The following is a 144,179-nucleotide window of genomic DNA, read 5'->3' on the forward strand; positions in this document are numbered from 1 at the left end:
AAAACAAATTTGGTCCTCAGAAGAGGTAGAAGGTTACCTCTTTTTTTGATTTTTCTAATTCCTTTTGCTGTATTTTTAGTTTCTCTCCCACCTTTCCAACTTGCTCCTTCATCATACTGTAGCTTTCAAACATGCTGCCCTGGATAGAAAAAAAGACAGGATGACTCCCGTCACCAAATGGCACACAGTTGTTTATAGAACAATAGATGGTTTCCTCTTAAACTACTACAAAAATGTTGCATAAAATCAAGGCATTACATATAAATATTTCCCTGTTGACTATTCTCAAGTGAAGTAGTAATTTTGCATTTATAAGTACATAGTAATCTCCACAGAAATTCACTGTGGTGTAAGATATATGACTACAGAGAAAAAACATGGATAAGAAATCCACCAAGAGTAAAGATCCTGTCTTTAGAGATACGCTTCATAAACATCAAAACAATAAAAAATTAGATCAAATAAAAATAAAAATTAGTAAATGGTCACCAAAACATGCTATTTAGGAAAACTTGTAGTAGAATAAAAGCTTCTTGTTAAAGCTTATACTCTTGCAATAGCATAAATAATTTTTTTAAAAGCCTGAACAGTGCAGTCTTTTGAGTATTATTTTTAACTTTGTAGCTTGCTGTATCACTTTAACAGTCTCTAATACAACATTCCAAAATAAACCTTCTCTGGCATTTTGCCTCCTATTTCGAAGTTAACTTTAGCACCTCAGCTCATGTTAAGAGGTTAAAGTTTCCTCCATCACTCAACTTTGCCCTCCAAATGACATTTGTATCTCCCTTTCTTTAGCAGATCCTGCTTGATAACATTCCTTACTGCTATTATTTACCTTTTTCCCAAGGAAATAACCTGAAGGATCTACAGCCAGAGCTCCCTGTTCTTCAGTTTGTGTTACACTACATGCTGTTTCAACTTTCTTTGGCTTAAGACCAGGTTGTTGACTTTCTTCTTTTAGTTTTACTATATTTTTCTTTGTTCCTATACTTTTCTCTTTTCTCAGTTCTTCATAGGTGAAACCCAAAGAAGACATTAATTCTTTTAAATTTTTATTTTCTAAAATAAAGTTTGCATTTGCTTTCTGAAATTGATCAAGCTGTTCTGAAGCTTCTTGCTTGATTCTGTCCATCTCTCTTTGCAGTACACATTTTTCCTCCTGTAAGTGAGAAATGGTTTGATAACAGCTAGTTTTGCAGTCTTGGAGTTCTGAAACTAAGGTCCTGTATTTGTCTTGCTCACACTTTATCTCTGCCAAATGTCCCAACAAAGTTTCTTTTTCACCTTCTGAAAGAGCTATTCTTTGTAAATTTCTCTTTCTCTCTTGCATTAATTCATTGTATTTTGCTACATAGTTCTCCTTGTCTTGTAATAGTTTAGCCATTTCTTTGAAGCACCTGCTTCTTTCTTCTTTCAGGTCAGAAAGCAGCTGGAAGTACCTCATTTTCCTTCTATTCAGGGATAGAACGCTCCCATGAAGTTTATTTGATGCAATTGTCCATGAGTCTTTTTCAGAATTCCTGTTTTTCTCTTCAACATATGAGAGATTCTTAGAAAAAGTTGCAACTAAAAATGTTCCTGGGGTCATGGTACTTTCTTCTGTAAAGTTATTATAACATCCACCAGCAACTTCTTTCTCATTAAGTAAGTTTTGGAATGAAAGAACATTAGCTTCATCTGCTGCTAAAACATTTTGAAAATATCCATCCATCTCCTCTTCAAGGGCACACATCATCTGAGCATATCTGTCATTCTCCTGTTGCAATATACAGACTTTTTTGGAGTAATTCTCATTCTCTTGCATCAGCAGAAATATCCTCTGAGAACACGCAGCCACTGCCTTTTCCAGCCCAGATATTCTCACATTACATTCATTTCCAGCTTCCCAGGTTGACAGATGACAGAAACACTTATAAAAACTGTTCCCTGGCTGGAATAGTTTGCTTAAGCACACAGGCCCCTCTTGCAGAGGAAACAGACAGTTTAGTGGATATTTCTCTTCATTCAATGAAAAAAAATTCTGAGAGCATTCATGTTGCACATTTTTAGCAGCTATTTTTTGACATGAGAAATTCTTATTTGGTTCACATAGTTTCAAGGTCTGGTCTTTCCTTTTTGTCAGGCCAACATTGCTGGAGGGGCTTGTTTGGTGAGTTGGTTTCTGAGCCTGCTTTCCTTTCCCTTCCATTTCAATTATGTCTTCTCCATTACATCCACTATTCACATCAGGGATGCAGTTTTCTGAAATATTTTCTTCTTTCTTCATTCGTTCAGAACTCCCTTTGAAACATTTTTTAAAGTCTTTAAAATCAACAGATAAACTCTGTGGACCCTGTGTGCTATGGAGACTCTCTTTGGCTTCCACTCCTTGCTTCCCAGGACTGAATAATTCAGTTTTGTTGGAAATTTTAGAACTTTCCTCAAGACCATAGGTCACCTGTTGTTGTAGGGCTTTGTCATTCTGTATTCCTTCTCTTTCAGCTCTCCCTGTAAAGATTTTTTGGTGATATTTTTCATTATCAACATCTTTTTCTAGACATTTGTTCTCACTCACACTTCCTGGCAGGATTTGCTTGTTTCCCCAATGGTTTTTCATGTTGCATTCCTGTACAGATGTGAAAATTTCAGCCACAGTGGAAGGCAACGTTCCATGAAGTTCAGTAGCTCTGTCATAAAATCCTCCTTTTGCAACAATGCAAAGGCCATCAGACCAAAGATTAGTATTTGTCTCACAGAAACTCAAATTCCTCACTTTCTTCTCAGTGGTGAAAGCTGTTATGTGACACCTTCCAGGCTCAAACAAGGTCAGTTGGAGCTCCTTCCTCATCAAAATTTCCACCACAGAAGCAGGGAATGTCTTCACTGGTGGAGTTATAGCATGTTCCTTCAAGAGAAAAAGGTTTTCTTCATCTTCGGTTTCCTTACTTGTCTCATCATCGGGTAACTTCTCAGAACAAGGGTGAAGCAGTCCTGCTGCATGATGACTTGGGGTACACCTGACCAAAGTGGAAGTGTCCTCCAGAGTATTTGCCCTCTGTGGTCCAAGGGTGACCTGACAATAACAAATGAGAAACTCAAAAATATATGCAAAGTAACATACTAATCATATTTTGTTTTTTCCTTCATTGACAAAACACTCGATTACAAACAGATGAGAAAAAAATATTTCAATACAAAGTGTTTTCAAATAATTTAAAGACTTGCAATGAGAGTAATGTTACAAATTAGGTATGAGTAATTCAACCATTGTCTTAGTGCACACCTGTATGTGTGCAGCTTGTAGAGCATCTGTAGTAGCTATGATTTAAAGCTAGTTTTACATTCACCTTTAAATACACCAACTCTTCATTTTCTCTCCAATTTCACTTGCTCCCTGTGCACAAAGACGGCAAGAACAGCAGTAACTTTTCTTCTCACCTGGTCAGTCTCAGCTAGAGCAGCAACTTTCACAAAGGCACTGGAACTGCATTCCAAAACTGGCACAAGGTCTTCTGGTAGCTCCTCCATCTGCTTTGGTCCCTCACAACTACACGCTGGTGTTTCTGTTATGATAAAGCACTGGCAAATGTAATGTCACTCCCAGGTAGTTACACAAAAAGCAAACCCAAAACCATCCAAGCACATGTTCTGAATAGAAAAATATTTTAGTGAGAGTATGCTCAAAATTGCCTTCTCTACCAGCAGCATACATCACCACTGATACAGATACAAGCATGATGGCAGACACGAAAATGAGCTTCATAAAAACCCCATAAATATCGAGGTCTAAACCAAGGCGTATTTGGGGTTCATGGTTTCCAGTTCCCAAAGCATTTAGAAATAGAAAATACATTTCATTGCAGTGGGCAGGTGAAAACTTAGGGATTAAATTCACAGGTTAAAATTACTCAGTGCAGGTCTGCATTTACATACACTAAAATTTGCGATAACATTCCCATTAATTTATGTTGGAAGAATTTACCTGATATAATCTGCCAAGAAAAGAGCTTTGACATTGTTTGGTCTGAAGAGCAAATCTGTCTGCTGCATGGCATTCCCAAATACTATACTTCATCCAGGACATACAATGTACCCTCTCACCTCTGAAATTTCTTGAAAGTTCTAGGATTTCTTGTGAAAGCTCATATTTGAATAGTAGCAAACAGTTATCGTTTCACCTTCCCCAGATACAGTTTAGAGATTAGGAGGATTTTCAAAGGGTTTACAGCTTTTAAGTCACATACACCCCATAAACAAAATCATCTTCACTTTGATGGCATAGAAATGAAAGCAAAAAGTCAGATTTCTTTGCATACCAGACTCTTTATCATGTAGCAGCACAACTGGAGTTTGAGTAGCTCTGCTTCTGAGTGAATCTGAGACTGCCCTCCATTTCAGATTCTGAACTTCATCCTGAATTAGCTCTCCATTCTTAATGGGAAAAGGAGGAGGAAAAGGAAAAAAACCCACATATATATACATATATATGGTGTTTGTGATATGAAAAACAGGCATATGAATTTTCTTTGCTATTTCACATTCAAAAGATCCATTACTTCATTAGAACTGTTATTTTTTCATACAATTTTCTTATTTCAACATTTTCCAGTAAATGCTGTAACTAGTTTTCCCTTCATACTTTACAAAGCATTAAGGACGAAAATCTGAGTCATAAGCATGTAATATGTCAGATCACAGGTGGAACAGTGACTAAATTATACGGTCATCAACAAAGATAAAAGAAAGTCTAATCAAGTAGGGAATAATAGTTCAATGCCCAGCTACAATTGTTCCTAAGTTGGAAGAACTCAAAGTGGAATAACCACGCCAAACAAAGTTTTGGTTTTCCATTGATAATTTAATTGCATACTTCATATTCTGTTCTTGACATTTATCATGAGTCCCTGATTGAATTTGAAAATTTTGACACTTCCTGATGCAAAGCAGATACCCCTATTGCATGATAACAGCAGATCACATTTCATATGCACTGTGCTCATTTCCAGTGAACAGAGAATCAGATTTGATTGTCTCAACAAAACACATCATTAAGACAGTAACCAAAACAGCTACAGCACAGAAACCAAGCCAACACAGGCACTTTTGTCTTCCTGCAGTGCTCTGCATCAAATGCCAGCAGAAAATAAATCTGGTCCCTTTGCATTGAGCTGCAATTTTAAAATTACATATGGATGGGAAAGGCAATGACTTCCAAGTCTTCAGTTCCTAGTGAGTCAGAAAAGGCTGCTGATTTTCCACAGCACCACCAGTGAGAGTGATTTTTATTTCAGTCCAAGTCAGCTGCCTCATTGTTGTGCTCTATTAAAAGATCTTGACTGGGAGGCACAACTTAAGTGGAAACCACAGCACTTCCAAGATTTCTTCCCTTATTTTCTCAGTCGTATCAACTAATAGAATGGTTTGGATTGAAAGGTATCTTAAAGGACATCTAGTTTCAACCCCCCTGCCATGAGCAGGGACACCTTCCACCAGATCAGGTTGCTCAGGCCTCATCCAGCCTGGTCTTGAACACCGCCAGGGGTAGGGCATCCAAAACCTCTCTGGGCAACCTGTTTGAAACTAATCCCAATTCCCTGAAACTCAATCATTCCTTTCCTGCACCTTTTCATTTATTTTGTTATAGATATCAACTCTTGATTTATATGTGGGTACTGTCAAAAGAAAGTTACACAAAATGATGAATAAGACAGAAAGCTCAGGTGGCAGAACACCACACTGAGAAATCAAGACCTCAGCTGTCATGTGGAAGCTGCAGAAAGACGCATTGCTTGCGTTTTTGATACTTTTCCCTCACCTTCAACAGACCCCCCTAATGCTCACATGTAGAAACTGTGTCAACACACAGCCACATGTAACAAGCTGCTTTATTTGGTATATGTTCATTTCTCATTCAGGCATATACTGCAACTGGAATATTGCAGACAGGATGCTGATACTGAGTTTGGAAATTCAAGTTTTCCCCAAGATTTACTTGGAGACTACACTCCACCATGAGATGCAGTTCACCTCTTGGTGCTCAGTCTAACTAGATCTTGTATTGCACACAGTTTCTCATTTTTATAGCTGTCGATGGAGTATGATGAGATCAAATAGGAGTTTTATTGTAACTATTTTGGTTTAAATACTACAAGATCGAGGTGATGAGACTGAGAAATTCTATTTTAATGCACCCTGGTAAAACTCCACATAAGGGGGAAAACCCTTTTCAATTTTACAGAAAAAACACCAGATGTCTCCCTCCTCCTTTTATCATAGATACTGCATTTTCTCCCCTGCTATTTCAAGTCATTTTCTACTAGAAAAATGCAAATGTACTTGCAGTACCAAAATAGGAAGAAGAGACAATCAGAAATGCAAAGGCACAGGATTTAATGCTGTTGATGCTACACATAGTATTTAAAGAACACTATCCACTCTGCATCAAAGTAAACACAAATTATAGCCTGTTCATTTATACCAAAGACTGGATAACTGAGACTCTGATCTCCTATGACACCAGCAATGTAAATTAATACTTCAAAAAGAAATATTTAGAAAACCTCATGTAGAGAAAAAAAAATAGGCTTTTATTAGAGTACAAAATAGAAAGAATTCTGTTTCTTGAAGACTTCTGGATTGGTCTCAGGCAATTAGTCAGTTGTGTATCTTGCTTTCCCATCTTTACATAATGGGTTTTTTTCTCCTTTTCTCAATTTTATCAAACCAATAGTAATTCTTCACTACTTCTTCTCTGGCTCTGAAATCCCTCACTCCTCTTGACTTTAGCTGTGCAGTACCCTTATATTGCATTTGTTTGTTATACCTATTTACAACTCAGTGCAAGTCCCTCAAGAAGTATCTTAAAATATTTTCAAACCGTATTCTTCATTCCCAAGGAGAAGTAAATACACCAGTTAAAGTGATTATAGCAATGGCTCACGGTAAGCAGTTGGTCTTTCTGCCACCTCAGAGCATCTCCAGAGACATGTGGGGTGAGGTGCAGCTTCTGAGCTCTCCTCAGAGGTCACCCACATGCTGCTGGTTACTGCAGGATGGTCTCTCCACTCTCCCACAGAGACAACCTCCTGCAGCTCACTGCTTTGGGACTCTAGAATCACTGATGGGATAAAATCAACAGGCCTGCAAAAGTGCATTCCACTACCAGATTTAAAAAAAAAAAAAAAAAAAGTCTATATTTCCTCTAACTTTATGGGTACAAGATCCTCTCTAGCTTCTCCCAGTTCTGGAAGTACTCACAGTCTGACTGACTTCTAATATGAAAGGGTTTTGTTCATGCCCTTTACCTCTTGGTTAACTGCAGTTAAAACGAGGAGAGTTCTTGGGATATTAGGTCACAATCTGAATGAGTGTGAGGCACAGCTGATCTCACATGAAATAAAGTCTCAATAAAAATACCCTGCACCTCAGTGCATGAAGAATAAAACTTTGTTTGAGGTCCACTCTGTGAAAATAATTGTTCCTTGTCAGCAAAATGAATTGGCAGAAGCTGAATGCCATATTACAGCATGAGCAGAGCTTTCCCATGCAGTGCTGGAGTGAAGTGCTCGAGGCAAACAAGTTCTATTCAGTGTATTCAGGGCATATCACAATGCTACAGAGCCACAAACCATTGACTATCTCAGCTCATTTGTCATGAATGCTGCCTCCATCTTCCCTTGTTTACCATTACCCAGAAAATCCCAGAGACAACATTTATTGTCAAGAGTGCTTTTTTGCTCCAGCATTTGGGCATGAATAACACGCAAAAATTCATCCAACCATATGTGTCCTCCTCCACTGAATGGTGTCCACAAGGCAGGTCTCAGAAGTTCTGGGCTCTGCTTTTAGTGCCAATCTCATTCAGATTGAGACCTTTTGCTGTGAGCACACCACTTCAAAGGTTAAGGAAAAAAGGTTTGTTGAGTGTTCTCAACGTGCACCTAACAAAAGCTCTGATGCAATGAAGCTCCAACTACTGATTCTGCTGGGTGTGAAAGAGACACTGGGAAGTACTAATGAATAAACAATAATAAGAAAAAAAATCAGGCAGGATAAAGCCTCACACTTGCATCTTGACTGTACCTCTCATGACAGGTGTAATCCAGGGTGATACAAAGATAAAAATAATTACATTTTGTATTATTTTTACTTACCAGTTGACTTACCACGTCAACACCGTTGTCCCCATCCACCAATCTTGTAAGTTCTGAGTAGTTTTCTTTCTTCTTTTTCAACTTCATAGTACCTTGATCATTTAAAGTTCTGTTTTCATCTAAAAGCTCTTCCACTTTTTCCTTTAGTTTGATTTCAGATAATTTTAAACTATAGACATGATGGTGAGATTCTTCCAATTTTGTTCTGAGAAAGTCTTCAGTGTTCTGAGAGCACTGCAGTTCGGTCAGCAGGTCTGCCTGTTCTCTTCTAGTGTTCTCTTCTTTTTCCCTCAAGAACTTCAGGTTTTGTTGCAATGCCTTGAGGTGGCTTTTCACATCATGCTCCACATTTTCAATATAACTCTTCCATTCCATTTCTTCCCTGCCAGGGTGTTTACAGCCCTGAGTCCCACTGCACACTGACTTCAGCTTCTGCTGGAGGTGCTGCACCATTCCCTCTTCTAACTTGGATGTCAAAAGAGCAATATGGGCATTAAGATCTAGGACTTGCTTTTCCAGCCTAGATACCTCACCCTGAAGGTAACAGTCCCTTTTCCTCAGTACTGCTGTCTGTTGTCTCTGCCTTTGTTTGTAGTGCTCAAAATATTCTGACTGGCTTTTTATTTCATCCTCTTTTGTCTTCAGCTGCCTCTGAAGCCAATGCAATTTTTCCTTGTGCTTCTTCTCTGACTTCTTTTGGTTTTCAACCTATCATTTCAGTGAGATGTACAGTTAACAACTTAATATCAAAGCTCCTGTTCCCTTACAATTTTTCTTAATTTAGTGATAGTTCTGCCCTTATTTTCTGAAAATTCAGGAATGACACAAGTAGAAATTTTTTAAAGCCAGTAAAATACTGCATTTAGAGCAAAAATAACCTGCTTTGTCATTTCAGCCATCACCAAACATCTCAGTAGGAACCAAATAAAACAAACTCATCCACATGTGCTACTACATGACATACAGGAACCTTTTAAACACATTTTGGAATGTTCTAAAGTACATATTAAACCAAAATAAACCTTAGAACTGTAATTCATATATCCAGCTCTGATTTATACAGTAACAGATCCTTAACACTGACAGTACTGTAGCACTGGGGTGTTACAGGCAGGGGAGCTGTGGTTCTGTTATAGAAAACAGGACACACACTTTCCAGAGCCCAGGATTTTCCCCATTGCTCTTCACTATACCTGTCATCTGTCAGCTCCTCTTATGGGACTGCTGAAAAAGGAGAAAGGAACAGATGCCTTTTGAAACACTGAGAAACTTTGGTTTCCTTTGCACCACAGTGTGCTTGAACACAGAGACTTGGAGGTGAAAGATGCCAGGGAAAGGCAGAAGAGGCTGTCATGAGTCCTGTACTGCCCTTGCTTGGAGCAGAGCAAGAGCCACCAGCATCACAGGGACACTGCAGCAGCTTTGAAGCAAGACTGAAGGCACAGAGGCATGAAGGAATGACTTTGGTTTTTTTCAAGGACTTCTTTAGATCAGTCATTTTGATCATCAGTACTTTCCTGTCTGAGGCATTCACTGGCAAGGACTGGTCAGAAGGAACACTAGGCTGAAAAGTCAGGTAGATATAAGCTAATATTTTGTTTTTAACTCTTGATGGGAATATATGTCTAAGCTTCCCAAGTCTTGAAAAATACATTTCACTTTTAATTACAAAAGCAGACACTATTCCCCATTCTGGTGAATCTTGCCACACAGTACTGGTGTCCTGTTGGAGTATTCAACTTTGACCTAAAATGCTGCATAAATGTTTATGTTATGATAAACAGAATTGAAAGACACTGTTTCACTGAAGCCTGCTCCTGAAAACCTTTCATTCCTTTTCCATTTTCATGAATCCATCGAATAAATGAGCCAACTAGTTAAAAATGCCTGTTGTATGGGGCTAGAAAGATAAAGTCTGACCTAAGAAGGAGTGCACAGAGCAGATTCTAGGGAGAAAGTAAGAAGGGGGAGCATAAATTCAATCAAGGGCCTGAATGAGAGAAATAACAGCAGTGCCATCAAAAACAACAGAGAAATAGAAAACTGGGAGGCGCAAAAAAAAAAAAAAACCTCCAAAACATTATTCTGATTTCTTTGGTTGTAGCAAAAGAGAAAGGCTGGGACCATTTATTGCTTAAAAGCAGAGGTCACTGGAGATGAACTTCACTTATAAATGACTATCACAAAGAGGAAATAAACTAGGTCATTTGCAGCAATATCCCCTCACCAAGTGCATCAGGTCCTCCTGAAGGCTTTGCAGTTTCCCTTTAACGCGCAGATTGGCATTTTCAACCTGGTCCAGCTTCACACAAAGTTGATCAGTCATCACAAGAAGTGATTTGTGTGACAGCTCCAGCTCTTTCATCCTGTGATAATGGGAATGAACATTTTTGCTCAGTAGATACCACAGCACAGTTCCAGATGGATAAGCGGTAAGAAGCAACGCATCAATTTATCTTTATTTTTGTATTTGCCCCCCAAAAATAAAATAGTAACAAAGTTTTGATCACTAATATAACAAGCATTTAATTCTTAACAAGTCTACTGGGGTTTGCACATTATGCTGGAGTGTGTGTCAAAACTGTTAAAGATAACACCTTTCTGCTGACTTAATAATATCACAAGTAAACACATTTACCAGATTTTTGTTCAATGGAGTTTGGCATGTTATATGATGTAGCAACTCACCATAAAGACAACCACAACACTTCAGTCTCTGCATGTACCTGATGATAGGATTGTGGCAGGTTCATAATCAGTGAAACTCAATTTTTATGACAGTAAATGCTTCCCATCAAAATTAACATTACGGGCAACCTACAAGTACCTATGTTTTAGGAGCTGAAGTGAAAATATCTTACTTGTGACATGCCTTCAGTGGGTACTAAACCTACAGAGCATAATTGTATTGACTTTGTCCACAAAGATGGATTTTGACAAAACACAGGTTTGCTTTGCTTGTTCCTATTCAAATGGTAGTATAAAATTACAAACTATGGTATGAAAATATTTTAAAAAAAAGATTAATTATTATTGTGAAAAAGCCCATTATTAAAATATTTCTGACATAATTACTTGATTAATTCAAAGCAATTAAAAATTATATAAATAAGTGTTTTAAGGCCATTTATATTTCCTATCCTTTTTAACTTTTACATTCTTTAGAACAGTGCTGTTGCTGACTATCAAAACCTTATTATTCTAGTCAAATGTATAATTAATGCTTGATGGCACCTTCATCTACTGTAATGGTTAGCACTGACACATTAAATTAGATTAAGCTTTCTGAAAAAAGGAAATTTTTTTACAACACAAAATTCCAAATTAACTCTTATTTTAAAAGGAAAGGAATATACTTGCCAAACAGAATTTGCATCATATGAATATTTAAGAATGAAACATCCTGAGAAAACTGCCTGGTTATTTTTTGCAACAATATGTTAGACCATGCTGTAAATCTTACTTATATAATAATTCTTAAAAATTTATTATTGCATTTCTATTCTGACAGCTATAGAAAATAGACATTAATCTTCTACAACACTCTAAAAACACAGAAAGCCTTTCTTTTTACTGGTTCTGCATGTATCATTTGACAACCAGTACACAGGGCAAAGTGAAGAGTACATTTGTCACACAATAATAAATTTTAATGCAAACCCCCCTTTCATTTACCTATTTCTTAGGATGGAATCTGACTCCACGTACTCCTCTAGAACACTTTTCAGTTTTTCCTCTGACTTTTCCAGCTCTTTTATTCTGACATTCAAATTCTCTTCTCCAGCACTGTTAACTTTTTCATCAGGTGTGCCTGCATCTTCTAATTCCTGGAAAACCCAGGAAGTAGCAACTTTAACACTGAAATTCAGCATAGCAAATCCTTCATTACTGGGCATTCTAATACAGTAACAAAATTCTTGTTCTCTTCCAGACGAAGGATCCATGATGAAAAAGAGCCCAAATTAGATTCTCAATGTACTAGAGTCTAAGCATGCAACAACACAGTCTAAGCCTCTGGTGATCAAATGAACAGTCCTTCTTGATTCTGAACACATTTATTATTTATGAGAAAGTCTCATTTCATTAGCCCCATTAGCATGTATGAAGGGAGTTGCTGTTTACAACAGGAGATCCCCATAAAAGATTCAGTTAGACTAATTAATAAAGGAATTAGTCATCAAAGCTTTGAAAAGAGAATAATTTCCTACTAACCATGGGAGTTTAACACTAGTGTGTTTACTTTGGATAAATATATTACATTATTATTGTTTCAAGACAGAAGATTAAAAAAAGGATATTTCCTATTCAAAAGGTATTCTATAACTATTTCAGAGAAAACATTCTGTTTATCTAATTGGTATTTTGTAATTCTGCATGCAGTATTTTATTTGTATCTACTTCTGACAGGTCATGAAACCACAGCTGAAAGAAATTTTCAAATTTGGGCTTGAGAAGGCAAGCTAAGGTTGGTTCTCTTCTTCTGCCTCTCTGAGTCATAGATCTAAAAATTCTTCAGAAACTCACTTCAGTAATATAGTCTTATAACTGTGTCCTGGTTTCTGCTGGGACAGAGATAATTTTCTCCTTAGAAGCTGGCACAGCACTGTGTTTTGGATTTAGGATGAGAAAATGCTGATCACCCTCTGATGTTTTGGCTGCTGCTCAGCAGTGCTCACCCTGCTTCAAGGACTCTTCAATGGCTCACGCTCTGCCAGTGAGGAGCTGCACAAGGAGCTGGGGGGGAGCACAGCTGGGACAGCTCATCCAAACTGTCCAGAGGGATATTCCACACCACAGAGCTTCCTTCTCACTATATAAACAGAAGGGAATTACCCAGGAAGGGACCAATTGCTGTTCAGGAACTGGCTGGCCATTGGTCAGCAGGTGGTGGGAAACTGCAGTGCAAAGCACACTTGCTTGAGTTCTGTTAAATTCTCTCTCTCCCTCCTTATAATTACAATTATTAGCACCAGCATATTATTGTAGTAATATTTTGTCTCAATTATTAAACTGTTTGTTTCTCAACCCAAGAGATTTACCTCTTCTTTCTGACTCTCCTTCCCACTGGTGGAGGGAGGGTGTGGATGGAGCAAGGAAGTGGCTGCATGGTGCTGGCTGGCAGCTGGGTTAAACCTCAACCAGCTGCCACCTGTGACGTGCCTATGAAATGATTTTGCTACATTTGTGTTGATTTGGAATTGGATCTGTTACTGGAATTCAACCAGAACTTGGATTGATTACCAAGGAAATAATGCAATTACTTTTTTTTTTTTTTTTATTTTTTGGTAGACAAATGCTGAATCTACAGTGCAAAGAGGAAGATAAAAGTAACTTTTTTGACGCTGTACAAAATCAGTGCAAAAGATTAAAAAAAACAGTTCTCTTATCACCTCATGTTTTGATGTTTTGTTATGTGCTATTCACAGGTTCAGTCAATTACATAAAGTAACTTTGGTCAATTTTATGAACTCACTGGCCTTGTGTCAACTGCATAAGGACCTAGAGCTGAAACAATTCAGGCACTTCTCAGCCCCTTAAGAAGCCATGATACTTAAAAGCTTCAAGTATGGATAGACATCAAATAAATCCACGTGGACAACAAAGTTCACACCTCTTTGTGATACCAAGCCCAGTCTCTTCTCAGAGACCATGCCTCCCTGAGACATGTTAACATAATTATGGCCCTCTCCTGGATGGTATCACTTCCCAAATAAAACAGTATCTTCAATGCAGAGTTTCTTGAGACATCAGTATTTTGTTTCTGTTATTTGTAAATGGAATAGACACCCACACCCTGTTCTGTGACAATGGTTATCCCTGAACAGCACTGCAAAAGGCACATATAATAACAGTGAACATTGTTCTTTTCCTCATTAATAATTCACAGTGGAAGCCAAATTAACATCATTTGCAACTGTAGCATGAGCCCAGGAAAGCTGTTACAACTGACACAAGCAATGAGACACTTACAGTTCCCCTCCTCATTTATTCAGCAGGGACAGACGGTTTGAAAGCTGTGTCACAAAAAGGGAAAATCAGGCCCAAATTCTGTGATTCAGTCCATCTTGCACGGACTGAATCACAGAATAATAGAATCACTAAGGTTGCAAAAGATCTCTAGCAGCACCAAGACCAACCACTAACCCAGCAGTGCCAAGACCAGCATTAAACCATGTCCTCAAGTGCCACATCCACCTTTGAACATTTCCAGGGATGGTGATTCTACCAGCTCCCTGGACAGCCTACTCTAAAGCCTGAAAAACCTGTTAACACACTGTACCTGTTCCCAGCTCTACAGCAAGTACCAATATACAACAGATAGTGAGACTGTAATGATCTGTTTTCCAAAAGTACAAATCCTGCTAGCTCAGTGCAGAAAAAGACCATCATAAATGTAATGGGAAATGTCAGCCCAGTCAGACAGTTTTCTTGAGAAAACTGTCACATGTGCATTACAATGTAATGAAAAAACACATAACAAAATAAGGAAACGAAACTGTTCATACCTTCTCTGCCTTTTAAGAAGACCCTCTCCTGTCCGTGCAGTGCGCTTATTGTGGCAGCCACATGCTCTGACCATTTTGTGCTTGTAGTTCCATATTCAAAACAGTGACGAGCAAATCTGTGTCTATGAGAAGTGTTTCTTTGCCAAGTGAATCCTTGTTCCTTCACTAGCACCAGGTTTGAGAACCTCAAGCTCTGTTTACCTTCTGTTGTGGTCCTTTGCTTTTGAGTGATGCCAGGACTCTCTCTCGCAGTGAAGGTTTTATTTTCCCACATTCTGTCATCACACTGCTAAAACTCAACTAAACATGAAAAATTTCTATTTGAAAATACATTCTAGAAATGCTTGTACCTTTTGAACAATATATTGTGAGCAGCACATTCTTTTGGAGACTGAGATTCCAGACTTTTGCATGATCCTCGTTTCCAAGGTAAATTGTGCTTTCTACCAGGGTTATTCTGACCCTGACGTCAGCCACAATTTGCTGCATGTGACTGAATTAATCCTGTGGAGTGTCTCAGCTCCCTCTGCAGGTAAAAGCTCTTGTCCAGTGATTCTTTGTGCAGAGTCCTTCTCTTCAGAGCCTGATAATTATCTGAGAAAACAGGCTGCTTCTGAGGCTGATTCCAGCTCCTTCAACAGCTTCCTCTGTCCTTCCTTAGTTGCTCATTGCCTTATGTTATTCCTGTCAATCATAATTTCCACTTCATCTGATGTCTTATTGTAACCAGCTACTTCATGTTGGAGTTCAGTGTGTCCATGGGAGTAGACTTATTTCACAAATATGATTTTCAAGAAAATGTGAGGGAGGAGAAAGTGATCTTCTAATATTGTGCTCTTAATGTTTGCATCTTGCCTCAACATTTCAGAAATAATTAAAATTATCTATTCCTTCTGAAAATTTCTTTCCAGTTCTGAAGTATTGATTTGCTTTTCCCTCTTTGAAAGAGTAATTTTTTTTTTCATTTTCTAACCATTCTCTTAAAAAGGTCTTTGCAACTTCCACTTTTTCAATGTGTGCTTCACCCCAAATTTTTCTTGCAGTTCAGGTGGTCAGTGACTGTTTATCTACCTCTGCTGGTTGAGGTTGTGTCATTTTTCTAATGATGATTTTTTTTTATTTCACCTGAGAGGATGCCATGATTTCCAAATATTCATGTTCAACTGTTTCTCCGCTTATCACATTTTTCTACATGCCCATTTGTCCAAGTCCTTCTTTCTTCTTGAAGAGATAACTGAGCACAGCACATCATGCATTCTCTTTTCCTGACCTCTCAGGCCACCATGGAATCTGTCATTTTCCCAGTGCTGTCTTTACAAGACATTGCCTTACTTTTCAAAAACATTCAAAGAATCATATTTCCCATATAGTTCTCACCGACTTTAAAGTTTTCATACTTCAATCTACCTTGCCTTTCTCCAAAACCCTTTCTTTCTGCACCTGTGGATTTCCAGCTTAGGAATTTAATATGAATTTGACCACTGCAGGGTAGTAATTCTTTATTTGTTTCCAACTTTGAACATTTTGCTTCCTTTCAGCTATTTACTAGAGACAACTTAATGTCAAACACTTAGCTTTTTTAATATAGATATTAAAAAGGAGATCCTGTTTCTTGGGTGAAATGCAAACCACATTTGTTGAAAGCATGCAGTATGGAGACAAAGATCTCAGTACTGTAAGAAAACCATTTGGTAGTAACAGTTCACATAGCAGCCAGTAATTGCACTTGTATTTTTTCTGCTGTTTGGTTGGTGAGAGAGTGTAAGTCCTGTTTGTAATTTTTTTCAGTGTTTATGATGTGCTGGTCCTTATTTGATTGTGAAATCATTCCAGCTTGAAGCCATATCTTTTAAAAAAAATCTCTAATTTTAAGTTCAAATATTTTGCAGCTTCAAGTATTATGCAAACTGCTTTATGAAAAAATGCACCAATTTAAAGCTGCTTAATAAATATTTTCCGTATTTTTGCATGTGGACTCAGCTTTTCACTCCATAGCTTCTTTTAATAGCCTGTAAACAAAACAAAACCAAAACAGAAAACAAAAACAACAAAGAAAAGAAAAGAAAAAGTCTCCTGAGCTTTAGATAAAAAAACATTACTTTAGAAACACATGTTGGTATCAAACCCTAAATTCACAGACAGCACAATACCTTTCTGAATGTTTTATATTACCTTCAGAATAACTAGAACCAAAATTACTATCAGTAAATCATTTGGTTTGCCTTGAAACAGTTAACAGTGTTGAAAAGTCCAACTATAATTAAGGATCTTAAAATTGGCTTTTCTGTGTTAGATTAATCAGAGACATTCACCTCTGGCAAGATGAATTAAACATTGCCCTTCACACCAGCACCAGAATGTGATGTGCACTCCTAGAAATGTCAAAAGCTGAGTAGTTATGTGGCTACACAGTCACTACCCCTGTGTTATCTCCTCAAAATTCTTGTCACCAAGCTTGAATTTAATTACTTAAGTACTTATTGTTAGCAGGAAAAGTAGCACATTATATCAGCACAATGCATTTTTTTGAAGACTGTTAACATTTTCAATTTTTTAAATTTTTTTTCTCTTTTAATCTAAGGGGAACCCAGAATACTATCAGGTAATATCTATCTGTGTGGAAAACTATAAATCCCTTGAATGCATAGTATGTCAAAATATTTTAAACAGAATTTTTTAAATGCTGGTGATTTCACTGTTTATTGAATGTTTATAAAGTATCTCTGGACTTGGCCAGTATATCTTTCAACATATTAAAAGCATATATATTCATCCAGCTGTTAGCACCTCTAACTGGGACTGGTATAAAAAAACCTGGAGGAAATTCCAAAGGCAATAGTTTGGTGACTCTTAACATTATCTTTCAAACTTATCTTAACCAAAATAGCATCTGTCTTATCTGACCTCACCCAAAAAATCACTTCAAAATGTGGAAAGGTGAATAGTTTACTACAAGGCTTCATCTTTCTTCACACACCTTTCTATAAACATATGCTCACTCCTTTATAAAATAACCAGAATTTCAGAAGCAATCCCAAAAATACTGAACAATTTTGTTCAATTTCAACTACTTTTCAACTTCTAACAATCAAAAGAAAGCTCCTGCTCTTTTAAGAAAACAATAATGCCTGAGAATTACCTTCTACCCATCTGGATCTGTTACCATTTTATTGAAAAATTTATTGAAAAATAAAAACTATATGCAGCAATGCTTGTAATGAACACCCAGAGCAAGTTCCAAAGAGCATAAACAGAAAGATGATAACTGAACACACTGGACCTGAATAAACCCTAGAAAGAGCCCATAATAATACAGGTCTGATTTCTCAAAATCATTTGAGATCTGGGCAGTAGAAAATATTGTTTCATGCTAATAACATTGTTTCATGCTCATAGAAGGGGCTTAGGACAACTATTGTCATCATTCTTTTTCATCATACAGTACTGATAGCAGTTTCAAAGATGTTGATTAAACTCCCACCATAAGGAGATTCCTTGAAGATAATTCACAACAGATTACAAAGAAGAAAAAGCTTAGAAATTTTGTAAAGGTAAAAGCATTGTGTATTATTGAGTTAAAAACAAACAAAATCAAAAAGCCAAGAGTAACAATACAAATACTGTATAATATTCAAGAGCTTTAAAGCACAGTTTAATCCTGTTAGGCTGCTGAGTTACCACCCTTCCTGAAGGGCAGTGCGGAACTTGCACTGCTCCAGGGCAGACGACTGGGACTGATTTTCTAAATTGCATTTCCCTCTTGTTCTCTGTGAAAGGTGAGTAGTGGTGCTATGGCTCCTGCCACAGCTGAAGAAATTCACTGCCTTTTGCACTGAGCTGAAAGGATGAGCACACTGGGAAAGGACAGTGAGAGTGATGGCAATGTCTCAAAGGAGAGGCACAGAGGATTTTTATCCTCATCTTTCCATGTTGTGCCATTCACACTGCAACCCTCAAATCACTCATAAAAAGGAAAATTTGTTATTAATCCTAAATTAGGTCATGGCCTCAAGGATCTGGAGGAAGTGAAAGAAACTCCCTATTTTGCATGGGTGATTATGCTCACAGGGCTTCTTAGAAGGCAAAACTCAAGCCAAGTGATTCTTTGCCTCCTCTCCATCCAGCATGACACAAGGCAAGAATCTACAGCAATAACTAAACTTTCAGACAAAATGTACCTGCTCTGCAAGAATGGAAAGCACTCACTGCAGCTATGGCAGTCAGTATCTTTGAATACAAAATCATTTTGCGTTGAAAACCCAATCACATTCTGCAGAAATCTAGGAAGGAAAGTATCCAAGTTGGACTTTATAGGTGGCTCTTCCTCTCTGTGCAGGTAAAACCAGTATGCCCTTCCTCATGGTTACAGAGTCTTACAAACAATCCCTAACACATGGCAAAATCTAGAAGTCAAAAATTGAGTACAAAGAAATATAAAGAATACCAACCACACGTCTCAGCTCAGTTGTGTCATCAAGGCCACAGAATGAATGCTAGTGAAAAAAACAAAAAAAGGAACAAAAACTATAACATAAGATCAAAAGAAAATGAGGAAAAAAGAAAAGAAAGAAGATGTAAGATATGTAATATGAAATCCAGTGACATTACAGCAGTTAGACTTACATCATTAATTGAGTTGATCTGAAAGAAAGACACAGCATACCAATCTTACTTTAAAAAGCAGTAAAAAAAAATTTCAGTATTTGAGAGCAGTTTTACAATGGCAGCATCTGTGGATTCATATATATTAGGCTTGGTATTGTGATTCACTTAAAGAAGTACTTATAACGACACACACTAAAGCTTTCCTGAATCAAAGCGTACCAAGCCAAGGGCACAACCTAAATGCAACTGAAATAGCAGAGAATCAGCTGTGAGAAGAGCACAGCATGTTTAAACAGCATTTGTTCCTAGTATATCAACTCACAGATTAAAACTGAGATTTTATATCATTTTTCTGTACAGGCTCTAGAAACAGGACAGTTTGCTGAAGAATCTATAGGGCAGAAATACTGTAATATTCATGTTATGATTTGACAGAATTTTACAAAAAACTTAAAAATTGAATCCACTCCTAAAGGAAAATGAAAAGTCATACTCAGACACAGTAACAGTAAGTGGTGTATTTCCTTTTCTACCACCAGCTATAAATGCTATAAATGCTGCTGTTCCTTCAAAAGCATAAGACTTCTCTCCACAAGAAATTATTGTGCTCACTATCAGTAGCATGTAGGTGTCAGTCTGCACCCTTTAACACATTAAACCTCTAGAAGAAAAATGAGATAAAATGACAACATTCATTGCTTCCCTGACAACACAACCTTCCTTTGGGCCACCAGAATGGGATTTAATCCTAGGGAAAAAAATAATTCAAATGTAATAGGGATAGAAGGAAGCCCTCCACCCACCCAGAAGCTGAAGGTCAATAGAAAGAGATGAAGCTTTTTTGAGGTCTCTTGCTAATGTAACATTAAAGCCAAGAGGATGTTAATCATTTTAACTCATTACCAGCTTTCTGCTAAGCTTGTGATTAAGCTCTTTCTTTTCCAGTGCTTTTCCACATCCATCCGGCTGATGAACCAGCAGAGATAATGCTATTTTCCATTTCCAAAATTATCGGTCTGGCTAATCCTATACCTGCTCTGTAAACTGTAATGGCAATGCCTTAAAGGCTACGTTTTGGCAAGAGCAACATCTAGAGATGTTTATTTTTTAGAATAGGCGGACAAACAGTAATATTTGAAATAGTTAATATGTACAAATTTTGTCTATCCCTCAACATTTCTCTGCTTTGAGGAGTTGTGTAGTACTTTAGACATCACTGGCTGCTAGTCAGGAACAGCTTCAGGTATAGACATGGTCTGGGGCAGAAGAGGGCAAAGGCAGCAAAAGGGCCCTTTCAAGGGTTAAAAGAGCCCTTTTAAGGGTGAATAGTGCCTGCGTTTCTCTGCCAGCGCCAACAGGGAGCACTGCCCTCCCAAGGGATGCAGACAGACCAGCCCCAGGCACGTCATTGTGGGGTGACATAAAGCAGTAATTAAAACAGCACAGACAGCCCAGCTTCTGCAGGCTCCTCTCCTGCTCTTCCACAAACACAGACAGGTATCACGCTCTGAAAAGTGTGGGACAAGGTACACCAGAGGGGAGACAACTGCTGTGGGAGCAGAAGAGGCCGAGGGAGATGCTGAGGGAATTGGAATGGTTGCTGGAAGTGCAACTGGGAGGACTGCCACATCCTGAAAGCAGATGAAGGGATGCTGAGATCAGAGAAGGGTGAGAAAAAAACTTTTCCACACCCAGTGAGCTACTCCCTGAATCCTCCCTCTGTTCTGCCAACCCCACTGACCTCTTTCAACTCCCTCTAGAGTCCTGCAAAAGCTCTCCTTTTGCCCTTTTACCCATTTTCATCCCAAGAGAAAAAAACAATGACTGAGAACTCCACTAAGGTCTCCATTCAGCCCAGCAGTAGGTTTATTTAGGATTACATGCCCATAATTGCTGAAGAAAAGGAACATGGGACGTGACTCTTATTGGCATCTAGGCACTGGTTCAGCAAAGATAAAATAACCAAAACACTCTGCTGGGGCTAGAGAAAGACCCATTGTCAGTCCATGCTCTGAGCACAGCCTGAACTCCACAGACCTGGGAAAAACCTGAGCCCATACTCCACAAAGCTTGTGCCATCCCTAGTTTGGGAACCACAGTGACACAAATTAATTTGTTGTCTAAAGCCCTGATCAGAGCTTCTTCTTAAAAAAAAATCAGATCCATTATATTAACGTTTTTCTATATTAAAACAAGAAATACTCCTTAATTGTAGTGTTTCGCAGGCACTTCCTTAATTTTATTTTTCAGTACTTGAAAGTTTTGCAAAGCAATGCTATCCAAAGAATAGGGCTGAGCTAAACAATTTTTTCAGAGACAAATCTTTGTTCTTTTTTGATCTAAACCACAGCAAATCCTCCTTCTACTAGTCTAGAGTCTACTCAGATTCCTTGATTCCTTCCTGTAATTGACAGAAATCCTGGGTAGGAAATAATTTTGAGCAGATTAGAGACAGAGCTGCATTTCATGCAGTAACGACTCAAACTCAAATTTTGTCTTGTCTTGAAATAGATGTTGTGATGTTAGGTTAAGTACTATTAACATCAGTGCAACAGAGAAAAACAATTTTCTATGGGAAAAAAAATCTGTTGGTACTGCCCAGACATAAATTTACCTTTTCCTCAATTTCTTTGAGTTGCCTCTTTTGAAGTTCTATTTTATCTTCTAGATCTCGAATTCGCTGGAACAGAAAAAGCAAAACAGACATTATTATATCTAATTTGAAAAGCCTATGAATAAAAAAGATAAGAAATGGGTTAAAAATAAAGAGAACAAATGTCCATTATTAATGTAACACTTCCTTTACAGTTGTATTAGACATTTCCATGGCAGAATTTTCCACATTTCCATGAAACCATGGCATTTCAAACAAGCTGCATGTTCAGAACCTCATGTTTATACCAGGAAGTCTACTCATCACCACTCGTTAATCATCACTTTAACATATACACACAGACAATTCCATTTTGCATCAAAATTCTTTTTCTGCGCAACCGACAGTTTTTCTGCTTACCTAGACAGTCTGTGGATCACATTTCCTTTTAACCCTTAATTTTCTTTTCCTATAAAATGCAACCATACTTCTAGCATAGTCAGGCTATACCAGAGAAAAGAGAACACACATATTTTCAGTTTATCACAAAGATGCCATCCAGAGACTTAGCTCTGTCCTATTACCAGTCACCTCCCACCACAGCCAGATGGAATGTTTCCTTCACTGTAGCTCCCCACATTTTTAAGGATTTTTCTTGTTCAGTTTCACAAAGATTCTTCAAAAACATGACTTCTGCTGGGTCCACATATCTTATTCTTTTCTGTATCACATATCTCCTTTTTTCCTTTCTGTAAGTCACACTTTTTTTCTTATTGTTTATTTTTCTTTTGATGTTGGGGATCTTATACAATTTAGATGCATTTTATTACACTTTCAGTATATTGTACTTGTTACAGATAAGGTAGGTTATAAATATTTTTTTTCTATAGGCAGAAACCTGAAGTCTTCTTCAAGAAACAACTTCATAAAATGAGATTTTTTTGGGGATTAACTACCCAATCTCAGCCTGGCCTACAACAGCTAGGGGTGTTAGCAGTTCCTGAACTTGGAAAGACAAATTATCATTTCCTCTAATGGGGATGGTATAGGTGAGTAAAATCTGCAGCTGCTGCTGCCTCACTCCCAAATTATTTTATGACTCTCAAATTGATGTGAACAGCAGTACTTGTTTCAAAACCACATCCAGTCATCACTCACAAACCTGTGTGTATCAGCAGGTGCTGGTAGTCTCCTACCTGCCTTCAGCTCTAAGGGTAAATGCTCCACACCCATTATAGCCCAGGACAGCGGCAGCAGGGCAGCAGCTGATCCAGTGACCAGACTGCTTTGGAGAAACACAAAGTTTGGCTTGAAAATCACAAATCTAACCTGGAACTATTCCAAAAATGAAGTACACACAACCCTGCCGTTCATTTTTCCTAGGGCATGCTCCTCCACACAAATACTGAAGACAGGCCACGAGCAAAAAGGCTTTGTTATCGTTGCTCCTGTTTCAAAATGGAAGATTTCACTTAAAGCTTGTTTTGAATATTACACATTCAGTGTAAGTTAGTCAAAATCTACAGTATGTCATACTGCAGTGCTCAAAGACTTCCCCAGATATTACACAAACCAGCATGAACCAGATTACCCTCATGTGACATAAGTGAATGCACCTTTGCTGACAATCACAAATGCCCCAAGCACAGCTCAATTAATTTCACTTTTCCTCTATTCCATTTAAATTGATTTATCTATGCCCTGTTCAAGGCAAGCCTATCTCCCAAGTGATCACCATATACTGCATGTAGCAGGAATGTTACAATCACTGTGAAAAACCATGGGATGAGAAGCAGGCAGTTGGAATCACTCCCAGTATCTCTAATCCATCAGGTTAGACTCCTGTTTCTCTCCTACTCACTACAGTCATGCTGATTCCTTCTTCTAACCACATCCCAAACCTGACTGACAGACTTCAGTTCTCTGGGGGTTGTGCTCTGATGCTATGAGGAAAAATTTGACCGTAGCAAGATAAGTGGAGAGAAGCAAATTTTTAAAATATCATTTTCATCTTCAAGATTTATAATGTATTTTTCAATAACTCCTGAGACTTTGCCTTAAGAAAAAAAAAAGAATTTAAAAAGGCCACTGAACATCTGGTGGCTTTCTCACCTCAGGGTTTAGAACAAGTGTTCCTCTCTAAAAGAACAAGTTAATTAGGATAAGATGGCAATTTTAGGATTTGGGAATTCTGTTAATCAAGTAAAAATCGAGATGTTATTACTCCCTCATGAATTTTTCATCTTTTCAAGATTATACCTATCCGGCTATTTTCTCCAACTACTCAGAACAGTTCTAAAAAAAGGGCTGAGGCTTCTATTTTCCAACTCCCTCCCATAATAACTGTTAAATTTTGGGAGATGAAAGAGAATAGTTTCAAGGTGCAGAGACATATATTTTCTTTAAAATCACTTAAAACACAAAGACAACCTACCAGCTGAAAGGAATACATAAACGACTTAATTTCTTAGCACTGAAAATCTGCAAAAAAACCCCTCAAAACAACTAGATTGGTAACAGGCAGAGTGTGCTGGTTTTGGCTGGGGTAGAGTTAACTTTTTTCACAGTGGCTGGTATGTGGCTGTATTTTGGACTTGTGGTGAACATAGGGTTGATAATATAGAGATGTTGTTGTTATTGCTGAGCAGAGCTTACGCAGAGCCAAGGTCTTCTCTGCTTTTCATACTCCCTCCCGGCAGGGAAGTTGGAGGTGAATGGGAGGCTGGGAGGAGACACAGCCAGGACAGGTGACCCAAACTGACAAATGGGATAATGCAGAACAAGTGACATCATGCTCAGTATATAAAGTGGGAGGAAGAAGGTGGAAAGAGGGGAACATCTGGAATTGTGGTGTTTGTTGTTTCAAGTTCCTGGTATATGTGATGGTTCCTGCTCTTCTGGAGATGGCTCCACATCTTCCTGCTCATGGGAAGTAGTGAATTAATGTCTTCTTTTGTTTGGCTTCTCTGTGCAGCTTTTGCTTTCCCTATCAAACTGTCTTTATCTCAACCCATGAGTTTTCTAGTTTACTCTTCCAATTCTTTCCTGATCCTACTGGGGAGGGAGGGTGTGGGTGGCTGTGTGGGGCTTGGCTGCCAGAGGGGGTGAAACCACAGGAGCTCTGTTTGATTCTCAGTGTGGGGCTGAAGGGTTTGGGATAACACCAGGTTCATTGGGATGTACTAGACTGAATTTACAGCTCTTAGTGCTGTTCATCCAGGGATCAGCAGGCTCCTGTTCCTGCCATGGGGCTGATTATCTGATTAGAATCCACTGCTCAGTAGTGGCCACTTCTTGCTTTCCTGCCTGCTGTAGTGCTGTACTGCCTGTCACCCCACTGAATTGTGCCTGGGAAGGTTCTGATACCAGCCGTGGGGCAGGGCCTGGGCTGGCAGGTGGCCAGGGCACTGCTGCTGCCCTGCACAGGGTGGATGCAGCCTGCAGGACAGACACTGGTGTGTACAGATGTGTGCTCAGAGCTGCTCCAGACCTGGTGCTGAGGGCAGGTGATTGTTCAAACAGCTCGTATTCCTCTCATATGAGTGGAAATCACAGTGACAGAATACTTTTGCTGCCAATGAGTAAAATTTTGTAACTAACTTATTTGCTGCAGAAATTAAAGAGTCCAAATCTAGACAGGTCAAAATTTGTTTTAAAACAACAACCCTGGGCTGGAATTGTTCATCAGGTATCAAAGCTTGGTGTTGTTTGCTCCTAGCTGTTTACTTGCTTTCCCCTGCAGGATTATGCAGGAGGATGAAGTGGGTGTAGCCATCCCCATGAATATCCTGTGATTGCTCAGGGACAGCACTGGAAGATAACCAGCACAGTTCAGCTGTTTACATATCCTGAAAAATATTATTTAATCGCTTATTTCCATTTAACTGTAGAGAAAGCCATAGCATTTAACACATTAAAAGAATAATTTTCTCTTATTGTACCTATTTGCATTTACTGCATTATCTTGATCACAAAGACAATTTCCAAAATACAACTTCAAAAAAAAAAAAAAAAAAGTAAGGTAAATAATCATAGCTGTAACAAAAAAGTATCTCCTAGAAGTAGCAACATGTTCATCAGGCAAAGGCTATATTTAATTACTGAGAAGGAAATTACATAAAAGTTAGAGATGCCAATTAAGACCAAGACAGGACTGTTTGAGATTCGTATAAGCCTTTACATCTTTCTGTTCCTTCAATTTGCAAGAATTACCAATCAAGAAGCTGTGGACTCACGCTCAGATTTCACCAATTGATTAAATGCTTTCAGTATATTCTGATTTGTTTATGTTTGCAAAAGTGTGACTGTGACAACAAATCATGCAGAACTATTTCATTGCTATCATGAAATTCTACATATTTTATGTTTCAGGATATAAATTGATGATCATTAAGTTGAGCCTTTCCTGCTATGTGGTATAAAGTAGTAACAATTGTGCTGTAAAAGATGCATTCAGCTCTACCCCCTGACATGGCTTGCAGGAGCCTTGCAAATCCAGTATATTTTTAACAGCACAAAAAAAAGTGTGAGGAATCAACAAAATCAACTCTATTTTGCCCTCAGAACTTTGATAAGTCTCAGCTGAAAAGAAAGCCACAGGCTGTTCTTCTCTTTATTTCCTTTTTTAAAAAGAGAGGGATAGGAAATATTGATAGCAAACCTGAGTCCAGCAGTGTTTGTGTTTCCTTTGGAGTCCCTAGCTTGGTCACAGTCGGAGGGAGGATTAGGGACAATGCAGAGCAGTGCTCTGCTGGGTTCTAGCAATTCCTGTGTTCCTGCAGTTGATAGCTGCCCCTCAGTCACAGGAGTGCACCTTTTTTGGGACTGACAGGATTCATGAGAATAACCCCGTGTAGTCAAATCATGGGGCCATACAATGGAGTTACTGTAGGCAAACAAAGAGCCACAGTCAGGCAAAAACAGGGAAATGGGAATGCAACCATGGAAGAGAGGAGAGTAAACATAAAGGATGGACTCCTAACACTGTCCACCTTGCCTGCTTTCAAAACCAACATGCCAAAATAATAATATTTGTTTCTCATTGATTTTGTTACAATAGCAAATAAAATCTCATCATAAAAGTTCTGAATAATAGATGGTGCCTTTGCAAATTCTCCCATAGAGCTTCCCTGAGTTTTGAAAGAGGGTTGGACCAGCCGCCATTTCAGCATGGCAGGCACCTGCTCAATAAATAAATCCTTCTCCCACTAGCAATGATGCATGGAGCTTCCCTGAGTTTTGAAAGAGGGTTGGACCAGCCGCCATTTCAGCATGGCAGGCACCTGCTCAATAAATAAATCCTTCTCCCACTAGCAATGAGTTTGCTGCCCCTTCTGAGTGAGTGCTCCCAGGCAGCAGGGTGCAGCCAGGGCTGAGGAGCTCCCTTGCAGAGCTATCAGCAGATGGCTCTGCTGGCCAGGCTATCTCAACAGCAGCTGCAGCTCTGCCAGCAGTGGGGCTCAGCCCACAGATACGCTCCACTGCCCGACAGCCACAGAAAAAAAGATGCTCAAGATGCCTTACTTATTACTTAATTGCTATTTGAACAGACTTTTAAGTTCAAAAAAACCTGTTAAGTTCCATTATAAAACTTTTCTTCATAGTCGTAAATTACGCACGCAGCAGCACATGTACAAAGGTGGGAGGCACAGATGTAGCAGCCTAAAAATGCTAACAATTAGGTAAGGGAGAGCACATCCAGAAGGGTCAGGCAGCTAAAGTACACATTTCTTTTGGAAGTCTGCAATGCCAAGACAGGCAAAGACTGCCCCTAATGCAGGCACTACATGTGACATTGTTACTAACTGAATCATAAAAGGGATGTTTACCATCAGTCAACCACAGTTATACAAATTATATGTTCACTGACTGCAGGCCTCTCCAAGTGAATTCCTGGAGAGATCCCAAATGCAAAGGGCTGTCCAACTGCCCCAAAAGCAAGAAATTTGACGTTTTTTTCAGCAGTAGAATTAATGTGCAGAAGATTCCTCATAAATGCTCATAACCCTCAGTTTCCTTTCACCTCATGATGGAAACTTCATTTTTCTGGGAAGCAGGATCCACTTCTTGAAGTTCAGTGACTCACTTAAGCAGTTCTCATTGGTAAACTTGGATGACAAATGCCTTCCAGTACTGTCAGGGAAATTAAGATAAGTCAGCTCTCAACTAGCAGAGGACTGAGCCACCAAGATGGGACTACAGCTTCCTACTCCCAGCAGGTGTGACCTCCCTATGGAGTGGGGGTGTCTAAGTTTGATAGAAGCATTGCTTTATAGGCACTATAGTACCTCAGCTGGCCTTGATGGGACCAATTCACGTATCCTTGCACCTACAGCTCAATTTTCCTGATAGCTGGAAGATTTCCAGCAGCCTTGTTGCACCCTTGTACAAGGGAGTAACGACAATAATCAATCTGCCTCCAAACTCAGCAAGAGGCTAGATAACCCTGGATGAAGATTGATTATTGTCATTACTCCCTTGTAAAGGATGCAACAAAAAGGATAAAGCAGTATTTAAAACTGAATTGAAGACAAAGAGTCCAATGAAATCATATTAGTACACTTCCAGTAAAGAACCAGCCAGGTACTGAATTCAAAAGGCAAATTTCTGTATTCTGTACCATGCTTTGGTTCCTGCAGCTATACTGCAACCCCAAGGTTGCAAGCCACATCTCTGGGAAGTCTGAGGAATCCAAGTTTAAGCAAAGTGCAAGCAGCATGATGGTGGATGTGTGCCTGGAAATATTACTGTACTTTCACTAATAGAGACATTTTAGTAACACAGGCTTAGAAGACTCAGCTTGTGGTTTAGCCAAAATGACAATATTGCTCCATTTAAAAAGAAGAAGGTTAATGGCATTCCCACACAGAACACATGAAGTATGAGTGCCCAGCATGTTTTAATAGCAATCCATCTACATTAAGTACCATTCCCATTAATACTGCTCCCCTTGTAAAGGAGCACTGAAATAAATGGAAATCCTTAGTCTGAGTTCAGTGAGCCCTAGATTGCAGTCTCAGAGCTATCATTTTTTATACTGGAGGCAACATTTCAGCCCTGTAATGATTCCTCATAAATTTAGACATGGGAGGAACCTCAGCAATACAAAGAAAGAAAATTGATCTGAGATGTACAGAAGTGCCCTACTGCACTTAAATGCCAGGTCCAGATTTCCTCCCCAAGCAGCCAAAATGTGTGCACTTCCTCATTTGATTAAAATTGTCTTTCAAGCTACCTCAAGTTCTGATGAGAAATGGACTGTGTCACTCTACAATTACATGGTGCCTTTCACAGATTCCTTTTTTTTTTTTTTTTTTTTTTTACTTGATGTCCCAGCTGCCTTTTTAGTTACACACATAGACTGAGAATTTTTGCATTTTCTCTCTATTGGGCAGTGATGCAGGCTACATGAAGTGCACTTCTTCATCCAAGCCTTCTGTCCTCTCCAATTTACCCACAGGGCTAGTCAGACATTCACAGTCCTGAACCAACACCTTGGATGGCTTCAAATCCTCAAGAAGCTTTGTGAAATGGGGAAAAATCTATCAGGAAAAGAACTTTTGTGACAAATTTTGTCTTTCAGACAATGACCACCACATCATCCTTCATTTAGGTGTCAAACTGTAGAACTGATGTTCCCTAAATAAGTAAGTAAAGAGCCCACCCATATGAATGTACTGTTTTACAGACAGCAACACCAAGATCAATTAATCTAGCTGCAGAATATGCTCCTTGCCATGCTACTGCGCTTGTGAAAATACAGGAATGTACTAATCAGGGGGGTTAGAAATCACCTTAACAGTTCCTGTGACACACTTTTATTGGATTTACGTTCACCAGCAAATCCAAGAAAACAATTTGATAATTTTAGCACAAAGCAGACAAAGAAGGATTTGCTAAGCTGCTTAGAGTCTGGCCCTGAAATGTTGGGAAGGTTCAGGTTAATGTCCTTTCCCAGGACAGGCACCACGGACAGGCTACATCTGACATGAACCATGTTTTGAATCTCTGAAGCCATCTTATGATCCAAAAGGTCTCTCATTCTACAGCAAAATTTAGCATGGGAAATATTTTATCAACCTGACAGAAGGAAGAATCAATATTGTTTCATTACATCATTATTTTAAGAAGATTCTCCTCACTGTTAAGACACAGGTATGTAAGATCTTCAGTAGTGTGAATGGCATAACTGTGTTACATGTACAAATTTAAACAAAGATGAATATAAACTGACTTGCCTTTAGCTATTATTCAAATCACTAAAGTGATGGATAAACACATTCTTTTCTTGAGCTCTTTTGAAATCCAATGCATTTTAACAGCTGTTTAAAAGCATGTAGTGTTTTAACAAAACAAAACAATTTGCATAGGCAATTGTCACAGGCATTACTCAAGCTGTTGGATCTGCTGCTGGAAGGGCTGTGTATTCAGAAATCCAAATGCTCCCTTTAATCCCATATTCCTAGAATGTTATTTTGCATAATAATCATAGGCAAACAAAAATGCCACTGCACTGTATTAGTTTAAGCTGGTTTTGTTGGCGTCTTATTTTACTTCACGAATGAAAACTTAATGGAAATTTCAGCCAGTTTCATATGGTAATAATAGATCATTTTGGATGGACTGTACCTCTCTGATTCTCAATCATTATTTTGCTTGCACAGCAGGTAAAAATTTCATTATTTTCTCTGTTCTGCAGTCTAATTATAATCAAATTAATAGTTACTGATGTAGGAGAATTGTTCTTTTTAATCTTTATTATGCATCTGTAGTTTCTTTATTTGCCTTTCTGAGGAGAATGAATCTTTTAGCAGCTGCACTGATGCATTTCTCAGCATATGTATTCAGTCACATTTGTAGTTGTAAACCAGTGAATTTTATAAATGCATTCAGCCCCAAATAATGATCTGTTATAATCTGGTACAAATTACTATATGTATATAGTATTTATTAGTAAACTTGATTAATCTTTTAATTAACACTGAGAATCTTTTAATTTATGCAACAACATACATTGATATCTAACAGAAGAATATCAACAGTTCTATTGCTTTTCATTAGGGAAAATTAGATTTATATTTACACAGAATGGCTATGCTAAGTCTATGTGACTTCAGAAGACAAAACACATTCCACATGTTAAAACTGACTCTGTGACAGCCTAGACACATTATTGGGCACATTATTGTAGTTAAAAAAAAAAAAAACAAAAAAAACCTACAGAAGCATAATGTAGTATTTATCATTAAATTTATCATAAAGATAATTTTACATTCAGATATTTAAATAACAAATGCCCATGTAGGTAATTGGGCATATGAAAATACATTTCTATATTAACTTCTGTAACAATCTTCACATACTTTCTCTTTTAGCCTTGCCTTTGCTCAGCTCCCACTGGCTGTTCCTAAGAATCAGGGTATTCAGGATTTCAGATGAGAGGATTTCAGCATTTAAATTTCAGATAAGAGTTTTCTTGGTACTAATATTATTGCAAGGCACACAGTTGCTCTTACTTTGAATAGAACCTCAATCAGACATTGTTTAGGACGAAGAGAGCAGACCTTTCAGATGTATTTTTTTAGGTACAGCAGTCTTGCTATCACCACTTATTCAGACAAGTAGCATCACTAGAGCAACAAGCAAAGCAGGCACAGTTGAAGACTGTATGAAGAAAACATACAGAGGGAAACATTGTAAGATGAACATACAGAAATGACTAAAGTTAACCCTCATCTGCCATGCATGTCAGCTGTGGGAAATTACAGAAGTTTATTGTGATATTGTCATTATAGCAGCAATAATGTGCTGAAAGACTCCATGCTCACTCCTGCATGACAAATCAATACCACAGGTCAACCAAGATTAGCCTAGTCATGATGTGCTTGATGAATATTGATGACAGTTATACAGCTGTGGTATATCAGATGCTTTTAATAGCGATTCATGAATATAAAAATCACATTATCAGCAGTAATCTATTACATTTTAAACAACATACTACAGACCATTAATACTAAAGGAAAAAAAAAAAAGAAAAATCAGTGGTTACCCTATGTATACCTCTTCATATTGTATGCAAACAGCTAGCACCTTAACCCATTAAATATAGGTAGATTTGGAGGAAAAATTATCTGAGCCTCCCCAGTTATTATTATAGTAAGGTTCATAGTAATACTTCCACCTAATTTGTAAATTGTGTGACACAGCTGTGAGTTTTTGACCAAGCCAGGCTCTGGCACAAGGCAACATGGCATGTCTTTAACTTGTCCTCTCTTTCACAAAGCACTGTGCCAGAAAAGACAGATTTAAGACAACACCTCCTTGTGCCTATCAATGAGGTACACTGAGCACAGAATCCTCTCTCTCCCTCTCTCCCTCCCCAAAAGTGGGGGGATAATATTAATAAACCTTAATAATTCTCCTTGGGTAAGAAATAAACACCAACACCCCCACCACCACCCCCAAACAAATATCTGTTACAAATGGCTGAGTCAATATGGTCCTGTAGATATGGTGACATCCAACCCTAGAGATTTGTAAACAAACTGCTTTCCCAGCTTGGAAAAGTTGTCCATATAGAGGAGAGCAGGAAGAACTCGTGGAACAATGGCATTTGCCATAGCTTAGTTTGGCCTTTAAGCCAGAAGATCTGTGCCTTCAGAAAAAACTGCTGGTCAGGAAAAAAACTAAGGAATTTAGTGAAGAAAATTAGTTTGTTGTTTCTCAATTTCAAGTGATATTTTGACATTTCAGGGTGAAAAAGGACATTGGTGCTTCTGACTTTTCCTCGGTGTCCATGAGAAGCAGTGCCCGAGGCACCACAGCAGCAGTGAATCCTCCTCTATGGAATGGCACTTGGAGGTCAGTACCTGCTCTGTCCTAAAGATTTGCCTCCTTCTAGTAAAACATACAAATAAAGTGGTCATTTCTGCTCTTCTTACTTTTGAATAATCTGGTCACAGGAGTAAATGCCCTAATTTAATGAAAACATAGTTAAAATTTTTACAGCTATATTCAACTATTTAAAGCTGGAATTGGATGAGTTCAGCAGTTCACATATGTCTTATATTCAGGTCTAGAACTAAAGTAATGATTTCTTTTCTTCTGTAAAACTGAGCTTCACCCAAGAATATTCTAACTCAAGTTAAAAGAAAACACACTCAGATTAGTACAACTTAGGGGGAAAAAATCACACTTTTTGATGACACAATGAACTAACCTATCTTTTATCTTCCTTTTTTCTAACAATTTTATACAAAGATAAGCTCTAGGAAATTACTGGACAACATTAATAAAATCTGTCTTTCATATACCTTCTGATTGGCAGCAGCCATTTTTGGAACTGTGTGTCAGTCTGATACCTTTCAAGGATTTTCTATCTTCTCTTTGGATTTAAAATAACTTCAGATGAAATCAGAATGAATTACATTTCTATTATGCATTTTCTTCATGTTTGAATACTGCCAAGAGTGTAATTTGAATAAATCTATCCTAGTTTAAAACCTGCTTCTGCTGACTTTCCCCAGTTACTCCAGAAGCAGCTCCAGTAAACAGGAATATATTTTATAATATTATATATATTTTATGTAACCAACAGGAATATATTTTGGGTTTTAATTATTTTGATTTATATAAAGCATAATTTGACATTTAAAAAGTTACTAGTTTTAGAAGACAAGACGATTACAATATATTTATAAGGTGAACTAACCATGATGTTATGTGGATTTTCTGTACTGGGATTTTTTGGGCTGCTGCTGTTTTTTTTGGGGGGGTTTTTGTTTATGTTTTTTTTTTTCCACTTTGCTTAATTAGGAAGATAATATCCCTACTTCAGATACATGTTGTATTGCTCTGTTTAAAGTATCCTCTCAGAGATGGATTTTATAGCTACACAACACATTTTTCTCTCCCTCTAGAAATGATTCAAAGTATATGCATAAAAAATTACCCTTCTTAACAGAACTTGCTAGTAATGACCTTCATATTTTCCAAAAAGCAGTAAAGTCATTCCACTGCACTGACTATAGCACAAATGTTACTTTTAAATGAAGCCCTGCTAAAAATAAACCAGACATTGATTTCCAAAAGGTTGTAATAGCAGTGTAGCACAATGAAACTTTTCTGATGGCAACATCCGCACATGCCCTATTGCTGGAAGCAAATATCACAAGCTGCTCATGGCAGATTTTTAATTAACATGTTTTACCTCCTCCTAACAGAGAGGATGGTGTAAATCAGAGCACCCTCTCTGACTTAGAGGGAGTACTGCCAACATATTTCAGCTGAGGATCTGTCCCCCAGACCTGCATGTTGCACTCTGGGTTTAATAAAAGTGTTGTGTGCCTTAGCAAGCAGATCTAATCACACAGTCTGTCTAATTTAGCTCCACAGAGGCCTGGTTTCCTTAATGCACAATGGGTATACATGAATGGTTCCATTTATATACTAATGAACAGTAATAATGTGGGGCTATCATGCCCAAGAAGAACAGACCTACCAATGTAATCCAGAGCCTAACTTTCTAAGATATTTTATTTCACTGGAATTAAGTCAATACCCGGTGGCCAAGAACTCAAGCTTTACATCTGGACAAAGAAGAACACATAAAGCAGCACAGGCTCACACCTGGGCAGCCATTTGCCTATTTCCTTATGCCCATCCCTGTCCCTCTCAGACAGTCATTTCCCAGGAAGGGCATTTACCAGCTCTGTGAAACCAGCACCTCACACGCTAAGTCCTCAAAGTCCCTGCATGAAGCAATTAATCTATAATGAAACCTTGCACACCAACCTATAGCTTTCACCACATGCCCTCCCAGTTCTGCACCCTGCATGTGTGGTCAAGGAGCATTTATAGGCAGAAGGAGGGAACTCTTTCTTCATCACCAAATCTCCTTGAACACAGAAACTGGCTCAGAGAAGACTGTTGCCAGCCTGCCAGATAAGCAGAGTTGTTCTTTTGAAGCCCTTGTATCAGGCAGACCAGAAGGTAATGAAAGCAAAGTAACAGGCCTTCTGAAGTGATTGAACTTCCAAAGTTTCATAGAAGTCTTTAGTACATGGTTTCTGTTTCAGAGAAAAGTTTGACAGTGTTTGCAACAAGGAGACTCTGTCTTAAGCCTTGCAAGTCCGTCATGTTGTCCTGTCATTCTCTGTAACCTCCAGTTTAGCAGAGGAAGAAGTGTTGCACATACTGTAGAGGCACTGCAGACTGTAAAATCTGGCCATGTCTAGACAACTGTTTTGCCAGAAAAAGTGCAGTGGGTGCTTGCTGATGTCACAATGTCAGCAAAATTTTTCCTGGACATATAAATACATGAGGAAAGGAGGGTACTTATCAGAGATGTACTTTACTTAGTGCAGCCTCATCCATTCATTAGGATTCTCTCAGCTGAAGTGGGGTTTCATTTGTGTAAATTCAGCTTCTGTCATTTGCTAGTGAGATGAAAGTAATCCTGTGAGAATTAGCCCTCCAATAGCCCAGGCAAATTAACTAGCATCTTTGCCTTTGTTTTTCCTGCTTAATAGGGAATGTGGGGGTGGGGGGAGGGCATGTGTGTGTGTGTTAAAAATAGATGACTAAAATACTTAGATGCTTGTTAAGGAGTGGAATTCAGTTTAACATATCCTGCAAGGCTGTAACATTAGCATGTCTAATGAGATGGGCACAACACGAAACTCTAATGACATCCTATAAAATGGATCTGGAGACAGGTACATAAACATCCATGGCTAATGAAGCTATGTGTATGCTGGCATTTTTGTTTTCCTATGCACTCATCATATTTAGCCTTATGTTGTGAAGCAATCTGGGAATACATGAACTGGACTAACAGAAGATGTGCTCCAGATGTGCACATAAAGTGCTCTAATTGATAGCAAGCAGGCAATGGAACAAATTAGAACAAAATCTAAATTAAACCCCAGATATACATAAAATATGGATTTTGAGTCCTCTGGGACAACTGTTTCGCTTTACAGTCTATTCCCATTTTTTCCTTTCTATTTGCCATTATTGCATGAGCTCTGCCCAGGTACTCCAAAAATATACTCTAACAAGGGACACAAAATGTGTCAAACCTTGTTCCTGGTGAAAGCAAAGGACTAAACTATTATCTAGTCTGATGTTAAAATCTGAAATCAACAATTATTTAGGTGTAGAGGCATTACTCAACACACAATGTCATTCATACCCATTAAATATCATCGACAAACAATATTTACCCAACTGAAAAGCAGTGTTACTGTTTTGAATAAAACACCAACAGTCTGGCTAGGAAATTGGACTGCCTAAGAGACTAACTAAAAACTCCATTCTCACTAATTTTCTGCTACACTAATAACATTAAACTAATATCTTCTGGCTCCATCCTTATTTACCCAATTTAATATATTTACCCTACTCTTTCTGACACTTTTAGTGGGAGCTGGTACCTACCTTCTTCAGCTTTCTGTGCGCTATTGCTGATGACTAAAACTAGGTGACAACCCATTAAACAAGTTCATCTCCTGCTCTCAGTGTTACACATTCCAAACCAACACAACAGAGTCAAGGAGTTGAGAGAGGAAACTTCTTGGAACTCAGAGCTCAGGTCTAGCACTGCCACTGTAAGCACTTCCCACCACTGCAGGATGACAGGAGGTGATCACAACAGTGCAGGGTCACATTACATCAGTTTCATCTATATTCATCTACGAAGCCAACCTGAACAGAGAGAGGCTTGGACTAAACTAAAGGCAGTTCTTGCCCCAGCACCCCAATCAGCACCTGAAATAACATTGTTCTGGACACATCTATATAGCACATTTTGGCATTTACAATATGTGATTTCAGACTTGCACAGAAAGTAGCCAAGCAGTCCTCAAGATCTAGGACATCTGCCTACAACTTCCAGAGTCTTCTATAAAGGAGAACCAAAATCCTTGGAAACAATTATTTCTGCTGTAGTAATTAATTAACACCCTGAGACATGCAGCTCTCTTCTTTCACTGAATATTTGCACAAAACACTAGCAATGCTACCTGTACTAAATAATTACCACACTTCTATAGGCCAGGACCTTGCTAAATTTAAGTTGTCAGTAATTGTGCTTCAGGAAGCAGTTTGGACAGACAAGGCTTTTCTGAAAGAATTTAAAGGAGTGAAAATTTGTACATGGCCTCTTAAAAGATTTTCTGAGATTTTTTATTTATTTTATTTTAAAGAGTTCATAAATAGCTAAAATAAATAAAAAGGGGGCAAAAATAAAAAAACTTGGATTCCTGTAACTACTGTTTCTGCCTTTACTCCTTTCAGACTGCTACACTCTAACAACCTTCCGTTCTGACTTCTTCTACTTTAGGCCTTAAACTTGCACCAAGCTCCCACTGGAGTCCTGTGGAAGACTGTGTGGTTGCTCACGCATGAAAGGTTGTGCAACAGCACCTTGTGGTGAGACAGTGACTTGTTCTGTGTGTGCACCATGCCCAGCACAACCAGGCCCTGACACCACACGGCTCCTTGGCACGGGAGCTGTACAAAGACCAGACTGAACAGAACTCCACGAGGTGAGGGTGAAGCGATGCTGTCGTACGGGCAGTGGCGGCAACCACAGAGGTAACACCAACACCAAGGGGGTGGAGAGAGAACCGGGATTACCTGCTGGGCCTGCTGCAGCAGCTCCATCCTCTCGTGCAAGATCTGGCTGTCAAACTCACGGCTCTGCCTCAGGATCTGCCGCCGCACCTTCTCCACCGCCGCCCGCAAATCCTCCCGCTGCGCTTCCGTCAGCGATTCGCTCGCCCGCCTGCCTGGGTCCTGCTGCAGGGCATTATACAGCGTGGCTTCCAGCTCCTGGATTTTCTAATGCAACCCAAATCACACACAGACAGGCTGACGTTTGAATCCAGCAAGCAAACGACCCACCAAGAGCTAGAGGAGAAGGCTAGCAAGCGGAGGCCGAGGCGGGAGGGCAGGATGGACACAGACAGGTAGACAGAAAGCAGCAAGCGTGAGCAGTGAGGAGCATTCCACACAGAGTGCAGGCAGCCTCCTGGCACGGGTTGACACCTGGGAGATGGGTCCTGTTCTAGCAAATCATTGGTTCTTCTACTTAAGAAAGATTCAGAAGATAGGTCTGCATTCAGTAACTGCTAAAACTCCAAATCCTGATGATGAACATTAGAAATTTAACGTAAACTAACAGATTTCCTTCAACTGCAGCTGAATTGTTAAGCCATCCTATAAAATAAAAAGACCACAGGAAAATCTGTGAACAGAAATCTCACTCTACCTCTCTGTTGTCCTAGTGACCTGATAGCCATGGCTCACAGTCTATGTCACTGGCTTAGCTCCAAGTTGCCATAAGCAATGAAGGAAGGAACACTTGTATGCACTAATCCCTCATCCATCTCTTGCTGTCTGCCAGATTCCTAACATGATTCTCATGCACTGACCAAAACTGCAGTACTTTGCAAAGCGCACAACACAGGAGAACTTCAGATTCATGTGGAGAATTGTACTCCCAAGAGGAAAGGAAGGAATCCTGGCAGTGTTTCCTTGATTAGTGGGGTTAGCATGATGCTATCAAAACCCAACATCCAGACTAACAATATTTGGATCAAGAGCATCTGACCACGTCCCTTTGGCCCTCATAACACCTTTGTGAGGTAGGTAATTCCATCCATATTAGTGATGCATAAACAGCTGCACAGAGAGGTTAAATGGCTTGCCCAAGGTCACAGTGCTAGAAATAGTGCCTGCTTGCTTTTATCTCTGTTATCTGCTCTGAGCACTAGACCTTGCTTCTTCTCTGAAAACATTTTCCACATAAGAAACATTTACAGTGTATAAATAGTGCTTCAGGACATTATATTTTGATTTCCAAAGTCTCACTATTAGCAATGTTGCATGTGTAGTTTTACCAATTCCTGATTGTTGTTTAGCCTGAGAAAAGGCAAGGTTGCAGTTTCCCTTTTGAAAATGAGGAAGGGTAAGGTTGGATAGGATCGCACAGGAAGGAATCGCATAGGAAGAACAGGCATTCCTGATTTAGGATAGGTTAGCAGCAGTAATACTTACAAATGCTTCAGGAAAAGAAATACTGGAAAAGTTCTTAAGTAATTTCTGGTGTATTTTATCAGTCATGGGGTTTTTTTCATACATAAACCAGCTTCCAGATGTACCAACAAGATGTTTGTATATCATAGAATAAAAAATGCAACGCAAAAATGTTACACTTGTAAGTACTATAATCCATTTCCTAAACTTTTGTTTAAGAAATAGTTGATTTCTAGTCTGGCAGGAAAAAAAAAAAGATATAAAGTAAAAAAGAGTCCTTTGTATAATTAAAAGAAAAAAAAAACCCAACAAACAAACCCTGCATTTTATCAGATCTGTTCAAGCAAAAAATTTAATGACTTTCTTTTCCTACCATGTATGCCTGGTCCAGAGCTTGCTTCCTGTAGTCGAGTTCTTCCTCTAAATAACCCTTCTGTTTACTGAACAGGTCCTGAGCAATAATAAAAACAAGGGAGTGTTTGTTCTTCATCCTACTTCATGAAGAATCATAAATGCCATCATTTTTATGCAAGCTTTCTACTTGAAAGCAAAAGAAAACCCACAGCAAATGACCACGTTCATCCTAAGATCTGGAATATCAAATTTATGATATTAGCACTTCAAATCTGTGTATCATATTAACAAGCTGTACCTAGAAAGCATTGACCTCTACACCAGTGTACAACCTGCCTGGATCCTAGAGAAGGGCAGCAAAAGGTGAGCGGGGATGTACGTGCATGTGGTCCAATAGCTGTACCTTACACAGGGCCAAGGGAGGGAAAAGAGAAACACAAGAGAGGGCACTTTATGCAAATATCCCATGGAATTATTACCCTTAAGGAAATCATGGGGCAAGCCCTAATTGCTGTTGTCTAATGTGTTCTTCTAGGGAGGAAACCCGAGCATGCAGGGCCACAGCTGCATTCTGCTGCACCGTCCCGTGACCTGTCACTGAAGCTGAAGTAACATCTCGGTCCTCAGCTTGTACAGGCAGGAGGCCAAATTGAAAGAGGTGAAGTGATGCCCAGAGAGGTTGAGTGAGTAGCTGAAGAGCTGAAGAAGTTTTCAAGATACCTATGATTTACAGGGATTGTTCACTTTTGTTCTTAAAAATCAAACTCCTCAACTTTCACAGCTATTATATATAAGCCCCACAGACTGGGGTTGCAGTGGAACTCAGTATCCGAAACATGATGTTTCAAGCAAGTTGTGGACATTCAAATGGTTGCCTTTAGAGTGTTTTGAATCATAGAATCATATAATGGTTTGGGTTGGAAGGGACCTCAAAGATAATTTTGATCCAACCCCCTGCCATGGGCAGGGACACCTTCCCCTAGACCAGGTTTGATGACAGTAAGTAGAACACCAAAAGAGTTACTTCATTTTATTAGCTTTTCTTTCAAAGCATCAAAAGAATTAGTAGTAGAACAAAAAGCAGAAAAGCCATTTGACTGAATTTAATATTTTATATCATTCTTTTTTCTAATCAACAAACTTTTGCATTTCCTCCACATATAGAATAAATGCTGAATTAAATACATAGGGTTCTTAAGATCACTAATTGCAGCTTTTACTAATAATAAAAATTTAAAATATTGTTGCTCTGATTAGTTTTACAGGATATGGGATTGCCTCAAAGTCACTTACTTGGCCAAATTTTGCTATCAGACATATATGTGGACTTCTGACAACTCTTCTGTCAGTTGCCAGTGTAGAACTGGTGACAGTAGCAACATAAGACCAGTATTAGGGGATTCAGAGGAATAAGGTGCTATTAGTTCTCTGTATAAGAAGTATATATTCACTATTAATTTATTTTGTAAACTTGGAGTTCTTTTAATTACCTATTAATTAATATTCAAGGCAAACCCAAAGTTTAACTCAGACCTTGGTCTTGGGGCTGGAATTTGGTTGGGAACAGATGGCCATCTATTGCCATGGTAGCCATTTTAGAATCTTCTGCTCCAGCATATTCTAAATATGCTCCTGGTCCTGAAGGGAAAGGGCCTCCAACAAGTCCTGTAGGACATATTTTTCAGCCCTTTGTGGGCATCTCCAGAACTCTGAGTTCAGAACTCTGGACAATGTGATACTGTATTAGACACCACGTTTATGCAACTGCATGCCACCATGGCTACCCAGGTGGCTCATTTTCTGACAGGGGTGAATTACAGCAACTGCAAGGCTGTTGTACAGGATGAAACTCCACCATGCACTGGGAGTGCACAGCAAAGGACAGGCCTGGTCCTGACTGTCTTGCAAGTGTCTGACACCACAGAGGTAGATTCACTAGTCTGAGATTATAAAATGGGTCAGAGCTTCCACCAGGCCCCAGAATAGCAATGCAGCTGCTCTGATCATGTTACTTCTCAAAAGGGATAGCAAAGGCTGCCCACAGAAAGCAGGAGGGAAGGAAACAATAATAGGACCTCAAACCCTTAACAGGGTTTCAAGGATAACTACACCAGTGCTCAGTCCTTCTAAAAGTATCATGCTAGAATATAATTTCTCAACTCATTGATTCAATCATTAGGGATGCAGATTCTCAGATTGGTGAGCTAAACAAAGAGATGCAAGGGCTTTCCATGGTAAGACTTGAAAACATCACAGATAATAAGGGGAAAGATAATATATCAAGTTATAAACCCCCTATTTTTTCAAATTTTCTCTACAAAAGACTCTAGTATTTGTGGCCACTTTCCCTTCCTCAAGCCTTTGTATTTTTCCATAACAAGACTTAAAAATAAAGAAATACTAAATGTGGAAAGTATCTTATCTGTGTTAAAGTACAGTCAGTATGACAGGTTACATTCAACAGAGAACACAGTCTCAGAACTTATATTTTTGTTTGTGGCTCAAACACACACTTCTTCAGTGGCCCTGGGCAAATCACTTAACCTCCCTGTCTCATTGTCCCATTCTTTAGGATGAATGCAATGCTGCTTATTTATCTACCTGTAAAAGGTGTGGTGAGGATTAATCAGTGTTTGGAACACCATTTGAGGATGTGAAGCACAGCATGCATGGTAAACCAATAAAGCCAAACACTCCTTCTAAAACTGTTCAACATATGGAAAAATAAGGTCAGTTTGTTCTTCAAGACAGAACTGCTTTTTGAGAAAACATTCTGTCTTTAGGCATGAAGGCTGTGGGGCAAGAAAGGTCATCTGGAGTAAGAGTTCTTGACAGCTTGTCCAGAAGCTGAGAACCAGAGAGCAAAGAAATACCCTTGCTAATTCTACTAGTGTGACCCCAACATTAAAATGATGATGCTGCTGCCTGACAAATTAATATACAAAGAAAGCACAGAGACAGTTTCACACTGTTTGGTTAATGTGCTCTCCAGTTATGCCTTTGTGCCCTAATTCATATATATCTTTGCTATTTCTGTTCTATAAAGATTTGGAAGTTCTGTCTCACCCCAAAGAATACAAGCAATAGATTGTTCTAGAAACCACTTGCCTATTTTACCATGACGCCGTTTCTGTCAAGCAGAGAAAGGCAGCAAACCTGCCTGGGATGAAATATATGCACAATCCCTTGATGTGAGTTTTAGCTAAATGAATTTTTAGCTTTTGTTTCTTACCTTCTCATTCTCCAGGTCTAACATCTTCTGTGTCAGTGCAGCTTCTGTCCCCTCTATCTGCTTCAACCACTACAGCAGTGTGAAGAGAAAAAATAGAAAATTAACAGAGATTTTTAAAAAGGTTCTACCAAACATTTTTCAAGTTTGTTGCCAGCACTTCCAGGCATATATGCCTCCCATGCTATGTATTTACTCTGGAGACACACATGAATAAACAGGTTGTGAGAGCACAGGCAGAATGGAGAACTGCAGAGACACACTAAAGACTAAACAACTGGAGGTTGCTTTCCAACAGAAAATTAAATGGGGTTTTTCCCTGTAAAGTTCAAGAAACAAAATAGACTTGGGTCAAGAAGGCAAAATCAACCTGATTGTTTTTTACTCAAATGCTTGTTGGCCTGATTTGTGAAACCCTCATCTCACTTCAGGCCTCCAGTCCGTCATTTTTCCAGAGGGCAATTTAAACAAAAGTCAAGGTGAGAAACTCAACACTTAATTCTGCACAGTTTGCTACACTCTTTGTGGTAAAAGGCTCACTTGTGAAACATGGGTCATGTAGAGGGAAAAATAAAACAGACAGACAGACGGAAGCTCTTGTAGTTGCTACTACGAATCCCTTACCATTGTGGTGACATTCAAAATAATCAGAACGAAGAACAGCAATTGCATTCCAAAGGTAAAAATTACACATTGTAATAGATAAATGCATGGATACAAGGCTCTTGCTCAATTACTAATTCTCATCAGGAATTTGTTAATATTTCCATTTAAGTTTATTGGAATGGATGGAATGGTCAGTTCTGAATTATTTAATTTCATTTCCCCACTAGTCTTCAATAAGGACCCATGACTAACTTACAGAGAGCAGATTTGCCACTGATAATTATTGCTCCTCAACTGCCTTGTTTACTAACACGGGGCTACTCATATCTGCTTTAAGTCTTTTGGTAACCTTTGCACATCAACTCCTTTAATTTAGTGTTTTGGTGAATTCATTAGGCCTCAGACTCAAAGGAATTAATGACATATTAGCTTTATTCCCCAAGATTTACATAAGAAATTTCAAACATAAGTTTACAACTTATGAAATGTGAATTCATTGCTTCATTTTGAACCTTCCACTATTTAAGAGACTGATGGAAAAATGGAAATTTGTTTTATCTGCTTAGCAGGTCATCTTCCTACAGGAAAAAAATCAACAGGAACGCCATATTCCCCAGAGATTCTATTTTCACCATGTTTGTTTTCTTCATTTTGAAGGTGACAAGCTGAAAATATTCCTAAGGAAAGCCTCACCATGGATATTTGAGGATCCTGAACCTTTCAAACCAGTGGAAATGGAAAATCCTGAGCACCTCTCACAGCTACCCTCAATCAAGTGAAGGGCTATTTGCAAAAATTAGAGGTCTAATTTTTTTTAAGGTATGCAAATTATATGCAAAACTGAATGTTGATTCTGAACATTCTATGCCTTTCACAAACCAAGGGGCACAGGAGACACAAAGTATTTTTGGGAGTCTGCATCTTAGCCTTTTATAGTGGGGTTCTTCTCCTTTCATTTTTTGGTTGTGAAGTGCTAAAATTCCTTCTCTTTTAATGCCACAGCCCAGTGAAAAACCATAAGGATTTTAGCCCTCTTCCCCATTTTTATTTTGCTTATAGCAATTACTCATTTAAATGAATGATTATTAAATTACCTAATGTAGATTATTTACTTTATGGCATTTAGATAAGTAGATTATCAAAATTATATCAATTAAAGCAATTATTAAAACTGCTCAAATTTTAATTTAAAATATCTGATTCTGAATTTCAACAATACATCAGGAAAGATTTCATGGAAACATGAAAAGGATGCAGAGAGCTTCTTCAGAGAAATATGCAAGTCCTTCTTAGTTCTAAATGTCACCCCTTTCATATACAGATTATATTGTCTGGAAGTAAAAAACTAGCCATACAGAAATGAGTGACCTGATTGTCTTGTGCAAACTACTTTTTCTCTATGTCCACTGATTTACAGAGGAAAGGACCACTGACTACTGTGAGCTTTTTCAGTCACCCACAGAAAGAAATGAGCCCAAAAGGACCATGGGCACCTTACAACTGCTCCCAGAGCACTAAGGACACCAGCACTTCTGGGAATGGAGTCTCTTGTGTTAAGTGGATTTTTAGTACTTTATGCTAAGGGAGTATCTCCAAAATATGTTTTTATTTTTAAACTGGGTTTCTTTCTTAAGTTTGGCTTTACCTCAAGACATCACAATCCCAACATTCATGTAAGAATGAATACATGCTCCAATCCAGATGACCTGAACAGAAAAGCCATGCTTCCCTGGCAATGTTATGAGGTATCTTAGAAGACACAGCATTTTTTAGCAGAGAAAAATATTTACTGAATTCTACCTTTTCACAGAGGGAAAGCACAGTCCCAGCTTGGATTATTGCAACCTGCTCTTCATTTCTCAAATTCTAAAATACAAAAAGATGCATTTTAAATTGGATTAAAAATTCATCCTTTAACACAAGCAGTAAGTTTTAACCATACTTCAAAAAGTAAATCAATTATAACATTTAGGATTATAGACATGACCAAAAGGATCCCATGACTGAAAGTACTGAAAATTAAACCAAGGGTGCTTAGTTTCACTCTATTTCAGCACACCAGCCTCACAACATTTTTTCAACAGATCACTCAACAAAAATTAAGTGGTTTCAGTCAGGGATTTTGCAATTTTTTTCCCGTTTTTGCCAGTTCACTGGACTAAGCCTTGCAGCAAGTGAATCTCACCTTCATGCACTTCAGACTTCCAATTAAAGAAAACAATGCAAAGAGTAAGTGCCATAGAAACCTCCACAGGACTTGCAACATAACATGCAAATCTAGAACTTAAAACTAGTATTAAAAATACCTCAATCTGTTAAATCTAGCTATAAACTGGACTCAGCTCCCTGGATGTTTGTGCCCCAAATGAGATTTTATACTGTATTTAGCAATAAAGAGGGAAAAGGGGAGAAAGTTTTCCTTGCCTTCTCCCAGAAAAATCCACTCCTGGCAGTGACAGCCTTCACAGCAGAATGTGCTACTATTACTACTCAAGAGGGGTAATTCACAACTTGGTCTGGCTTTGACTTGTTTTGCATCTTTTCACTTTGCCTGTTACAGTGCCTGTTTAATGTATCATTTGGCCAAGACCAAATCCTACCTTAAAAAAATACTCCTTTCGCTACCATCATTTTAACTAAAAATTTTCATGTTGTAAAAGCCATTCCTAAGCATTTATGTTCTTCATACAAACACAGACATAAAAAAATCACCCTGTGCACTGTCTTGGATGTTAGTATCTGCTGTGGAAAACAAATGCTTTAAATTAACCATGAAACTGGAGATACATGTAAAAGTAAAAAATGTTACCCCATTATCTCCAAGAATATCTAGCTTCTTCATAAGTTCAGATATATTCACGTCCTGAAAAAGATGTTTGACACTTATTTTTTATGAAGTAGGTCAGAAACAGTTTTTATATGCTATATTTTATGTACCCTTTATTCTTTTCTGTGTGTGAAAAGACTTTAAATGTAAATAAGTGAAACATAGTTTTGCATCACAATTACAAAAGTAATTACTGGTACTTTAAGACAAAACCAAAAGTCACTGTGAATTATAACAAGCAACCTGAATGTCTGCACATGAGGGCAGAATGTTCCTGTATCGTTCACACTTTTCATCCTGCTAATGTGTGTAGAGGAAAGATCAAAACTGATAAACAGGTTTAAAAGATGTAAAGAGAAAGGGCTTAAAAGACTTTTTTTTGTTTGTTTGTATCAAGTGGAACATCAACCACATGAAGCTACAGAAGTTACAAGGACAGAGAGTATGAACAAGTAATTGCTAAGAAAGAAATTGTTCAGAATTTGCTTGGTGGTTTGCTTTTTATTTTCTTCGTTAAACAAAACCACAGAGTTTCAAATCAGCCTTACAGTGGCAGAAGGGAATGTGCACAGTGGGCTGAACATCCTCCTCCAAACAGCTTATCAGCTCATAATCATCTTTCTGATTAGAAAGCCACATTTCTCTGCCACTCAGCTCCCAGATAATGAACTTAACAACCCATCCTTATTAAGGCTCAGCCACTGAAATAAAGAAAACCACTCCTCTGATTCAGAAAAGAGAGGAAAAATTCACGGAATCACATAATCACAGAATATGCTGAGCTGGAAGAGATGCATCAAGATCACTGAGTCCAACTCCTGGCTCTACACATCATCATCCCCAGGAGTCACACCATGTGCCTGAGAGCATTGTCCAAACACTTTTTCCACTCTGTCAGGCTGGTGCTTGTGACCACTTCTCTGGGGAGCTGTTCCAGTGCCCAACCACCCCCAGGGTGAAGAACCTTTCCCTGATTCACATGATGTCTGTATTTAACATTGTGCCAGGATCCATTCCTAGGCCCCAGAACGCTATTTAAAGTCTAAAAAGTTGTTGGAAAGGGTCATGGAACTGTCTGGAAGTTAACGTGGACCAGGGATCATTTCCACTGACAGCCTGCATGCAGCCATGCTGTTTGAAGGCAGGAAGCCTTGAGAGCATGGGAATAGCCCAGTCCATGTTAGTCTAAAATGCTTAATACACATATATAAAGCAAAAGAGCCTAAAAAATGTTAAATGCTGCCACCCTCAAGTTCTACTCATACTCAGCACTTAGAAAAGGCCAGCATGCCACAGGGCCATGTGCAGTTTTCAAGTTTTTCTATCTTCAGTCATCCCCTCAATCTCTTCCCAAAAACTTCAGGGGTGTTCCCAAATGCTACATGAGCTATTTAACTGTACACATCACTAACTCTGGAATGGTGCAGATCCTGATACACTTGTGTTTGGAAGGATGTTAAAAACAAAACTATTGATTACAATGAGCATTGACAAGCCTAAACAGGAACTTCTTTAGTCAATGAGTTACACTAGTGAAGAATGGAATTTACTTGCATCTATTGAGCCAGAAATAATTATTCTAATAATTTATTTCCATCTGATGCAGAGGAGGAATAAGAAACCAAATCAGATTTTGCATCATTCTGTAATCTACATTGCTACTGATGGCTAATAATTTTTAAAAGCACTGAGGTAAAAAGGTCAACTATTTCAGTCTGCCCATTTTAGGTGACTGCCCCACCTTCCAGGTAAGCAAACTGAAAGGCAGATTGAAAAGAATGCACCTGTTAAAGCATATCACAGATGACAATGGAAAAAAGGGATTATGGATTCTGGTACACTGCTACAGCCTACATGCAGATTAGAACAACAGGTAAGCTAAAAGTGGGTCTGGCTCTATTTGTAGGTGATATGCTAACTGATGACTCTGTGGGCTTTGGGAGATGAGAATCCAACCAAATCTGTAGGTAAGAAGCAGATTTTAACTCTTTTCTCTCAGACTACTCAACTTCCTAAAAATATGCAGGGACAATTTCTGTTTATTTCCTCTAGAGATCACGCTGTGCTCATTAAAGCACTGAACAGCAACAAGCCTCCTGTAAGAGGACTTGTAAACACAACTAAAAATTCAACCATAAATCACTAGTGAGCGACACTGAGATTGTGCTTTAGTTACTTGTAGAAAAGTTACCCAGCCCTGCAGTGTAACATTATTGACAACACAAATCTGAATTCAATCTTAAGTGAACCAGCATGCAAATCAAGTTGCAGAAATAGACTGTTCATGGGGAAACAGGAGTGAAAAGAGTAATTCTTCCTTCCTTATATCAGAAGGTAATCAAGGAAGATCCTGATGTCTACCTTGATCTTGATCTAAAAGAGTTCCACCAATCTGAATGAGTTCTGGGCCAGGCACCTCATGCTTCAAGGCCCTGGCCTTGGCAAATAACGTAAGCATATTCATTTAACAAATAAAAAGCCTTCACTAAACTGGGTGTAAAATAAGGTCTGAATGTCGTTTTTCTGAACTCAGATGAAGACATTTAATATCATGAACCATGGACTGGGCAAGCCTGACAAGGAATCACATTAACATCAAGATTCTTCCCTAGACTAAATGTAAATTTTCTTGATTGACCAGCCTTCAGTTTCACTGAGGAACTCCTGACATAAGCAGATCATATTCTTACAAACTGTTTTCCCAGTTAAAAATATCTTTTCCTACTGAATTTTTTTCTCTTGCATTTTCTTCCCTGGTAAGTGTCAGAGGTTTGTTTGGATATTAGACTGGTCATTCAAGAAAGGTTCAGCCATCCAACTGTTTCTAGTGTTTCTCTGCATATACCTTTATTCCTTCCTGATGGCAGAACAGTTGAAGTGCACTTCCATTGTTTTCAGGGAAGGTGGTTATATGAAGATTAAATGCTGGTGACCTTCGCTCTCTCTCCTGAGGAAAGATTTGTTTAAAAATAACATTTGTGAATATACATTAACATTTATTCCCCACTTTTACAAAACATACTTGTACATTAAAAGGCAGATTCCTACTCTCATTCCAGATCTATTCTATTTCCTCTTACTTTTACCATAGTTGAAGAATTTTGGCTAAATACAAATATTGTGTTAGCTGCCAGCTGATTCCATGCACACAGTTTCTGCAATGTGACACTCCCAGCTGCAGAACCCTTGCAACACTGGCCCTAATTGACTGAAGCCCTGAAATACTCTGCAGGTTTTTATGTTGATTATAACCTTATTTAATTACTGTTTTCTTTCATGGAACAATAAAAAAAATTAGAAAGAAAAATCTGCAGAAAAAAAATTTAAACTCCATCATGAAATAGTATTATTGAATATTTTCTCACTAGAATTAAACCTGTGTGTTTGGTCCCTGTTTTTTCTACAGTCTATCTTCCTATCACAGCATTTAAAATCCTCATTCACTCCAAAAGCCAAGATACTAGAGTATGTTGAAAGGCAGCACTATTCTACAGTTAAGATGTTCTTTGTGACAAAAAAATATAAATTCTTATCTATCTAAAGATATTTAGAATATCTAAAACTTAACTGGTCCATCAACATGACTTCCATGCCTTTCTTAAAATTACCAACCTATTATTTCTTCAGAAGGCAGATATAACAAACAAGCAACTTCTGTCTAAATAAAACTTGTGCTTGTGAAAAATGACTGGACTGAAGGCTCTGGGCAGCCAAGGCATGGGGTCTTACTCTGAATTCTCTGGCCACAAGAACATGAGCAAGAAACACCAGATTTCATCTCCATGTTGCAAGGGGATGCTTTGGCAACATGAGCTTCATTTTCTCAGAGAGACCACTACTACAAACACTTCAGTTCCTATGACCATCCATGTATTACTCCATTTTCTAAATCACAAACGAGTTGCTTTAATTGATATGGCAGGCAGGCTACATCCATTCACTTAAACCAGTTACAAAGCATGGCAAATCTTGTTCATTAATTAGGTTAAACCTAATTTGAAACTACTGTGTAGAGAGAAAAATCTCTGTAGTCTATGTGATTTCCCCCCTCTTTGGTTTTTGAAAAATAATATTTACATCAACAGTCTAATTCTGAAATGGGCTTAAATAATGTCTTAACTGTTGTAAACCAAAACCAGAACTTTAATTCTTATCCAAATTCAGTTACGATTTTAGATCTTGTAAAAAATTCATCAGTTGCTATTGCATTCATCTCACCTAAACTTGCTTTAATTGATAAATAAATGATTGTGTTTTATACTTTACCTAATTTTCATCTGAAATAACTGTGCTAAAAAGTTCTGTCCTGATTACCAGAAGAACTGGTGGTTTTTCAAAAGCATTCCATTGTCACATTGGTGTCTACATGCTTGTCTACTAAAGAAAAAATCTTTTCTTGCAATCACACAAAAATACTTCCATTGTTATTCTGTGAAAGAATTTTTCCAAGCTTTGGCACATGACAAAATCTTACATGACATACTGAGCTGTTTTTGATGTGATTCTTCTATGTGAAAAATACATTCATGAAGGATCTGTTGAAGAATATTTGTTCGTTCCTTAAGAAATCTCTTTTGGACAGTTTTTCTTCTAAGAACACCCATACTTTAGGAAGCAATTTCTAGTGCAATGGCCAATTGAAATGCTAAATTGTTCTCTATTTTTCTTTACAATCCTTTCATAAAATATAAAGATATGTATTAGAATGCATATATATTTTTCTGAACATCTACTGAAATTCTAGTAACCTAAATTCATAATTTTGAATATAATGGGCTACGACATCAAAACATATGGTTGATAAAGGATGAAAAAAAGATTAAGAAATGTCAGACAAAAAGAAGGTCCACATAACGGGAAGACATGACATTTTCATCTTTATCAGAGAAGTTACACATGCTGAGATTTTTGGTGAAACGTGCTGGGTGGTAAAAATGGAGGAGTGACAATGACAGGTTTGTCAGAGAGTTTATTCTAAGCAGTGTTAAGAATGCTGGTGATCTTTGAAACTGAACAATGTGTCATCAGGCAATACAACCATGTGACAACTGTGCATCACACACAGACACTGCAGTGCTAAATTCAACATGAGCCCAGTTTGTGAGGGGATGAGAACCATTGCTTTCAGTTGTCATCACAGGCTACATGTTCAGTGCTAACAAAATAATTTGGCTTATTTCATTTATGCAAAGTATGGCGTTTTTTTGGTACAGGCAACATACTAGTTTAACACACAGAAGTTATATTTCTGCTTTACCACTTTTCTTTGGCATTGCCAGAGGTTTGGGGTTTTTTCATGTTCATTGATTAAAGCCAATTATCTCCAGTCCATGACCACTTTAAACCATGAGAAAATGGATTTAAGGTAAGAGGAATTCTTTGGAATCTGCTATCAAAATGTGTTCTTTTTAAGATAAATTTACTTCACATGAATGTTGTCGACATTAAATCCATGAAATTTAAAGCAATTCTACATTGATGTGATGGACATGTCAGATCTTTCATCAGATCACTGCATGCAAGATGTGAGAAGGTGTGTTAATTTAATCAATGCCAGCCAAGGCTGTAGAATACATACCAAGTGATTTTACATGCAGGAAAGGAGGAGTTATGGAAATGAAACAAATAAAAAAGGCAAAATATTGCAAAACAAAATATTTTATTAGATGAAAACCAAACTATATGCAATTTATATTAGCTATATTACATCTTTATAAACATTAGTGAGCATTCTCTCCAAAACATATTAAGGCAGTGGCATCAATTTCATTCTCCCAAGATACAACATTTAAAAAATAGATACCTAAGTGACTTCCCTTAAACATGCACCAGACATCAGTAATCTTTACAGGAATTTCAGCTTGGGTTCAAACATAATTTCTGCTCCATTTGAGAGTTTGCAACAGAGAGAATCTCTTACTTCAAGCTCTAGCACTCTGAATTCTAACAGCTCATTCTGGTCTTTTGCATCTTGCATCTCATTCTTCAGCTGATGTTCTTCTTGTTCCATTCGGTAAATCTGTGAGACAAACACAACATGGGAACACACTGTAAGCACTAGAAAAGATCCTGCACAGAGGTACAAGCCAGGGGTTTAGACAAAACTGTTAATTATTTCCATTTTTCATTACACATCAGGCTGTGTCATGTAGATAAAAAGTAAGATCATATCAGAAAGTATTTCTGAGAGCTGTCAGCAGAAAATGGTCAATGTTCTCTTAGAGTAATAATCTGGAAGTAGCATAAGTGATATGAATATTGTATCTAAATAAGTTAAGCAGTAGAAGTTTTCTTTTAAAATACAGCAAATTAAAAACTGAATTACATTAACATTTGGGTAGACTGTTCTCATTGTCTTTGCCTAATTAGACATCTAATTTTTTTACAGTATATGAAAGACAATAAGGGTGTAGTTTTAATGACTACTTTTTAATTTGCCAGAATTTTGCCTGGGGGTACTAACAATGACAAAACAGAAATTCAATACTGGCTATTAATTATGCCAACTAATAGCTTTGGTCTGCTGTCTAGTTTAACTGGGTGATCTTTTTCTTTGTACAAAACTACATAGAAGTATAGCATCTGTCATAATGCACTTTAACATTTATAGTGCCCATTTAAGTGTCCAAGTAAATTAAACCTGTCTGTAGCTTCTTTTAATCATGATATTTTATTTGGTTATCTTACTTGTATTATATTAATATTAAGCTAATAATTAACAAAATCAGTTCTTTGTCTTCCTGAGCTGATTAGCCAACTTTCCCACCACTATCAACTAAGAACAATGCAGATGCTCAGCTCTGAGTATCTCAGACAGTTAATATAATAACCCTTAAATCAATCAGCATTATTATTGTGTGGAAAAGCTATAAAAATTTTGAAGGGAGCAGGCAGTTTTGTTAGTGGTCAGGAAATAATAATCTTTGTGTAACCGTGTGTTTTGTTTGACACTAGAAACCTCAGCCAGCTTGGGCCTTTCTGGTGGCTATCCATGTTATTCCACAATAAAATCAGCTGTGATTTCTGAAGAATATAAAAGCATGTTGGTACTTCAATCAGAGACTTTTAAGTTTCTGTTTCTGGTGAGAAATAAAGCAATTTCATGCTGATTTTATAGTACTTAGTGCATTCAATTTCTTCTACAATAAAGGGCAGCAATGTTGAAAATATTCCCACATACCTTCTCTAGCAACTCCTGATTTGTTCTAATTAACAGCTGCTTTTCTTCTACCCATTTTGAATCCTGTGAGGAAAATACATGTTTTGTTAAAGAAGACAAATGAATGCCTACACTAATCAGATTTCAGACAAGCACAAAATGGTCACACAGTGAAAAATAAAGCCATCATAAATGTTTCAAGGCTGTACAGCATTTTATACTACAGTGAAAATAAAAGTTCCCTCCTGTAGCAGTCTTTTGTTTCCTAGTATGTTTCAGCTAGCATGCACTTTAAATTCTTTACATGTCGCAATTGTGGGTTACCATAGTTATATGCTTTATGTCATTTTTAAAACATTTATTTACTCAGCTGAACTCAAAACTACTGCTTTCCATTGCAAAGGTTTGGAAACTTTTTTACAAAATCATCCCATTTTAAGTAATGCAATACAAATACAAAGGGAGAAAGGGATGAAAATGCTTACTACCCCAAATGACCAAAAAGAAGTTCAGCAATATCAAGGTAATCACCCTCTGCTAAAAATCTGAGAATCTGGCTAATACACAGTGTTTGTGACAAGAAATTCAAGGCTGTGGAGAAAGGGAAGTGATGCAAGACATTGTATACATTTGGAAACTCTTTCCAATTAATCACCTGTTCCAAAACACATCTTTCCTTTTAGATTTTCCCATGGCCTCAAAAGGCCTCATCAAATATCCCTTTAAAGAGCCAAGCTACAAAAACTCATGGCCAGCCATTGCTGGACATTGTTTTAATGGATTATAACAGCAAAATTTGCTCTTGTTTTTCCTACAGAGAAATCTATTTACATAACCTTGCTTATGCTGCTCTAAAAGGTTTATTAAAACAATATCCAACACTTAATATCCCATACTAACTCTAGATCAAATTATCTTCTCGCTTCAAGGGATGATTTATTTAAAATTTAAATGCATTTACTAAAGTATTAAGGACAATAAATTCTTTTTCAGAAAGATATTTGCACACTGAAGTTGCATAAGGAATCAATAAAATCTGGATATCCCAGCCCCTCAAATATCCTTGAAATGTCAATCTAAAATATTATGGTATTACATTGAGTCTAATTAGCATTTTTGAAAACATTTTTTTTCTACTTACTGTCTGCTACAATAATCTCATGTTGTACTGTTCTCTCTACCTTTTTCCACTCATGCACAAAAATGCATTTCATGTGATAAACAAGCTCTTAATGGCTGTGGTGTTATAAGAGTACCATACTAAAATGAGTACTGAAAGGCATTACACTTGTCAAGAATTTTTGAGGCAAGTGAAAGAAACGTTGAAAATAAAATCTGGTTTGTAGTTTAGTATTTAACTAGCATTTTACTAAGGTCAAGCAATGAAGAGTTGCATGCACAGATATAGGGTGGACATCTCAAAGCATGGATATGGATATGGATGTGGATATGGTAAACATACCCACATGGTCAGGTTCAACAGCTATATCAGACTGCAGCTTCAACTGCTTCATTTCACACAAGTAGAAAAAACAGATCAATCTGCTCTACCAGTAATAAATTTCTGCACCTTTCTTGATGGAGTCCAGCCACACTTTCTGAGGAAACCTGAACTCCAGCAGAATTGTATTTACACATCAGATCACTGAGACAGTGGAGCATTCATCCATCTGGCACACTGCATACTCCAATACTTTTAGATTTATTATTTGCCATTATTAAAATGCTTTAAGAATTTCTTTACTTAATATAAAATTTCTTATGCATGCACTTCAATGTACCATGAAGAAATGGATCATTAGTTTTGTGTTACTTCTGGGGGAATACGGACAGGTCCAGCCAGAAGAGAGATTAACAAAAGCCACTGCAGTTACTTTGAAATTACACATAAGTTGTTATAAACCAAGCTTCACATAATTTTTGAACAAGAAGTTTCTAATCTCATGCTCTGAAATAGACTTCAGGAAACTTTCAGGAATAATATACTTTTGATTAATTATTTCCTTTACAAACACACTTTAGAGGCTGGCTCCCAGAATGAGCATTCCACAATTATTATTAAATCATCATCACTACCATGACATCTAAATGACAAAGTAGTAATAAAATTATTTTTAAAAAAATCACATAGTGCACAAAGAATTCAGTTTATCATACAACCATTTATTTTGTTGACTGCAAATACTAACAGGTCAGGAGAACCAAGCAGGTTCTAGAGCTCCCAGGAAGACACTGTGATCCCCTCTGAGGAAAGCTAATGCTCAGTGTACAAATCAGCCCACTGGAAACAACATCATAGTGTTCCTTGCCACATCTCTGTTCACCCTCTCAGGATTACTCAGAGATACAAAGTGGAAAATGTGGTTCTGAATCTTAAAGTCATAATTGATTAAACTCCAATTTCCAGATACACCTTTTTGACATAATGCTCTTGCAGAAAAATCACAGAAGTAACTCCTTACATGGGTATCCAAATTAATTTCTCTTGTTTACATACACAGTACTTACATTATACACTCTACAGTCAACTATCTTGTTAATGTTTTCAACTACACAGCAGTTTGCTCACAACATCTTTCTTATCAACAAACCAAAATAGCAGCAGTAGATGCTTGAGAGGTCTTTGGTTTCATTTATTCTTCCAGAAGTTCATTGGGCCATCATTTTTAGATTGATAACATATTCTCAGTTTTTAGTAATATTGTATTTACACGGAATTCACTAAGCAAGTTGCAGTTTGTGTGGAAGCTAGCATGGATGGTTTTTGTCCTTAATTTGAATATGATCCCCAAACCTTTGCATTGATACAGAATCTTACTTACATCTTAAAGAATAAACCATAAAAATAGTGTTATCATTCATTTGGCATTATATGTAAGTTGTGTGAACTGCTACAGGATCATCAGTCTTTGAAATGTATATCTATAGCTAGCTCTATCTTATTACTATAAGCTACCTGCAAACTTAAATTCTTACTTCAAACAATAAAGCACAAAATAACATCTCCCCAATTTCTACTGTGTGTTCTAGCAGTCACACAACTGAACAACTTGCAAATGCATACTCATAACTCTTAATCAGACTTCCTGAGGGCCCTAGACCACATTAAATATGCATCAGTAGACACATCTTTGATGAGTATTTACATATATTATATATACTGAAGCACAAGGCCTGATTTTACTTTGTGTGATGGTTTGGGAATCTGAAAGCAACTGGGCCCTCTGAGACTTTAAACCCAGGAGAGTAACACCTCAAGTGGCTTCCATTAACCTCACAGGCTCAGTGTTCATATCTCTAGTGTGTCTAGAAGCTGGGGTTTTTGAAAATTTTTCTTTGGTAGACACCAAAAATATTCTCCAGTAGAAATATAGAATATTTATGTTATTAGAGTTTATAACAAATACTAACAAAATGGAAAAGAGGACAAAGCCCTTCACCAAATGACAACGGGAACAGAAAGTGCATGTACACATGGTTATTTTTATACTATCCTTTAGTGTATTATGTGTTAGAAAATGAGTCTGTAGTGACATTTTCTTAGAATGCAAAATCCTTTTCTTTATTTGAGTGATGAAATGCTGCAGTAGCAATCAAGCTGCACCATTCACACCAACACACCAGTAAGCAACGAAGACGGCCAGGGCACCGCTGCATGCAGCGGAGAACATGATGTGGTAGAGCACATTAAGAGAGCCTTTTACCTGTCCCTTCTCAATTAGAGCTTTCTCCAGGTCCTCAATTTTTGCCTGACACCTGAGAAGATCAGCTTGCAGTTGTTCCCGAGTCTGGGAGAGGAGAAGGAGGGAGAGGGGAAAAGAGAAATCAAAAGTAAATATATTTTCTATTATTTTATGGGCTGTCCCATCAGCTCTTCATGTTTTTCATTAAAATAGTTGGTTTTGTGTTTATGTTATAAAATATTTGATGTTGCCAGTTTAACAGGATTTTTCCTTCCTAGCCTAAAAAATTGCAAACATCTCAAATTCACTGACAAAGTTCTTACCAGTGGAAGAAAAAAAAAATTAGAAACTGAAAGAGCTCTAAGAAGCTATCCATAAGCTTTAGTAACTTAAGGCAAATGGGAAAAAAGGAACAAGGGAGAAAGAGAAATGCATTAAGCACTGAAAAAAGCATTTAGGTAAATGAAATACAATGACCCAAAACAAATTACATATCCCATAAACAGCATATGCTGGTCAGTTTTCCTCATTTACATGATCATTACACTCACGACTACACTACAGTGGGTATTACCCCCTAAATCCAGTGATGCCCTAAAAGGCACTGGATCATACAAGGTACTAAACAAAAAAAGGACATAAAACACGTGCTTCTGGAGACCCTCAGCCACTGAGGCTCCTTGACCTATCACAAGTATTTTTTTCCACCCTACTTCAGGTACTTTTTCACCCAAGCAGTTTAAATATTCCTGCAGGGATTTTTTTCCTGCTTCTGTGCATCTTTGGGTCCTTGCTTACCTTAAGCCTCACCTAAAAGTTATAGGAAATGTTCATCCCACCAAAATAAACTATGCAAAAAGCAAATTTATGACTCACGCCAGAGATGGATTTGCAAGGATGTACCAAAAACACCATTAAAAAGAAATAGCAACAATTTCCAAGACTACAAAAAGTACAGTCTGTAAACGCCTGCAAAATAAAATTTAAAAAACCCCATGAAGGCAAAGAAAATATATAATGGCCTCTCATAGGTGGCAAATAGATGACTGTCCCTGAAATCCTTTTTTTAATAGCAGATGGGGAGTTATGCCCCCCATCCTCATACTATCTTGAGAAGTGATCTTCAAGTCTTTATAGCTTTCCTTGGCTAAGTATCCTACTTAAAAAGAGAGGGTCGAAATTGACTAGGCTTTTGTAACATGCTAACAACTCTAATAAAAAAAAAACCAAACCATAAAGCAGTAATTCTGCTATTATAAGAACTATATTTCACAGGAAAAAATAAAGAAGTGTATGTTGGTTGAGTCCTTTCCCACCAGGGAATTTTTAAACACATTAAAATAATTTTCCTTCTGCATTCTTAGCAACACACTGCAGTGGCACAGTACAGTGGCCACATGTAGCAAAGCAGTAACATGCAATAATCACAGTATTTAATAAGTTTCTCCATTTTTGGGGTTTGGGGAAGTTGTAGAGGGATAACAGTCAGGGGTTTTTTAACTGTCAGCTCATATACAACCTGGTGTCCATCAGGAGCCCCTACTTCCTGTTGTGCAAAACTGCTTCCCAGTGAGCCAGAACCAAGATTTGGGTCAGATTTTTGATTCAGATTTGGGAGATTTTTAATATAATCATATGATGGAAGTACCTAAGTGCCTGTAAGAACCTATCCTGTGATTCTTTTAAAATCCATTATCTCACGATTCAAATTGCAGGTTCAAATGGGTTATCACTCTCATAGCATAGAAATTTTTAATATATTTACACGCTAGAATAAAGTATAATGACATCTTTGTTCTGATTGCACCAGATGAATTTAAATTATCACCTTACTTATGTCATCCTCTAATCCTCAAAAACATTGGGCTTTGCATTTCACTGACCTGCAAAGATACCTCCTGCTATTACAAATGGTTTCAGCTTTTTCTATTATTTCAGAACTAAAAGAATTTCAGTTAAAAAATTACCCTTGCTTCTCTCTCTGCATCCAGGGTCCCACCAACTTGTTCTTGGAGCAATGCATATGCTCTTTGCAAAGCTTGATACTCTCTTGTTAGCTGGCAAAACCTGAGTTCAGCTTCTTCTTTAGGCGTGCTCTTAATGAAAAGAGGGGAAAAGTGGGTTAGTAAAAATATATTTAATAATGGGTTTGTCTGTACAGAAGAGAGACTCACAAACAAGCAACTCATACTAAGTCTCAAAGTTTAATAAAGGTATGAAATCCTAAAACAAGTGCAAAGGAGAGGCAGGAAGGATGATGAGTAACTGTGTCTACCAGACCATTTAAGGACAGTGTAAGTTGCCATGTAAGACAGCAATGCACAAAAATGGGAAAACTGCCAGGGGAAAGATGAGAGGAAACAGTTTTGTGCAACATTGTCTTCAGCAACTCCAGAGCCAGAGGGGTCTCAGAAGGTATTTGTTCTGTTTTTCATGCAGTTCACCCTTCCCTCTTTACACTTGTTCTCTATCATGCCAGCGTAAAACACACTGACACGGAAGTTAAATTTCAAAATTAGTTCAAAGATATTTTCTTAAATTTATTCTTTTAATACAAAGTATTTTTGAAGTATTTCTTTTCCTTGAATTTTGAGCCATTAACTTTAACACTTATAAGGTCTTTCCTATACTGCTGAGGACAAGAAGTGTCCTTCGCTTTAATTAATTTTTGCTCCGGGAACTTGAGTTCTAAGGGAAAGAGATTACAATATTATTAGACACTAAACCTAGAAAAAAGGAAGCTTCTTCTGAGGAGTATTAGGCAGAAGTTAGTGAACAAGAAAGAAAGAAGAAAAAGAGCATTTAATTCATGCTTTGTGCTCACGCACGCAATCTTCCAAAGTAGGCCAGCAGCAGTGTGTATCACAGAGCTGGGACAAAACATGTCACTGGGTATTTACTACCTATGATCACTTAAGACTTCATGAATTGCAAAGGACTCTCTGAGTATTGTGAGCAAAGAAAGAAAATCCTGATTGTATCAAAACAGTCAAATAAATTATAAAATGGTTGAAAGGCAAACTATTGTCTAGTAAGTATTGACTTTTGGCAAAGCAATATGCCTATTCATTTTCTTTTGACTAATAAGAAAGAGTTTGAGGAAAAAAAAATTTCTCACATGAATATCTGCCAAATCTGTCAGGCAGAATATTATCTTACTAATTTTATTGCAAAGTGTATATGTTACCACACTTGAAAAAACCCAAAGGAATTCTCTGCCAAATCATTCACAGTTCATGTGGTACAATGGTTGAAAGTTTGAATTTATACTTCAAGAGATAGAAAGAAGAACGAATCAGTTACCACTTACATCTTCCAAATCTTCTTCTGGGGTTGCAGGAGTCCTGTCTGTTTTATCCGTGTTGTATGAAGTTACAGATGAAGTTTCTGAATCAAGAGATTCTTCATCAAATCCAAAAAATGTCTCCACAACATGCCTCTGAAAAATTAGGTTTTTTTAGCTAGTAGCAAAACAGATGAAAAGCCCCAGTGACCCAGTAAGCAGTTACCAAGGTCTTCTCTGATGATTATTTTAGTATTTAGAAATAAATAAAGGTTCCAGTGCAAACTCTTCTCTGATTAAATAAGTTACATTTCCAACATCATTTGTGGAAGAATCTCCAAGAACAGAACTGGACACAGAATAGAGGCGAGGTAAATACCAAAAGAAAAATGCTTTAGCAAAACTATAAAACCTAATTACCATAATCACACAAGTCCTTACAAGATTCACAGTAGAGAAATCCAATATCTATTCAGAAGAAAGTAAGCCACTACAATGCAACATACAACATGTGCAATCAAAAGCAAAAAAAGTATTCTGGAGACCAAGGTGGAACAAATTTAATTGTTCATACTAATTGCAAAAATAAAGCAAAAAGGAAAAAATCCTATTTTGGAAAACCCTACTTAAAAGTATAAATTAATGCTTACCATTTATTTTTTTCAATATCATCATTCTCTTTTTTTTTTTCAAAAAGTTTGCTCCAATACTATGTCTAACCAAAAAAACATGTCTAGGGAAAAGCAGCATTGCACTGCAGATTTTAAAAATTTTGCACAACATTATCAATTAAATGCATGCCTAGAGAAAATTAGAGAAAATTAGTAGCTGGTGGAAATTAGTACAATATCAGTTGTGAAAATGTTGATTTTTCATATAAACATAGTCACAGAAAGCAGCACATTTCCATGGAAATTCAACCGTTTAAAAAAATTGTTTACACATTTAACTAGAAAAAAAGGTTTTTAACTGTTATTAATCAATAGAAAGCATAATTTCTTACACCACACAAATCCAACACAGTTTCAGAGAAGCAAGAAAACTGAAAATATTTTTTTAAAGGATGTTGCTGAAAAATGGATTCAGGTTATGAAGCAGCCTAGACAGAGAGGGTAGTGGAGAGAGGTGGCTGTAAGTAGAAGAAGAAAGATCTCTATATGTTTTGCCACTGCTTGATACTGAAGCACAGATCCTGATGTTGAGTCTTTTTCAAATACATAACAGAGGTTGTCTATGAGAAGATAATAGCTTGTTCATTAAAACAGCCATAAGGATTAAAAAAGTTATCAGTTGTTATTAATTCCAAATATCATGAATCCTACATTTTAGCAAAGAATTGTTATCAATCAATTTAATTCAAGATACTGAAAAGTTTTAACTATAATGCCCTCTCTCATGATGATTTCCAAATATTGATCTTTCCTTGCAGTTTTCCAGACTTACCTAACCTTAGAGATTTTTTTCCATTATATCTACAAAAGTATGGTCTTCTCTTTCTCACAAAGCCCTAACACCCACTTTATCCTTTTGGTTCAGCACAGCTCCCATCAGCAGTCAAAATACTCTGTCTTTATTTAAGGGGTACCAAAAAATCAAGCTTGTGACTTTTTGCTGCATTCATGACACCATGTGCTCCATTTCCAGTCTGCAGCCCTGGTCACCACGGTCCACCAGGTCACAACCTCATTCCTCATAAGCTGGACAAGTCCATAATAGTTTCAAGGTACATCTAATTCCACTCCAACTGCCAAAGACAGCTCCAAGGTCATGTCCTGGATCACTCAACTGTTTCACTTAAGAAGACCCCTAAAAACAGTACTTAAAAATTTTTAATTCAGAAACCCAAAAAGCCATTTCTTTTCTAAACAGACTACATTTATCCATATGCCTGCAGATAAATATGATGCAGCACAAAAGGCAAAGAGCTTCCAAACAACCTTGAGAAAGAAATTTCCTTTTGCAAGCTACTAGACCATTACTTTGTGAATTCATAGGATCACAGTTATTATGCCACAGTGCTGGAAAGACATTACTCTTTCCTCACTTGTTCAGGAAGCACTGTGATCTTTCACCAGGCAGAGCTATGTCCAAGGTGCTTAACACAAACAGTTCCCTGGGATAATCTAATCCTTTCTTCCAGCATTCACCAGCTCACCTTTCTGCCCTACATAACAAAACACAGGGCACAAGGAATAGGTTTAAGCTCTAGGCTAAAAATACAAAGACTTATCCAGAAAGCTAATGTATTTACTCACATTTTAATTAAAACCATTTCAGACTTCTCTTTCACTAGCACAAAGGCTTGCCACAAAACACAAAGGGCCACTAGTCCTTGGGATATGACCCATCCAGCTCTTCTCCCCCACTGAATACTGGCTGCACCTTACAACTGTGTAACAGTAATACTACAAATACATATTGGAAGTTGAAAATACAGCTGAAGAAATGGTGCTACTTCAAGTTGTAAGGAAGACAAATTTACAATCTGAGCAGCTAGCTCAACTCAATTTCCTGACTCCAAAGTGATCTGCAGATAGTTTCATCAAGAAGAAGGTACATTTTTTAGAGGTAAAGAAGATGGCAGCCAGTAAACAAAGTAAGCGTCAAGTCTTGACTTTGCAAAGGCTGGGAGTAGGGACTTGTAAAAGATGGAGAACAAATCTCAAATTTATTATCACATGGCACAGAGATCACAGTACCATGGGGGTCAGCAGCAGCTGAACTAAAAGTGACAATAAAACCGACCTACCTATGGGATTTTTTTGCTACATCTCTGCTGTACAGTAACTTTTGGGTAACTAAGGTCAAACACACATCTTCCTTTAACCCTGCACACACCCACCCACCCATGCCACTTCAAGAAATGAAAATACATTAGCCAAACAACAGTGATTTTGATTTTAAATAAAGGTATACAGGCTGGAGAAAATATCTAAAGCAATGTCATTATTGTGAAAAATAATTTGAACACTTCACTTGTAGCAAAAGTAGGGGAAAAATATACAATATCAATAAATAAACCACTTGATTATTAGATATGAGGGAATTCTGAAAAAAACCCTTAGTATTTCCCATCACACTAAAAAACCCCAACACTTAAAGGAGAGTTAAAAGCCTAAAGCTTTCAAATGCTATAAAGACTACCTGTAATATTTGGATTTAAAAGTGAACCATTTCTTTTTATGACTCCTTCATTTTTAGAAAAGCCGTATATTTATAATTTTAGGGAGCAGATCCATTCCATAGCAATAGGGATAAGGTATTTAATTACTGTATATTACCTGCACATGTATGAATTGCTTCATGACATAATTACAAAATAGCCAGTTTTACTGTTGATCATCTAGTATCTGAAACAACCAACTACAAGAACTGATTCACAGCAAAACCAAAACAAATTAATTCACAAGGGAACAGCTGTAGAGAGAGAAAAAAAAATTAAAAATACTCAAAAAAAAAAAAGACATGTGAGTCATAAAGTTGTAGATAAACACTGCAATAAATAATAAAGTATCAATAAATATACAACTCCAAGGGAGATTCCACACATGCCTCAAAAGCTGAACCCCAGCAGTTTCTGAAAAGTATACAGAAATGCACAACACTTACTGGATTTTTGTAACTATATAAACTATGCTTATTCAAGTTTCATTCAAACTTTTTTTAAAAATGGGAACATTCTGAGTTAACAACTTAGTGACTGCTTTATATTTGTTTGCAAATTTCTTATTTCTAAATCACAACTTCTTAACTGAGAAAATAGTCATGTAAATAGCAGAAAAATTCTGATTTGAATTCTAACTTCCATGGACCACTGCCATGCATTTAATAGCAAGTATTTTTCATGTGGATTTATAGCGATGTTTTCATATAATTTTAAAGTAAAATTATGTATTAGGTCTTTATAACTCAAGTATTAATACTTCTTCTGAATTATGGTGCTCAGTAAACATCTCAGTTTAGACTACTATAAATCAATAGTGACACATAAACTACATTATATGCAAATTTCAATATAATCTGATTTCTCTGTTGCTAAAGGAGTTTCATTTTACATTTAAATATCTCATTTTAAGGATCTAATCAAACATGATGAAAAAGATCCAAGATATATTTCCTTGTAATGCAATCAGACGTGCTCTTCAGTAACTTCTTACCTTCATGCTTATATGTCATTTCTTGGCAGCCAGAAAAATACAGGCACACCAAAGCACAGAGGCAGAGAAAAAAAGAAAAATATAAAACAAGAAATACGAACTCCATCACACCAGGGTTTCCACTACTGCAAATACAGTTCATTTATTAAAGTTTAAAAAACGGCACAATCCATAGAGTCCTGCAGCTACCAAATAAGCTGGGTAAATATGTCTTACTTTCAAATGCATGACTCCATCCATCATGGAATGAATGTAACTCCATTCCACATGTCAAAAATAAACCAAATATAAAAATACTGCTTCTGAAGTTTCTTGGTTATTTCACAACAAAAATTGAAAAAAAAATTGAAAAACACTTTGGAAAAAATCAGGTACCTGGCTATACAGAGTCACTACATCACTCCTCTGAAGACCCTGCAAGCACAGAGGTTATAAAGCCCATCCCACTTTGCTGTTCCTTTCCTTGGGGAGCCTGAACCCGTTGCCAGCATTGTTCCATGGACTCCTTGGGAATTAAAAGAGCGCTCAGTGAAAGCTCCAGTAGCAACAGTAACCTAGTGCACCTACAGAGCTCAGAAATAACACTGAGAGCTAATTACAAAACCAAGAAATACAGAACTTTCAGAAGCTTCTCAGCTGAACTGATGTTCAGGGCTGTAAAGGCTACTGACAGATCATTCACACAAGATGTCTCAAAGGTGGAGAAACGCATTCCATGGATTCTGTTCCAGATAACACAAACAACTGTCAGGAAAATACTCGTTAGAAAACAACCACAGACTCCCTGCAGTCAGACCATCTCAGGAATGAAGGAAGCTGGAGTTTAAGCACCCATTTAGGAAAATTGCAATACATGAGTGTAAATTTTCACCCTGGCACCATGTTCCTGGTTATTAGAACAAAAAAATAATCATTCTATACTTTCCAGAATGAGCTTATCTGACCACTTTCATGAAACCTCATTCTCAAGAGTTATTTTCTCCTTCCCTTTGTCACAAGGAATGGAACACATCTGGAAACAGATACAACTCCACCAGCCAAACTTGTTAGTTCACTGTGTTAATCCTAATTTTACATTTAACAAACCTTAGAAAAGCAGAGCCAAAGACTTACATGAGAAATTTCTTTTTCCAAGGACAGGTTATATTCTATATATATTCTATTTATATTCTGTATACTATTCTATACAGGTTATATAATCTGTATAAGATAAAAATGTTGCCCAGATGATAGACAGAAATACACTTATGCTGTGCATGTCTACATATAAAACAACTCACCTTAGACTGCCTTTATTGTCTCTGGAGAAAACCAGGCAATTTTAGGCCAAAATTCCTATGTCCTATTTAGCTATCTACTTCCAACCACTTAACATTACCACTTTGTCCAGAGTGAGATGTCTGCACCTCATGTCGATTACTGACATCTAACCAACATTTGCAACACACAGATAAACAAATTCTACATTTTTCTTCTGGATTCCTGATATAGGCTGTAAAAACAGAGATGATGATGGTAAAATCCCAACTCATCTGGGTGAGCAACTCATTCCACACAGATTGTTTAAATTAAAAGTTGTTGAGAAACTGTGGGAAACACAGCTTTCTTTGAGGATTTTGATCCTCACAGGACCACACAGGTGGCCTGGAAGGAAAACAGCCAGGACTGGATTTTTAGAAGTTAACACCAACTGCAGTTAAATTGTGAGCCAACACTGCATATAAATGTAAATAGTCTACAGGTTTATTCACTGGCAGGTAATGGCACAGTAGTATTATTGATTACTTCTTCCATTCCTTAAGGAATTTGCTCATTTAGAAAGTTTAAATACAGCTATAAATTAACTATATTAACTAGTGTGTATATATATGGTGTAACAACTATAGCACATACAATCCCATTTGTTCTTCTCTCATAACCTTCCCTTTTTTTCACTTGTTTTTGTTTTATAGTCCTGCTTTTCCTTTTAGGAGATAGCATCACATAGAATTTCAAATGGTCACTACAGCCATTGAAGAGCTAATGGACATGGGATGGAATAATTTGTTGCAGAAACGCCTGCTACTGATTAATTTGTTCTTCCTGATGTATCTTCTATACCCTAAATAAGAATCACATCCCTACTAACTCTGCTGCCCATATGCATATAATTCTTTCAGTAGACTCAGCAGAATTCCCCATATTATAGCACTCTTAGCAAACAGAAAATATCATTGCCACAAAATTTTTAATGTATTGTTCTTATTCTCTCCAATCCTCACTTTTCTGGAAAAGAAGAAGAGACCACAAAAGCATCAGGTTGCTCAAGACACATCAGGTTGCACCAGTGCCAGCTGAAGCTCTACCAACACAGAGCATTTTCAAGACATAAATGCATATTTATTGAAGTTTTCAGCCTACAGAAATTCTCATCACCAGTTACCAACACCTAAAAGTTGACTTAACTAGTTTTGTTTCACGAAAAATTTTACAATTTAGCAAATGAATTTACACATTTGACTTACAGTCAGATAAAGGCCAATAATTACAGAAAATGATAAAAAGTACACTATAAATTACATATATTTTGCATTATTTTTTAAAAATTGCTCTCAAAACACAAATTTCCAGTTATACTACATCAAGAAAGAATGGTTAACAGTTACTGCAAATATATTTGGCAGGATCTATTGTTACTTCTAGTTTTTTTCTTTTCTCCTATGTAAAAGACACATCATTATTAGAAACAGAATTTGAAAAAACTACCAGAGAAATAGAGTCCCAAAGGATAAATTTTACAGAATATAGTCATTAGAGTGCAGAGCAATAAAAAAGCACCACCTGGAGGTTACCAGGAATAGACTATGCAGAACACACTGACACAAGGCACCCATTTAAGACAGAATATATCTTAAGCTACTATATAGATGATAATGATATCTCCACTCTTCATTTCCATTTTTTCCCCTCTTACTCCATTTCCCACCTCCCACACACATGCTCCAGGCTGCTAATGTTCAACTTCACAAAAAACATTATTCAGCAAATTACTTTTAGCGCATTACAAGAAACTTGAAGGGTACTTTCTGAAGCAAAACTTCTGTTTTTGTAATCTGAATTTTTGTCTTGAACCCTGTATTCTAGAGCAGGTAAGTTATTAACGCATAACAGTTGGAATTGTCTTATTACTTATATATCGCATATTATTTCAGTAATTTCATCCCCAGAATGAGTTATTCTTTAATTGTCATTTAGCTCTATGTTGGTACAAGTAGTTTAAAGGGGGTATGTTCTTTAAAGACTGAATATTTGTCCTTTGAAACAGTAGTTGCTTCAAGCCATTAAACTGTTATGCCTCAAGTCACTTGATATTTAGGCTACAGTAGCTAAAAGTGTAATTTTATTGTTTATTTAAAACAAACCCCTAAACAACATCACTTGTGTGAAGTACAAAACTCTTGAATTACCCTAAAAAATTAAGCACTCACCAGAGTAAGCAGAAGAATTACATGGATTTTTCTCATTAAGCAGAGCTTTAAATTCAGGCAGTATTTGAAAGAGGGGTTGTTCACAGCAACAGAAATGCACGAAAAACCGAAGGTTTGCTCACCTTTGGAGGCTTCAGACTTTTCCTCCTCTGTTTTTTAGACCGCAATAACCGTTCTCTTTCCTAGAAGGAAAGAGAACATTTTGGTATGGGTTTGTTTTAAAACTATACTTAGATATGTCTAACACAGAGAAATATCATTAGCATTTTCTTTAAGCCTCTGGTAAAGCTAACATGATGTCTTTATCCTTTTGAATAACACCATGTTACACCACACTGCACTGCAGCTTTATGCCTTTAGCAAACCTTCAGCCACGTACTTCACGCATTTGATGGGAAGTTGGCAAGAAAAGGCTTTGGTAAATACTGAGCACAGATTTCTGACAGTTCTTTTGACTCTTTTACCAAGAAGCTCACTATGGAAACAGATTTCAGAGTGTCACTCCAGTGTTCAACCATCCTGAAGCAGCAGGTCGGTAGCCAAAACTTAGTCCAGTCTTAGTACTTAAAAGTTATTATATCAGACATATTCTGATATACAAGCATGCATATGCAGATAGAGTGTTACATCTGACTTATCCTTGTAGGGCAAAAGTATCAAATCCAAAGGCACTCAGTCTGTGTCAACTTAGTCGCTGTCTTTTTTCTACTCCGCTTTTGGTGCAAGATCACAACAAACTATACCATGACATGAGGAGGTCATGACTGCAAATGCAAGATTTATGCTCGTCTAAATCCAAGAATACTGCCTGAAATTCCAAAGGAGAAGAGGAGGAAGAGAAGGTAAAAAAATGCGAAGGAGCAAGCCAAAAAACCCCAACAATACAGGAGGCAGGTGCTCTGTCTTCTTGCTTTTTTCTGATTCTCTCCTTAGCTCTGCATCTTTGTTTGCAGCACCTCTATTTTTAAAAGACAGATTGCAGTTCCAAGTGCTTCTTTAGCAGTTATTGCTCAGTGTGTGATATTATTCTATTCTGTTATTTGCTTTGCATTCTGTTCAGAAACTGGAAAAATAGGAAGCTCACAGTAGAAATCACAACAAAATTATTTATCAGCACACTGTTCCAGGAAATAAGTTTTGGAAAATGCAAAATAACTGAGAGAAATACAACAACTTACACAGCACCTTGAATACATGTAGTTTGAAAAATAAGGAAAAGTAAGGACTGCAAAGGTAGAATGGTGCAGGTATTTCAAGCTGCAGAATAATATAACATTTTAAGCTAAAAAAACCAAACAGTTGAATTTTATACTGTTAAAGAAGAGTGCCCTCTTCTCAGATGTCCATTTAAGGCACATTTCCTGCTTCAAGTGGGGTATTCTGCCTCCTGAGCAGGTGTCCAAACAAATGCAGTGCAGAATGAACAAACACTTCCAAAATCCCAGTCTTCCTGTTTCTAGCCTTGTTTGTAAGAAGTCTGCTTAATTGACTTCTTCAACATAAATCAAGCTACCAGAACAATAATAACGCAAATTAAAAGCCACTAGCATCTTTTGCAGTCATCTGAGTTTACCTTGACAGCTTTCCTTTTAAGAACTGACCAGAACACCCTGTTGTGAGAGAAGTCATGTTGACAAGGTTTTAACAGCATCAAAGACAGCCTACAGATGACACTGTTAATCAGTTCAGACAACCCTACTGCCTAAGACTACTGTTCTTATTTCCATGTGTCATATTGCTCTCAGCTGCAGTTAAGGTGATTATTGTTGTATTAATCAGATATGGGACATTTGGGTCATTCTTGGTAACTATGATACATTTGTAGTCTGTAGAGGTGTGGTTTGGGCCAGAAAAGAGAGCTCAAAAGTAACAGTGCACAGAATTCCACTGCATTCACATCAAAGGCAAAGGCTCAGTTAGTTTGTACTGGAACCAAAGAAGTTTCCTAGTTAAAAATTTAAATAATTTCTGCAAGTGGAATAGTATCTGTAAGTAGGAAACAAAGCAAAAATGAAACAATATTTTAAAATATTTATTTATTTTACTTTCACACTAAATACAAGTTAATATTATTTGACCAAAGTCAGGATACAATATATTTCCTCGTATCACTAGCTGAAACAGTAAAAAGAGAGTCCTCTCATACCCACTTTGCACTGAAATATAAGTGAGGTTTTATCTCCCATATACTGCACATCTAATGTGATATCACCACCCCTGCCTATGCAGTTTTATTTGGAAGCTAAAGCAGCATCTCTCTGTGGACCAGACCCTACATCATAGCACCTGAGTAACATCCTACTGCTTGTAACTGGGACACTGGAGAATGCACACAGACATTGAACTTTGGCACTGATTTCAGAGAAAAATCCTGGGTCAAAATCTCAAAGGAACTGCCAGGAACTGAGACAATGTTCCACATACAGCAATAACACACCTTCTTCTTTTTCCTTTTTGGGCCTTCTATTTTTATTTTCAATGATGTATCCAATTCTTTAATTTTCTATTTAGACAGAAGGCTTTTAAATTCTTTTTATAATTTTGCAGCAGTCAGAAGTGCCATTTGAGATGTCTGAGTCTGCCTGAGTTCCAGATGCTGCTCCAGGAATGGAAAGGGTCTCTCAGAGATTATGTGTAAATTTCTGCCAGCACCAGAAGGGTTTGTCACAAATTGCACTAAATAGCACCAGACACCTCTAACACAACTTGAAAGATTCCTCATCAACCACAACTTGAAGGGTTCCTGATCAAACACCGAACATCCATGAGCATCACCCTCAGAAGGCTTTGGAGTCAGAGGGCAGCAGCTGGGCAGTTCTAATCCTAAACCATGCTGCTACCTTTGCTTTGATGACCCATACAGAGTTCTCCCCATCTTTTTTAAATACAGCTTGTATGGCCAGCTCAGCTAGAGATGCTTGGCCAGATGAAATTAACGACACCACGTTTCCTTCTTTCAGGAGAACTTCTAGATCAGAGGAGTGCTTGGGTTTGCATCCAACACGTTTTAGTCTTTAAGTTTTGGAAAGTCTCCATTACTCAAGTTCCTCATTTGTTGACAGCCAGTTTTGTAAGTATGGCTGATCATGCACTTTTTTTCACAAGCAGCTCGTAATAGGTAAATATTTTTTAATACAAAGATTCATACACATTCCAAAAAAATTCATTCACTACCTGAGAAAAAACAAAAACCCTTTGACACCAAAGAAGTGTTTCTATATCACTACTACACCTGGAGTTAAAGCATTCCTCTCAAATCTTTAGCTTGCCTATAGATGTGTGTGCATGCACATGTGTATACCAGTCATAAACATTACCACTGTGAGATCATCAATAACATGCTGTTGTTCTTTGACTTGCAGTCTAAGGAATTCAATTTCTTGTTCCTCTCGTGTGCTGCTGAGATCATTCAAAGATGTGTGCCTCTTCAGTGCTGGTTGTGCAGATAACTTTTCTTTCTACAAAAATAAAAAACATAAAGAATGTTTTACAGTGTCTTGCTGCAACAGGAGAAAAACTCTCATGTGTGATATAGCAACCAAGAATTCTTTGAACCCATCAGTGCATACTCCACTACAACACAAGGCCTCTTTCAACAAAAAATATCCTCACATTCTATGTGCCTCTATTAATCTCTCACATAAAATATTTTAGAACAGAATAAAAGAACAGTCTGGGGAAAAAATATTAGCAGACAAATGAACTCAGTGATCTGACATTGTGCATGCACTCAAATTCACTTCTGACTTCTAATCATAAAAGCAGTATTTATTAAAGCTGATTTTCAGTCACAGCTTTTTACAGCCCGCAAAAGCATTTTATCTATCTGGGCTCCTTTCCCTTAATCAGTGTGAATTGATACAACACAAAGTACATGCCACTCTGAATTTAGAATATGAGTATTCAGGTGTATTGTCTGCATTTGAGAGTTGCACCATCCCAGTGTGGAGACTGATGTGTTTGTTGGAATAAAAGCCTCACAAGCACTTCCACCTCAAAGTAACCATGTGCAATGCGCTTTCATAACGTGACGTTGGAGATGATTACTTACCAGAGATGGTTACTTACCAGTTCTACATTTTCCCTCGATAAATTTTTTATTTTTTCTTCCATTCTCTGGATACATTGTAACATATCATCATTTTTTTTGCTCATCCTCTTATTTTTTTCTACCAAAGGCTTCAGCTGAGTTTCTGTCTCCCGAGAACGTTTCAGCTGCAAATGGCAAAGGAATGAAGTTAGCTGTGCTTTAGTTCACCTTTGAAGGAAAGAAAAAATAGGTGTGTTTTCACTTGCCTTGCTTAATTCAGCAAGTTTAGTTCTCCTGCTAAATGGCATCTGACATACACCACTGCTGAACTAAGAACTACAGAAGTCCAAATAAGCAAGATATAACATTTTTGTATTGTCTGCCAAAACACTCAATCTGGTCACTGGATTTTGCTCTTGGCAAACAGTTATGACGAAACATAGTGATTTCTTTATGAACTAATCTCAATTTGTATAAGCTTCTTGTGACCAACTAGGTCTCTAGACAAGTTGTTTTCACCAATTTAGCCATCCCTTAAGAGGAGGACACTCTTCCTCCTCTTAATGCATAATTAGAGCAATGAGAAAGTCAGCCAGAGGGCACAGATTCAATCTCAGCATTCTGCTGACATTTTCAAGCTGCTCAATTTTGCTCCTGTGGTTTTATAATGTTAGACAATTACATGAAGCAAATTACTGCTCTTCCTTGCATTTGTGTGTATTTAATATTTCACTGTTTTTACTCCACGAGCTGTTTTGTTTGGGGGAAAAATCTAATTTTCTCAGTCAAAAGATTTAAAAATTTGGTTTTTTCTGAAAGGAGAAAGAGATCATATTGGTTTTCCTGAGATAAATTCACTGAGTATTTGGTTTTCTGTTTCACTCTTGAGAAAATTATTTTTCACAGTCCTTAATCACATGGCCTTCCTGATACTACTGATTTTATGTCTACTATTGTCTCATAATATAATACCTGCTCCACATCTCTTTCAAAATATATTCCTTATGCCACTGAATCTAGAATCAAGATGAGCACTTGACTGAGTCTTACATGCCCTCCATCTAGAGGGACAGTGAAGGATACATTGCAATACTTCAGCATCCTTCAGGGATGTTTTGCATTAATTAGCCCCACAGAAAGGATTAACAAGGAAGGAGATGTCACTACTGCCACTAGAATTAGGCATTAAGGGACATGTGTAAAAATTCCTATTGTGAAACTCACCTCCCATTGCAGTCAGTGGGAGTTTTACCATTAACCTCAGTGCAAGCAATTAAGTACTGATAAAGGCTGATAAAATTCATTCTTAAAATTCATGTCATATCCTTTTTGTCTAAGTTACTATCCCTGTTCTAGGATAATTTCACCTACTTAAGAGACTTCCCTTGAGAAATGGCAGATTTTTCATCATTCAGCTTTTTAAACTCCTAGCTAGCATAAGCATGTCACAAATTTCAAAAGGATGAATACAGCAATTTAAGTGCATGGATTATGCATGTTTTACACAACATCGTTACACAGTACTACAGGCAATATACCAGCTAATTTGATTACTGTGACCCCAAAACAAATATGTAAATTTTTATTTTTGTGGAACAGGAATGGTTCTATCCATGTCTTCCATGGTCACAAGATTAATTTCTATAGAAATCTCTGTTACATTTAGATAAAATTGACTGAGGCCAACCAGGACTAATTCGTAAATTATTTATAACACTGACATTCCAACATTAAATCTTTTGCCATAAAGATGCCCTCCCAGTCACCATCTGTGTTATTACTAATTAATTTACCAGTTCATTTCTTTCATCTGCTAGGAGAGTATTTCTGTCTTCCAGCTTTCTTATTACAGCATTCAGTTCAGCGATTTTTAACTGAAATCTCCTCACATCTCGTTCATCCAGATGCTGCTCCTTTACATCAAAAAAACATACAGATTTATAAAATTACTTTTTAAAAATATTTTACTGTCCATAGTTTAATATCATAGCTTAGCAACTGTATTGTGTAAATTTGAAACACACTCGTACATCAGTATCTGGAAAACTTACTATAATTAACTGAAACATGAAATAATAACATCCTGGGGAAATGCTTCATGAACAGCATCTTGTGAAATGCCTGTAAAGTTTAAGAATTAAAAAAACTATCTAGGTAAATAATATTTCATGTATAGCAGGTTACTTCTCACCAGATTTCTCACTCTCAGCTAAAATAGTTCTAGTGTAAAGGACATAGATTAAAATCACATGGCTCAGTTTTTGAGAAGTATAGTACCTATTTTCTAATGGTTAAAATATCCCTAAATTAATGAAATAGTGAGAAAATACTGAGGTTCACAGCTCAAGATTACAGTGTAATTTCTGGAAGTTCTATATCCACATATTTCTCAATATTCCTTGCAATTTAAGAGGTCCAAGGAGTTTTTAAATCATCAGTAAAACAGCACAGTGCAGAATCAGGCCATTTACCATTAACTGGTCCTAGCAGTAACCACAAAACCAATGTGAACACCCAGGCAGTTCTCCAGAGCTGAACTTCAGAGAAAACACCATTTTCTTACCGGACTTCCCATCAGTTCGCTGATATCTGCCACTCCTGCAGGAAGCTCCCTCTTAGGACTACTGTGGTATCGCTCTGCCTCCTTCACTTGGACAAGCTGCTCATCCAAAGCTTCTTTCTGAAGGAGCAGTTTCTGCGTGTGGCCTGCCTGGACACCAAGGTCCTTCTCCAGAGCCAGAATCACCCTGTCTTTGCCTTTTATCTCGTCCATCTGGAAAGAAATAATGCATGAAGGAAGTCTCTGTAACATCCCCAAGTGCTTGCAAGTGCATGCAAACACACTGATTTGCAAAAACAAAGTTCTGTTTCTCTCAGAATTACACCAGCACTGAAACTGTGGCTGCCAAAAAGAAAATATATCTTCTCTGTAGTCTTTTTCTCTGTCCTTAAAAAAGGTTCAGCCTTTACTTGATCAAGAGTTTCCTTGGACCAGTCTCAACTCAAGAGACAAACAAAATTAGATGCAAACATGCAGTGAAACAGAATACACAGCCACTGAAAACATCCACTTCACCTGAGGATACACACTTCTATACGGAGAAGAAAAACCTGCTTTCACTATGTTTCAGTGAAGAAACACAATTAGTACAACATAAGACAAACACACCCTTTAAAACTCACCTGGGCTTTGTTCCAAATCTTGAGCCACAGATATATGCCCCATGTTGACTCCCTTTTTATTAGTAAATATCATGTGTGGTGAATCTCTTCACAGACATTTAAATTAGTAGCATATACATGCACAATTTTTTAAATTAAAATCTTAAGCATACCTATGTATTTTATGTGCCCTTGTTATAAGACTGAAATGAGGACTAGTCTTTGTGTAGAAGGAAAAAAGTAAGTGCACACAGACCATAAGAATAAAGGGTAGGAAGAAAGAGCTCTTAAACACCCTCTCTGGTTACTGAACTGTGTGTTCATACATCTCCATACCAAATAAAGCACACTGCTCGCAGTGATCCACTGCAGCTCTCACAGGATTTGTCCCTCGCAGCATCAGTGTTAAATTCACTTTGGTACTATTCCAAATGCTAGAGGAAGTGACAATCTGCAGCAGTTACTATAGAAACAGATTTCTTAACAAGAACATTAACCATTAACAATGTATTTATTGGAACTGTGCTGTATCTCCTCCAGTTTACAGAACTGTTTTCTTCACCAACATAAACGCATGGAATTATGGAAGAGTATGATAATCTTATTTGAAAAAATAGAATCATGAACTAGTTAAATCATATGTTTGTTGTTTATTATAGTCCTACGTCCATAGAAGTCCTTTATGTCAAGTTGCACCTCAAGTAAAAAGAAGGGAAAGAAAAAAATACATACTAGAAGTAATTTATAGTTCAATCAAAGTGATTTACAGGATTAAACACAATGAGATTACATGATTGGATGCAATTTGCTTCTTCAGGATTCTTGCCTTAATCCTTTCACAGTCCTCAAAGCACAAGAAATTAGTTTGTGTAAAGAACCTGACTTGCAGGAGATGGCTTGGCTGAACCACGATCAAAGATAAAAAGGTCAGATTTGAAGTGAATAAACTGGTCTAGACTGCTCTGAAGTTCTAACTGGAACTGATGAAGATTGGCTCAGATGGAGATTTCTTCCCTGATTTAGAAAAGTTGCTATGTCCCACCTCCTCGTACAGTAAATAAAAACAATACTTCCCAGTATGTCAACTCACATTTGTGAGACTTCCAAGTATGCCAAAAAAAGACATGCAGGAAAGAATGCAGTTTTTATTAATGGAAGAATTTGCAACATGCAGGATTTCAGAGGGACTGTGCAGTGAACAGCAATGACAAAAATTAAGCAGCTGCCTCATTTACTGAATGCTATCTGTCAGGCACACTGATCTATAAGGGAGCCTTGGGAGGAAAAAATGTCATGTAACTAAATACTGTGGACAGTTTTGCTTTCAGTTACACAGGTGTTCACACTGAACATCCAAATAGCTGACACAGGAATCTGCCCAGGCAAGGCACACAGTCAATAAGACCCAAGCTCACATATGCAGCCCTAATTCCAGGTACCTAATTAGTAGTGTATTTCATACTCCTCCTGTTCTCACAACTTAATGGTAAATGCAATGACATAGGCTTTAAGTTGGATGAAAAAAGGAAAGGAACAGTCTTGGTACTTGCTGAACTGACACAGAACTGATCCTTTGAAACAGATGTGACCAGCACAGTCACACCCACGTCACCCTCCCCTCACACTTCCATTGATCAAAGCACACAAGCTCACACAAATTAGAAAGAAATGCCACAAAAGAGCACGGCTTTGAGGTGAGGGTTAAGCAAAGACACAATTCTCCTCTGCTTTTCCTACTACTCTTTTTCCTACCACAAAAACCTGTATGTGGTAAATCTTTCAGATAACAACAAATGCCTCATGTTTAAGTCAAGCTAAAAGTTTTTGAAACACTGATATAATGAAATAGCATTGACTGCAGAGCCTTTTTTATTTTGGGTTTTTATTTTAAGTTACAGGTATGCACTAGAAAACCTCTTACTCCTGTAAACCTGGGCACACACACACACACACAAATACACAGAACTCTGCAATAGTGCTTAGTTTTTAATAAGCACAAACCACCAGACCACAGAATTTCTAAGCAGCTAACTTACCACAAATTGATAAAGATTATTAGAACTGCATCAAGAATGCCTCCAAACTGTGCTTCAGAAGCATGGGGGTCAGTACAATTGTGCTCTCTTCAAGGGAATGGCTACACCCTTTGTTCATCCAACGTTACTGCATCGTTACTAGTTAATGTCTCAGCTTTCTTACATATACAGCAATTTCACCCAAAGCCTTACTGTCTTTTTTAGCCTTGCATGGTGAAGAGCAAATTCATCTTCCCTGCCTGTTTTCTTAACAGAGAGCACAAATTGGTCCAGAGTGGGGGGAAAAAAGGAAGAGAAGTATTTTACAGCAATGCAACCTCCCTCAGTTCCATGTGGAATAGATGGTATGTCAGGGCCCCAGGAGACAATGAAAGAGGAGTCATGACTAGGAAAAAGAGAGAGATGGCTTAGGTTTAAACTGAACATAAGCTGCCATAGAAGAAGACTTTAGTTTAGCCTAGTAGTATATATTCTGATAGTTGTAAAAGCTCAAACAAAGTCTCCATGTCAGTTCTGTCCCACTGGAGAACCACTGGAGCCACAGTTTGTTACATGAAGGAAAAAAAAGTTGGCAGCATAAAGGCCAACCAATTAATGTAATTAGGTACGCATTAGGTATGTATTTTAGACATATGTATTATGGTCTCTATTTTAGTGGGGAGAAGCATATCTTCCATTAGGCAAATGAAAATCAAAATGGATTAATCCAGTTTCCCTGCTGCCTCTATTTTAATCCATCACATGTTGTGGAAGCAACGCTGTTGTAGCCAACTCTCTAAGAATCTACATGGTCTTAAAGAGAAGGAGTATTTTTTTATTAGACTAAGTGACAGACTTGATAAGAAAGCTTTCAGGCACAGAAGCCTTTCAGCAGATCAGATTAAGAAGTGTTTTCATGTTTTCTACCATGGCATTGTACTTGAAAGACCAACATGTGACACTGGAACCTGCATGCACCAACTCCCACCACTGGTTTCACAGGTTCCTGCCTGTTCTGCAACTTATTTGAGACCTCTCAATAAGGTACAGAGGATAGATACCATCTTTTCTTCCAACATATTTAGCACAATGACATCCCAATCATACATTGCACTCACACATATTGTATAAATCAAGTACACAATCCCAGAAATTCCTTCCAAGTGTTGTTTATACTCGAAGATTTCAAATTTGTCTCAGTTTAAAACAAATTTACCCACTTTCTGCAGCTACCAAGTAAAACAGGGTCACATGAACTCTTTTATATTCTCTTTTGCATGGATTTTAAAGTACTTTAGAACAGTGATTATTTTTCTTTATGCAGTTAAGGGCGGTACAAGTCAGTACAAAAAGTCTGTGGTAGGAAGACAGGGGAGCAACATGAGGTTAGAACATATTTTTAGTGATAGGCCTTGAGAGGAAAAGTAGCAGAAATACCCTCTGAAAGAGGATTTAAAGAAAATAAGATCATTCACAAGCAGCTGCAGAGGCAAATTACTGAGAAATCTCCTTGAGTAGCATAAGTAACTCTGGAGCTCTTGGTTCAAATTAGAGCTTTTTAATTATCATTTGTGCAAGGGTTTTGTGCTGTCAAATGTTAGCTGCTGACCACAGACACTACCTGCATTATGTCATTTATAGCCTGTGTGAAAATTACACAGGTTCCCAAGTACATGTATTTAACTGCCCCCTTACAGCTAAGAGAAATGAGCAGAAATTACTCTTTTAATAATATTTATCAAACATGAAAGAGAACCAAGCCAGTCATGAGAAAAAGCATCCCCTGCCAATTATGCCACACTTCAATGGCTACAGTGAAAGAAAGTCAGAGACCTTTGGGGGAACTTTAGTCTCTCATGAAGTTGAAAGAGAAATTCCCAGGGAATTAAAAGCTACATCTATCAAGGCAATGACATATTCAGTTTCCAAAGTGGAAAAAGCCAGCTGCTGCATTGCCAAGTGTAAGACCTTCTTCTTTACCCACCCTTGTCAAAGTTATCGCCTAGCCAACTGCAGAAAAAAATTCTACAGTGCTCTTCTCCAGCAGAAATTTAATTAACCTTTATACTAAGTGCCTGACACTGAAAATAGGGCTATCATGACAGAGGGATTGCTGGTTACTATACAGAAGTAAAAGATGCTATTCAAAAAAAACAGGTAAAGATTGAACTAAAAAGAATTAATATCTTTTACATTTATAAAGGGACACTAAGACCTAACAACAATACTCCAAGCTGAAAGCCCACGTGGAAAAAAGAATTAAAACATTCCAGAGCTGTGTATAGTATTCCCTACAAATTCAAATTAATGTTTGCTGCTGTTCAAATAAATGTTTGCTGCTTATTTGGGACACTTGGGGGAAAAAGGACAAGAGATGCCAACCATTCTGTGGAATAATAAGGGTCACAGACAGAAGTGGATAGGATTTATTCTTAATTTCATGTGTAATATTTCTAAACCAACAATCAATAATTTCCTCCTTTTAGCAGCTTTTCCCAAATATTTTTCTGAAGTGTGGAAATCTCTTTAGAAGTTTTGATAAATTATACAAGAAGCATCACATCTGCAGAAAATTCCAGAACGTACTGATAAGGTTTCTCACATTTTTCTCAAAATCCAGTTACAACTTCTACTACTGGACTTTTCCTATTACCTATACCAAGCGTTCATTGACAGAACTGTAATGAAAAAGTAGTCAAAAAGATAAGAATATAGCAAAACTAAGTAATACAAATTTGAGGAGATTTTTTTTGACCGGGCGCTACACCACATGTAACTTTTGTGGGTTTTAATACTGTCCCAATTTTGTAAGGAGACATAGAAGTCAAATTTGTGACCTTCCTAACTTTTTAGAAAATATTAAGAACAAACAGAAAATGATGAGCCTGCACTATGAAAAAAGTTTCATTAGATCTGCTTGATTCAAGTAAAAACAGCATCTGGCTGGAATGCTGCCCTGTGAGCTCCTAAGAGAAGAAGCATAAATCTTCAGAGGACAGAAAGCCAAGTCCTACAAAGCTGGAGGTGGTGGGTCTCTGCTGCAGATTAGCTCAGCCTTGGAATGCAGCTGAAACACGTGTCTGAAACAGATGGCAAAATCCAGGGAGCAGCCTAGCATTTGATATCAGCAGCTGTGTGTGAAATACATGCGGGTTTAAGCGGCCGAGAAGCAGCACGCTGCAGCTCTGCCCAGCCATGCACGACTGCCTCGGATGATTCAAAGCTCAGCTTTCCAGTCTTAAAATTCGAGGCTGCTTAGGAGTCAAAACTCATACACACGTGCCAGTGCACAAGTGAAGTGAGGAAAGCCAGGCTCCACCCTTCTCCCCAGGCCAGCAGGGAGTGCCCCTGCCAACAGCCAACTGTCCCTCTGCTCCAGAATTTTCAGAGACAAATGTCTCTGCACTGCCCCCAGTGATGAAAGTAGCACAAAGATACAAATTCCACTGCCTTAAAATGGGAAAATCCTCATAAAGGTAATGCAGGAGAACACGAATGCTATTAGAAAACTGTTCCCATCAGTAGGTAATTTGGGGTTTGGTGGAGCGTTAAACTTTTGCTTCTATTACTTTTCATGTCAATTGCTCATATGAAGAAATGGAATGCACTTTTCCCCAAATCTGTAGATGATACGAAATTCAGGGGAGCTGTTACCATACTAGAGGATACAAGGACCATTCAGAGGAGCTTTCTGACATGTTGGAGAAATGAGCCAAGAAACCCTCATAAAGTTTGCCTAAGAAAGGTACAACATCCTGCCCCTGGGAGAACTCAAGTGCCTGCTGGATGCCAATTGAAGTTGGCAGTTCTGCAATGGGAAGAAAGAAAAGAGGAAAAATAGAAAGACAAAAAGAAAGACCTTTGCATTGTGTAGGGCAAGTTGGATATGGGTCAGGGATGAGAGCTCGCAATGACTGAAGTTAAATTGATACTGGGCCAAACCAGGAGGGGTGTACCAAAAAAGATTGAGCTTTTTATTTAGCATATGGGAAATTACACCAGGAGCACCAGAGCCACTTCTGGGCTCCCCAGCACAAAAAAGAAGGTATTGACAAACTGGCCTAAGTGCCATATAACTGGAAGAAGGCCAGTAAGACCACTATGGGGCTGCAGCATCCAGCACTGCAGGAATGGCGAAGGTGCCAGGCTTGCTCAGCCAAAGGAAGCAGGCAGGATGAGTTAAAACAGCACATATCCATCGAGCCATCCAAAGGGGAATACAGCCATGAACAAAGTATGTGCTTCTCCAAGACACACAGCAAAAGGACAATAGTGACAATCAAAATAAGAAGAACAAGAAAGAAATCTCACAGAGACTGGGCTTTAGGGCAGGGCAGGCTGTCTCTGCTGAACTCCATCTTGGGAGGTTTCAAACTGGACTGGAAGAGGCCCAGAGCAACCTGACCCAACCTTCAAAGCAGCTCTGCTTCAAGCAGGACACTGGACCAGCTGACCTGGAGAGCCCTCACCATCTAAATTTCCCATGATTGTATTATACTACCAATGATAAATCACATTAAAGACATAGACATTTTATTAGTATGAGTATAATCCATACTAAGGACAGACAGACAACCATATTAAGAGTTGTGCAAGGTTAGAGTATGAATTTGTGAAGGATGTGAGTTGAAATTTTGGGCTGTCCTAAACTGGAGCAACCTAATTCTTAATTCTAAAAAAAAACTTTCCAAAAGCCTTTGCTTAGAATGTGAGATGCTGCGTTACACACAGACACAAAAACTGAAATACTAGTTTTAAAAAATCAATATAAATGATACATGAGCTCAATCCATACCATGTTTTTTCTCTTGAAGAGAAGCTTCAGTGAAATTGCCTGGACTTCTACCTTTAAAAACTGCTTCATCTATTAGTTTGAATTATATTCTTTGATGTCCTGCATTATATTTATTTGGGAAACCCCAGAAGCAGTGTTCTACACTGGAAAGAGTTTTTTATTTATTCAGTAATACAATTTGGACTAAGGAGATTAAGGACACTTAAATAGTGCATCTGTCTCCATAAACCACTGCTGATCAGGAACTTTTAAAAATCACCTCTTGAAAACAATTTCTTTTACTTTGATGCTCTTAGCAGAAAAAGGATTTTTTGCCTTATAAGTATGAATCTGCAGTACTGTCACATTGCTCTTTAGACAATTTTTATAAGGCTACTTGAAAATACAATTTAAATATGCAAATTTAATTCATCTGGTGTACTCTGTGCCTTCTTAAACAGGAACCTTATTGTGCATCTAATACAATCAGTGGAATCTTAATGATTCTGTGGTTAAGAAAATTGGGTCTGTTTTATACTGAAGTCTTTCAGTTAATTTCAATCCAAGCTGTTAAAGAATATTTAGGAAGACCATATGTGTAAAGATTTTAACAGGGTAGAATGGTATTTAGCTGGAAAATAAGTAAAAGGCTTGGTGTTAAAGACATTTCCAATAAAAGAAACAGTGTTTACTAAGACATACACCACAAAATGCAGGGTGCAAGCGTCATTTGTTCATTCCAAAGTTTAAATATTATATTATATTAAGTGTTCACAAAATAAACAGTCAAGTTTTTTAAAAAAATTAGTGGATCAGTGATGTCATAATTCAATATCCTTTTAATGACTGGGCTTTTGCATATATTTTCCAAGGCAAGCACTGCAAATAGTCCATTTCCTAGAGAAATGTGCCTTGCAATGTAAGGGCCTGCTTAAAAATGGTGTCCAAGTGGCCCCAGAATGAATGCAACCTTGAACTAACCCGCTGCAGTCAATAGCCAAGGCCTCCTTCACACCTGTGCTGGCAACAGAATGAGGCTGGGCTGTTTCCAGGGATCACCCACAATGTGAGCAGGCTATTTCAGGACTGTCAGGAAAAAGAGAGCAACTTTACTTACCTCTGAAAACTAACTTCAAACCTGATTATCAGCCCAAGTCAGATAAATGGCAAGCTTAATCAAGGACTAAGAAAAGTTGGCTGAAATTGCTATTTTGTGTGCTTTTGTACAGTTTTCATTCTGTGAAACAATACAACTGTTCAGACTCATCTACTCAGAAAATATGGTCTGAACAAAATAAATAATAACTGTTCTTTTTTTCTTATCTTATTCTCCAAGGTGCCTCTTTACTTCCAAGACATCTGTTTCATTTGTTCTTCCAGTTTGTTACTAGCTATTTTTACTTCTGGTTTCATAGCTGCCAGCACATTGTGCCAGCACAGCATATATACAATAAGGATGTATTTTCTTGGAGGGTGGGGGAATAAAATCCACAGCAATTAGCATTCCTTAAATTAATGGAAAAATTTATATTACTGTTACATTTTTAATTACAAGAACCAAAAAATCCTAGTATAATTTCTTACTGCACACAGAAAATTGCTTTGTATGTTTTGCCAAATAGATATTTTACTTTCTCTTATTAAGCACCAGGACCTTAGCCATCCAGTCTTGTTTCTGTTGAAGTTTGTTGGGTATTTTTCATGGTTCGATTCAAAACTATGAAAACACTCCCCAAATTGATTAACCATGGGGTTTTTTTAAAATATAGTCAATATACACAAAGAAAATTGATTTTTTCTTTTTTCCTTTCTCATAACTTATTTTTTTAATAGCAGCCAAGAATTGTAAGATTTTAGTCAGATTAGGCGTGAGTATTAAAGTTAATGGCAAAATACAGATTTTTTTTCTAGCTGCAATATCTATAAGAAAAACATTCACAAAAGTAATCTGTGATCTGAAATGCAAAATAAATCAGCCAAGTCTGATAAGACAATCAGACTGCATCCTGAATTACTCTATCTGAAACTGAATTACAGTATGGCCAGCCCATTTAGGTCGTTAATCCCAAAGATGCTGGTTTCTTAATAGTGCCACAAAACACTGTACACATACAAAAGAAAATATTAATTGAAACTCGCTTACAGAACTGTGCTAATATTAATAACTCTTCCTTTCACATCCTGATAATTTAATCTCACAGGATGGTACAAACCAATGAAGAACCCCAAATCCAGAGCTGATAGGGTTAATCTGAAATTGAAGGTGAGCATCCCTTGATAGTTCAATGGAGGGGACAGAAGAGAAGGAAATACCCCACTGATCAGATTCTATAATCCCACATGCTCTCTCAAAGGAAAAGAGAACCTATCTAGGAACCCTGCAGTATTTTTTACCTCATCCCAGATTTAAAGCCTGCTCTGTGCAATAACAACTACCTAAATTCCTGGAAGGATTCCTAGAAGAAATCTTTCAAAAAACTCCACAAACCACTGAATTTAAGGAAAAAACTGAAATTCATTATATGAAAGGAAGGGAGGCACTAGAAGGCAGCACAAGACTCTTGGAGGAAGATATAAACATTCCCTGAGAAAGCCCATGAGACCAGCAGCAGGCTTCCTCTGGTGCTGGGAAAAGGAAACAACATATATTCACCTTTTCAGATGTACTGAGTAACACAGGCCCAGCAAGGCTACAATTAAAATTTTGAATGACTTCACAGAATTTTTTTTTTTGTGCCAGACAGAAAACGGAGTGCCTCTCTTCATCACCTTTGCACAACAGCAGGTTGAAAACTTCTATTCTTGACAGTGAAGAGCTAAATATTTCCTTTGAAACCCTTCTTGGAGGAGGTTAAATTCATTTAGAAAATGTCCTCCAGAAAAATATATGATAGAATGTATCAACATTCTCTCTTCTTTAATACTTTTTATAATTGTCTGTATTTCATAGCCATGATTTTAGAATTTTACATGTCTAATAGAGAACAGAATATGAAAGAAAGTACATTTGCAGAAACTCCGCATTGTCAGTCTTTGCAGTGGTCTTAATTAAAGAACAAAATTAATACCCCTGAGACTCTATCAACATCCAATTAATTTAAAGCATAAATATTTACTGCATTAAAAGCTTTCATTGTCTCAGACAGAAAACCAGCAGCATTAAATAGATATTACAGTTTGTAGCTTGTCCTCATCATAATTTTTCCTGAGGAATACAAGAAATAAGAGGTCATTGCTGCACAAATTCAAACCCACAAGATAATTTCCTAAGGAAACTGATGTTTCATTCTATTAAAAGTCTGTACTACTTGACATAACATAAATATTATGCTTATTGTATTTTTTATTTTATTTGCATAGCTATCATACTGCTAGTTTGTGCAGATAAACCATTAGGTATATACATACATATAGAAAATATCATGTTATCAAACAGAAGTGTCACTTGATGAAGATCTCTCTAAATGTATTACTGTGTACAGCCCATCTTCGGTTCTTTACGTTTTACAAAGCTGAATAATTTGGGGCACCCACTGTCAGGAAATACCGCCTGGATTTTGATTTTATACAAACTGCATAGTCTGCCATCTGTGCTGAAGTCCTAGAGTTTATGAGGCATGAAAAAAGCCTGCTGTCCTAGGCCCTAACTTTTCTGCTGCTATAGAAAAAACACAGTAATTCTGAAAGGGCAACAGTGCTTCATATTGAATGACCTGAATAAAGATGCAAAAGAAGCAAAGAGACTGTCTTGTTTCAGCACAACTGGTTCCTCCAATTTGAATATAAAACCCTACGTAAATTTAATTTTGCCGTCTCACAAGGCATTCTTGCACTGTCCAGTGAACAATCCCTGACTTGTTCTGGTCACCAGGAGTATAGCTGTGCAACTAGGAAGGGGAAAGTCTATTTCTTTGATCTGTTGAGAAAATTCATTCTGGAAAGTCATGCTTGACTTGTATTCTATTTAGTGGGACATAAAACTTTGGACTCTCTTGGATAGGCTATGGAGCCAAGGCTCACCTTTGCTGTAAGGATGAGAAACAGTGGAAACAGTTGTAGCAATCAGCACTGATGGAAGATAGCACTGCCAAAGGCTGCTTTGACATTTACGTGCACATACAGCAATGTATCAATACCTGCTATAAACTGAAATAAGCAGCATTGCTTAGTGAACTCACCAGCCTGCGGATCTCCCTCTCACACTCCCGCTTTATTCTATTGATCTCATCCTGGTGGGACTGATAAGCCGTGCGCAGGTCCGCAGCCTTCATCTTATCTGCCTGCATAATGTTGTTCAGAGCTTCTTCAAGCTGCTTTTTGCCAGATTTCAGCTCCAAGATCTCTTGTTGCAGCTTCATTCGTTCCCCGTCGAACGCCTTGCGAGCCTCCTCCTTAGCCTCGCTCAGCAGCGCCGTCTTCACCTTGTCAGCCGCCCCGTCCCGCAGGACATTGACTGTTGACTGCAAACGCTGAATTTCACCATCTTTGATTTTCACCATTCTTGCCACCTCCTGCTCATGCTGCCGGATCAGTAGCTCTCTGACGCTCTGAAGTTCCTTCATTTTCTCCTCGTGGAGCTTGGCTTTCAGTTCAGAAACATAGGCAGTGTGCTTATGCTGCTCCTGCTCCCTTTCTTGCTTAACCTCTTGGATCTTTTCTCTCAGTTTACCCACCTGGAACAAAATATAAAATATTGACTGACAAGCACCACTCCATTTTTTAAAGTCACCAAGGAAACTGCCTTTCTTTTACGAAACTGTTCTTAAAAACCTATCTTGAATATTCAAAAGAAAAGACTGCACACTTCTCTCCAGTGAACAAATGGAGAAACAGGGCTGGAAAAAGACCATGTGCATGTTAAGGAATGTGCTACACGGATGTGTAACTGGTAATGAGTTCTCATAGATCTAGGGAATAAAATAAAACTGACCAACATACACTCTAGTTATCTCCTTATTTCCTGTACCAAACACACCAGGCTATTCTCACCCATAACCCCTCTACTGCACTCTACAAGCAAATGGAAAATTACTCAAACAGGGAAAAGACTTTATGCTGGAAATACTTTTATTTTGGATTTCTTAATTTTTTTAGCTATTTTAATGGGAAAATCCTTATATAAGCCAAAAGAATTGACCTTTTGAAAAATCAAGTCTACTCAATGGACCTCAGATCTCACCCCAAAACTGAGACTACTCATGTCCCCAGACATTCCAGAAACTATAGGCCAGTGAGTCTAAGGGTTGGGGAGGGAGCAGTGGAAAAATATTATAGACTATTATAGCAATATCCACTGTGATGAAACCTCATTATAAAATGATGCTCAGCAGGCTGCATGGAAAGCAATGCTTTTTTCCATGTGGGATTAGATGTTAATTTAGAATAAAGGGGGAAAAAAGAGAAAGGCTCACTTGTCTATTGCAGTATTCCAGAAAGGCTATAATGTATTTCATCATTCATAGTTTCAGTAACATCTTTCAACTATCCCCATACTGAGACTGCCAAAACTTCTATCAGAGGCAGAGGTTTCAAAAATTGTCTTTTAACAATCAATGACAATACAAACATACATAGCAAATAGAGCTTCATGTTAAAAGGAGGCTATCAACCAGCAAAATGTTAGTCACTGCCACATCTGCTTCTACCTGTGCAACACAAAGCTGTGATCTGTAGTTATGTGATGCATTTAATTTACACTAAATTAAGCCAGAATTGCAACTTGATCAGAGTCAGGATCAACCCACCACAACTTGACCTGAAGTCTTCAGACAGCTGGGACAACAGACTTTTCCTGTGCAGAAAATGTTATAATCCTCTTATTTTGAACTTTGAAAATTAACTAATCAAACTTACCCTTGATTCAAAGAAAGGAAGAGACTGGAGCAAGAAGGAAGGAAGGGTATCACACATTTTTATGAAAGTAACCTAGATGAGCTGCTGACTAAACACCACCTGGGAGAGCACTATAATTAGAGCTGTTCAAAAGGTAATAGCTCTGAATCAGACACTGTCACATGCAGATTTTATAGATATTGTCACTCTGTTCCAGGATGATTCTGAGACTGTATCTCTATCAAGAGAGACAGAGGCTAGGTTTCTTCCCCAAATGGTAAATCTAGCTATTGGAAATTATCTGCAGGATATATCCATGTATTATTTCTTTCAGTGGGATGACATTTAGTTCCAAGCCTACAGTGGACAGCAGTGATTTTCAGTGCTTGCACTAGGGTACCCAATTCCATAGGAGAGTCCAAGGCAGGGAGGCTGGAATAGAGTATCTTTAAAGGTCCCTTCCAATTCAAACCATTCCATGATGCTGTAACAAAACTAAGTCACTAACCCACCTATCTACCATCAGAAGCAAACAGACTGGTTTATAGATAAATTTGAAAATGAAACAACATTCACTGTTTACTTATTGCCTTACTGATGTGCTAAGAAAATTGAAATTAAATTGAGCAATGAAACCTACTAATGACAACACAGGGAAACAAACTGCATAATGGCACATACAAACACAGATAATATACCTCCAGAACCACATCAATTAGTCATATGGCACATAAAGCATACAACTGAAAGGTAGTTTTCAACACAACACGTTCATGAGTTTAACGATTATTTACTTATAGCCTTACTGATGAGCTTATTGCCTTACTGATGAGCTAAGAAAATTGAAATTAAATTGAGCAATGAAACCTACTAATGACAACACAGGGAAACAAACTGCATAATGGCACATACAAACACAGATAATATACCTCCAGAACCACATCAATTAGTCATATGGCACATAAAGCATACAACTGAAAGGTAGTTTTCAACACAACACGTTCATGAGTTTAACTTCCTAAAAGAAGTTTTAATAAATGAGAAATAGATTTTGACATTTTGGAGGAGTGCTGAGTCACCAAATTAGCATACTTGCTCAGTTTTTTTCATCTTTGATTGAATTAAGGGAAAGCAAGGCAAAACCTATATGCACTGTTGCTGTCTGTGAGAACATGTATTAATCACTCAGAGTAACTGAGTACAATCATATATCACTACTAATTTTACCTAAAAGCTTCAGTAAGAGGAATTTAAACAAGAAGAATTTGAATGCTTAAAAAAACCCTGGAAATGCTTCAAAATCCACAAAAAAATCCTTCAAAAACCACAGCATATTAAATGCTTATTACACCTCATGATCCAGAAAAAAAAGATGCATCCCAATTCCCGGTCTTGAAAACGTCTTTCCCTATTACTGCTTTTGTTCAGAGAAGATGGAAAGTTAGATCTGTCTGTCTGATCTTCTCTGAAAGCCATAATCTGTCCTTCCCGCACCCCTCAGTCCCTCTCTCCTGCACATTGTGCATTTCTCTACTTGTCTGGCTTCCAGAACAAGAATGAAGTGAAAATAGTAGTGTGGCATTTTCCCATATGCCTGAGTCTCACTTTTTTGGGTTTTTTTGGGTTTTTTTTTATATGAAGAAAACTATTCTATCTAAGAAATTAAGTGAACAGAAAAACAGTCAGGCATGCTATCAGGGCACCAATAAACCAGTTACTGTCTACCTTTCTAAATTAACAATGTAATAATTGGTGCACATTTGATACAATGTTGTTGTCACAGCAGAACTTAGCTTCTTCAAAAAATAATGCTAAGCATCATTGCTTCTCTCCTTTCCTATGTCTAAAATGTGCCTGAAAGCAGAATTTTCTTTAAAACAATACAATTGTATTTTTCTTAGATATTTGCATCTTGTGTTGTTTTCTATGGCAAGTTGTTTTGCACACTTGAGACAGAAAAATAATAGTTCAGCCTTATGATGAGACTAAATGGAATAATTTTAAAATGATGCATTTCTAAAAGGTAATAACCTATTAAATAATATGTGTTTCCAAGTGCTACCAAACCACTGCCCCAATAAAAACGTTATTATAAGTACTTACTCAGGACTACCTCATTTTTTTCTCTTGGATTTAACTGTGGGGGTTTTTAATTTGTGGCACAGTAGTCAATCACAGGAGGGATACTCTCCACACTGCTTTTTGCAAGAAACTTCAAATTTGAATGTCAGAGAAGAGAAGGTAATTAGGAATAGTCAGCATGGATTTACCAAGGGGAAATCACACTTGACCAGTCTGATAGTCTTCTACAATGGCATGGCTAGATGGGTCAATGAGGGGGGAGCAGAAGCACCAAGACACTAAAAAACAGTGAAATAATGCAATTTACTGAACTGTAAATTATAAAGGGTATTAGCCACTACTAAATTTCATGGTGTGTGGTTTTAAAAAGCTTAAGTAGTTTGTGCAACTTGTTTTAAAATTTGTCATCATTATATCAATCAGCAGCAAGAGAAGTTGGATGAGAAAGAAAATAGAAAAGACTCTGACTTATCTTTTAATTTACCAATACCCCTGACCCATAAGAGATTTTACTTTTTGCTTTACTCTGTGAAGAAGAAAAATTTCCAAGGGAACACAAATTTAGTTGGCTGGTATTTTCTGAACCTATTGCATCATTCAAACACAAATTAAGGCTTTATGATTTCTTTTTCCTCTGTAAAAAAATCAAATCTGAGGATTACATTTGTGATGGGTTTACTTTGTAAATTAAAATGCAAAAAATAGGACCTTTCAAAGCTGAGTCTCACACAAGGATGTTAATGAAACTAGAATGTACAGAAAAGTTGTTATTCAGGTGTTCCACATTTTACACTGATAAACAGAAAAAAGGCTAGAACAAAGATCCTTTATATGAAGAGAACCCATTATCAGTGCATACTTTTTCCACTTGTTAAATCTTTGAGACTCTTGCAACTACAGTATCCCCAGTCAAATACAGATAAATCCACCAGCACATGGATTATTCTCCAGAACTGCCCTGTGCAAAGTAAAATGCACTAACTGATTTCAGTAAATAACAGAATAGAAATAAGCTTACTGGCTTGTCCATATTTTAAATAACATACATAAATAACATATTTTAAATACATAAAAGTAACTGCTAATCTTCATAAATACAAATGTATTTTTGAATTAATATTTGATGAATCCTCTGTGTCCTCTTGATTACCTAAATACCAGTTGAACATATGCCAGATAGACAAATATTGATGGATCTGTTTCATCAGCAATCAGATGCATCATTGAATAGCTCAGAACAATGCCACACATAAACTCAGCAAATCAAATTAGGACTCCTACACAAACAGTTTCCAGTTAATTGATATTCTTCATAGGCATTTAAAGGGACATTCTTTGAATAAGGTGCTGATGTTTGATTTTGAAGACAATTCTTTTTACAACACACAATTTTCAGTAAGGTCAAATACAATACTTCCTTCTCAGTAAGCTAATGCCATTGTATTGCTGTGATTGCAAATTTCAGTGATTGGAGGTTTGGGGATATTTAGTACTTTTTGCACACTATTTAAAATAATTGTCACCAATTTTAGTTTATCAGTTGTTCTTCTGATTTCTTCTTCTTTCATGTTTTTTTTTACAACTAACACATTTTAGCATCAAACTCCGCTAGTTTCTAACGGTGCTACTGTTAAAAGAATGATCACAAAATAGAGACAAATACCTTGGTTTTCTCTTGCTGAAATTCTATCTGGATGTTGGTTAGTTTAGTTCGCAGCTCCTCATTAGCAGCTTGCAGGGCTTCAGTCTCCATGTCGGACTTCTCTCCCTTGGCACGACTTTTCTTTGACATAATTGTTTTTGAAGTTTAAAATAAAATGTTTGCTCCACACTGAGCTACCAGCTAGTGCTTTCTGCTTTTAGCATTTAAGAGTGGTGGAGTGGTCAACAAACCCCTTCATACAAGTCTCTGCCATCATGGGAGCAGTCTCTCATGGCCTGGAAGAAGCAAAGTGGTAGGAACAGAATTAGGCTACAGCACTGAGCAGAATCAAACATCAGATTAACATCCACTTTTAAAGCACACTGGACTTCCTTGAATTATACTATACTTCATAGTGTACCAGAGTTTGAAAGAAACAGATAAGAAGTTACATAATATAAACTCTATCCACTCTATTCTGTTATTCACAGAAATAAAAGTATTAACAGTTCTGATGAATATAGCATATAAACAGAAATTAGATCTTATTCAAGACCTGATTAGAACCATGCTCAGAATTCCCAAGATGCAGAGAGAAAGCCATAAATTAATTGAGGTAGTGTTTCAGTGGGAATAGTTTATTTTTTGTAGTATGAAGAAGTATTTCTCTCCCTAATGTATCAGTTATAATGCATAATTGTGTTATTCGTAATTATCATTGAGTTTCACATCATCAGCATCTATTAAAAAGGTATCACAAAACTGGAAAAACATTTAAAAATGTTTCTTAAAACACCCTATCTGTAACCTGCTTATGTTCAGGGCTGATACTGCTTGAAAAGCTACAATGGAAACAAGAAAGTATTTAACTTCATTTTCATTTCCCAGTATGCGCTAAGCTTGAAAAGTATTCAATTATTTAAATCAGCTTTATGTAATATTCAAGGAGAACATCAATAGCAGACAAAGAACCCTAATTCCGATAATTAGGAAATCCCATGATTAGTTTGCTTCATGACTAGTCAGTATGGAAGCTTAATCTGTAATTTTTTTTCCTCTCTGCCCTGCTGCTCTCCTCTAAGAATAGTCTGGTGCTCCACAAGACCAAACTGTGGAACAAGTGCTATCAGTGCTGAACTACTTTCCAAACCCATGTTATCTGCACATTTTTAAATATTCATATAGTTTCATCATTAAATTTTAGACAAACCAGAAAGGTTCCTCTTTAAAACTGAATGACATTACTGAAGTATTGTATTTCCACGAAAATTGTTATCAAATTGCCATCAAACAATAAGATGCTCTTTCCAACCTATTACTGATGGGGAGTCATTTTGAAATCGTATTAGAATGAAAATCCCATGCATTCCTTAGCACATACTTTCTAAAGGGTTAGTGACTAATACCTCAGGTGTGTAGAGACAAACTAAACACCTCAGTTTTATGCTCCTTTTCAAGCACTGGTAAGCAGGTGGTGAGTTAAATATCTGGCTTAGAATGACGAGCCAAATCAGATGAAAAGTGAACAGAACTCAGGACACCAAGTCTCAGTCTGTTTGACAATATTCCCATTGAGTTCTTTCATTTGTAAAAAGCAATTGAAAAAAAATGAAGTTTACCAATTATTTGCTGAAGTAACTTAAGAGAAATAGTTGCTTTTCTCTGTAGTATCAGATATTTTTCCTTTGAAATATAATAATCTATCAAGTCCTTCTATTCAACAACACTTTGTTCCTTATATTCATTATATGAAGCATTTTAATATATAATCTGTGAAAAAAACCAGGAACTTAAATACATTTTAATTTTATTATGCATCAGACCCACCTTACCGAACAAATAAACACTGGAGCTATTGTGATTTTACACATAGTAGTTGACCCAAGAAAAACAAATCAGCAATATTCTTACAGTAAATTTTAAAAAAGGAACTCTTTGGTGAGTAGAATAAATGTGAGGAATTACTGTTTTAATAAAGGCATTTCATGCTATTAATCTGTGGACTTTCTGTGATGCTCAAATTACATTTAATACTCAAATTAGCCTTAAAACTAGAGAGTTCAGCATTATTCTTTGAAGTACTCTTCAGAATTTAAAAAAAAAACTCTCAAGGCATTGCTCTCAATTTTTTTCCTTTAACTCTCAACATTTGAGAATTGTCCTTTTCAGGTAAAATAAAAGCTTGAACTTGAAGAAACTTACCCTCCTGTCTTATAGGAATTGAGGGAAGGAGAGTGGGGAGGGGACCAAAAGCAACACCTCCCAACCAAACTGAACATAATAAATACTCTAAAACCACAAAACAAAAGATATTGCCAAAAAGCCAAAAAACCAAACCAACAACAACAACAACAACAACAACAACAACAACAACAACAAACAAACAAACAAAAAAACCAAAGCAACCAAAAATCCCTCACAAACAAACAACAAAAAAAAAACCAAAAAACAAAAAAACACACCTAGAAACAACCACCCATGAAGCTGCATTGGTGGGCATAAAAAAATTTCCATTTTTACTCTTCCCTAGATACATTTTCCAGCGTACCTATTTCAAAAGCAGGAACTATGGCAACACAAAGACTATCTATATACCCAGAGAGGCACACAGCCCAGACACACAAGGGCTGAAGCAGAGACTGCATCCTGATTCCCAAACGAAAGGCACAGAACCAGCGAGTGCCCAGATTCCCTCCTAGTTGACTACCCACATTTGATATTTGGATAAAGGTCAGGACAAAAAAAAAAAACAAAACAAAAAAAAACCCATGAAAAACACCAAACAACTTGTAAAAATGAGAAAAAAAATGAAGGAGAAAACACTCCTCTCTAACGAACAAAATTTTACTGACGCAGATGCTTCAACCAACAACCAACAACCTATTTATTAACTCCCCATATGTCTGCTGAGAGACAAATTTATGATGTAACCAGGATACAATCCCACAATCACTCCATGACTAAAAATAGCCAATTCCTGCACTCTGAGTTCTACACACTTCTTGCAAACCTTGGAATCATTTGAATGTATTTTATATTTCACATCAAGAAAAAACATAGGAAAGAGTAATGGATTCTAAAGCACAAGTCACATTTTCAGCGTGTTTTCTCTGGAACATACCAAGTTTCTGACTTTACTTGATAGGTATAGGGGCAATTGTCATAGAAGAAAAACAACAAAATAAATAAACTTGATTGAACTACACAATAGTTTGGGGGTTTGGTCTGTAAAAGATAAAAACATCTAATATGATTTCTCTTACAGATGTTTTGGGAAATCCATTAAATTCTTAGCATACTAAAAAATCAATCAGCTGAACAATACCCTAACTTCCAATTTCTCTTCTATTTGCTTAGCAGATTTAAAGGATGTTTTTTATAACTACCTCAATCTCTTCTCTGATTTTATCAAACAAGACCTCAAACTATGTAATTAATTGCTATATGATGATTCTAGATGTTAAATATCAATACAATGTAATAGAAAAAAGAAAAATCAGGTACTGCAGAAATGTGAGTGTGTAGCATCAATAAATTTTGATTACATAAGGGTAAGGAAAAAAATGAACTTTTTTAATATCTAATCTGTGAAACAATACTTTCTATTGAAAAGTAAGTCAATTTAAAGAAATGTAAGTCTTTAAACATGATCCTGTATGAAGAACACAAAATTATGGGGAGGATTATATCTTTAGAGAGTGAGTCTTTCAGTAACAAACAGCAATCAACAGGAAAAGTAAGTAAACCCATAAAATCAAGTAATAAATATGGATAACATTATATCATGAAAAATTTACTAAATTATATCAACCAAAATTCTGCATTCCAGCCTTATTTCAAACTTTGACAACATTACTCAGCTGCAGCACAATTTTTGGAAGGTGAAATTGTCAGTGAGTCATCTCAGCCAAAGCACCAAGCCGTAACTCAGTTACTGGAGGGAAATAATAAAGCTTCATCTCAAGACTGCACCTCCACATAAATAGTGCACCATTCTACTTCAGCTTTTTTTATTTCAACACTTATCTTTTAATTCTGCACAGCCTACTGCAGCTACCCATAACCCTCACTGTGCTTGTGAACATGAGATGTAAGTACATTCGCAACACAGCACAATTCTGTACATTCATGAAGTTTAAAATAAATTTTATTACCATAGCATCTGACAATAGTAAATGCAGTGGACATGGGTACAATGTTAACTTCAGAAGTAACTTGCAGTTCACCTATGTTATAGTTTAAAAAAACAATGATAATCAACCAGTGACTGTATGGGAAAGACAAAATTCATTGCTGCCACTGCCCAAGGCACATTTCTCACAAGGTTCAGATGACCTACATTTACTGCTTCAATTCTCAGTTCTGTGTAATAAAACATGACTGAATGGATAAAAGCAGAAGAACCTCTACAGGATTGTACAATAATACTCATCTTGCCGACAAATCTGAACGTAAATTATCAATACAGCTTTCTAAGTACATTGTAGACTGGTCTCCTTTCTGATACCCCTTTGTAGCTACCTACAAGGACAAATATATTTCTGTAACAGTAGAACCTTTGAGGGTTACTGTAAATCATAGCCTGCTTAGGGAAATACAGTTTCCTTACAGTGGAACACTTTATAAATATCACTTGACTTTTTGATGGATAAAACCAGAAACATCTTTGTTGTTAACTAACAGCCCACATTCTTTCTTTCAGATTCACAGCCTAAAGTCCTGAGTCAATCTTGCTTTAATAACACACCTCCTAGGGCCACACTATACAGAAAGCAATCACCAAGAAACTATAAGCATTTTTTCATTGCTTTTTTGCCAGAAGACCTCAATGTAACAATCCTGCAGAGCCAGGTGGAACAGAGCTTTCCATGGTAGAGATTACATGTAGCATGAGTCAGGCTTTTGTGACACTTGCTCAGATTTCTACAGCAGGTGACATCCCACGGATGAGCACAGGATCTGTAAAGCACTCAGCTCTTCAGTCCAGGTTTGTAATTGCTTCCATATTTTTTTCAATGGCATCTCAGCAAAGGTGATCTGTGATTCTGTCACTCCACATCTTTCAGAAAATTCCCAATGCCCTCAGGAATCAGTACCCAGGTTTTAACTTCCCACCACAAATCACTGCCTTCCAGGTCTTTATACAGTTGATAGAACTAATTTGGTAATTTCCTAAATTAATTTCACCAATGTATTCATTTTTTCTTCAGTGAATTGGCTGCCTGTGTTCTGTGTATCTGCTAAAACATATGCAACTAAAATATGTATCCAAGTCACTGCACATCAACGATAAAAAATTAAAAAAAAACCAAAAAAACAAAAAAACACCCAAACCATATCAAACTCATTTAGATACTACGCACACACACAGATGTGTAAATGTTTGTGTATATGCTAGTTACAACCATGTGAAACTGAATTTTTATTTTTGATTGGTCCTACTCTATGCCACTGGATAGCATCCAGTATATGAATGGCTTCATTCTAGTGAAGGGACATGAACAGCCCACCAAAACACCCCAAAAAACTAACTCTTAGTTTAAAAGGAATTACCACAAGTAAAAAAGAATGTATGAGACAAAGAGGACACAGCATGAGGAAGGGAAGGGATCCTACCCCTCTCTTCTGCACTACACAACCCTTTCATGCACGGAGTTACTGAAAACTTAACCTGAATCCCTTCCCAGAAAGCTAAGAGCTTGATTCCAGGACTTTTTTTTATTTTAAGTAAATAAAAAATATTCATTGACTTCAATGAATTTGCATTATTAATATTTACCCAATTTCACTTACAGCACTGTTTCAAGGATTTACCAAATTATTAATCATTAATCATTAATCATTAATATGTTTCTATTAGCCCTATTAAAAGACAAAATGCTACAAAGAGGAGTCCTGTGACACACATAAAATAAAAGAGACATTAGCACAGAAAGGCAAAGTTCAAACACAAGTAAAAATGGTTAAACAGAACCCTCCCTCCACAACCTTCACAACTCAGCTCTGTTACACAACCACAGTGCTTTAGGGCTCACTGCAGCTCCAGAGAGGCAGCTCTAGGCAGAGCTGTTTCCCTGATCTCTGGGCCAGCTCCCTTCTCTCCAGCATGGACAGGAGCCCTGACCTGATGCCTGCAGTCTGACACAGGGCATCAGCCTCTGGACCTTCTCAGCGTGCCCTGGGGATGAGCAGGGAGATCCCTGCGCTCTCACTGAGGAGCAGCATTCCCACTACAACAGAACATTTAAGAGCAAAAACAGAAGGTAGAAGAAAGGGCAAGTTACAACATTTCTAAGTTGGGGCTAGATAAATGGCAAATACAGAGACAGATTCTAATATCTTTACTGAATATCACTGACACCCCACAAATATAATCAAGCTGTCAAATTTGGGCTTTTGGATTATAGTGGACCAGTTTTGTTTAGCTACTCAGCTGATTTTTGCAGGAAGCTTTGAAGGTATCAGCCTAGTCCAGTAATACGGGAAGACTGACAAAAGAACATGCTGCATTTTTTCCAAAGTTCCCATGGTGGTCCATTTTTAAAGCCAAGTTCCTTAGCTCCTGAGAGCAAAGTAAGGATATACACTACAGAACTGGCAGTGGTGTTGCTTACATTTTGAAGACTCATAGAATTCCCAAAAAGGTGCTCAAGAATTTAGGACCTCAACTTTGTGTTCGATTACTGCATCAAGGACTCCTGCTCAGCTTCAATGTTCTTCAACCCCACATGCAAATCTAATTTCAAATCTAACTGTATTGTTATTATTATTCTTGTTATTATTATTATTATCTTATTGGAAACACACAGTCTAAGGCTTGATGCATTTTGGTTCCACCTACAGTTCTGTCACAGATGCCTTGTATTTTCTCTACCAAATCACTTAATCTCTTAGTAAAGTAGGCATTACACTTCCAGAAAGACTATCAGAAATGTATTCTGAGGACAATACTATGAAATAAGAGATTAGGTTCATGTAATGAGAAATGAAACTTAAGTGACTGCCATGTTCATTGCAGTGAACAGAGTTTAAGTCACTCTGGGAACTGGCTGATGCAACTGCATCACCTGGGATAAAATATTTAAACTGGGTGTTTCAGCCAGTAGCTTCTTTCCCATCTCAGCTCTCTGAAAGGGAGCTGTGCAATGGCTACAAACTACAGGCAGTAAAAAGCACAGCTAGATACTAACACAGCAAGAGCCTGGAGACAAACTTTTGTTTCTCTCTCTGGTTAAACAGGACAGAGACAAACATGACAAAGCATAACAAAAGTACAGAACAGAAACTGAACTGTGAACTCTTTGTGCAACCATCTTCCAGTATCTACAAATAGAGAACACTTCACCACCGTGAGAAGACTACAAATAAAATACCCTTCTGGTAACTGCCAGCAAATTTGATTCAAACCATTCCAGACTGTTGGAAATGCTGTTGGCAAGTTGGCCACCAGAAATACAAATGTGCTCTCTGAACATACTAAAAGTTGAATGTGGCAGCTAAGAACAGTTGCAGAAAATATATTTATCCAGATACATGTACCAACATCATAATTTTAAGGACAGCATCCCTCAGAATGTTAAAAAGATGCATTCAGTCATGGTTCACCTTAAAAAGAGGAAACAGGCAAGTAGATATAAATATAAAACTCCAGAAATACTCTGTGGCACACCACTATAGACTGTGACACTTTCTGTTGTCCAGAACAGACTGCCCCAAAGTATTCTGAAGCTCAGAAATTAATCAGTGCACAAACACACACACACATATATATACACATATGGAAATAAAGCTTCCTAAAAGCTTCCTAAATTAGGGGCAGACAGAACCAGACTACTTGCACATACAACTTTGAGTGCTTTAGTATGCAAGTTGTGCACACAATTTATGGGGGTATTCAATTTATGGGGGCACAGCATTGCTAGCAGTGCACCCCAAACTGCTGAGTGCTGTCATAGTCAAGCTGATTTGGACATTTAGGGGGACTAAAAAGTGATTTATTATTCCCTCCAAAGAAAACATCCTGTCTCTATACCTATATAATGTCTCTCCTTCACTGAGAATCAAGATTGCATTTCACTATACTGTTTCAGAAGATGGTACAGTGTTTTGCAGAAAGCTGAGGCCAAGACATGCCACCTAAAGCTTACAAAAGTCCCAATGGTTAAATGAAAAATGTTTATGCTTCATTGCTTCAGAACACAAGATCCTTCTTGCCATGGTGCCTGCAAAGAAGGCTACTCTCTGGAAGGCCTAAATGGCTGTAAATCATCTGTGACCATAGACAAAAATCTTTATTCAAGTTGTATTATCGTGTAAATTTGACACAGTTGCAATCATATCTATGAATCCAGTTGTGTAGAAATATATTCACATAGTTTCTGCTATTAAGTGGTGTTCAGTTCTGTTCCTCTTCCCACCTCGTCCCCTAGAAGAGGTGGCAGAGGGAAGCCTCAAATTTAGGGTGCTGGCAGTGACTTTACAGACAAACTTAGTCTTAATGAAGACTCGGTGGAAAAATATGGAAATCGGTATTGCCAGAAACTGTTCTTTCTACACCTTCTCCCTAAACTTTAGCTGAAAGGGTGAATCAGATTTTCCTTTGAGGTTAAGGTTATCACAGCTATGGCAGCAACACTAATTTTTCACCTCCTACATAGCAAACCTATACTAGCAAAACTGAAAGCTTCATGTAAAGCAAGACTTGGCTGTTACCTGTGCACATTGGCCTTGCACATGAAAGGGAAATGCTGAAATGCTGCCTGTTTCAGTGAACAACATGAAAACTGGGAGTTCTTAAGTGAAACCATGCTCATTCCCCTCCCAGGGCATATATATTCAAATGGCTACACTCCAAACACATACTATTTATTAATTTTTTTGCAGTAGAGACATCTGGAAACATCAGAAAGAGCTTCACTAACACTTTCCAAATGTTGTAAAGGATTAAGAATAGAAAATTTCTACATGTTTCCTTTGGGATATGTGAGTCTTTACCAGTAAATAAGAAGGTTATATGTTTCCTTTCATTGTCCAAGAGTATGCATTTTTAATTCTTACTCTGATTGTTGGAAGTTAGTTGAAATGCTCAAGGACTCTCTGCCTCCCTTCTACTACAAAATCTCATATTTTTGTCTTGTGTTATAATAACATCCAGCACAACTGTATAAATATAATATGTGCAGTTGTGCACAGGATAGGTTTCCTTCAGAATGGATAAGTTGTAGGTGTTGAGATTAAAATTAGTCCTTCAAGATCCTTCTCCTAGAAATCAATGTTTACACACTGCTATGCATAAAGCAGGATTTTGCCCACATGCATGCGTATATTGCCAAAATAAAATCCCATTATCAAAGCTACTTAATATTCAAAACACCATTTGGAGATATTGACATTACAAATTAATTAAACTGAAGAGCTGAGAAAACAAACAAAAAGCTAGAAAGACAATCATAACCAAGAGAAAACCTATTCATCAAGAAAAAGCACCAGGTGCTGCAAACTGGTATATCGTAAGGAATTCTCAGAACTGCCAAGTTTATGGCCTCTCACTACTGTTTGTTGAATGCACAACACATAGGATACAGGTTTCTCACAGTTCATACCTTTTTTCCCATTCATACTCATGTATGAACATACAAGGAGCTCCAGAAAAGTCTGAAGATCTGCTGTGCTTTAATACTGGGCAGCAAGCCTGATATATTTGAGAGCCCTTTCCATGGTTTAGTTTTCTTTATAAGACCACTTACAAACACTCAGCACATAGATGATTACTTTTAGATGACTCAGTGCAACATCCCTTATCTTATCTCGACACAACCATAACCAACGACAGACTTATCAAGGGGCAAAACATGTGTGGGAATTCTGCCAGCAGCTGCACAGCCACCAGCCACCCAAATGTATTACCTTGCTACATCTGCAAGTAAGAAAATCTCTTTAGACACAAGCATATTATAGTACTTGTTTTCTGTGTTTGGAGAGTAATGGATCTGTAATCTCATGGCAGTGAGCATAAGTAATATTTGTATAGAGGATCAGTCAGCACAGGTTGTTTGTTCAAAGGATGTTAAGAAAAAATGGAAACATGAGAGCAATACCGAAGTTTATCTAAGTTTAATTTTCAGTATTCAGAGAAAGAGGGAAAATATCAAATTATCAGTCATCAAAAGAAAGAAAAAGCCATTTTAAAAAATGTGCCTGGCCCTACTGCAGGGCCAGGCATGCTACAGCAATCCTAAATTTTCACAGAAGCAGCCAGCCATTCTCTAAAGCAAAGTGCCAGCTCACAGCTGCATGATATAGCAGCACCATTCCTGCATGAATGCTTGTGTTTGCCCTTCCAGTCTGAGGAGACACTTGGAAGAGATCAGGAATAGTCTAGACAAATAACAAGACATCATGCAAGAAATATAATCAAAAACAGGGACCAGATAGGCAAGATTTTTTCCCATAGCATTGGGAAAATGTGCATAAGCAATCCAGAAGATGGAAACCCACTGTGCAAATTTTCATAAGCTAGTTCCAGCTGTTAGGATAGATACAGAAAACTGGCACATGATGAAATCACTTTCCAAAATACACTGGCTGTTGAAGACTCATGTTTAGAACATTTCATCTTTATTATGCAGAGTCAGCTAAACAAACTATTAAGTCTAAATCAATTTTTTAATCTGTGTTTCACTGTTTGGATGTACAGGAACAGAGCAGTCTAAAGGACAATGGGGGATAATAATCTTTAAATAGCATCCTTTTGAAATTTAAAAATTAAAATACATTTACTTTTGCAGAAAGACAAGTGATAATAGTCATCAGCTGGGTTTAGAGTTCAGCATTTTAATTCTTTCTAAAATCAGCATAATTTACTTTCTGTTAGGATTAACTAGATCTGTAGATAATCTTTTTAGATAAATCTGTGATTGAAGTTCCTCATGCATTTACCCTGAAGTGTTAAATCCAGTCAGAAGAAAAAGATGAACTACCCTCCCAGGTACAGAAGAGAGAATTTAGTAGTCACATTGGTTTATCTGTTGCCCCAAAACATATTTAGTTACAAATTAGAAATTACAAATTAAAATAATTATTCTCTATAATGAAAGTTAATTACATTAGCAAATATTAAATTATTTTAGACACTCTTTTTCACTCTTTATGTTTCTTTATAATGACTACACTATAATGAAATTCTGTGACGTGTTAAAGTCAAAGATACTACAATGAAATAGTAGCTGTATTTGAGTGTGATAGAAAACAGACGGACCCTAAGACTCATTCTATATCCTAGGTCTTTTTACTTTATTCTTTCCTTCTTCATTACTTTTTTATTAACAATCATTCATTCTACAGCTGTCAGTTCCCACAGCACTTGCCTTATTTAGTGTCATACTTTTCTATTCAGAGAAGGAAGTGTTCACTATTCAGTATGTTAAATATAACAAGGTATATTTCAAATCAAGCAAAGTTTGTGAGTAGCAAAGAAGCAACAATTTCAATATGCAAACTAACAAAATAGCCATTGGGAAAGGATATTTCCTGGGTTACTGCTGTTTTTGTTTTCTTCCTGTACTACAGTTTTCTGGCAAACCTCAACTATATTCTCAGTATCTTTCTAGATAAAAATGTCTTTTCTAAGGATCAACAGCATTTTGCTGCAGAAATAACAGTTACACAGAGTGGGGGTTTACGATTTCCTAATATTTCTAAGCCTAATAACCCTGTCATCACTGCAGGACTGCCACAAGATGAAAATACCAAAAATTAGGCATGGAGTTAAACTGTCATTCATACTTCTGTAATGGGAGGAACAGGTAATTTCAAGATGATCCTTGAAGCAAACAAAATATTATGTTGGGGTTTATGCATGGCATACATGCATACATGGCCTGCTGAATACCCAGACATGCACACATTAGAAACACATAAAAGTCAGCAAAAGGTTGGGAAAGTCTGTCAAAGCAGCTTAGCTCTCTTGACTGAGACCAAAGCAACTAAAGCCCTTCTTCTTTACTAATGGTGACAGACATAGGTGAGGTAACACAGTGCTCAAGTTAGCAAGCATATGATAAATACAAGACACTAAGCACCCTTCTGTACTGCCATCACAGATGCCATGGGTGGTGGTGGTGGTGGGGCAACCACTTAAAAATTAATTGGAAAAAGAAATCACAAGTGAGAAAATGTTTCTATCAAGAATCTGTTCAGTGAATCCAGAACACATCTCTATAAAGAGAATGAAAGCAACTCACAAAAAGACAAAAGCTTCATACAGATTTGGTTTATTTTATTGCCTGCGAAATCTGGTTGTGTTTAAAAGTCTTTCTCAGTACAAAAAGAATTTCAAACCTGAGGCTTCAAATGATACTGTTTCTAATAAAATGATAGCATCATATCTGTATGGCAGATTTATTCTCCTCCTACCCAACCAACACGCTGGCAATGCACAGTACCTTTCTCTTGTCCACAGGTTTCTGAGGCAGTTGTGTTCAATTTTAATTTAAAGAGGTGAAGACTGAGCAGCAGCAGTTGCTAAGTCACAAGCTGTGTTTGTTCTGGGACTTTCCACAGCTCCTAGTCCTGTTGGAACATTCTCCTTTTCATCAGCAAGGAGGGCTTCCAGAGCAGTATTAGTGACATCATCTGTTAAACAAAAGAAAAGAGATTTAATACAAATCAGATTTCATTAAAAACTTTGATGATAGCAATGGAATGGAAATTTATTTCCATGGGGTAACAAAATGCAGCAGAATAAGGTATCATATAAAAGTGCAAGTGTGGCATCTTCTCTCCATTAAGAACACAAAAGGGTGGCCTTTCCTAGATGGTCCTCAGTGAAAGCAGGATGGAAGCTGCTAAGCTCCTTGGCAACTAGACGAGGTCAATCCAGAATGTTAACTCTGTCCAGCTAACACTAAATTTGTATTCCATTTCAACACAAGTTATTGGGTTTTGGGATACCTAAACAGTCATGGTGGCCACCTATAAATTGTCACGTGCAGATTGTCCACTGCCATAAATCTTTGTAAATACCAAAAGTATACAAACATAAAGAAGTTATCATGTGTCATATTGAAAGAAGGACAAGACTAAATTTTAGAAAACCTTAATTCTGTTCTTGAAGGCAATTATCACAATTTCCTTTTTGAAAACAAACAATTAAAAGACAATGGACAGGGCCTTGATATTTTCTTACTTCATATTTCTTTATAATACTTCATTGTATTTTGATCACAAGGGGAAACAACAGAAGCATTTTAGTTTTTGCTGATGTTCACTGCATGTTAATTTGAATTGGTATTTCCCATGCACAGAAAAAATTACAGAAATAAAATTATTATTATGGTGATATCTTCAAGGAAAATATCACTCTGAAAGCTTAATGACTGAAAGCAATTCAAGTTCATAAATGAGAATCATTTACCTCAGTTTTCCAAGAGTCTCTAAACACCTTTCTCTACACCTTTCACTGCAGAGTGAAAAAAAGAAAGTAAAAAAGTACTAAATCTTCTAACTAAAAGTACTAAAAAGTACATATACCCCTTGTATTAGAGCTTGAGGACAAGTGACTTGAACAAGCCCAACAGATTTCAGCAATGTCTTAATCAGACATGGCCATATGGAGGTCTCCAAAGCAGAGAGCTGGCAGACACAACACCGAACAGGTCAAATTCTTTGCCTTTTGGGCAAGAGAGCTGGAAGCCAGGCAGCAGACATGGCCATATGGAGGTGTCCAAAGCAGAGAGCTGGCAGACAACACAGAACAGGTCAAATTCTTTGCCTTTTGGGCAAGAGAGCTGGAAGCCAGGCAGAATTCCACATATGAACTGTGCTGAAACATGATAGATATAACTGCTCTCATGTACAATGTTCAAATCTTTACCAAATAATGTATTTCACATAAAATACATCAGGATTGCATCCAACGGTAATTTCCCAAAACCGTAATTTCCAAACCACTTCCCTTGCTTGGAAATCCTGCATTTCTCTCTAGGGGTTTGTTTAAGGCAATACCATGTATTCTGTTGTTAGAGTTTTAAAACCTTAATCCTTTATTTGTTCCATAATGACAGGCATCTAGGTAGTATTTAATGGAGAAAGGAAATCTGCATACTGATTTCCTTAGGGCCAAAGGATAGATATAACTGCTATCATGTACAATGTTCAACTCTTCACAAAAAATGTATTTCACATAAAATACATCAGGATTGCATCCAACGGTTCAGTCCCAAAACCATAATTTCCAAACCACTTTCCTTGCTTGGAAATCCTGCATTTCTCTCTAGGGGTTTGTTTAAGGCAATACCATGTATTCTGTTGTTAGAGTTTTAAAACCTTAATCCTTTATTTGTTCCATAATGACAGGCATCTAGGTAGTATTTAATGGAGAAAGGAAATCTGCATACTGATTTCCTTAGGGCCAAATTCACTGCTGTGACAGAACACTTTTGAAAAGGATGAAAGTACAGCTAGGGCCAGATCATGGCAGAAGATCAAAGTGCTGAAACAGCTTAGTTGGCATATTTAAGTAGCACAAAACACTGGGAAAAGAGGAATTCAATTTATTTATATAGTAACAAACCTCCTCAGGCAAAGCACCTCTACTTTTTAGGTGTCAGATATGTTTCACTTCACCCCATCTTCATCAGTCTTTTTGAGCTGCCCTATTCCTAAACATTCCAAAATTGTTATTCTACATAAAACATTTTGTTGCTTTCTTCTGGCCTTCTGTTAGCAATCTGAATACATTTGAATAAAAGAGGTTTCCCCATATTAATATGAAATATAGCAATGCCTAAGACAAAGCAAGAATTTACTTATAAAAGGCAAGTAGACAGCAATCAGGCCAATAAGATGATACCAAAACAGACCAATACCCACAAGACTCAAAAGGGAAAAAAAAAAAACCAAAACAGAAAATCACAGCTCCAAATTCCAAAGTTACCTGGGTAATTTGTCTACATTGAAAAATTTACTTCTCTTTTAGCATATCTAATTCTGTAATACCTATTGTTCTAAAAAGTAAGTTATTTGATCCCAAAATGTTTATTGTTAAGATAAAGTTTTTTTGAATGCTCTAGTAAGCTTGGAAATAAAAAAAAATATATTTTATTTTTGGCCAACTGGTCTCACTACATAACAAGAGTAGTGTTTACAAAAGCTTTGAGAGAAGAATGAAAGAGATCTAGAACGTGTGTAAGTCACAATAATAAGAGCAAATAAAAAGAAGCAGCATAGTAATTTGACAATATCTACTTCTGAAAGTGGATGTTTCTTTCTTAATCTCACTCAGTAGCATAGCATATGAGTGAGATTAAGAAAGAAGATTAATTGGCAATAAGTCTTGCAAAAACTGGGGCAAATTTGAAACATTTAATTATGCCAGTCAGTACAAGTTGTTAGAGTGCTATTCACAGTGAATTACCAGCAACCACTGGAAAACTACAACCTAATAATCCTTTAGTAATCTTCCTACAGCTTCTTAAAAGATATGGTAATACAAAAATAGCTTAAAATAATTGGATAACTAATTTCTCGTTTCCAGTAACTGCTAAGCTAAATCTATTTCTAATGATGGACAGGAAGGATAAAGAGGGGAAGCTACTACTGTGGAAATATATCTGTAAATCTACAAACAAACAGAGCATAAAGTACAGCTGTTCAAATTCATTCACAATTCAGAATATACCACACACACACCAAAAGCACCTCAAAGAACCAAAACTATTATGGAAATAATTTGACAGACGAGCTATGTTTGATACATTGCTAATTTCACTCAGTGCAGTGAAATCACCAACATGCTCATATCCTGCAGCTATGGCAGCAAATGCTAAATAAACAAAGTTGATTCAGTTATGTTCTTTATCATATAATGGATCTCTAGACAAAATACATTGTTATAAAAATGAAGGGTTTTCTTTGTTTACATGGAAATAATTAGCAACACTTGTCAACATTTCCCAAATAGTTAGGAAAGGATGGAAGGTATTCGAGATGTTCAGGCTTTTAATCACATAGTGCAATACACAGAATCTTTGGTCAAAGTTCTCTTTCTCACACTTTTACCTCCATCATTTCAGGCAGCATTGCATCGGGAAAGCAAGATAAGTTTAAAAGTAAGAGAGTAAACACTGATACTACCTCCATCCTTTCCTTGAGATTCCCAAAACAGGCAAAGCACTCGGGTTTTCAAAGATTTCAGCCAGATCTGTTCACATGGGACATCTTAGTCCATTTTAACTCTTAAACTGAGTGTATTACTTACAGAAGTTTAAAAAAATAACGGCTAAGGTGGACAGCTAGTTTAGATTTCTGCTTGGAAAGCAGAACAGCTGAGGACAATTCCTCTGACAAATGGGGAAATGTCATGTACAGTCCATATATGCAGAGTCTGTGGACTATAAGGGTGGGGATCTCAAAAGAACACCTTCTTCTGCAGAAGAGTGGTACAAAACCTTCCTCCTGTCCAACACACCCCAAACAGAAACAGGCAGGGTCCAACTATAATCGCCAGAGCAGAAAAAAGAGCAATCATCCTTGGCATATAGTAAGAGAAAAACAGTTTCCCTGAATGTTTCGGAAGCCTTCCCTATGTCTTTGTACAGCTTTGTACATTTTGAAGACTTTTTGAAAACAAGGTTTTTTGCTTTAAAATGACTAAGTATTAAAGAAGAGTGACTAAAACAAAAGGCAATTTCTTTGGGAAAACAGTGCTGAACACATCTGTGAATTCTCTGCAATAGTTGCTAGAGATTTCAGCTGGCAAATGCCTTGTAATGAGAACATGTACATTACCACTGGCTTTTTGTCAGAAGTTATCCTAATTGACAGCTAGAGGAGCAGGGGGAAGAGGTTCTTTCATACAACCAAATGTTCAAGGATTAAAAAAGCAAATTTCTTTCAAAAAACCTATGACATTTTACTATGGTGCCTTGTATTCTACTCTAAAGCTTTCTATCCATAATATTAATTTGATTTACAGCTTTTTAAAAGATTCATTTTTCAGGCATAGAAAATATATGCAAGGAGACTGCATCTTCCCCTTCCTGCCCCTGCTCTTGGATTTGTAGGACCGTGATAGTTACTTAGGTACCTGATTCCCTGGGATTTCCAACAGAGCAAAAACTTTATTTACACATAAATAACTGGCACAGATGAACAACTTAACATTCTGACAGCCAGAACCTGCCAGCAACAAACACTTATGCCCAACATACATTACTTGCTCTCTCCTCTACCCATTCAGTGTCTGCCTAGTACACAGTATTACAACCAGAAATGTGCTGCCTTCTGCTGTGGCTGCACAAAAAGCAGATTGGGAGGAGAGGGAAAAAAAAAAAAAAAAAAAAAGGAGACAAAAATAAATAGAAGAAAAAAAAGAGATATTTAAAATAATCCCTTGAAAGCAAAGACAATCTAAAGGGAGGCTTCAGTGTGAATGCACCAGGGCCCAAGGAAGAAATAGCACAGATAATGCCAGAGTCACCCCCTTTCAACACAAAGACTTATCAGCAGGAAAATACTGTGGCATGACCTTTATAGCCCACTCTACACATGAGCAACAAACACTTTGAAAAATGTGCAACCACAATCCCTATTCTTTACATAGTGAACAAACTTAAAGAGCACAAAAAGACTTCAGAAGCTTTCTCTTCTTATTTTTAATACCAAATTTGAAATTGATATAGCTAAAATCAGACACAATAAGCAGCAAGTTCCTGGCTATAAATATATCTTTCATTGCTACCAGGGAGTACTGAAGAAAACTTTCCTATCTGTTTTAAACTCTTCTTTTTATTGCAAAATACATCTTTGGTGGACAAAACACAGAACTTTTATTTGGATACTAGAAGCAATGACAGATATAGAAGCAGCCATTCACTTTCCTGCCTCCCTTGTGTTACATCTTTCTGTTTTGGCATCCCCATAATAAGGAACCCTTTGGGATCATTTGAACTTCTGTCAGCAATGATGGACTACCAAAATTAGGTCAACAATTCAAATTTGTTTCCATGTTATTCTTTTTGCCTTGCTGCAGATTACTGTGCCACAATTCCCAGATGGAAAGCCTACCAATGACTGAAACAGTGCTTTCAGAGGAATTGGTATCATTCCTGACACCTTGCTGTTTTAATTGGATTGTCAATACAAAGAAAAATCTTCCTATTCTTTCTCTTTTTCTCTGAAGTAGGGGGTAATAGGGCTTCTTGAGCATGTGTTTCAGAAGACTCTGAGTGTGACTTGCTTCTATGGTTGACTTAAAACCGTAAAACACATTTGGAAAGTAAGCTAATTACAATTTTATAAGTTTACTAGATTTTATATGACAAATGTGGTGTGCAGAACCGTATTTGCCATATAAAATCTAGTAAACAGGGTTGCTTTTGTATGCAGAATTAGGCAAATCTGTATTCTCTACGTTACATAGTGCTTATGTGTAATAGTCACACAAAAAGTTTTTCAGTAACTAAGATGAACGGGATGAAGTAGCAATGGGAGTGAAAGCTATCCATAAGAAATTATGTCCTTTAAGCCTACCAAGAATTAACTAATAAAGTAATGAATGGCATTCTGTATTCATTAAATGTCAAATGCAGTAAGGCTTTTAAAAAACATATTCAGTGGGCTTTCAGTGGGCATGGCCAGAGACTACACAACCTCACAAACACTAAGAACCAGTCTTTTAATACCTTTAAAAAAAGAAAAAAAAAATCATTCAACATAAAATGTTTTCCCCAACACAGATTTCTTTTCTGAAGGCTAAGACTGGTGACACCTCTCAGCCTGTTTACAAATGTTTGGGGGCTCTTTTTGCTCCCAGGTCTGTCAAAGGAGCCAACCTACTCCTGGAAGCTCTGCCATCCAAGACCCTTTGTCTCACACAAAATAAGCTTATAAACAGGTTCCATACAGAAAAGTGGTCTTAGGCTACTCAGACATTACAAAAGAGATTATTCTTTTAGGCTAACATTAATTTTTATGTTACCATAGGATTTATACAAATGCAACAAAGATGGAAACAGCAAAGTTTTATATAATCATCCATAAAGAAGCAACATCTTCAAAAGTATAAAATTGGGGGCGGGGGGGGGGGGGCGGGTCTAATACTTCAATATGAGCATTTGAGTGCATTAGGAAACTTGAAGGGTTATTCTTTTCTTTGTATAGTCTCAAACACCAGTGAGTTTTGAGAACAAAATAAATAATGCTCTTCAACACACTCTTTAGTCTTTTCTGACTGATAAACAGATCCAGAGAGAATTTCCAGCCATGCATAGGCTTCAAAAATAGTTCTGTGCAACTCTGCTTCCCTGGCCTGGCACCTTTTGCTCTGGCTGCCTGTGCCACACCAGCAGGCAGCCCAGATCTGCAGGCTCCCCACTGCAATGGGACAAGAATTAAGGGGATGTTGTGCCATTGCTCTGCTTGGCTTGGTGCTCACTGGCAATGCTTTACTTCCAGCTCAGTTTCAAGTTGCTGAGTAACAATTTTTGTCCTCTGGACTTACCCAGAAACCAAAGTTATGTTGTCTTGCTGTTATCCAGCTTACTCACAGGCACAGGCTGGCGCAGTGAAGGTTTTAAAGACCATTTTTCTTCCCTGCTCCCACACACAGTGTCCAGTGCTGCTTTATCAAAGTGATGTAAGATCACCAATTCACTCTCTACTTCAATATTTTAGATACTAGAGATTTTTCAGTTTTAAAGCCTGAACAAAGATTCCTCACACGTCTGTCACTGGTAAAACAATTTCATGTATTTGCATTTTCCTTTACACAATGGAAAAGCAGAAGTTTCACCCTCCAAAAAGAACTATTTTTTCAATGGTGTTCCATAGGGCCTAGTATTTATAAAATGTAAGTGTAATGCAAGATTTATTAGGCTCTTCAGGCCTTTTAGTGTCTCTTACATATGGCTTGTTTATTTGCTGTTTTGCCTCAGCAGTTCGTGCAGTATATAAATATGCATGACATTCATTTTACATTTATATGACTACAAGCAAATATATACAATGGTCTCATAAAGAAACAAATTAATCCCTAAATCTGAACAACCTGAAATCTCTTTCTTATATCTTAACTGAAAATCTTTTATGCAAATACTATTCAATTATCAAATTTTACTTTAACATGATTAATTTTAAAATAACAAATTTTCCCATCAGCGTTTGCAATCAGTTTGAAAATTGCTAAATGTGACCATTGCTACATGTAATAGTGTTCACTTTTAATTGCCTTGTGTACTTTAAGAAATCTGCACTGTGTCATAACAGTGATACTTCATGGTATGTGTACTATTTTTCAGAGTTTCTGACAAACTAGTTACTTCTAGCTCTTCTTTGCAGCTCTGTGGCAGTCCTTCCCTTTATAAGCCAGATCCTCAAAGCTACAAGAAATCTTAAAATATGTTTTTCAATAAGGGAAGATTTGAAATTAGTACATTTAAAATTTCATCAGAAATGAAAGCCAAGTGCTGTGCCAAGGATCTTTGCCAGCTGGAATTTGGTATCATGTGAAAAACTGGAAAAGTATAAGCTTTTGCTTTACAGTGTTACAAAAAACTCACAGTCTTTCCTTTATTTTTTTTTTTTCATTCATTTTAGGCAAATTCCTGGCTTTAGGGGCTGGTCTGTATATAAACACTTGTAACTCAATAATTTTTGGGAAGTTAGTTCAAAAAAAGGCAGATCAGTATATAAACAGATCAAATAGTTGTAAATCTAAAATATATAGAACAGCATAAAACTATCTGTCGGGAGGGTGGAGATAGGATGTTAAAGGCATTCCACCATAATGCCACTATTTCTATTTCTATATGCATATTCCTAAGGACAGACTTGTGTGTATGCATACAAGAAGCCATATTAAGGTTAAAAGTAACATTAGGCTGAAAGAAATTTCATTTTGTAAATTTCAATACCAGCTCTTCTTATCACTCTTTTTGCTTTTTAAACAGAGGCCACTTAATTTTGAATCAGTGTTACAGGATCAACTGGAATATGCTCTAAAATCCAGAAAGGTCTTCAGAGAAGTTATCAACCCTCCATCCCAGCTCTCTCCTCTCTGTCCCTTAACACGTATATCCCCATCTCATTTTTTATTATCGACACACAGTGCCTATCAGAAGATTAATAAAGCAAGAAACAAAGGAAATCATTTACATCGAATCTGCAGCTTCACTGAACTCCTCAGCCAAGAATAAGCGAGCAGGTCATTGCTAGTGCTCCTCCTTTGCAGGCAGCGTGTGCCAAGGGAAGAGGTTTACACAAGGTTTACACAAGGTCACCCCGTGACTCAGCAACAAACTGAGCAGAAGGACTCGAGGCAGCTCCCTGTGCTCCGTGTCAGCCTCGGCAGCAAACCCGTGCTCCCAGGCCCGGCAGCATCCATTAGCTCTGCTCAGGCACAAACCCAGTGACCTCAGCTTTGTATCCTATTAGGAGTAAATGCTTCAGTTCCAACAGCAAAGTTACAAATGCCTACGTTTCTCTGTAAAGCACACAGCTGCTGCGTGCACAATACAGATTTCAGAATGATCATAAAAATGACATAAGCTTGTAGATCTGCAAATTCTGTGCTTCTCAGTGCTCTCTTGTAGACTTTGACAAAGACTTACCATTCAATAAGTATCAGAATCCAGATAGCCTATTATTCCACCTACTCAAAAATGGGATATTTTTCTGTTCAGAAACAGCATGTTAAAGTGATTTGCAGGAGATGGCAAAAGTTTCCTTCTCCCAGAAACCTCAGCAAGTTCAATTAAACAATGACAAGTGTAACAGCTTGAAACAGGCACTGTTTGATACAAAGACATCACTATCTTTCAGTAAAGGACCTCATGCTAGTTTTACATGAACAAAGAGCTGCTTCCAATTAAAATCATAGTAATGGGAGAGGGGAGGAAAAAAATCAACCCAAATACTCTCCATGTACTTGCCTTTATGGAACAATTACCCAGCAATGAAGTGACATCCATCTCCAGCCATTTTGCCAAGAACACTGTAAGGGAGTGCTGTAATGTGTGAGCATGATGGCTGCTAAATTCTACTTCTCTGTTAATTCCAGTCCAGTTATTTACCCAGCTGAATCCTCACTGTGAGGTCACTACTGTGAGGATTTCATGTCTGATAATGGCACATTTCACAACATACATAATTTTATAGCTGTTACTGAAAATGCATCTTCCAGTCAAGAAGTACTTAGATATTCAGAGATGCAAAGAGATCGTGTGATTTCTTAAACTAGGCGACCAATACATGTTTATAAGTGTAATTTATCTACCATAGATTTTTCAGTCCCTAAGACAGAACACTACCTGTCTCAGTTACTCCTATGCACAGAAAGAGCAAAGGCTTTTGGCATTCTCAGTTCAATACATTTAGTTCTTCACTAGCAGCACCAAAGCCACACCTCACATGCATAAAGGAAAGCCCAAGAGTATTGATACCAAAACTGCAAACTCAATGTAAGTTTCTTTTAACATGCTAGATTATATTCTTCCTCTGCTCCATCTTCCCATTCTACAGAGAATGAACTCTCTTTTTCCTATTGGAGACAATATCTCACCACTTCTTCCTATCCTCTTCATCTCATTAATATTTTTTTTGCCATGAGTACTAACTAAGTTTTCTTCTAGAGATGTTCTGGCTGACATACATCTAAGTCAGAACAGGTCTTCTTAGCTCAGAATAAGCTGGTCTTTAAAGGTGGCCCCTTGTGTTTCAGACCTAATTAAAAGGCTGTATGCCCAATACATTGTCTAACTCTTCCACTGACATCAGCTGGATTTAGGTGAGTGCTAGGTGAGTGCCCTTGCCTGAAGACATTGTCTTGCCAGTATAAAGAGTCAAGGATCTCTCTTGAGGAGTAAACATCTAGAACTGGAATCAGGAAAAATATGTCAGAGCAATTTTGGTCATCAAGGAACAGAAAGACAAGAATCCACTGAGTGGATTTTTTTTTTTGCCTTCACTATTGCGTCATGAAGTTCTGCTTCTAGCCTCCCCACCAAGAGCTGAAAATACCAGCTTGAAAATCTGAAGGTCCTAAAAACATGGCTGCCATGGCCTTCTCAAGACACATTAGAGAAATTAATCTAGTTCCAGTAAGTAAATTAAAAGTAGAAACACACCTCCCAAAGCCTGGCATCTGAAATCCTTTTTCCTTCCTCTCCTCACACATTTTTCTCCCATATATATATATAAATTCACATACACACAGCAACACATATGCTGCACACCAAAACAGAATGTTGTCATTAAATGACATAGCCAGAAATGGCTACAGATTTGGCAAGAAAAGTCCATTTCTGGGATGCATAACAGCCTGGTCTGAGCCTCAGATGCAGCAATTCCACCAAGCATTAGTGACCTTACTAATGCTGGCGCTCACTAAGGTCAGGTTGAACTTGAGCCGGAATGTGCAATATCCCGGTAAATCATCCATCTTCCACAGCAGGGACACAGCGAGGAGGCAGCCTGAGGGGCTTTGTGCACACAAGACATGCCCTGGTAGGGTGGGGTTTTCTGTGTTTGTTACCCTTCCTTCAGCACTTCAGAGATCTGTTCACACAAACCTGAAAAATGCCCTCCTTTCAAGAACACGAGTATGGAGACCAGAAACAGTCACAAACCTGCTTCTAGCTCTCCCACAAGGGAGTTCTCAATATGGTGACATATGCTGAGCTTAAAATCCTTGCTGTGCTGACTGCACTAACACAGCTCAGCTTGTTTTACTCTGCCAGCTCATGAAGTCCAAACTCAGCATCCCTAACTGCAGCCCAGTGCTGTTCTGTCATTTCCACACCTGTGCAGAGTGAACTCCCCTTTTCAAGTAAGTTCCAAGAGAAATTTGTCTCAAACCTGTTTGCTCCATAACAAGCTAATTTTGATATTAATATTCTAATATAATGTTAAGAAATATCAAGTGAAAATCTTTTTGCAATACCAAACATACTGTACTAAGTATTTTTTATTTATAATTCAGTTAAGACAATTTATGTCACATAAAATTATCTGCAATTCTATTACTTCATTTGTTTTTCTGACAGTTAAAAAAAATTAATCTATTTTTCACTTTTTGTATAATACCACCTTTAATGAAAAGCATAAAATAACCATAGAATCATAAAGCACTTTGGATTGGAAGGGATCTGAGAGATAATCTTGGTCTAACCCTCCTGTCATAGGCAGGGACACCTCTCACTAGACCAAGTTGCTCAAAAAATTGTGCACTTACTTACTAACTCTAACTTAAATATCAAACAGAAATATTTAAAACAACATCTTTGTCCAGTTTCAGGTTTGTTTTTTTGGATTCTTCTTCCTTTGGTTTTCCCACACTGGATAAATCATTTGGCTTTATACCACCCTTTTTTTATTGTGTATTTAAATAAACACCTCCCAGTAAATAAAGTTTCAGATGAAAGACACTGCTGCTGGAGTCAGCAAAGATATGTTGAAAAAGAGAACTAACATATGCATGCTACTACATCAAAGTATCCATATTTATTAGGCACAATGGAACAGTAAAGGCAAGGAAAGTGCAACCATCAGCAGAAGTGCATGCTACTGATAAAATATATTGAAGAAGCCACGTAAAAGCTGGCTTATACTTAGCCCTTATCTACACAGCAATAATTTATATATCTTTATATGTACAAAGATATATGTATTTAAATGTAGATGAACACACATCCAGGATTTTTCCTTTACCAACATGGCAGTTCTTACATTTTCTCTCTAAAACATTATTAATAACATGTCATTTAGAAGTCCTTTAAGGGGTTAAAATGGGAAGATGCTTTGAACTTTTATTTCTGGTGCAGATTTCCTTTGTTGCAAGGCAGGCCTACAGAGTCTGAATGCTATGGACATCACCATTTATGTGGTGGTGTCCTAATTACCAGTCTCTGGCTACCATCTAAAGGTCACGATGCTGGGTTTGCTCTTTTTCATTCAGCACAGCCCAAAGGCTTCTAAGGAAGCTGTTCACTAGGCTGCATGTATCCATTATGATTTAAAATCCAACAGGCATTACAGTTCTTCATTTCCACACATATTACTTTAGGCAAACCTGCACTAAATTTATTCTGTCATACAGCCAACATTCACCTTTTTCTAAATCCTTGTAGACTCCTCACAATACTCTTTAACTAATGCAATTTGTTTGCTGAAAGCACAGGAGCTGCTATAAAACAAACAAAATTCAATTAAATTTGAATTAATAAATAAAATATAGCTAAGTATGAAATGTCACTGTCAATTTCAGATTTGGTGATTTCAAAGCTAAATTATTTCAGACCACTGAATATCTAACACAAAGGAGAAATTGTTTTTAAAATTTAAAAAAGTAACTTGAATAAGCTTTATAGGAGAGGATGTGTGACACAGCCATCTAATTGGAATCAATTTTTACATACGAACCCAAGCAGTAGCATTTGGGAAAAAATAAAATGAACCTATAAGATGATTGATGCTTGGTACTATTGATGCTATTTCACCCAGAGGGCTACAGAAAGTTAATTATCACTTTATTCCACGAGATCCTCTGCCTGCTGTACTGCAATAGGATAAATTATCCCTTCCCATTTGGTTTTGATGTCCATAAAATATGACTTGGTACAGATACAAGCAAGTCATCAGCATGTTTGCAGAGGGAGGAAAATTATTTACACAGACACAGCTAGATCCTCCAGAGCACACACTACTTGTTACTCTAAGCTCCATGAAACTTTGTAATTGTATTTGGAAATTTTAGTGCAATCTGCTCTAACTCAATAGGCTAGAGGCATGAAATAAAATGAAGTCCCCAAAAACTGCTCTTTAGGATTGCATTAAACCTGAAGAATATCTCCAATTATTTCTGCTAAGAAACAGATTTATTGAAAACTTTCTAAGTACTATTTAAATAATCCAAATAACAAATTGTTGAAATTGAAAAAATGAGGATTGAACATTTAGAACTGAGGTCATTATTCACAAGCAGCACCACAGATTTCCAAGATACAAAAAGACAACTGATGTATCAGTAATATGAATGTGTAAAAAAAAAAAATCCAGGTTAAAAGTTGATACATAATATTCTAATATAGCAGATTATATTATATACATACTATATTTATAGCCTTTTAAAATAATTAATGGTCTCCAAAATGAGGCAAGGATTAAAACAACATCAGCAAGTGATTTTTTTTTTAATAACAAACATGAGCAGATAGAACAACTTTTATTCAAGACAGATCTTGTCAAAACTACAAAAGCAGGATAACAAGTTATAAAACAGCTGGCTCCTGCTAATTACTAGTTCTAGATTTATTGGATTTTGGTCTAATTAAGAAATTTAATTAAAGTCCAATCTACAGCACAGATGATAACTGTATTAAGCACAGCAGCTTGCTGGCTTTGTTGGACCATCAGCGCCTCTCGGTGAATGTCAGCTGCAGGGCACAGGGCTGGGCAAACACCCTGAGCCTCAGCCCTGTGCCCAAGGCAGCTCAGGGAGCACCCCCAATGCCCTGCCCAACCCAGAAACCACCACCACTGCTCACAGCATCACACACAGCAGGCCATTTCTTAGAGAATTCAGGTAACTGTAAACCCACAAACACATTGAGCAAAGGCATTAAATATTTTTCATGAGTCCTAACACCAGCTTTCCCATTTCTCACCTGACTGCCAGTAGGGGATAAGACAAAAAACCAAAATCCCCTTTAATAAAAGCCAAAATGAAGCCATGCATCAGTTTACCTAGGCTTCAGAGAAGTGTATGACAGTGTCAATCCCACAGCACTCTGCTGGAGAAACGGGCTGCTCCTGGCTTGGGTGGGTGCTCTGGAATGGCTGGGCCCAGAGAGGGGGGGTGAATGGAGCTACACCCAGCCGGGGCCGGGCTCCAGGGGTGTTCCCCAGCACTCAGTACTGGGCCAGTCCTGTTTAATCTTTATCAACGATCTGGACAAGATCAACTGCACCCTCAGTCACCTCACAAAGGACACTAAATTGGGCAGGAGTGTTGATCTGCTGGAGGGCAGGAAGGCTCTGCAGAGGGATCTGCACAGCCTGGATCAATGGGCTGAGGCCAGTGGTAGAAGGTTCAACAAGGCCAAGTGCTGGGTGCTGTGCTTGGGTCACAACAACCCCAGGCAGTGCTACAGGCTAGGGCAGAGTGGCTGGGAAGCAGTCTGGTGGAAAAGGACCTGGGGGTGCTGGTTGACAGTGACTGAACATGAGCCAGTGTGTGCCCAGGCGGCCAAGAAGGCCCATGGCACCTGGCTTGTATCAAAAATACAGCAGGACCAGGGCAGAGATTGTCACTGGCACTGGTGAGGTCATACCTCGAGTTCTGTGTTCGGTTCTGGGCCTCTCAAAACAAGATACATCTCTTCTTGGAGAAGACACTTGTCTTCTCCAGGTGCTGGAGAGTGTCCAGAGAAGGGAAACAGAGCTGGTGAATGGTCTGGAGCAAACTCTCATGAGCAGCAGCTGAAGGAGCTGAGAGTGTTTCATCCAGAGAACAGGAGGCCCAGAGGAGACCTTATCACTGTCTACAACTACCTGAAAGAAAGTTGTAGCCCAGCGAGAATAGGTTCCTTCTTCCAGGTAAGTAGTGACAGGATAAGAGAAAATGGCCTCAAGTTGGAAGTCACCTGGGGAAATTTACATAGGAAAAATTTCTTCACTGAAAGGGTTGTCAACAGGTTACCCAGAGAAGTGGTGGAGTCACTATCCCTGGAAGCATTGAAAAGACACATAGGTGTGGCACTTAAGGACATGGTTTAGTGGTGGACTTGGTGGTGCTGGATTCATGGTTGGACTCAGTGATCTTAAAGGTCATTTTCAACTAAACAAGTCTGCAATTCTATCTATATATAATATTCTATATCACTTCAAACCATGGTGTACGGTGTGTAATAAAACACTTTTTATCAGAAAGATCCAATATTAAAAATGAACAAGCTTGAAACAACAAAGCCTAGAATTATGTCTAGAAAAGTTTTGCAGAGAAGCTCCAAGAAGGGATACTTATGTTACCACATCTTTCCCAAACTATATAGAAGGTCGCAAGTAGCACCACAGCGGGCTGGTCCTGGCTATCATTGTCACTCACTATCACTCCCCTCCACAAGTCCACAGGGGAGAGAAAATATACTGACAGCCACATGAGGTGAAGTAAGAGCAGGGAGAGATCACTCACTGAGTGCCATCACAGGCAGAACAGACTCACCTTGGAATATTAACTCAATTTATTACTAACAAAATCACACCAGGACAATGAGAAGTAAAATAAATCTTAAATCTTAAAAACCTTCCTCTTCCCCCCTCCCTCCTTTCCAGCTCTACCTCCTCCCTTCAGTGGTGCAGGGAGACATAAACACCTTTAAGAGCTTAACAACATACTGTGCATCTGTCTCAAGAAACAGAAAAACTGCAAACAGGCAGGTATATTCTATATGAGGTATATTCAAGAATAAACCTTTCATGTGAGGTGATTCCCTTCATTACCCTCAGTCTCAAGTACTGCATCCAATTTTGTGCAGAAATCGGCCAATTAAGGTATCTAGATAGACACCACAAGACACAGCCTAAACGGCATGGCTGAAAATAATTGGAATTGTTAACCTTGAATAAAAGAAGAGAGTGAAGGGTTAAGAGTCTTCATATCTGTAAAAGGTTGTAACCAAGAGAAAAACTAATAAAATCCTCACCGAGTTCACTGTGAAGCAGATGATGAAGGAGCAAGATGAGATTGATACTGTGAGGGAGAGAGGGAAACCACTAAGATTGCCTAACCAGAAAGAGATAACCTAGAAAGAAGCAGCCTAAAAAGACCTATTAAATCTTTCTGTGAATCCTTCTCCATCAGGCAGGCTATTAAGAACAAGTGGAACAAATATATAGTGGTGCTTTATCTATCCATCCTACTGCTAAGAACAATGAACCAAGTAATGCCCAAATCCATTTCTTATTCCTTTAAAGATTATATATAAATTTATTTCTGCATAGCATGTCAGTTCTATAGGAGTATTTCTCAAATGCCTCTCCAGTAATGTAAGGGTCACTTAAATGCCAGGCTAAGATAATTTGATTGTTCAGAGAACTCTCAAGGCATTCCAAAAGGGCCACGATCTAATGTTCACTACACTGGCCTTATCAGCATACTTGCAATATTTTTTGTGGATGCTTTGAACACAGCACTGCAGAGTAGGGCTTCCCTCTTCTTAAGGGAAGAAATCAGCCAGAGTAACAGCTCCAATCTAAACTCCACACTGTCTCCTCAATGGTTTTAACAGATTACTTTTCGACCAGATATCTTCAATCACCTGGGCCTGCATATCTTACACAAGAAATAAAATCTTGCTTTCCTAAAACAAGCAATCTAGAAGTATTCCTTGAATTTAGAAATGTTAAGAATGTCTCAAAAACCAAACACCCCAAGCAACTAAAAATCCTTGTTTTTCCATTGAACTGTTTTTAATAATTTCTGATTAAGGTTCATCAAGAACCAAAAAGAAAATGTCATCATGTACTTCACAGCTACAGACCTAAACTCTAAATCAGATTTAAATGTATTCCCTGAAGAGACTGTTGAATGAGGCAGAAAATCCACCATATTTTCCTACCCTTGCACATGCTTCTTTGACTTCTATTAATATATAAATGACAGAACTCCAGAACAATTGAGAACTACTTATTTATATTTTGATGAGCTGCCAATCAAGATGAAAACAGTAAGAGTAATGCAAGAATGCCAGACTTATTAATTCAATGCCTTCTGAAAACAGCTGTACATGATACACAAAATACATGCAAACAGATGTGCTCACATATCGTGGCACATTTTTAAGGATCCACTGAGTAACCAGTTAGGTGGGTGGGATGATTGTCTTTCTTTTTCCCTTCCTTTTCTTTTTCCCACATTTTAAATTCTAGTTCTTCTGCAGTACACCTTGCTCTGATAAAAGACACCGACACGTGGTAGGACTATTGCATTTTGGCAAGACTAAGCCTCCCTAATGTGGCAGGTGACCACCTCAAAGTTCATAGGTGGTGTCAGGCAGGTTGGTGTTGAATATCTGCAGTGGGAACCTACTAAATGAAACCAAAATGTTGACAATACTGACTTTGTAACAAATGCACTTTTTATTCTTAAGCCACTGGTCTTCACAGAAATATGCAAAAAAAATAGTTTTTACACTGAATTTAAGAATGCATGTCAGAGTTGTTAACCTCATTTGAGTATTTTGTTTTAGATACCACCAGGCCAAAATAGCTCCAGTGGGCAGATTATGAAGAATGCTCCTGGGGTAAGTGCTGGATTCCCATGCTTCTGCACAGGTTCCATCTTAATGAACCAGGTCTGGGTCAACTGATTATTTCAGTGTGAGGGTCTGGGTAGGAAGGAAAAGTCAAGTTTGCTATTATAGAACCAGCTTAATGGTTAAAAATCAATTTTTTTTTTTAAATTCTTCTGGTAGTACCATTGTTTACATGCTTGGATAGCCATAAGGGTTATCAGTGTGCAGTGCTGCTGGACAGAATTCCTGGTTATCCAGCTGACAGGGTAGGGGACAACATGGCTTGTCAGGGCCTCGAGAGTTCTCTATTTCAACTTCCTGCTCAGGGGGGCAGCTCTGAGGTCTGACCATTTGGCTCAGGGCTTTATTCTGTCTTAAAAACCTCCAAGGATGCATCCTGCAGACCTTCCACAATGTACAAACTAACACACACTATATCCCCTTCCTATATTCATTACTAATCTACTGGACACTGGACCTGCAGTTACTACAATCTAGCCCAAGATAACACCCACAGACCAAACACAAATCACTTTGTTTCACTGATCTTTTTTCATCATTACACTTGATCATGTGTAAATCTTTCAATTTTAATTTGCTAATTTAGTCAAATGATAGGGGGGATGAGAGGAGAAATAAAACTATTTGGTAAACACACAGGTGGTGAAAATTATTACTCTTCATGCACTTCTGAAATACACAATAAACATTTTAACAAAACCATTTTAACAAATGTTATAACATTTCTACAGCTCTATTGCTGAAAAAACCACCACTTTGTCATAGATCTTAGGGCAGATGGGTCAGAAGTATTTGTCACATCCTTCATCTGAGTCAAAAAAATCAAGCAGAAAAAGCAGAAAAAACCCCTGCTCTAGTGTAGCCACTGGAGAGATGTTTTTCTAAACCCATGCAGATTAGCACAGACAATAGAGCTCATGAACACTTAACAGCTGGGCATACAGGGGCACAGTGCAATGAGGACGAGATAATCACCCCACCAAAACAACTGCTACAAATTTATTCTATCTCAATATGTAGTTCAACTCAAAAAGCATCTGCTTTATCACCTCAGATCTTGAATCATGGTGGGCCTATTGGCACAAGCACCAGCAGTGATTTTTCCTTATGTGTTCAAGGACAATACAGACAATCTGCTCTGTAAGTATCAGTTCATTATACAATAAATAATTGATCAGTATTCTACTGACTCCTCTGTAATTATTCAAGCTGGTAGGCAGCATAACTTCTAAGAAAGGAAAAAAAAGATAAAAAGAAAGACACACACACACACACTAAGAGCTTTCATTTAACTGGCATTGCTCTGGAAATGGCAAACTTCCACTGGCTGAATAGAATACTTAAATGCTGTGTTTATTCAACTAACTGCAAGTTTCTACAGTCCAACTACAGAAGCTTTGATACAGCAAAACACAGAACACAAACTCCTGTTCACTACAAAGGACTTGATAATACTTAAGACTTTCCAAAACCAAATCCTTCAGCATCCAGAACTGACTTGACATGTTGAGAGGCAGCACATTTGCTTGACAGGTCTGCCTTTAAAAAGCGCATTTTATAAGTGGATTGAGGACTTGAGAACTGTTGGTACTTTCATAGGTCATGATAAAAAAAAATGAAAACAACATAAAGATGCCATTGAAAGATCTGATTTTGTACCTTACATGCTTTGTTCATGATTGACAAAGAAAATTAACAGTAGCTTTGCACTTTCTATGCTTCTTATATATCTGTGTTATTTACTGGTAATAGAGGGAAACACTGAATTCCAAACAGGCTTTGCACATTTTATGATACAGCTCGACTACAGTGTATCAGTCATGTCACCACACTGACTTCTTTTTCATCTTTTATTATATATTCATCTATTTTATAAGAATATGTTATGATCATGCTGCATTTCTGCCTTTGTTAAGGAAACCCATACTGTAAAAGTGTTCATCAAAGAACATGTTTCTCTATTAATAGACATGAGGGAGAAAGGGGGATTTTAAGGCACACTTGGGAATCAGACACCCAACTGAAAAGAACCAGGTAATTAATTCAGTCTTTAAAGCTATCTCCCCACTTACAAAAACATTACAAAAGTTAAGCTCCTGATCTTGTGTTCAACAAGGATCTATCACATGCAAAAGAAAATACAGGACTTACTACTGACATTAATGCTTCCTCACTGCTCAAAGCTAAGGTTTTGGTTAATGAAATGTCTGTATTTGGGTATTAAAATAACTTAGATATGGAGAAGCTGGACAAATACTGCAAATAATGTTGGTAGCACCTTGGTATTCCATAGTCTCTAAAATGCAGGGAAAAAAAAAAAAAAAAAAAAGCAATCAAGCGCTGCTTCTTTCTTAGGTAGATAGAATGGTAGAAAACTGTACCACCCCTACAAAGACTGCAGCAGCCAAAACCATTTTGCCCCGACCAAAAAGGTTAATAATGTATAAGAACAGATACATGAGAAATAAAATGCTCACATCCAGTATCTGCAAGATCATCACACATTGGTACCAACTGGGCTATGTAGCAGTGTAGTGGAAACAATTGAAAGGACCTGTTGCTTCAGAAATGTGTATGGCTTGAGAGGGAGAATGGACAGATTTCTGCAGAAAAACAATCCAGTGATGGATTCTAATTACAAATAAAGCACATTCAGTACACAAAACCACTAAGCTGCAACAGCCAGGGAGTGCAAGAGTCAGTGGGAAGCATCTCATATTCTTGTCCTGCCTTTCATTCTTTCTTACCCCAGACTCAGCCGAACAATGCTCAGGACACACCATATATTCTGTTAAGATAAAATTCATTATTACACAGCATCACTCCTCTTTAGTTGTCAAAAAACATATAAAAATGGGTCAGATAGACTTTACTTAAGGTTTCTGCTTCTTTCTCTGCAACATTATGGTTCATTATCTGAGAGCAGGCATTAGGATCTGTGCATTACAGCCAGTACTACAAGAGCAGGCTTCCAGTATTGCAGTGGTTCAGCTAAAAACATGAAGTGTTTTACTAAGGGGGAAAAAAAAGAAAACCAAAAAAACAACAACCTCACCTTAATTTATATCTTATATTTCATAAATCTGATCATTTTAGTAAGATACAAGTTACTGAATGACAGAGAGATTAGCAGAAGACTATTTATGAGTTTTGTTTTAGAACATCTCTTACAAATATGAGTTTTAGCAAGTGAAGTTTTAATGATTTTCTTTTAAAAGTACCACTTGAAAAACCTTTGCTGTCAGTTTCTTTCTGTTTCCAAGCAAACTCTTTATGCAGGTTTTTCATTGGATAACAGAGAACAAGCCTATTTCTAGTTATAAAAAAATAATGGACATTAAAGCACACTTTAGGAAGAGAAGGGATGAAATAACTACCTAAAGACTGGTTACAATCTTTGTATTATCATGTCAAGTTGTCATGTTGAAATGCATAGAAAAAAAAAACCACAAAAGGGAAAAGCAAAAGCAGTCTGACAGTAATTTATACAGCAGATTTCTTAAAGCTGTAGGAATAACAAGTCCTGTTTGATATGCCTTGTTTTTTCCACTCATACCTTGAGGCCTCTTTCTGAAGATCACTGGAACTACTTCTTAGTGAAGGCTTAGGAAGATTCTTAGCTAAGGTATGGCATGATTTTTCTTACTCCATGACATTTAATAGGGCTGTACAATTTTCTGAAAAATTCAGAAAGGTTTAAAACTCATACTGCCAGAGCTGATGAGGGAAAAAATATGAAAACAGTAAGGTGAGTAACAATTCACGTAACTTGATAATTAGAATCAGTAGAATTATCCTCACCTTTCACCCAAAAATACAAATTTTTATATTTATCACACAGCTTCTCTCACCCTACTTCTATTGAAATCCTAAGCCCTAATACCTTGAAACTTCACTAGAAGAGAACTGAAGTGAGAAAAGCTGTGAGAAGTTGTTTGGTGTTTGGTTTTTTACATACATATATACGTAAATATATCTATATATATATATACCTTTTCCTGAATGGTTCAACAGAACAAAACAAAACAAAACAAACAAACAAAATAAAGAAGACATTGCTTATATGTTCTATGAAGAGTCCTCTGAATAGGCAACTGAGGCAAAGAAAGAATTTAAAACCTCTCCAAGATTACACAAGTAGTTTGTGAAAGAACAAACTAGGACAATCCCTTTAAATCTCATCACCAACAACTGTTACTAATCTTGTTATGAAATCCTTACTTCTGCTTGAAGTAAGGCACAAATTTATTATTTGCCTCAACTTTCCTCTCTTAATATCCCATTAGACTTTACAGTAAACACTCTATGAGTGTAAAGGTACTTAAAATCTTTCTCATAAATTGACCTGTTGAGGTTTTTTTGTCGGAAAATACCAACATATTTTATTTCAAACTACTTTTTCACATTATGAATAAACTCACAGAATGACTACAAATTCCGTCCTTGGGACCAAAGGAAAATTCTAAGGCATACCATTGGGATGAAGTAGTATAACTCACTGTCAAAAATACAGAAGAACACTATTAGCACTCAAACCATTTTCATATAAAAAAATCCAAAATTCAGAGCACATCTGAGGTTTAGGTTACTCCGCTCTCTCTAATTTTGAACAATTACAAAGATTTCATTTTCTTTACAGAGCAGGATTATGGGCTACAAATAAAAAACAAATTACTTTTATTTTCAACTCCACACCTGCTGACATATCATTAAATCGTATTACTTTTCCATAGAAGTCTAGCTGCTTCTTCAATATAATCTTTGCTAATACTTCTGCTTGCAGAATTGGGCTTTTTTTAAAAATAAAAGTCCCAATCCTCATGCACAACTTGCATCAGCATTAAAAAGACCAAAAAGCAATAGAGATACAGCTTCTGGATACACTGATTTACAGGAGCTGTACCTCCTTCTATGTAACAGACCACTGAATCTGCAGTGGTGCCTAGAAGAAAATGTGGGGTTGGTCAAATAGGTAAAACCAAGGAGAACAGCATGAGAGAGAGAGCAGGCAAGGGTGTGAAGGCATCTGTCATTTAGAAAGGAGAGAAAGGAGAAAGTCCTCCTGGACAATCCTGTGAGAGCCAGCAGGATCACTGACAGCATTTGCAGCTACCAGGGGTACCCAGGAAACTTTAATGCACTGGCACACATTCCCTACAGCATATTTAAGTTACTGGTTTCACACAGATCCACAACACCATATTAAGCTTTCATCCTCATGTCCACCAGAATTAAAAAAAAAAAAAAAAAAAAAAAAAGCTAAAAAAACTAAAGCTGATCTCTCTGATGAAGTTGCAAACCAATTCAGCTGGCTGTAGAAAGAGTTAGGAGACTGCAGTATTCCCTACAAGGCTACAGATAGGATAGAAAAGAGTCATAACATTGCTAAGTAGCAAGGCATGGCATCAAAATCTTCCCTCTTCAAAGCAGTCTTAGGCACATAAATAATCCCCTAAACAAAAGAAATGTGCACCTCATTTTCAAGAGTTCAAATTACTATCTGCAGTTCCTATGCAGGTGCTTCCTTGTGTAGGATGATCAATTTAAAGCACCAGAATTGCATGACTGAAGTACAATTAGGTCACAAGTACTCTAGAGAAAAACATAACTGATACTTTGATCACTTGCCCTTCATGCAGTGCAAACATAAATCACAAACCTAGCCTCATAAAAAGCCTGAAATCTTTGAATTACACTGGAACACGTATGCACTTATCCTGACCCCAAAGTTCCCGTAGGACTTTTAAAGTGTCAGCATTTAAGAATACATAATAACACCTTTTCATTAGAGGCCAGTAACAAAACCTGAAATCTTTTTCCCCAAATAATTTATTTCATCTATTTCCCCTTATACGCATAATACACCTTTGTACCTCCTGCTCTCCCTAACTAGCTGCCAGCTCTGAAGAGAGAGAACAGAAGCAAAAAAACACATCACAAAACAATTCTCTCTCTTTATTACAAGAAAGAAAAAAAAAAGAAGTGCATTTCTGTGTGCACACATGAAAAAAAAAATTCCCTTGGTGTAGGAAACATTATAAAGAGTGGACTTCTAAATAAATAACAGAAAGCAAAGTGCTTCAAACTAACAAAAAGCTTAAGGAGGTTCACCCCTCACCTTGAGACATTGCCCAGGATCTTACCAGCTGAACAACCAGCATTTCTCCAACTCAAGATGGACTCGGCGTCTTGGATTTCCACAGTATTTCTAACTGGAAACCCTTTGATGAAGAAAAGAGTTTACGGGGGACATTTTTTGTTGATTTTCTTAGTGGGGAAGACAGACAGCTGTCATGAACATAAGGATTTTCCTAACTGGAAAGATGGGTAGCCCAAAGGCACAGAAACCACAATAACCAACCAGTTAGGTCAATTCTTTGCTTTAAAAATTGCTCCAAAAGGGCCAGAACAGGTGCTGATGAATTCGGTTAATGAGATCATTTTCAGTCTGCTTTTTCACTGGCAGGCTGCCCCCTGACATGGTGAGTTCCTTTTATTTTATAATAGCACCATAAGAACCAAGTCACACATTTAAGACCTCCTGCAGTGCTTGGCATGCATTCATCTCACAACGCTTCAGAAGCTCCACTTTACAGCAGAAGCTAATTTTCAATTAAGTTTTGGCATTACTGATCCCAGTAGTGTATAATACACTTATATTTGCAGCATTACCTATTTTTCACTTACTGCAAGATGTTAAAGGGAGTTCTATTAAATATATACCTTGTCTAATTAGCTAGACAGTACAGTTTTATTCCTATTTTCCTGTAACCATCTACACATAGAGTTGTTGGGTTAAGGCTGCTGTTAATAAGAACTTAATTTATAATTGTTTTCTGTGTGTAAATTACCTCTTTTGGTGAAGAGGGATAAATAAAAAAATCCTAAGTAACAAAATCTCTAAATAAGTTATGGGGTTTCTAGTGTCTTCTGACAATTTTACTTTGCTTGACTGACTGTAGTATTTCCTTAGTTACTATTTTCCAATGTCTTGAGCATATTCTTTCTCATTATATTAGGTCTTGCTGAGAAAACTCCAGAAAATACATCTAAATGTTAGTGAGTAAAAAAGGTTCTCTAAATCTTTCTTACACCTGTGAAGATCTGAAGAATATTCTCAGCTCTGAAAAAGACCCTGTTCCGGTACTGGACATTTACATTATAAGCTAACAAGAGACTAAGAAAAAATCCAAGGAGAAAAATCAAAGTTTCCAAATATTTGAAGATCAGTGGACTTTCCTAACAGCAACAAAATCATACAATTGGTAAGATAAATTTTTATATTATAGATGATTTATGGAGGAGATAATTATTGACAGCAGTGTTGTTCCAGCTTTGCTCTTGCCAAGTTTTCTTTCCACTCGCCTGTGTAATCGAACAGTTCACATACTGACAGCACAACCAGGAAAGCTCTCAAAGCTACCCAGAAGTGTGAACTAATCTGATGAAATCCCGAGAAGCATCCTGGGCTATCATCAGACATCCTCTGTCCAAATAAATTAAGACCATTATGTATAGTGGAAACAGGAACTCTCTCAGGCAAGGTGAGGCATCAGCAGGTGCACTTCACTGGCCTTGGCATTACCAAAGTCACATCCCTCCAGCCCCTCCTAATCCTCTAAAAAATCAACTGAGATGACTGTTGTAAAACTCTGTCAATACCTCTGTACTACCAAAATATCACACACTTTAATGGCAAGTCACTCTTGAACAGCAGCATGCAGCTGAGATGCAGAATGCACTACTGCCACAGCTTACAACCCCTCTCCCCCAAAAGCCTTTGTCAGTAGGACATAATCCATGCTAATGCTTTTTAAGTGCAGGAGAAATAAAAAGTTAAGTACTCCTGAGAAATATCTTGACTGTAAAAATTTAAACACTTAAATGGTAATAGGTTATAAAAGCAGCATTTCTGTAAAGTGATTTCCTTCTTATCAAATGTATACTTTAAAAAGAAAAATAAATGCTTCCTGAACTACAAAGTATCAGAGAGAAGTAAAAAAACAGTCCTTTGCCATGTAAAATCATACTGGTAATTAGAGTAAGTAACTGAATTCCTACAGTAAATGATATTTAAAAGCCAAACACTTGATTCACAGTGTTTCTTATTTTAATTTAAAATATTCTTACAGACACACATAATCCAGGTAGGAGAAAGAAACTACTGTAGACCCTATTTTCTCTCCTGCTTATGCTGCTACCTTTGTAAAGTATACAAATCCTACTTTGAATAATTTTATTAACTTCCTGACTCCATCAAGAACACTAAAAACTTTGCTATTGACTTCATTGACAGTTTATTGCACAAAGTGTCATTGTAGGACATCACAGAGGAAACTCAGAGCAGCTGGGTTTTGCTGTTTTTAAACAGTTACACTTCATTTCATCTGAAGCACTATTTAAGAGAGAGCAACCTTCTGCCTTCCTAGAAAATATCAACTTTAAATCTGACTGTGATCTGCAAGGTAACTATCTTAGAAATCTGTCAGCAAAACACTCTGATTATAGTCCAACCATCAGGTTGGGAAGTGCTCTGAACTATAAGGATGTGTTGGGACAAAAAACTATTTGGGAATGGTGCTTTGCTTTGAATTATCTTTAAAACAAGAAAGATAAATTATCTTCTGGCAGAAGAGGGAATGGCATTTCATCCATTGTGGAATAGTGTGTTTCCTTCTTGGTGAGAACCATGAACAGGAACTGAAACCCTGCTGCATCTCAGAGCACTCAGTGACTGACATGAACACTGGACCACGCTGAATTACTCCTTTCTGACTGAGTATGAGGTACACCAGAACCACAGTGAAAAGCTGCTCTGTGCTTTTCAAGAATAGCGAAGTTATTTTTCAAAAAATAGTGTTTTCAAGAACACAAACGCAATCCAACCATAACAGAAGTAAATATGCCTGGAATCATTCATTATCTGGGACAAACTTTCCTGTTACACAACTCAAGAGAAACGGAGCAGCTACTACAGGACCCAAGGGCATTATGCAAAAGCATCTACAACAGAGTCCATTTAAGAATTAAATGGAATATTTAACTCAAGTTTTATCTCAGGAGGCAGTTTATTTCTTCAGAAAGTGAAGAGGTGTGAAAAGATCTAAGAGATGTAAAGACACTGGGCAGTTAATTGGGAAACTTATAAATACTAGGAGGAGATAATGCAAGCAGATGAACAAAATGCTGTTTTCCTTCTTTCATTTTGGTTATTGGTAGCTGCTGTTAGGTACAGAATGGAATATATGTGAGGGACTAACACTGTGCATTGCACAGAACACTTTGGGTTAAATGGACCTTTAAAGGTCACCCAGTCCAAGCCCCTTGCAAGGAGCAAGGCCACTTCAACCAGGACAGGTTGCTCAGAGTCTCCTCCAACTTGGCCTTGAATGTTGCCAGGGATGGGGCATCTACCACCCGGGGGCACCCTGTTCTGGTGTTTCAACAAAAAAAAAAAAAAAAAAAAAAAGCCAAACCTTAAATCTAGTCTGAATGTACCCTTTTTTAGTTTAAAACAATTACCTATGAATTATCTTAACAAATCTGAATGCATATTTATTTATTATCATGAAAAAATGAAGAATATATTTGTTTGCCTCACAAAACCAACTTCTAAAATCACTAAGAATTTTTTGTGTTGCGAAATAGAAGGCCTACACTACTTACCTAAAATGTTTTATTGTCACAAAATCAATATATTTGCACAAACCGTCCTTCAAACTCCTGTAAACCACAAAACAAAAAGCAACCTCATTTTTCATTTTCTTCATTATAAATTAGAGTATACATCAATGTTCCAACTAGTCACAAGAATAACCAAAGTTCTTCAGGAATTTTTTAAAAATGCTAATCTATGTATCTGTCTGTGAGATCTGAGAGCTTACTACTCTGCCAGAATGTCATCACAGCAGAAGAAACTCTTTCCTGCATTAATTCAGGTGTAGAAGGAGAGTAAAATTTAGTATGGGACAAGTATCTGTATATTCGTGCTCCAGAGCCAACAACATAACACTCTGGAAAACACTTCAAATCAAAAGAACAATATCCCAAACAGATGAATAAGTATATTGTGTATAGAACTCTAGATGGTTACATGAATAACATGATATGATCTTTCCTGTCTAAATCAAATCCTGCTACATGATAATGTGATTTCATCTAACAAAATTTAAAAGAATTTTTTTTCATTCCTTTAGCAACAGCATTAATGCATCTGTGTCAGAAAGCATTAAAAATCTGTCATTCATCATCCTGCAGACAGACTACTTTGCTGTGGTGCACTGACAGAAACAGAACAGTTCTGCCCTCGTGACAACACAAAGTACCAGCAGAGCCTTGCATAACCAGATGTGCCGCTTTGCTGGGGATGTCCTGACTCTGCATGGCATCCCCATAATACAATTTAATTTTGTATTACATCATAGATGGGTTAAATTATGTACTGATACAACATTATCCTGACGTAGTATAAATCAAAATATTTTTCTAATTCAAATTAAGAAGTAATAATTGTTATTCTACAAGAAAAGTTATTTAGGAGCCTGTTTGTAGTCTTCCTCCTAATGGCAAAAGATTAATTTTAATATCAGCATCATCTTAAGCACACCTGGTAACTGTAAACCCTTACCATCTAGAGTTCTATACACAACTGATATTTCTTCTTAAATCTGCCTACTTTAGAAAAAGTTTAAAATCATAAAATCATAGAATCACAGAATGGCTTAGCTTGGAAGGGACTTAAAAGATGATCTAGTTTCAACCACCCTCTCACGTGCAGGGACGAGGCTGCACAGGACCCCCTTCCACCTGACCTTGAACACTTCCAGGTGTTCACAAATTCTCAAGGCAACCTATGCCAGTGTCTCACCACCCTCACAGTGAAAAATTTCTTCCTAACATCTAATTTAAATCTTCTTTTAGTTTTAAACTGGGTTTTCTGCATTTTAGAAAGATAACTTGAATCAGTTACTCAATTGGATCAACTAACTTCGCAGGTAAAAATGTGAGATATTCCCAGCTAGAGGAAAAAAACTGCTCCAAAATAATCCTAAAATAAATTCTTTCATGCACACAGAGAAAGTATTTGATACTAATGTACATTACTCTCAGTACTCTATTAATTTGAAATTAGACAACAAAAAGAAAACAAATTAATTGTTCCACTGGGGTAGAAAGAAAACTTTACAATTTATCATAGAATCAATTCCTCTCTTAACAACAGCGTCACACTGCTTTGTTTTACTTTCTGAGGTTCTGCTACAGTTGAGAACCATCACCATCTGCTCTCACTTAGCAGACTGTCTTTTCAGATAAGGTTAATATGAAACACTTCAAATTAATGATTGAATGAATGAGGAGCACTTGACAAATAAGCTGCCATTAAAATTTGTGCCATCATGATGTTTTGCTTTAATTATGGCTCTGCTATTCCAGTGTTGTAAAATGGGGAATGTGTAAAAATTTTCTTAAGAAAGGGCATTCTTTGGTGTTTGTACTTTGTATACTTCCCAGCCTAGTCAACAAGAAGGAAGATTTAATTTGTGAAACAGAGAGCAGCCACCACGCAAGCTCTAAGTGATGTCCAGGTGTTAGAAAGACAAATTACATGTGGGTAGAACTGCCTTGTTAAGGTCTAGGGCTTGACATGTTTCAACGACCTCAGACCTAGTGGGAAGTTAACAAACCTAGGAAGACAGATGTACCCAAAGAATGGACACAAAGAATGCAGAATTTATGGTCTGCAAGGACATTTGGCTGAACTCCCAAGACAAGGAAGAAACTAATAAAAACAAGTCAGCAACTGTGCTGCATCAGCTCCAAGCAGGTAAAGGGTAGTTCTGGCAGGGGCAGATCCTGAGCACCAACTCACAGACCACTGACCCAAGAAACCCTAACCCTAACCCAAAAGAAGGGAAAGACTGTGCATGTGAACTAATTAGCATGAGAAGTGAGAGAATCATTAACCAACAGAAGATAGAATAGTAACTAATAACAGAACTATACAACTTGCAGCCAATGAAGATTAATGCCTTTGTTTGCTAAAATGTACAAATAGCAAAAGGTTTTGATAGTTGTTGTGTTTGTTTTGTAGAATACCAGTGAGCACCCAGACTTGAGAAACTCTGAAATAAATAGCCACTGTCTCTCTCAAGTGTATAATTCTTGCCTTGTTTCACATCAGGTAACAAATACAATTTTTCTGGCCAACACCAATTGCCCAGTGAATTAAGATTAGTCAAAAGTAAACAAACATCTTTACTTAGATTGTAAGTACTCCCAGTATTCAAGTTGCTGTCATTTAAGCAGATTTTGGAGATAAACAGTAATGGTTTTCAACACTGTCTAGAAGTTCTTACTGAGAAGGAAAGAAATAAACATGGCTACTAATTGAAAGAATATTGTGAATATTTGAAGTGGCAGGACACTGGACTGCTGGAAGGTGCACCCGTGATAATGGTGATTGTGTTAAATTTCAGTTAATGATTTCAGAGTAGATCTGCAGAGGGTTTGGTAATTTCAGCATCACAAAACATCCAGTATATGCAACCTCTGGCCTTTCCTCTGCCTTTACAGTAAGTGGGAAAGTCCACTTTTTCCTCTCTATCCAATCCTCAGCAGAGAACAGGCAGTAAGCTGTGTTTCTGTGACTAAGAATTCCTGCAGCAGGCATCACCACTTAATACAGCTCTAAATCGACTTTTGTGGTTCAGGTCCCCTTTTCTTAAAAAATAAAGCACTTGAATTTTTTTTTTTAGGTGCAACTGAAAGACCATGATGTAACAGCCCTTCACGCAATTGTAATGACTGCAATGCTTTCCCAGAAAATGACTGATTCATTTTTCTCCACCGAGAGGTGCAAACACTAGTCTAGAGATCTAGGACCTTCCCTAAGGACCAATAAATCTTTAATTATTTTATACAAAGTGACCTAGTTTCAATAGAAAACTGGCATCCTGCAATATTGTTAATGGTAGTTCAATGGTTAGCTCTGATTTGAACAAAAGACTTCTACAGACACAGAAAAGGCCTCTTCTGTGTTTTCTCTGGTGGTATTTGTGAGCAAAAATCCATTAACTGCATTTCTTAAGGCGACCAATTTGCCAGCATACTTTAGTAAGAAACCCCTACTGATCTCATTCCCTTTGGTGATGCAGATGAAGTTAAAAGCAGGTGAACAGTGACTAGTTTAGCAATAAATAAAGTCTCTATTAACCTGGAAAAATTCAACACCTGAGCTGAGGACACACAAACTCAGACCTCTGAGAGTGGAAGTTACTATGCAGACATTTTAAGAATTTCACCTTTAGATCTGGGTAATTCAGTGTGTCTGTGAATCCAGCCTTCACCACCACCTCACTGTGTGAGAAATGAAACACTGGAGATGGGAGCTCTTTTTCAGAGTGGTAATTGCTAGTTAATGTTGATGAAGTTGATAGGGGCTTAATTTGAAGTGTTGGTCTGCTGTTGAATATTGGATGTTAGAGTTCTGAGACTCGCCTTTGGTTGTCACTGTAAAGTGTTACTATCTTACCCTGTATTTGTATCCCTTTCCGTTGTGAACCACTTCCCCTTCTTGCACCCAGGCTGAATTTAATGAAGGGCTGTTGGTATGGTATGGACCCTCTCAAAAACAACAAACCAGCACATAAACTATGATTTCAAACTGGCAGCACCACAGGGAATCACCCACCATTGACCAGAGCCGAATTCCGTCCAGTTACGATAATTTAAAGAGTACTCAGTCTGGATAACGCCCCTAAGCTACGAGCCAATATTTCCTTCCTAAGGACTCTGGTGAGGATGGAAGCCCCAGCTCTGCTGAGAGACAAAGCTGCCCTCCTCCTCCTCTGGGCGGTCCTGTGGGAGCACTGGGGGTGTGTGTGACTCCTCGGGTTCCCCACCCAAGAGCTGCTCTTAATAAAGTCCTTTTAAAGGAGCTGGTCTCCTGGCCCTGCTTATTACAACTGGAGCAGAAGCTACTGATGGCCATGTGGGCATGACCCAAGGCCGAGCCTGCAGCCAGCCAGGCAGTCCCAGAACATAGCATTGGTATTTGCAGGAGCACACCCTGCCACAGCTGTGCAGAATGCAGCACAGAAGCACTGGAAGTTGTTAAACTCAGCAAGGGCTGCTGTGGAACAGCAATGATTAGGCCACCCATCTCTGCTGTTCTTGTGGACAGTGGTCACGATTAACAGCAGAAAAGGGCAGAGGAATAGGATACAAGAGACGAGTGCTAAGGCACCTGAAGAAAATATCTTGGTATGATATTTTTAATATAAATATATATATATCCTAAGTTTCTGCTCAGCGATATTAAGAGGTAATCCCTAGAGGGATACACAGTGACAGGTGCTCATTCCCTTCTTGCAATTTGCTGCAATTAAGGCTATAGTTTCATAGACACTTTAAACCTTAAAAAGAAATAATTCTGCCCCTACCTTGAGCCAGCACAGCTGTGGTAAATCAAAAGAGAGAACAAATTCAAGCTAAAAGTGAGGCATTTTCCCTCCTCTATATCTTTAACATTTATTGCTTTCTCTCTGAGCCAATTCTTCTCGTAATCTGTAAAACGCTGGAGCCAGTACAAGGGAGAGTTTGGCAGAGCAGAAGAAGCTGGGTATCGCAGGGGAGGAGGAAAACCTCTTTTCATCACAGTGTTGGTTTCCAAAACTTTCCTAAAATTAAGGCCTAAGCTGCATCAGCAGCCACTTACAGCTTTTTCATCCAGTTCTGCCTACTAAACATCTAATGACATTTTAATGTCCTACAGCCCATACAGTGTTTTTTTATTTTAAATTTAAAAACTCATAGTCCAGTAGATGTGGTAATTTTTCTACATTTATCAACACCACATTGATCTAGCTGAAGATATAAAATTAGATGAAAATTATAAGAAATACAATTAATTGTACTTTACAACTCATTGCAAACAGACCCAAGGACTGATTTTGACATTATTTTGATTTTACATACAGTTCCTACCTAACATGTGGCACCTTCTATTCATCATTCTTGTTTGATGGAAGAAATTAAGACCATTTAACTCACTCCCTATTCTAAAACACTGCTAAGAACTGTGTCCTCAACCCTTTACATTTGCAATAAACAGATGCATTTGGCAAATGGATTCTTAAATCATCTAAAGTGGACAGATCATTTCAAGAATTCCCACGGTTATCAGTTACTAGAAACACTACAGAGATTACTGAAAGAGAAGAGATTAAAGAAAGAGGAACAATGAAAATTTTTTTGGGCATTAGACGATATTATCAGAGAATCATAGTCTAGGCTGAGTTGGAAGGGACCCATCAGGATCATTGAGTCCAACTCCTGGCCCTACACAGGACACCCCAAGGGTCACACCATGTGCCTGGAGCATTGTCCAAGTGCTTCTTGAGCTCTGTCAGGCTGCTGCTGTGACCCCTTCCCTGGGGAGCTGCTCCAGTGCTCAAACACTCTCTGGGTGAAGAACCCTTCCGTGACATCCAACCTAAACCTCCCCTGACACAACTTCAGGCCATCCCCTGGGGTCCTGTCAGTGTCACCACAGAGCAGAGATCAGTGTCTGCCCTGCTCTTCCCCCATGAGGGAGCTGTACCTGGTCTCCTCCAGGCTGACCAGACCAAGTGCCCTCAGCCACTCCTCACACAGCTTCCCCCAAGGCCATTCACCATCTCCACTGCCCTCCTCTGCCAGTGCTCCGCACACACTGCTGGATTTTCCAATACCAGCAAGACCTTCATAGAGTAATGCAAAAGAAAACTAGCAGGATATTTGAAAAAGCAGCAGCATGACTTGGTAAGATATAATAAGGACAGAAACAGATGGATTCTAGGGCTAAGTAGGATTACCCAAAAAAAGACAAGTTTTGTCTCAAAAATTAACTTTTTTTTTATCCTTCTGAACCATGGCAGAGGAATGAAGGAAATCAGAATGATGATGATCAAACACACTGAGGGGTACAAACCTTTCAGTAGTTCAGCAACAATGTGTTGGGAGCTACAGAATGATGACATCATGCTACAAAGGTAACACATAAAATGCTAAACCCCTTACATATTTTGGTTGCTGCTATTTTTGGCACTCATACTTTTACATAAATCTGAATTCTATACAGAATTCTGTACAGAATTCCATGCTGTAACATTGCTGATCTTTTCCAGCTCTCTGGCCCAATAAAGTCACTATGATTTGGGAATTTTAACAAATACCCATTATGGTTTCAAGTGAAGGGAAGACAAATTGATATTCAGGCCACAATCCAAGCATGCCCACTGACCCAGTATATTTACAAATATTACATAACCTGAAGTCAACAAATAAGATGAAGTAACAAATACACTGAGATCATTTCAACAGCTATCTTAGCATTAAACTTAAAGATACAGATACACACACATTATTTAAATTTAGGCGATTTTGAAAGAGATAAATAAATAAAATTTATTTCACACTAAAAAAATGCTGCAAGTAAGTGCTTCAGTTCAGTGGAATTCTAATTATACCACCAAGAGCAAGAGACACATGAAACAGTCAGCAAAAAGCACTAGAGATGGTCTGTCTCACAGCAAGGACTATTTTGAACTAGAGATATAAAACACAAAGCAAGGCAGCTGTGACCTGGATTTTACCTGAACATTTTCACTTTTCCTGTCTAGAAAGAATTTGCATATTAGCCAATAATATAAAAAATTATACACAGTGAGCAAGCTAAGACTTCTAAGAAATAGAAATTACTGCTCATGAAGAGTAAATCTGATGCATTTAGTAACCACCTAGGACATGCAATAGCAATTCAGTGCAGCTCATCTGCACATTCTTCTGCCTGAGAAATTCCAGACAGAAATACAGCTTCTCTGTGGCTGCTGGCCTTACAAACCACTCTCTAACAGCTTCTGCCCATATTTTCTAACTTCAATATGAAACTTGTGACTTTGCAACCCTATTACTAATCCATGCATCACATTTCAGGCAAATACTATACTCTAAATAATTTAAAATGTAAATTAGGTATATTGACTGCTGATAGAAGGTATTTTTATAGTATTGTCCTAATAATAAGACATTCCTCCTAGACCATAGAGGGCAATTTGTGTTCATTCACCTACTCCAAAATAAAAATTGTTTGGCAATAATTTTGTTTTTATGGTACTTACTTCTACAGCATCAATCAAAGTATTAAACACACACCGAAATATACTGAGGCAATCAATTATTGTGTGAGTTGAAAAGCAATCAATTTCACAGTTCATCTGGACAATGCAGTTTACTTACACCATTAACAATCATTATAACTTGAAATTACAGAAATGTAAGGAGAACCTAGCTGAAAATATCACTACTTGTCACACAAACACTCTGTCTTTATCTAGGGATCAAAATCACAGCTGTGAAAATACTGTAAGTCTTGTCCAGATGAAAAAACCCAACCTAAGCTGGCACAGATAAAAAGCTCAAGGAGAGACACTCAAACTAGCAAAGCCACATCTTGTTAAAGCATATGTCACATGTCTACAATACTTTTAACACATGCTAGAACATACTGGATGCATTATCACATTTATTTCCTTGACAACAAAGCTAGAATTAATAGTACAGGGTAGTCCTTGTTCAAAAGAACTAAAATTCAAGAGGAAGCAATGGAAGGATCAGCTGAATTTTCAGATGCAACCTGAGAAGTTTTTCTGAGAAGCTAAGAAAAAGCCAAAATTGTTTAAAATTTCGTGGTTAACTAGAAGTCCTTCCTAAGTGCTGTTCTATGCCTGGCAAAATAATTCAAATAAAGCAAAAATAAGGAAATCTATTTAAAATAAAAACTGGTTTCAAATAAAAAATGTTATTTGAAAAGAAAACCTCTCCATTTTTCAGGTTTCTTTTTTTTTCCTTATGGCAGAGGATTAAAAAATAATTTTAAAGGCAATAGAAACAGAAAGTGTTGCAATAGGCAAGTATATTTGTCTCCTAGAAGTTTTAAAAAAGCCCCACATTTTCTCCAGTACTGGTCTTGATACTGGATTTAGGAGAGTTCTCCTGAAAACACCTTACATCAAGCTGTGCTTGGTCTCAAGTACTAAATTTTCATTGTGATTTAGCAGAAAGGAATATTTTCTTACTATTGTTCCATATCTAAGCTTCCTTCCACCAGAAAACCCCTGAGGTACACCAAAAATATTGCCCTTGCTGTTTACATTTCGAATGCATGCCATAAAACAACTTTATTTCTCTATTTAGAAGACTGTCATAAAAACAGTGAGATGCTTCTAAAGGAAATACTCCTGTGAGAATTTGGTTTATTCCACATACACCATGTATGATTTCTACAGCTCCTAGTCTTTCAAATAAAGACTTAAGGCCAATAAATAATTTCCTTTTCATTAGCAAATGAAGAGAATGAAATCAATTACTTTATGTCCTCACTAACTTATTAATGTAAACAATCTGTTTAGCATGCAATAATGTATAAAACCCAGGGAATTTACTTGCAGCAGTGAATTAAAAGAAGGACTGAGATTCCCAGCTACTCACAGATTTTGTTTTATAGAAATAAATTTACTACTATGACTTGAACTTGTAACTGGACTATTCTTTGTGGACATGGCATAACCTTATCAGACTTGTACATGTTTTTCAGAGAAAAAAAAAATTCAATTAATTGAAATTAATATGAATTATGCTCATCATGTCTTCAGCTAAGGTTCCCACTCATTTCAAACCATGCTCTGTTCTAGATGTGCACATGCACCCTCAGCAGACCTGGCACTGGCAACACACTTGAAGAGAGCAGAACTTCAGCTCTGGTGTGCCCCCACACAGTCACAGATAAAATGCAAGGCTGCACTGAGAAATGCAGCTCATGCTGTAACAGAGAGAAGCTGAAGAGTTCAGCACTGTGAAATGCAGCCCTGCTCACACTCCTGGACTGGGTTGGGTTGGAAGGGACCATAAAGATCATTCCTACCCCTGCCATGGGCAGGGACACCTGCCACTGAACTGGGCTGCTCAGAGCCCCAGCAGAACGAACCTCACAGTGCCAAAAAAAAGGCTTTTTGAGATCAAAATGTTAAACCAAGGCACTGGCAAGAATCTGTTCAATCTGTGTGACTGCTGTGTATAACCTACAACATATACAGGTCCATCTAAATGAACACACACAAATAAGCATCCAGACAACTATATGAAAAAATGCCATTTTTGACTGCAGGTCAAGGTAAGCCCCTACAAAGAAAATTATAAAGATGCTTAAAACCTACCTGAATTCTAATATTAGAAAAAGGGCATTTGTGGGTTTTTGTTTGGGCTTTTTTTCAACTTTTTGAATGAAAAACAAAAATGAGAATAATATCCCTAGAAAATTGTGTTTAAAAATAATTATAGAAGTATAGAACAGCAATATAAAATAAAAATAATAATCCAAATCTCTCTAAGGAACACTGCTTCTATAAACTATGCCATGAACTTCTAATTTTAATGTAAATCTAGCAGTTCAAAAAAAGATGCCAAGGGAATGTATTTATTCCTATAAAATGAATGCATTTCCTTTACTCTCTTTGTTATTGGGATATAATGCAAAATTATGTATTTTATTTTATAGATTTTTATAACTAACAGCATCTCTATTTTTCCTGAAATGCCCTTCAAGATTATATCCTAAATCAAGAAAAGTAATTATTTTTATAACTTGATTAAGATACAATAGATTAGTGAAAATTGTGATGTACATATTTCAAGTTTATTCCAGTCTGACTTGTTAATTAATATTTTCATTTTTAAAAAACCTATCCCACCCCAAATAACAGCAACAAATTCACACTGAATTCCATTAAAGATGGAATTTTATGTTTTGGTTGTCTTTTTTTTAAGCATAGCACTGAAAAGGTAGACAAATCACACTACTGCTGCCAGTCAACACAGATTTTATGGCAGCCACATATTAGATTAAACTCCAGAACTACATTTAACCTGAGAAGATAGGGTCCCATTTATGTAATCCTACTTTAGGAGCTTCTAATGAGTTAGTGCAGCCTAACCCAGAAATGCCTGCCAGCAAGTTCCCTGCTCTTTCATGTTAACTCAATGATGAGAGTACAATTTCATTGTAAAAATTGCTGCATAGCATGAAGAGTACACTTGTTAAATATGGCAATCATCAATATAATCAGTAACCTAAAAATAAACTTCTGCCAAATTTATCCCATATTTGTAACACAGAATCTTTATTTGTATTATATTTGCTATATAACTATAGTCAGTGTTACTATAGAAGGGATTCCTAAGGCAGGGGAATATGCAGTCAATGGAATTAGGTAAGTAAAAAGGTGGGTGAGTTCTTTGACACTAGAGCATTCACTAGAGAGAGCAGATGCCTGCATTTACAAGTCAATGAACACACGAAGAAATTACTGAAAGATGCTTCAGGACTCCAATTATACGTTAAGCCAGTTATTATCACAGTGGCCTCTTTTCCCCTTGAAAATCTACTGACAAGGATGCTCATCCATCTCAGAAAGGTCTTCATCTTTCAGAGAGCATCCTCTGAGAGCCGTGCTTCCCCAGCTGAGGGTCCTGCATCCCACCAGCTGCCCGGCAGGCACATATGGCACGTGGGCATCAGCGGGGCCGGAGTGAGCGCTGCTCACACGGCAACATCTGCCAGCTGATCAAAAGGGGCATTAATGAAATGCTAAAAGCAGTTCTGTTCACTCCTGCAGCTGTAGTGACAAAAGGTGTATGGGGAGAGCACCACATTAAGATTACAGATGGGAAAAGGAGCAGGGAAAAAAGCATGAAGCTGTTCAGAACGTGCTTTCTGACCCAAGTCATCGACTGTAAACATCCTGCCAAATACAATCACACTGCTGCTTGATATCAAGCACAGCATGAAATGCAAAACTGTGATGTCAGAAACAAGGACAGGAAAAATATTTAGTCATACTAAATATCACTAAAACCAGAAGAAATAGTTAAGAATTCATCCTTACAACTTGTCATTGCATCACACAACTTCAGTTCCTGTCGTTTAGAGATTTGGCTGTGTTTAAAAGGTTCTTCACTTGAAGTTCATCTCAATAAATGATCCCAACACAAAAAATTTATATGTATAAAAGTAGTTTGAATTTCAGTGTCACTAGCTGCTTTCTCTACACTGTGTCTGCTGATATTACACATACAGGAAAAGCACTAAAAACGCAGCTCAAAGAGATGTCATTTCAGAACAGCACATTTTCTCTGGGGCACTCAGATGTCTTTCTCTGTTACTGTACCAGGTCCACAGATTTCAAGATTCAGAGCAGAGCAACTACATTAGGCATGGAAACACAGCATTCCCAAAACCAAACAAGGCCAATAGACCATAAACATGGTATCTTGGCTTCAAATGCTAATTATTTCCCTGCAAAGCTAAAGCTGAAGTCCAGTGGGAAGTGCTTTTACTAATTTAGCTCTTCACAAAGGAAACACAGAGGTGCCTCAAAGATAAAGAGTTTACATTTGTTTTACTTAAATATTTTATAAAAAAAACTTGATGACAGGAAAGCAACAAATAATGGCCTCCCATCCAGCAGCAATTTTGTCATTGCCTTGGCTGTTCACATGAAACACATTACTCCTAATGCAGCTCTCTCTGGCAGAGAGGGAGATGTGAACCCTCCTGCAATAACCCAGTCATTCAGATGAAGTGCAGAGAAGGGGCCAGGCACTGAACCATCTCACAAGCAGATACATCTTTATGTGCATCATATTCTGCACAATGAGGTGAAAGATTGGGAAGGGAAAGTCTAAAAGTTAATTTTCTGTGAATGTGCTTCTGTAAACTGAAAGACTGATTTTTAGCATTCCTCTCAAGCTCAAGAAAGTTAATCTGTATGCCCAAGAAGAAAACAATATAATCAGTGGAAAACCTGGCATTAAACAGTGACTCAGCATGCTGACTGAACCTCAAGCTCTGAATAAAGTATTTATAACATATTCAAAATTTAGAAGGATGGTTGCACTTACTCAAAGAGAAAAAGAAAAGGTATTAATGAGCCAAGTGGTAAGCTAACTAAAAGCAAAAATCAGAAATTAGAAAATAAGTAGCTTGATATTTAAAGAAAGAAGAAAAGGTCACTTTTCTTAATGTAAGATCAATTCAGAAAAAATAATTTAACAAAAACATTGTAAATAGTCTGGAAATTTAAACATGCTCTTGAAGTAAAAAGCTGACATTGAATTCAGAAAGATAAATTCCATGCTTAGCACCAGTAAAATTTATTATAAAATATATTTCTTTGGCATTATAAAGGTAAACTTGAATCTGATTACTAACATTTATTATTACAAATGCATAAGATAAAGACTTTTTATGAACATTCATGAAAGTGTCTTACACAAATGCAAGATGATCTGTGCAGACTAAAATACATATTCTATCCTATAAAGAAAGATAACCTCAATGGAAGAAATGAAGCAATTATGTAAAAAGGAAATGCAGAATGAAACATACCAGAAAGAGCTGAAATTCAAGTTACACAGGAGGCTTAGGTGGTTCATGAATAAAGAAGGAAGAAAACCTCAATAAGTGAGAAATCATGCTATGAAGAAAAAAGAGGAAGTGTATCAAATAGGTATACAATAACATGCAGATTATGGTACAGCCATATGAAACATCAGCATATAAATTCTACTTATCAGAAATAGAATGACTTTT

The 144,179-nt window shown here is 37.4% G+C and overlaps 1 protein-coding gene across 1 annotated transcript; it reads right to left on the minus strand.

Moving 5' to 3' along the window:
* Nucleotides 1–19,114: 19,114 nt before the first annotated feature.
* Nucleotides 19,115–100,915, minus strand: JAKMIP1 (janus kinase and microtubule interacting protein 1). The gene is made up of 21 exons (XM_041402593.1): nucleotides 100,787–100,915; nucleotides 91,206–91,480; nucleotides 85,807–86,301; nucleotides 74,241–74,450; nucleotides 73,471–73,590; nucleotides 71,716–71,862; nucleotides 70,965–71,105; nucleotides 67,770–67,829; nucleotides 60,051–60,179; nucleotides 58,708–58,836; nucleotides 56,762–56,845; nucleotides 53,079–53,141; nucleotides 51,819–51,917; nucleotides 48,744–48,845; nucleotides 45,881–45,934; nucleotides 44,872–44,937; nucleotides 42,469–42,537; nucleotides 39,256–39,333; nucleotides 37,482–37,685; nucleotides 21,861–21,926; nucleotides 19,115–19,165 (listed from the first exon to the last, which is right to left on the minus strand). The coding sequence occupies exons 2-21, from the start codon at nucleotides 91,332–91,334 to the stop codon at nucleotides 19,115–19,117; spliced, it is 2,496 nt and encodes an 831-aa protein (XP_041258527.1). The 5' UTR covers nucleotides 91,335–91,480; nucleotides 100,787–100,915.
* Between the last annotated feature and the right edge of the window lie 43,264 nt (nucleotides 100,916–144,179).

Source organism: Onychostruthus taczanowskii, unplaced genomic scaffold (genome assembly GCF_017590055.1).
Source record: "Onychostruthus taczanowskii isolate IOZ18803 unplaced genomic scaffold, ASM1759005v1 scaffold2, whole genome shotgun sequence".
Lineage (NCBI taxonomy): Eukaryota > Metazoa > Chordata > Aves > Passeriformes > Passeridae > Onychostruthus > Onychostruthus taczanowskii.

What these genes read in the sequence shown, in the direction of transcription:
- JAKMIP1 (XM_041402593.1), bottom strand. Translation starts at nt 91,334, where the DNA reads ATGTCAAAGAAAAGTCGTGCCAAGGGAGAGAAGTCCGACATGGAGACT. An exon ending in TCAGAGTGCTAGAGCTTGAA is followed by an intron (nt 48,846 to 51,818) that starts GTAAGAGATTCT and finishes ATCTTTCCTCAG; the next exon opens with GAGAGAGAGCGAAGGTCACC. An exon ending in TGCTGCAGCAGGCCCAGCAG is followed by an intron (nt 21,927 to 37,481) that starts GTAATCCCGGTT and finishes TTTCTGTTCCAG; the next exon opens with CGAATTCGAGATCTAGAAGA.